The sequence below is a fragment of the Ambystoma mexicanum genome, chromosome 14 (genome assembly GCF_040938575.1).
Source record: "Ambystoma mexicanum isolate Mex_15411 chromosome 14, UKY_AmexF1_1, whole genome shotgun sequence".
In the NCBI taxonomy this organism is placed as follows: domain Eukaryota; kingdom Metazoa; phylum Chordata; class Amphibia; order Caudata; family Ambystomatidae; genus Ambystoma; species Ambystoma mexicanum.
The window spans coordinates 617643863-617788041 of record NC_090940.1 but is presented as its reverse complement, the minus strand read 5'-3'; the positions used below and the strand labels follow the sequence as shown (position 1 = coordinate 617788041).

Below are 144179 nucleotides of genomic sequence, written 5' to 3'. Positions count from 1 at the left end.
TTCATGATGCCTTCACGGTCCACACTTTAAACAATAAAATAAAAATAAAAAAATGTTCAAGAGATTGTGTAACTGACGGAGAGACTGTTCATCCTTGTGGAGCGAGGACTGGCAAATGGGTTCAGGACTCTCTGAGAAATCTGTAACGAGACTGGGAAGAGTGATGATATCACAGCTAGTAGGAAAAACTTGGTTCTTGAGATATTTGTATCCTGTTTTGTTAACCAACTTATACCCAGGCAAAGAACGATGATCACAAGGTTTGTCCAGAGCAATGCCGGAGGCTAAGATTAATCCTAAGCCTTCCAGACATCACCTCTTTTGCTTTGCTGTAGTCACCCCAAGTGAGATGGGGTGCCCAGACATGGGTCCCGTGCCTGCTGGACCTAGAGACAAAAGCTACTCATCACTGATGAGGCCCACCAAGGCTGAAACATGTCTGGGGATGCTTGCAGTCTCGTGCAGAAGGGATGAGACCTAGCATTCGGGCTGCGCTGCCCCTTTTGGGGTGGGACCAAGCCTGTTTGGCATGTGGTCTTTCCCCTTTTGTAATGGCTTGGCAGGCAAAGAACGATGGTCTGGAGGGTTGCCCAGAGCAATGCCAGTGGTTAAGATTCATTCTAAACCTTCCAGCATTACCTGTTTTGTTTTGCTGCAAACATTTACTGCCATGTCGTCCTCATGCTTCTCCTTTTATTCTTTCCTCATCCTCTTTCCCTTCTCCACCTCGTTCCTCTCCCTGCTCCTAATATCCAACTATCACCTCTCTCCTGCTCACTATTCCCCTTCAACTTTCCACACTCCATCTTTCTCTCCCTCCTTCATACCCTTCCTGAGGCATAATTGGGGCTGCGATACAGTGAGCATCGCCACCTGTGTGGGAAAGGTGATCAGGAACCGAATCGAACTACTGGCTTGCCATGTGTGCATGGTTGAAACGCAATGAGCACTGCGGCCACGCTCACAGAGGTTATACTATGGCAGATGGACTTTGTGTAGTTAGGTGCACCTCAAGATAGCACCACCGAGGCCTTCCAACGTAGATCTGTGCTGCCACTGGGAATCTCCCAATGACTCCTGACTGTTGGCCGCTAACCCAGCCAACTTTGCGGTTTATTCTGTGAACCTTGTCCACGCTGCTTTCCGCTTACAGCACTTTTTTCTTATCCATGGTGAACCGTGGCCTTGGGAGCTGTTTTCAGAAACCAAGGCAGCTCGGTATTTTCTCAAGAGTCTATGTGGGGGCCACAGGGTGGACGGCCCTGGAAGATCCTTGATATACCGTTTCCAGGTAAACATGAAAGAGCGGGTGGTCTTCACGGACCTACGGGTCTCTTGAGCTCCTCTTTCTGACTTCATGCTGGTGACTCCAACTCGCAAGCCCACTAACGTAGCAGGGTGGCTCATGAGACCCATTTCATAGTTCACCGTTCCTATGCCAAGTGACGTGTGATTTTAATAAACGATATGCAGATCTGTCACCATCTCATTAGTTCCAGCAGTATGTCGGTACCACGTTAGGGTCGATCAGTGGTTTGAGTCCTAGCCCAGGAAGCCAATTTCAGGGTTACCTCCTTCTTCACCCATGTAAGTAGGGTTGCTGCCACCTTCATCAATGTATGTGCAGAATGAGCCCCCCGCCTTTATACAGTACTGTAACTCCTTTTCCTAATATATACACACACACACACACACACACACACACTCACACACTCACTCACTCCACCCCCACACTGTCCAAGCATCCTATGACTGTGGTACTGAGACGAGGAAGAAGCAACTAGGAGCAATGCACACTCCTTGTCAATTTCACCACTATGCTACCGAGAAGAGGAAGATATCTATGGAGGGTCAGCCATGTCCAGCTAATTGATGCAAGTGGAGACAGGCAAGATACTCGCACCTGCAACCTATGGACAGGCCACAGGTGCTTAAAAGGAGGGCCCCGTGATGGGGAAAGGAGAACCTGCCTGGAGAAAAGGCAACAGCAGACAGGCGAGGAGCAGGCTGGAGCGGGATCGGCAGAGAGGACGCTGTGTGTTGCCAAGGGGAAGGAGAGCTGCAGCGACCCGAGCGGGCCATGAGAGGACCAGTGGCCCACCAATTCCCGGAACTGCATGTCCCCAGCTGGAGCTGGGGAACACAGAAACCTCCTTACCTCCACGCAATGCTGACAGAAGGTTTTCGGAGAGTGAGCACTGCTCGTTGGAGCTCCTGACGTGTACCCGGGAGGAAAGAGGAAAGCAGAGAGCAGACAAAGAATACCCCTAGGAGCAGGCAAACCCCAGTGAGTGCGAGAAAGGGAGTGCTCGACCCGGGGCACTCCAGGGGCGGGAAATGGACACATAAAGTTAACGGTCAAGTTGAAACGTATAAACATGAGGTTTGGAACCCGAATGAAAGAACATTGAGCAATGAACACATGGCCAGGTATTTTGGGAAATACAAAGGCGCATATTGAACACCGAACTAAAGAGAAGATATGGAAACCTTGTGAAATTATAGCACAAGAGGAAAGCGAATGCTGTGCTGTGGTGAAAGTGGTGAAACCTGAGAAAATGCCCTGATAAACAAAGTGAAAGCTTGAAATGAATACTTATGAGCTAAGTGGAAAGCAAGTGTGAAAGACAAACTCCAGAACTTGAATGGAAAGTGAAAGGAAGGTGGTAGAAGAGGATATACATGTACTGTGAGTTCTCCTTGGCATTCCTTTGGCTTTCCCGCCACAGAATAACGTGAATAAGTGGTGGGCAAGCCAAAAGACTGCCAAGGAGAACTCACAGTACATGTTAAGACTTGACACTGGTATAACACGGAACACCTCTGTTGGGCAGGGAAACTCAGAGCATCACTAAGTCTCAAGGGGTATCGGCTGCATGATCTGCAATGGGTGGACCGTATGGTCCGACAACAACGCTGAGTCTGAGTAGCATGACTTGGGAAACAGCCAAGAGAAGCCAAGAGACAAAGGCTGTATTGAATAAGTGTTAAAGTGACAGAACACATCCGTACCACCTGATATAGAACCTAAAGGATTAGAAAGGGAAGCTGCAAGTATTGTGGGAAATTAAAAGACTTGAACTGTATTGACCTGGGGAATCCTGGAACTATATTGTACTTGGGGAAGGGAACCCCAAGCTTCTTTATGGAACTATTTGAACTTGGGGAAGGGGAAGCTAAGACAAGCCAGGAGCTGGAAGAAGCTCAGAACTTTATTTTGAACACTGTTTCTTTTGGTGCTGAGATGCCTACACATTGTATGTTTCTAGTTGTGAGGGCAAGTATAGGTTTAGGACACAGACAGACTTTTAAGTTGAATTTACTGACACAGACTGCCCTTAGTTTTTTTAGTTAGGGAAATCCCCCCTTAGCATAGGGCAAGTTAGGCCTTACTCCATCCTGACATTTCAGTTAATAAACCCTTTTTATTTGAACTTTGAATCTGTTGCCTGTGTCTTGCTTCTTGTAACCTTCACACCTAACCACTTATTTCACGGCAGAAAGCCACCTTCTTAGGGTGGCTAGTTTCGACTCCACAGCTGCCGGCCAGAAGGGCGTGTGCACACTCTTATCTCACAAGCAAGCAATTCTCTAGAATTGTGCCTGTTTCTGGGAACCTTTGCACTTGCCTCACCCTGACATTTTTGGGAGTGTAGGTCATTTTATAGTAGTTCATGAGTTCAGTCTGGGCTGCTATGTATTCAAATGTTCAGGTCATTGCATCATATGCAATGCTCCATGTTAGGAAACACCACTAACATTACAGTTGGGGGACTACGAAGGAAATTTGAATTTGTTTCTACAAAAAAGAGCAAAACTCCCATATTACGAAAACTAGATTTCGTAATCAATATTTTGCTGGTGCCACAAAAGCAGGTTCGGACTGGCCTATAGGGCAATAGGCCCATGTCTGAACCAAAAACACAAAATGCAGGCATGGGACAGTTTTTTGGTCAAAGTGGGTCACTTTTCTGGCCAATGTGGTCCAGTTTGATGAGTTACTTCAGTATGTGGCTAGTAGTTTTGACCAGTGATGCTGAATACATATTCTTTAAAATGCACAATTTGCATCACGTTTTATCAACACACTCCCCACTTGGGTACTATTCAAACACTGTCACAAAAGAAATCAATTGGCATTTGCAACTGTGGGCCACTTTTTCATTGGTGTCCGACCGTGCCCGGAAAATACATGGGGGTTAGCGACAGGGGGTAAAAGGGAGGTAACTGGAGGCCACTGGGTAGCAACCAACCGCTCCACAATGGGAAAGGTAAGGGTGACAAAATATTCCTTTTAAAATCGTGAAGGGCGGGTCCAAACAATACGAATTCTTAAGTTCTTCACAGATTGGTTCATGATGAGGGAAGCACTTCCTTTTCCGGGATACTGTTGTTGACACACGAGTAAGAGCAGTCCACCTTATAAGTTTTAGTTTTGCCAGTCGAGGAGGACCTGCGGATTAAGGGCCACTGAAACCAAAAGGTGTTACAGCAATACATTAGTTCAGCTATGAGTTCATAATGACATATAATGCATGAAGTAAATCAAACATAATTGTTTGAATACCAAGGATGCCCTCTTTTGTGGCATTACCGCATAAGTAGATTGATCGTTGCAAAACGAAGGACCTCACTGTCCTGGCCCTCATTTCGAGTTTGGTGTTTACCGATAAGCTTGTTTACCGTTACTGCCGCTCGGTCCTGTGGCATTACCACAGGATTGCAAAGGGTGATATGGCAGCGTACATCACATCCCCTTTTTTGAAGTCTGTAGGACTCCATGGGGCTTTTTGGTGCATTTACCTTGAGCCGTAATACTGCGGGGTAAATCCACCGATTTTTGGAGGTCAAGTGGAGAATTTTCCTCCAGCATTTTGCTGGAGGCGAGTCTTCTGCTTTACCACCAAACTCAGATTTCGTCGTTATGGTAAAAGTGGCAGGGATTCTGTTACCCCAATAAAGTAATAGTCCCAGAGTTACTGTCCATTTTTTACCACAACTCCTAACTTGTAATGAGACCCACTGTATTGCAATGACCACTTAGGATTTCATGGAGTGTGCGCCGCCCTGGTACATCCCAGAGGTGGTATGGAGCAGAAATGGGAGGCGCACAGGGGTCAAGGGGACAAGTAGGTTAGTACTTGGGGTCGAGGCGGACAGTCCTTCGATGCATTCATACACCAGGAGTTGACATTTGCAAAGGGACAGTTTTGCTGAATGGACGTGATAGGACGAGGTAGATGTCACGGGTAGAATAGCTCGGGGGCAATGCGCTTGTCTTGGAACCAAGAGGACGCAGAGCAACACAGGTTTGAATCCCGGGTTCGCGCTCAGAAACCTCTTCAGTATTAAGCGCGTTATAAATAAACAATTATGGATGCTTGTATAGCACAGCACCACAAAGTGATCTGCCTTCCAGTGGGCTAGCTACGTTATTTCTCAACAATGGACAGTTGAACGGCGTACAGTGCCTTCATTCAACTTCTCCTCGTACTAACCATCTCCTACACTACTACCACTCCTACTACTCCTCCTCTCACTACTACTCGCCTCCTCCTATTTCAACTCTCCTACTACTATAACTCTTCCTCTCCTCCTGCTACTACCAGTATGTTAAATGTTACAGGTATTTGTACCGTGCACCTTCACCAACGGAGTTGGTCCCCAGGCGCTCTGGCGGATCTGAAAATGAGAAGGTGGGTTGGGTTTGTAAGGTGAAGAGGGGGTAGGATAGTGAGAGGAGTGGTGTTCTGTTGGCAGCTTCCACTCGTTGTACGCTGTGCGCTGTGCTTTGGTGCGAGTATCGGATCGATTTCAGTCCTCGTGTGCTGGTGGTGCGGCTTATGTGTTGTGTTTATATATAATTGGCTATTTATAACATGCTTAATACCCAGAGATTTCTAAGCGCGGCCCTGGGGATCGAACCTGTGTTGCTCATTTCGTCTTGCTTCCAAAACAAACACATTACCCCTGAGTTATCCTCCTGAGTACTCCTCTTGTCACTACCACCACCCTCCAACTACTATTCTGCACCTCCCACTTCCACTCCCCTCATTCCCCTTCCCTACACAAACGCCCTCCTTTTATCCAGTTGCATTCACTTCACAGCCACTTCTTACACTAACTTCTATCCACCTGCCACGCAAACACGTACACTCACTCTGTAGTACCTTCCACCCTCAACACCAATGCCTCACCTTTCTTTAAAACGCCTCCACACTCCTTTGTCGCTTCCCTGTTCTTGCTGATCTCTTGGTCCACCTCCACTCCACTGCTGACCTCACCCGGATAAACTGCCCATCCAGTTTCCTGTCTTCTGTTTCGGTTTCCCTCCCTCGGCCCTGATTGGCCAGCTTGTTCTTGCCAATCCTGATCTACCGCCCCCTCCTGGCAGGTATATGTGCCTTGGGAAGTCTTTACAAGGGGGTTAAGCCCCACCCCGAAGGTCTTACATTCAGAAAAGGCATTAAATAGGGTGGCCATTTTCTCTGCACGCCAACCTTGTTGGGTGTGCCTGTTCCGTGTCGCAGTCTGTATCAGGGGTTCCTATAAAAGTCATAATGTGAGCGGTGGTTCACCTGATCTGAGCAGAACCAAAGCTCGCCTCTGCTATATGAAGGCATCCTAGTGAACATTCACTCCAGGTAGGATATATTAAGTTTGTCACTTATCACCAAACAGGGCAAATGAGCTCATACGCTCCTGGTCAAGTGAACAGGACACTTACTTTCACCAGCATGAAAGGGGCAGGATTTGCCCGAGAGGGCCCAAGTAAGCGTATTACGTCAAAGCGGGACACAAACAGGCGCTACTACAGACAGGAGAAGGCACTCTACCAGTCACATCTTTCAGTTTAGTAGTGGGGCAATTGTTGGCTAGAGAGCAGGTATTGTGATTCAACAGAAACAACATGTGAAAAGATAAAATATATAAAACTAAAAGTGCAATCATAAAAGATAAGCGATACGTCAGACAATAACATCAAATAATACAAATGTAAATGCTAGTTGCTAGTAGGATATGTATTTCCCATGTATGACAGGCCTAGAGTCCATGTATTGGTAAATGCCACTAAATTGGCACAGACCAAAGTAGATTAACCGTCTTTCAGATATAAAAGGGTTCCTCTGGCGTTTCGAACAGTTTGACGATTATAAAGGCGTTGATTTAAATGTGATATTGGCTCTTTTAAATGAAAACATGTGAATAAAATATAGGCAACATACTGCACCCAAGCTACAAAGTCAGAAGCGTGTTTGAATGACAAATCCCCCCCCGCCCCACAGGCAGATGTATAGCTGGGGAAGCGTCTTCTCAACAGTGAAGGACAGATTGGGGAGTGAAGACAGGGTCACAGTATGTTTGATTCCTCGCTGGGGCCGGAATCCTGACAGGGTTTTCAGGATTTCCCTCATTAACATTCATGGGGAAAAATCTGCATATGTTTAGAACAATTTGATGCAAATTTATCTCATGAATATTAATGAGAGGTATCCTGAAAACCCGGCATGGATCCACGCCTCGAGGCCTGGAGTTGGACAACCGGAATGGGTAGGCCCTGGGCATCCTCTCCAATGTGCCTCCTATACACTTCTGCCCAGGTCAAATGGTCTCATCTGGATATCTCTTGGTTGATGGAGAAGGAGGACGTCTTGCGTCTTGGCCCGCCAGGTGAAAAGCATACCTTAAGCGGGGTGCAGGAGGGTTATCACGAGAGATTTGTATGAGATCAACCCTAAGACCTGCTAACCACTTTTAATAGGGGTGCACTTAGGCAGGTCCAGAGCACCTTCTCAGATTTTCCCATAAAGTCGATCATGGTTTGTTACTGCAACTATGCTCCGAATCATGTGAGCGAGGAGAACTATTACAATGGCCTTTCCCTGTATTTTCTTTATAACGAGAATTAAATTGCCCTCAGCCTGTCCCCTTGCTTGCCAGGGTATTCGTCCCACTGACCCCCTAGCTCGGCCTATCATAGTAATTATGTGGGCATTCCAATGTAGTTGTTTATCAAACTCTTCTATCACAAGCTACTTGCAATTATGTACATGTTCTAGTTTGGGGCCTTCCAAGCGCCGCACCCTCGACATTTCCTTCTTTGCATGGAAGGTCATATCTTTCTTTTCTTTTAGTTTATTATTCTGTCCTTTATTTTACAATGCAAGGCCTGGGGGGTCAAGCTCACTCTGTAATACCACTTGCCTGGGGTCCAAACGTGCGAGGTCATCAGTATATGCTAGAAGACCCACATGAGTCCTAACTATGTTAGGAGGGAAAGTCCACGCCTTCCTGTGATGGACTGGGATGTCTTGTAGATGCAAATCAAACAACATGCGCTCTTGTCTGAGACTTTCATAAGTTGTAATTTTCCAGGTGCACCCCCACTGGGGCCGAGTTTGAGCAGCTCTTGGTATGAAAAACAATTCAAAGATTATAGTCGAAATTCCCCAAGCCTTCCTAGCTATCCTCTATTTGAAGATGGGAAAGCACTGGAAAGTCGACAAAGGAAGCCACCAAGAAGTCCCTTTATATTCCTTAGGCGCTCTTTCGAGTTATCATTGCTGCATGGCGAGCGCTGCTGCATGTTGCGGCCCAGATTCTCTTTGGACAATTGCTGCCAAATAGGGAACAAAAAAGGTTGGAGGATGAGGCCAGTGCCATCTACAATAAAGCACACAACATGCAAAAACCATGCCTTAATATCAGTGTCCGATTCCACCCACCCACCAAGACAGTATGCACACACAAAGCCACATACTGCCCACTCGGATAGTGAACAACTTCAGACGCAAGCAGAATTGCAGGAAAGGCAAAAAAAAAGAGCGTCCCAAAAAAAAAACAAGTAAAGAAAATGATCTTCGATAATTGTCTCTCAAGTAAACAGAAGACTGAAAAAAGGCAAGTAATCTTCAACTCAAAGGATGGACCTTAGGGTCGGACACACGCATTGAGTAGAATATAAGTTCCCTGTTGCATCCAGCCCAGAATACCACCTCTCCCAAAGTAACATAGTCCTTTAAAAACCCCACAACCAAATGTCGGTACAACCCTAAAGTGCCAACTCCCCCAAAACCCCAGAAGCACATGAGTAACAAAAGAGCTAACTAACATAGGCAAGAAAAGAAGACACTCATCAATAGTCCTGGCCAGAAGAATCCAACCAGCAGATGACATGGAAACATGGCATCGAACCGAGCAGGATTTGGAGACCTGTAGACAACTCTGCTAGGAACAGCAAAAAGGGAGGCGTTTGAGAAACATCTGTGCACTGTTGACATCTCAACATTTTACGTCGTGTAGAGACAGGTTGAATAAGAACGTTGAAGCATTTGCAGTTGAGGACATCCTCTCCGCAAGTAGAGACAACAAACTTGGCAGGAATGGTTGAGTTTAGTAGAGACGACTTTAAGAGAAAAGCAAATGTGGGACAGATTAGAAGAGATAGAAAACCACAGGAGAGCAAACAATGTATGTTTAATGGGAATAAACAGAGGTCAGAAGTGCTGTGTAAGGATTTTCATTTCTTCATAATGATGTTTCTTAAAACCAAAATTCTGAAATAAGACGATGCTGATAATGTATACAGTGGACTCCACGGGGTGCCTATGAACCCCAACAAGGCAAGTGATTGCACAGAGCAAATCCCAGGAACTTTTAGGAAACGTCTTGTTTATAATGAATTATGGGTGTGTTAAAGATCTTTTCTTTAGTGAATAAACTAAAAACGGGGCAGGTGTCTCATTCATTCACAGTCGCAGAAAAGCCTTTGCTGATGATACAGGTTTCGGGGATTGACTTGAGGCTGGTGTTTGCTCTGCCGCGGTCTTTGAGAAGCTGTGATCTGATTTACACATGAAAAAACACAGCATTTCTGGCACTCGCTGCGTTCCAATCATTATTTTGCCAGGTGAAAGTTTTGCCAGAGGAGTTATCAGCGGCTGTTCTGTCACACAGGTTCTACGTTGAAATGGCAAAAAAAAAACAAGGACCAAAACAACAAATATTTTTGGGGTCGAATTTCGAAAATATTTTTGGGGGTTTATGCACTTATTTTCTTTTTTTAATGCGGGGGAGACCCCCAGCCTTGCCCCCCAATGCCCCCACCTTTTTTATAGCCTAACCCAACCCCCCATCTATTTATTGTTTAGAAAGGTGCAATAAAATGGACAAATTCAACCCCAAAAATCGCTATTCGTTGTCGTTTTGTTTTTTAGGGGGATTACCATCACACATCTGTGTGTAAAATGTTCTGTTTTTAAAAAAATGCTTTTGATTTTTGTAATTTATCAAGGGCATTTCTAGTCTCATTTTTGTCACTTTTTAGCCAATCATCTCATTTAATGACAATATCCCCAACACGCGGGTAGTATAGCTCAGTGGCAACGCGCTCATCAGGTTCGAATCCCGGGTCCGGCTTAGAAACCTCTTCAGTAGTAAGCGCGTTATAAATAACCAATTATAATTATAACAGTGACCTAATTGACCCCTAACTGCTCCGCATCATTATTTGGCGGTTATTCCCTTTCCCCTTCACTCTCCAATATTTTCAATCTCGCCTCTCGATCCGAGCTTGCTTCATGGAAGGGGCTTCTCCAATTTATGATAGATGAACGTTTAGAGGAACATATTCATCTGATGTACACATGTCTGGAGTAATTAACACATGATGGCTATCCTTCTGCAGTGACTAACCAATCCACACTGTGTACTTGATGAAACATTGCCATCTGGTGGCCACTTAGAGCCATGCTAGAACTGTGCTTGAAATCAATAATGATGGTAATGGTCACCATTCAACGTCAATGATTTGATTGTTGGAGGGCATATTGTTATAATTATAATTGGTTATTTAAATTGCGCTTAATACTGAGGAGGTTTCTAAGCGCGGACCCGGGATTCGAACCTGTGTTGCGCTGTGTCAGTCAATTGAGGTCTTGCGTGATGTAATGAGAGAAGGGATGACACTTGTAAAATTAAGAGCTGTTGTAGTCAGGCAACACCACTCTTCACTGCATCTGAGCGGCAACACTTTCTTCGGCTCGCATTCACCAGCTTTATCAGGGGATCAGTGGACTAAAGCCTGTTTTTGACCTCAGAGTCACAGGTTCGAATCCTTACAGGTCCACTCAGCCCTTCATCTTTCACAAAACGATAAAATGAATACCATTACGTTTGGAAAAAAAACATATGTTGTCTGTCAATAGCACCAAGATATCCCTGATGGTAGCAATCTCAGTCTAAAGTTGTACCCAGGCCCGTATGCCAATTCAAAACAATTCCAACACCCTGATGCTTGACATTTTCTAACCTGCTCAAGACAACCAGACATCTGTGTATTGCCCTACCTGTCTTCACTCAGACTTGTTTGACAGAAACATCTTTGGGATAAAATGTGCAAGTGTGTATGCATTATGACCTCACTGCTTTCATATCAACTTGTACACATCGCAGGCTGGCTAGAAAAAAAAATCAGGCTTATGGGGTGCAGGCATTTACTGTGGAGTACACACATAATGGGGGGCTTTGGGGTGCTAATGGCTTTTTCCCTGCGACTTGTCAGGGAAAGGGGCTATTAGCATTCTCAATTTGACATGTGGGTCTGCCCCAGCCCAGTAATAAAAGAAATATGCAAACCTCTGTGCTTTACACTTCAAATAGCACCCCTTTCCTAGGGTGACCAGATAAAAATAAAAAATGGGACAGGCAATGGACATAGAGGTAGCACTATAGTAAACACAAATAGGACTCAGATAAACTGCAGTCCTACTTCTATGTCGCTGGCCTGTTCCGGCGGTGTGTTCACAGGCACACTCCTCTCAGCAGCCAGGGAGGGAAAGAAGGAAGAAATGGGGGCGTGAATGCTCGCATTCACACAAAGGAAGAGTCCGCCAGGCCTGATTTTGGGCAAAAACTGGGACTGTAGACACCCACCCAATCCCGGGACGAGGTTAGTTAAATTAAAAAACTCCAGGGACCCTGGGGTGGAGGGCGATTTCCCGGGACTGTCCTGGGAAAACTGGGACGTCTGGTCACCCTACCCTTTCCTCGTTTTCAGGAACAAGGATGCATACCACTCAAAACTTTAAGTGACGCCACCGGGAAGATACCCCTCTGGGGGTGAACGTGTACCCAACAAATGCACCTCTTTTTTTATATTAATACCAAAAGCAATTGCGGATTGTACATCACCCGTTTAGTAATGGGGAGTCTTTTCTATGAAATGAAAGATGACGCCAGCTTGGCAGAGTGGATGTGTCTATGAAAACAGCTTCAGCAGCTTAACATTAGAAAGGCAACAGCCATCTTCTTTGTAGAACTCTTGAAGTCTTGTCTCACTTTTCCCCCTGCAAGTGCCAATCTGAGAAGCCGATTGGGGCTTCACTTTAAAAGATCCCACTGGGGCCTCCATTAGGGCTACTGACTTTTTCAGCTTCAGTCTTTGAAGCAAAGACTGCACATGATGTCTAGAGGTGACCCTCCTTTGGAGCAGGCACGCTTCCAAAATACCTGCTTCGTATCCTGTGAACGCCTATACACAGCCCTCGCGTCACTCGTGGACCCTGAATGGCACGGTTAGGCGGTAGATACAAGACCACACCTAGCAGTCTGCCGTCCATACCCTTCAACCCAACGTGGACTTGGAAAAGTCTAAAACTTGTAGCCTGTCCCCAAACATCCTTTATGGATCAGAACCTGAATAAATGAAAGAGGACAGCAAGATCTAAACACTCAGATAATCTCTGAAATCAAAAGGCCTGCTTGAAGTTACCCCCTCACCAGTTGCTCCCAATTCTGAAAAGGGACCACTCAATTCCTTGGGACACGATTCCATTGAGCTTGTGGTTAGAGAATGGCCTTCAGCACACCCAGGCCTGCTGTCTGTGTTTACTCCACTGGCCCCAGGTGTGCAGCTTCTGGGCCATGCTCAGCTAGTAACTGTGCCCACAGGCTCTTCAGATGTGTTACCATCATCCAGCCTTCTGGATGCTTCTGCCCAGCATGTTGTGACTGCATCGTGCAGGGTCCTCGTGCATGTCAGAGTCATCCGCAGCCAAACCTTCAACTCCACACTATCAGGCCAGCTGGCAGCCAGGTCCAAACCACCTCTATCAGCTGTGGCACTCTAGCGAGAAATGTGGCGTATACCCTTTACCCCTCTCATTCTCCATAACCACCAACCTCTTGTTCCCCCGTTGCAGGAGACGGTGGCATTTCAGTGGTGTGTGTTCCTTTTCAGGCCTCTCACAGGAGTAAACATTTCAAAGCCGCTTTCTAAGCGTGACTGGCCCTTAACCTCTGCACTCTCCCTCATCATTCACCCTGACCCCCATCTGTCTACAAAGCAGCCAGCAAATCCCTTCCATTTTCCAGGCTTTGTATCCCTACAAACCGTATGCCTCTGTGGGTCTATGTGGGCTGCGTGGGGAGTGTGTGCAAACCAGCAGCAAGACTCGGACCAGAGAACACGATTCACCTTCTGATTATTCAGCTAAAAGAGAATGCCCGCTTACCGTACGGCTAAAAGGGGATTCCCTTCCGAAGAAACTAAACTAAGGTGCTTGACAGAATATCGGCATTTATTTCTCTATTTATGACATTTGATATAGCGCCCAAACCCGAAGGTATCACAGCGCTTATACAGAGTAGGTGGTTGCAGAAAAAGACATCAGTGTGGTAACGAGGATGGATTACCGTGAAATGATCAAAAAAAATGACCCACTGAGAAATGACTGCATTTTTTCTATCCATTATTTTTTTAAATAATGCGGGAGGAGTCCTCTGCTCCCCCTTACCCCACCTCACATCTATTTTTAATCAAAATGAACCAAAATACCTAACAAATTTGACCAAAGAAATTCAGACATTTCTCATAAGGTATTTTTGTATTTGGTTATTTCTGCAGATAGCAACGAGGACAGTACATTTCAGGTTATGCATATTTGTTAAATAAGCACGTTTTAAGAGTTGTTTTAAAACGAGGAAGGACGGTTCATTCTGGATGTGATCCAGAAGGGTGTTCCTTAGGGTGGGAGCAGGGTGGAACGTTAGAATAACCAAAACAGTCCCTTGTCCCAACTTGTCCAACTACTTGGCCCAACCACTAGTTATAAAGAAACAAATTAAAGAAATGAGAGAGGACGCCGTCCGCGTCCACCCAGAAGCAACAATGTTGCCGGTGTATGCAGAATTCCAACCGGAGTGCAAGTGGGGCGCGTCGAGGGGCGCGTCGAGGTCGGAGCGCCAGCCTAGGAAGCAAAGGGAAGCAGCAAGAGCCATCAGAGCCAGACACCGAAGACCGGTGATTATTGGGAAAAGCCACTCAGATGCCAGGGCATTCCGAGCTGGCTACGCACGAATAATGAAGCGCTGTATGAATGAAAGCTTCAAACCAAGACGAGTTATATATATACATATATATATATATTGAATACCGAACTCAATGGAAGTCTAAACAGCGCTCAACTATACATATTGAATGCCAAACTGAATGAAAGTTTAAAACAGTGCCAAACTACGCATATTGAATACTGAATTGATTGAAAACCTAAAATGAAAATATGTTGAATACTGAGCTGAAATATAACTTTACAGGCAAAGCAAATGGCTAATTTGTATTTCTTTGTATTTCTTGTTTTATATAGCGCCTTAATCCATGGCGCTTTACAGTTTACAACAAGAACACATTGAGCATGGAACAGTAGAAGCAATAACAGTAAACATGAATCAAACCAGAAAATCGGCATGTAGAACAATTTACATAAGAAAAGGGGAATGGAGAGGAAGGGGGTGGGGAAGGAGGGAAGAGGGAAATGAAGTAGTGAGTAAAGTGAAGACTAGGAGAATTTAGAAGACAAGGGAAAAGATAAAGAGAACAAAAGGAAGGGTACTAGAGGGAAGGAGAGAAGGGTCAGAGGGGGAAGGAAGTCAGGGAGGGGAATGAAGAAGGAGAGATTTCAATGAGGAGCGGAAGCAGGAATAGGTAAGGGAGGAGCGGATAGAAAAAGGTAGGGAGTTCCAGTGTAAGGGGGCAAGATGCTGACAAGAGCAGAAACAAGAGGAGGCACAAGGGGGTGGGGGGACCGAGAATAAGAAGAGAACAGCGGAACAAAGAGAGCGAGAGGGGGTGTAGAAGGAGAGAAGAGAGGAGACGTAAGGTGGAGCAAGGGCGTGAAGTGATTTAAAGACAAGACAAAGGAAGTGGAATGTAATTTGGGGGTGGAAAGGAAGCCATCCTAGCTGAGAAAGTGAGTTGGAAATGGAGTCATGAGGGGAGAGAAGACAGAGGGTGCGGATGGCGGAGTGGTAAAGGGATTTGTGGAGGGCAAGATGGGAAGCGAGGAGACCTAAGAAGAGAGAAGAACAATAGAAAAGGTGAGAAAAAATGAGGGAGGAAATTAAGAGTTTAATAGTATGAAAGGTGAGAGAGGGACGGATTTCACGGATGTTAAAGAGATGGTAGCGACATGCCCGAGAGGTGAGGGAGATATGATGAGTAAAGGAGAGGGAAGAGTCAAAGTAAATGCCAAGATTACGAGCATGGCTAGAAATAGGAAGATTAGAAGGGGTAAATTGAATAGAAGGAGGGGAGAGGGAGGAGGAAGTGTGTTAGAAGGAAAGAATAAGACTTCAGTCTTATTAGTGTTGAGAGAGATAGTGGGATGACATCCAGTTTTTAATGGCAGAGATGTAGGTCAGAGGTGAAGGAAGAGAAGGAGGAGGCGATGAAGAATGAAAGCGGACAAAGAACATGCCCATATAAAAAGCAACCTATGGGGAAAAGAGCACGTGTGAAGGAGTGCAACCGAAGGTGGGGCCTGAAGAAAACCACCATGAAGTGAATCTTATGAACGGATGCAGTGTGGCAAAGTCAAAGACTTACAAGAGGTGTGTGATAAGCTATGGCAAAGCCAGGAGGCTAACTAAGAAAAGCCGAAAGAGCATAAAACTGCAAATAAAATCAAGAGGCTGACAAAGAGGAACTACATTAATAGAAATGTGTACATGGCGGCAAATGCAGAGGAACCTGTGTGGCATAAAGAATCTAGGGGTCCTGGTTGTGCGACCTGTGATGGGTGTACCCTGTGGTATGACAACTGCGCCCAGACCAGTGAGCCCTGCATTGTGAAAGACAAAGACATTGTGAACCCAGGAAGCTGCGGGAAACGAAAGCAGAGCAGACTTCACCGTAGCAGGAGCTACGGTTCACCGCGAGAGAAAGCAAAGGCGCCCGAGGAGACCGGTGAGTCCCGTGAGATGGAAAAGGGACACAGCGCGTATTAGAGGCGGCCTGTGTGAAGAAATAGCAGAAGGTTGAAAGGCTTGCTGACCATGGCCCGGGAAAGCAACCAGGTCACGTGGGAAAAGCCATAACGCAAAGATGCAATGTATTTATTTATTTAATTAATTAATAAAGCGCACATACAACCTGGAGGCATCGAGGCGCTGTATTGACATTTCACGTAAAAATAAGCACTTTCGAATACCGAACTGAATCAAAGTAAGCATTTTGAATACTGATTGGAATTAAAGCGATTTTGTGTGAACACTTATGAAACGTCAGGAACTATGGACATTGAGAAAACACGCATTGGCCTGAGTTATATGAACTATATCAAGAAGTTGTGTGTTTTGAAAGAATACACATTGGCCAGAACCATATGAACTATGTCACGGAATTGTGTAGCTTTGAGAGAAACAAGTATTGGCAAGAGCACAAGAATCTGGGAAAGTGCAACATATAATTAGTGGCACACTTGTGTGTTGTGAGAGAAACAAGTATTGGCAAGAGCCACAAGAGAATGGGAAAGTGTACCATATGCAAAGTGGCTAACAAGTTGTGAATGGAGGATACAACAGGGGCAAGGTGCTAGTCTTGGAAGCAAGACCACACAAAGAGCAAGATAGGTTTGAATTCCGGATCAGTGCTTAAAGACCAAACTCAGGTACGGTATTAGGCCGCGTTATAAAAAAAACAATTAAATAAATAAATAAAATAAATAAGTAAAAGTAAACCATAAAGAGGAGATGAAATGAGCCTGAAACAAATCCCGCTGTGAAGCTGAAGCTGTGGTAACCTGCACGTGAAGGAGAAACCAGTTAGGTGTATTGGTTGCGTGACCTGTAATGGGTGGACCGTGTGGTCCAACAACTGCCCCTAGACCGAGGTCACTCCTCAGTGGAAAGCCATTTGAAATAACCGTACAGAGCTTGTGGGTGAATCTGAAGGAAACCCACTGTGAACTGGAGCTGAGGATTGGAACTTTGTGAACTTGGTGAAATTGTTGAAAGACTTGTCGCCCTGGGGAAGGGAGACCCCTTTGGGCTTTGTGAACTATCTTGAAGCCTGGGGAAGGGAAAACCCTTGATGTCTTGTGAACTATCTTGAATCGTGGGGAAGGCAACCCAGAGCTGGAAGCACTTGTGATTTTGAAGCTGACACCCCTACACAGTGCATACAAATAGAAGTGATGGCAAGTACAGGTTTTCACACAGATAAACATTTACTTTGGGCTTCCTGACGCAGACTTTACTTAGTTTCCTTTAGGTAGGGAAATCCCACCTTAGTTTAGGGCAAGTTAGGTCTTTTCCATCCTCATTTGCTGGGATCCTGTGAGTTCATTGTAGAGTCGTTGGGGAGCGTGTTGGTAATTTGGGGATGAGCAGTGCAGTTGAATGAAGCATGCTTCTTTGTAAGTTTCAGAGGGGGTCTTATGAATGTCGATTAACAAAAGCGAGAGACTAGACCCCTGTGGTACTCTGCATGTCAGGTTGCAGGGATGTTACTAGAAAGGGGTCATGTGTGTTGTTTCGGTACCTACAGTAAGGAATTAGGTGATCCAGCACAGAGCCGTTCCTCTCAGTCTTTGTAGTCGGGTCCCTTGTCTGTCTGTGTGGAAGGCGGAGAAAATGTCTTTCTGAAGACTTGTTCGCTCCTTTGTTTTTCTTTAATGTCCACATGGAGCATGTGTATTTTGTTCTTCATGTTGATCTGGATCCTAATTGTGACTTAGGCGGGTGGCTGGTTTTGACAACATATTCCAAAAGCTGCTCGTAAATGGTTTTGGGGTGTTTGACCGTATGAAAAGTGACCGCTGCAAACTGATCGCATGTGGTCACTTTTCATACGGTCAAACACCACCACCCACACCCCCCACCATAACCCCCCTTACATATTTACCCGCTCGCTCGCTGCCTGATCCGCTTCAAACCTGCGGCGTCAGATCCGTTCCTCTAACGCGGGTCGGATCTGACACCGCATGGTCCCTTGTTCATTTTAATTTTTCTTTTTTTTTCGTCCCCCGCCTCCAATATCGAGGAAGTGGGGGACAGCCCAACAACCCCCCAGGCCAATACACACTGAACATGGGGAGCGGGGGACAACCCCACAACCCCCGCTCCACATGTCTGGTATGTATTAGCCAATTTGTTTGAATATATTTGGTCAAATGGTACAGGCCAAATGTACCATTTGGCCAAACATATGCTAACAAATCTACTAATACCCTCATAAATACGTTCCTTAAGGAGTTAATTGGTATACTGCGTTTTGGAGGTCTGCCTGTAGTGTGGACCAACTTCATGCTTGGTCGAAGGTTCAGTGAATCAGGGCTTTTTGGTGTTCAGGCGACACAGTGCCCTAGGTTTCGCCGTAAACCTTTGACACCTCACATGCACACCCATTAGTGGGGCAGATGATTCCAGTCTCTCCGACTGTCAAGGTTCGGGGATAACTTTTTCTAGGCAATCTACAAAGGGATTTGTGTTTGCTCTTCTCCCAGAATCAGAAGCTCAGTACGGAAGACGCCAGCTCGAGGGGATGTGGAACCGTTGTGGGAGGCAGATCTGTGGACTACAGATTCTTTCACTCAAGAGAATTTTCCACCTGGACTATGTTTCTATCAGGTGCTGCCATGTCAAGTTAAATTACAAATCCCAGGATGCAATGCGCAATGTCATAAATGGCTGAAAGCACCGCCCTTGACACAGGGTCACTTGGCAGCTATGGAAGTAAATCCATGTGCCTGACCTTTTTGGGCAGCTTAGTCGAGCCTAGCCAGCCACCTAAGTCCTAGACTGGCAAAAATGCACACATGCATCCCCTAATCTAAAACTCTGAGAACCTCCAGCACATTGACTACGGTCACCGAGGGCGTTCCAACCACAAAGCACATTGAGGCCATACAAATGGGGAAAGAGCGCTATATAAATAACCAAATACAATACAAGTTAATCATAAACCAGTCTGTTCGAGTGGTAGCAGACAAAACAGCAGCAGTTGTGTTTTTCTACTGGTACGGAAATGCAAGATTAAGGTATGTGGCGAAGATGGCATATGGAATAGGTTGGTAGGGCGAGGCCCATCTTCCGTCACTGCCTGCTATGCACATCTAGATGTCATGGAACATTCCCGAAACGGGCTGTACAGGGTTTGCCAGACTTTACGTAGCTCTCGCTCAGTTATGCTTTTTGGACACAGGCGTGCCATTATTTCGGGAGAAACACTATGGACCTTTTTTGCTTTTCTGATTAACTATTCTACTGGGGTCTTTTGTGATGTTTCCTTGGCATGGAAAGCCAAGGCCATGGATAGTCGTGGTCCTCTATTCCTTTCCTCCTGTTCCTGTTTTGTCCCGTAAAGCGGAAGTTTAGGAAGTTTCTCTGAGAGTTTGGCCCACCTTCGCCCAAAGGAGGTGGGGGGGGGGGTTTCCAAACTTGATACAGACATCAGTAGCTACAGTCTGGAAGTTTCATTGGTTTCCATTTCCCAATAGGTGCAGTTCCCAGGTCCTCAGGATGGATTGTTGATCCCTTTGGATGTTGAGCAGAAGTTCTTGCATGCCCCCCTTTCCAGGAAATGATCAGTAGCTTTTGAGCCTTCCATCCAGCAGGCACTGAGCTACTACCCGGGGGTGCGGATTAAAGGCAGAGGTCTTTCCCCGCCGACTCCTGATGTGCCACTGGTTCTACCCTTCCTCCAGAACAGGTTTGCCCTACCAATGGCAGTGTTGTCTCTTGAGACCACGATGGGCAGCAGTAAGGAGAACTTGAGAACCTTGGCTTTTCCATTGCGCTGGCCATCAAACTTAGGCTCTCCAGATGTTTTGGATCACAACTCCCATAAGGCCTCGCTAACATAGTCCATGCTGAAGGATCATGGGAGTTCAAGTGCAAACATCTGGAAGGCGACAGGTTGCAGACCCCAAGTTCACCCTCATTGAGCCTCTTCCCCACACCTGATTTAAGTTCACAACTTCCGATACATCTTTTCAGTAGCTCCCACGTGAAACGGTAGAATGGGAGACATGGGTACCCAAGGTCCGGTTTTGGGGTTTGAATCAGCATTCAGGAATAAGGTTGTCTCGGGTGCCCACATATCGTAGGACAAAGTCATCTCTTCCTTTTATCGCAACCCTTCCTGTTCTGAGCAAGAATCGTGGCGTGGCTGATTGCATATTGCCTTTCCTAAAATGTATTAAGCGCACTGAGGCCAATAGGCAGCTTTAAGGCACATTGCAGGTAACAAATTCTAAACATACTACACACATCTCAATTCACGATCATTCGTAAACCCAAGTAAACCAAAGTAAAATATAAATATACAGTAAAAGTATAGAGTCAAAAAAAATCATCCCACATCATGTAACACTCAAACCGAAAATGACTGGTGCCGATGTCCATGGAGCGAACACATGCCTTTAGATGTTAGTTTGTTATTACTCTTCCCCATCTCCTTCACTGTAACTCTGTGGTATCCTATAACTGTGCTCGCCTCGTCCTTGTTCCTCCACACTTTCCACTTCTCTCCCCTTCCATGCACTTGCCCCCTTTTCCCTTGCCCATACACTTGCTCTTTCTCAATGTCACTGGGCCTAGTAAGATCGTTGTTTTTTTCTCTCCTGTTCCCCTCTCTTGCCTTGTCGCACTCTGAAACACTTGTGTACGAGCGCGATAGAAATAAAATATCAGTTCAATTCAATTCAGCTGTCTACATAGCTACGATCCAGCGATTTTCCAGCTATTGTACTGACTGTTCGGTCTCATCGGGGCCCTCTACTTTTTTCTGGCAATTCAGTTCCTTCAGGATTCTCCTCAACAACACCCCTTGTTTTTCAATCTCTGCCCCTTTTGTAGTCTGTGTTACTGCGGCATGTGTCACCTGACCACAGCAATAGAAGAAAGACTAATCTTTGCATATTGTTCCATGTAGCACAGGGGTTACGGCAGCACACAGACCCTCCCTTAAATTCCACATCTGCTTTTGAGAATTCAAGGGAGTGGGAAAGTGAGCAAGGAAATCTGCATTTATGTTTTCTTATACTCTGTGGTGAACAGAAAAATGAAACGGTTGGATGACTGGGAACCATCTTAGTATTAGTAAATGAGTGTCATTGTTTCTGGACAACCAGATCAATGAGGCATGATCCAAAACTGTCTGTTAAGAGACTGGCCCAGGTGGAGAACTTATTTTTCTCCGGCAGTGAGATATCTTGAATGGCCTGTTCCATGGTGTCCTGTTCCACGGTGTCCTGATGTTTTGATGGCACTGTATCCCAATTACTCTACCAATGATGTAGCCAGGGTACACTTGACCCGAGTGGCCATGTGAGCAACCCCTCTGGGTGTGGAACGGGCACACCTCATGTTTTGTAAGCGATCCGCCCATGTTGGACTGTGCATGACTGCATACTCAACGTAAGTGCTGGTGTATTCTCTGTTGTGTTGCAAGATATAATGAATATGGGGTTGAAAGGCTGTGGGTGTCCCATGCAGTGCGGACGTTGGTACTGAGAACTGGAAAATAGCTTGTGATAGTGGCAAAGGTGTTCTTTTCTTCATCCTGAGGATGAAGTATCACCAGCCAATACCGTTTTGTGAGGGCCAAGATATATAAATATATATATATATATATATATAAATGTGAGCATTCCCAATCTCTCAATTTACTGGTCGGTGCAGGGCATCGGGTAGGCATTCCATTCAGATATGGTGTTCCATTTCCCATAAATCAATACGCAACCTCAATGACCTGTCAGGGTTTGGGTCAAGGACGATGGGGGAGATCCAATCACTACTGGATCTTTTTATGTTTATGTTTGTGTTTATTGAGTTTATATAGCGCTTTACACCAAAGCGCTTTACAGAATAACAACAGTACAGTACAGTAATGAATGAAGCATAATTTACAAACGTGAAACAAACCAGTGGTACAGTATTTAGAACAATTTACTCAGAGGAGGAAGGGGAAAGGAGGGAGAGGAAGGGGGGGGCCCGGGTTACCTCCTACGCACTAAGATGGTTGCAGTATCCAATTTGAGGTCATCGGGAGGAGGGGAAAGGGGGAGGGGAAGGGAAGTGGGGAGGGGTATGAGGGGGGAGAGAGGTAGGGAAGGAGAGTCTGGGGGGAGTGGAGAAGAAGGGCTTTCAGGGAGGAGCGGAAAGATGGCTAGGTAGGGGTGGAGCAGATAGAGAGAGGTAGGGAGTTCCAGTGGAGGAGGACCAAGAGTTGGAAGGAGCAGAAGCGTGAGGAGGCACAAGGGGCTGAGGGTACAGTGAGAAGGTGGAGGTCAGCTGAGCGGAGAGAGCAGGAGGGAGAGTAAAATGAGACGAGGGAGGAAAGATGGGGGGGCAAGGTTGTGGAGAGATTTGTAGACAAGGCCGAGAAATAGAAATTTCCATTGTGAAAGGAAGGGGAGCCAGCCGAGTTGAGAGAGTGAAGTAGAAATAGAGTCTCGAGGGCCAAGAAGACATAGAGTGTGGATAGAGGAGTGGTAGATGGATTTTAGGAGAGTCAGGTGAGAGACAGGGAGTCCAAAGAGAAGAGAGGCGCAGTAGAAGAGACAGGAGAAAATAAGGGAGGAGATTAGGAGTTTAAAAGTGTGAAAGGTGAGGGAGGAGCAGATCTTATGGATATTGAAGAGGTGATGCCAACAGGCACGAATGGTTAGAGAGATGTGGTTGGAGAAGGAGCGAGAGGAGTCAATATGGAGGCCAAGGTTGCAGGCGTGGGTCGAGATGGGGAGATTGGAAGGGGGAAGTGGATGAAGGGAGGAGGGGAAGGTGAGAGAGTGTTAGGAGGGAAGAAGAGCACTTCAGTCTTGTCAGTGTTAAGGGAAAGAAAATGGGATGACATCCAGTTTTTTATGGCCGCAAGGCAGAAAGAGAGAGTGTGGTGGAGGTCAGAGGTGAAGGAAGAGAAGAGAAGATTTTTATCACTATCATATTCAACATGCTGTTGACTCCTTTCTGTATCACAGCTCTGTGGGCTCCAGGTAGCCAAAACCATCTCTAAAGTACTGCAATTCTTGAGGTGTTCTTCTGGGAGGATGTTTACTCTGCCTGGACATTATCAAACACTCTTAGAAAACTTGAAAGTATGTTCTCAATTCCTTTTTGTGTTTTTGTTAGGACTACAGGGATGTCAGGTGTGTCTTCCCTCTGCGGAGCCCAGAGATATTCCTGGTGTTCCTTTTTGTTGGGGTTTTCATGCCTTTTTCTAGTTTACTTGATACGCTGGCGATCACGCTGTAACTCCTCATAATTCAAGATTCCCACACTTTCCGGAACCATTATACGGGTCATGCCACTGGGCTTGCAACTTGTTATCACTGGTGACTAACAAAAGCAGGACCTGGTCTCCTATCCTAAAGGTGCTTTGAGCATTTTTGTTGAGCATTTCTATTATATACGCTTTTCTGTTTCTCTTGCAGCTTCACAAGGTTCTTTTTTATGATGGTTCGGACAAGGCTCATTCTTCTCCAAGTCTTTTTCATGAATTTTTCCAGATTTCAGCTGGCGTTGTCTTGATTTTCACTTTCCTCTCGGGTCATGACTAGTGGACCGTTTCTTGGGCCCCAAGGAACCAGCACCAAATACACATTGACAGCCAGGGCCCCCATTGGCTAACACATGTTACCATGTGATGTGAACAGGTCAGAGCATCAGGCCACAGTGAGAAGAGGGTATGAGGCTCCAATGGAAGTAGAAACGGCACATAGACAAAAAGGGAAACAGACCAGTAAATAGAAAACACCATGGGCCTCATTACGAGGTTGGAGGTAGCCATGGCGCTATTAGCGCCATGGCTGCCTCCAAAATCGTTCCAACTCCGGTCTGGTGGATGGAGCAATTACCGGTCCATTCCGAGGTCGGCGGGACCGGTAATTCCCCATTCACTAGAGCCATTCCCCATTCCCATTTGAGCCCCCGTAAGGCTCAATGGGAAGGGGGAAGGCGGCAATAACGGTACTGCAAATTGCGGTACCGTTATTGACCCCGGTATCGCTTTGCGGGTCCCGTCCTTAACAACTGGTAAAACCAGGTGTTAAGGAAGGACCTGCAAAGGGAACTCGTATTAGGGCGGTAAGGGATTACCGGCACCGGTGCCCTTACTGGTGCCGGTAATCCCTTACCGCCCACCTCATAATGAGGCCCCATATCTTCCTGTGACCTAGCGTTTAGCATCAAGCCCCTTACCTCATGCCCTTTCATTGAAACAAAAGACCCACTTGCCTTTGCTGGTACTCACAACCCAGTATTCCTTCTCTGCTACTTACTGTCTCTTCTCTCCCTAAGCGCTCCTTAATTTTCCCAATGAAATAACTAAAATTCAATTCCAATTTGCACATAACACTAACTTAGTTGCTAACCTAAACAGTTGTGCAATTCACATACACTTTTGCACTTACCATATAACAGCTTTCTAGTTGGAACACTGTGTGTCGTCTATGCAATCCAACTCTTAGACATCCAATGGCCTTTACACGTACGTTAGTACGGTCAGTTGCTTGAGTTTGAGAGGTGTGGTTGTTGTGAGGAACGAAACTCAGACACAAGTCAGCCATGATTGTAGTTAAAGACTTTTATTGAAAATAAAAGGGGTTGGGAAAATGACTTTCTGGTCCAGTCCTAAGAGGAATTTCCCTAAACCAAAAACAAATTATCCGTCTGTGTCAGAATGTCCAAACAACAACTGTCCCATGTCCAAAGTACTATTCTGACCCTCACGCTATAAACGTATCTGTATGGTGAAAAAGAGAAATGTCTTTAACCTTGAGTGGTTTAGAAAAGTGTTCATAAAAGAAGGATAAATGGCTCCAACGAAACGTTCTTCAAGGATAAAGGTTCTTGCTCCACAGGGTGGGTCCCTTACCCTGGATTCGTCTTTACTTCTTGAGGTTTTAAACACAACATTTCTTTGGGCCTCGCTTGGCCATTTGCAATCTTGGTTTCTTTCAGGACACCTGGTGTACCTTTCTGCCGGGTTATGTTGCTCCTTCTTTCTTGTTTAAAACACATTTCCTGGTATATTCTCCTACCAGGATTTCAGATTCGAACACTTGAAACTGCCTGGCATACTCTCGTGCCAGTGCTTCTGCTTTTCACACACTTGTGACTGCATGTATAATCTCTTGTCAGGGCTCCTGCTTTTCATACACTTGTGACTACCTGGTATATTCTTCTGCCAGGACTTCTGTTCATTCGGGGTCTTTGCCCACTCCCACAGTTGTTTATCTATTGCATTGGCTAATGTATCCTGCTGGCATATTATCCTCGCTCTGTTTCCTAGATACTTGCACTGTGCATATTCACATATTAGAAGAGGAGTTGTTTCTAACTTTATTTACCCTTTTACGATATGTCCATTATTTTCCTTTCTCTCAATTATGTTGTTCCCAATTGTTTGGACTCAGCGTGCTCGCTGATATACCCCGGTGTCCCTGCTGCTTCTGGATGGACTCACTCTTGCCTGTTGGCATTGCTGGCTTCTCTCGCGGTGAGTTGATGAAGGGTGCCTGTTGCTCCCTTCTCGCGTCCGCCTTTATTTCGTTTGCCGTTCTTCTGCAGCTTCCACTCGACACGCCTGCTTTCCTCTTTGAGCTGCTTTCTTTCACCTACGAATACCCACATGTACCTCACAGGCTCCTGGCATTCCTGCAGCGTGTCCTCATCCAGCAGCTTCTTTCTTTCTTCTCATTCAGTTCCACCACGTGGCTCCCAGCCATTCCATTCTCCATTCCTCACGGAGAGGTGCAGCTCTCACTCGCCAGTCGCCACAGCAGCGGTTTCTGATTCACTGTAACAGAAAACACTAGAGCGCTCACTCAGCTTTTCATCTCTTTTGCTCCACATTGCTTGATCCCTCTTCCTCGTCCCAGTATTTCGAGAACTCTGGGAAAAGAAGTCTATTGTTGATAAGGAATTCACATAAGTACTTTTAATGGTTTTAATGGTAAGTCAGTTCTGGTTGATTTACAAGTGGAATTGAAAAAGGTGATTTCATCAGATTGCCAAGGCAGAGCAAAGTTGGAAGATTGATCCGTAGGTTTGTTGAAAGGTTTTTTTTCTGTTCTTCATAGGAAAGGGAGAAGATGCATGACACTAGCCTGTGAGGGGTTTCGGACATGGGAAGGTTATTTTCAAAGGAAAATGAGGGATACCATGTCTCACACCGATGGAGCCATGACATCGCCCAGAGGCTGTTTCCTCCCATGTGATCCCCCATTCCCCTGGATTCATCACACAATGCATTCCATTTCTTTGCCTACACCACCTGATTGCTACTTACTAGACATGCCACTGTACTCATTTCACCATTCCCGGAAGCCTTTCAAACTCTGGAATGAAGCATCTGTTTCCTTTTTCTTTGCCATTGTGGGTATCACAAGTGCACTTGACTCCTATTTCAGGAGTTTAAAAAAACCACACGCCCATGAGATATGGAGCCCCAAAAGTGTTTTCCAATGACAACCCCAACCGTAACCCTGAAGCTTTGTTGCTGCACCTATGAACTCTTCAGTATATTAATTCCTGTACATTCGGCACGCCTGTGCCTGAGTTCAACTGCCCCTCATGACCATGACGACTTTACAAAGGCCCTTCTATGCACTCCCCAGCAGTGCATCTGCAAAATGGCCCCCAAGGAGTGAGCCATGATGACCAAAACAGCTGGTCCTGAATGGGTACAGATGTCACTACACCACAGGAACAAGACTGCATGGCATGGATCCTGGCACAAGGACATGCTGTGGATTTATCCCATGAAATAGCTCATACAGGGAGTAAACAGTGGGAACTGGGGAGTCTCCAGGATGGCAAAAGGACACAGGGTTAAAATGCATCCTCATTTTGCACATCCCAGTTAACAATTTTCCTTAAGAGGTGTTTCAAGGTCTTATTAAACCTGTCGACCAGACCATCAGTCTGGGGATGAAATGCTGACGTGCCTAGGGTATTGATCAGTAAAAGAGCTTTCATTGCTTCCACTACTTTAGGCATGAAAGGAGTAACTTGGCCTGTTAGAATGTCCTGAGGGAAGCCTTCCCTTGAGCAGTAAGGTACTAAAACCTTTAATATGTTCTGAGTGGTGTTCCCCCATAGTGTAAACGCTTCAGGGTATTGAGTGACAGAATCTAAGATGAGTAATATTTAATGAAATGCAGTCTTGGATAGTTCGAGGGTGCCGAGGATGTCCAGCGTAATGCTCCCAAGTGGATGGGAGCCTTTGGAATATCTTTGTCACTGGTCTTCTGAAAAATCTCAAACAAGAAAAGAGGATCCAAAATTCGAACCCCCCCCTTCCCCAGCACACTATAATTCTCCATCAAATAGACGGTTAACAATATTCTAAAGATTCAAGAACATAGTATACATTGCAGATTTCACCAATAATAAATGTCAGAAACAACAACTCTAAGTTATTGTTACATAGAAGATTTAATGTGAAACAGAAAATTACTCTGTGATGCAGATTCAAAGACCAAAACAAACAGCTTGTGATGGCAATTCCAACATTGCCTGTGTCAAGTTCAATTTATATGACTGACGCGTTTCGAGTTACAACAACTCTTCTCCTTGAGCCTCAGTTGAACTGAGCTTGCTAATTCATCCGCATGTCTCGGAGGTCAGGTCATCACCCTGAACTTTTTCTGGTCAACCGGTTTCAGCGGGATAGATATCATTATCTGCTTTCTTCAGGACTCTGACTTAGACACCCTTTGTCAAGTCTCAAACATATTTTAAAAAAGACAACATCATTATTTATGTCTTGGTCTCCATTTTCTGTAACAGAGGGAGGAGTCTCCTGATTTCTTCTATGGGCGCCTCAGTTCCGGATTCCCGCAACTTGGTTTGTATTCCTCTCATTTCGTTTGTGGGTTGTCACTTCAAGAGGCTGTCATGGAGTATTCAATAGACCAGTGTATTAGGGCAGTACGGTTACTATGTCTCCTGTTCGCTCGAGATTTAAATTCTGTTTTGCGGGACAGCGCTGCATCTAGTTGCTATTGGCGATTCTTAATCCAATCTTCTCTCATGTCCGGAGAACCCGTAATCCGTGTGTCTCTGTCTGTTTCATATGCATTTCAATGTGAAATTCTAAGAAATTCTGTAAATCAATTCTGAAAAATCTCACCAGACTGAATGTACCTTTTTCCGCTGTATATTCCCAGCCAACAGGACATGCTCAGCATATGGTCTTGTTTTGTTGGCTATGCCTAAATGTACACCTAGAACATGGAAGTGTGGCAGGTCCATGATTGGCTGCTAGATTTAAAAAAAAATGTTTACGAGTACTTGAAAGTGTGGTTTTCCATCCCTTTTTAGTTATGGTTCCATTTTGTATTATAATCATTTCCTTTCAGTAAAACAACACTGTGTTCATTTTCAAGCCCTCCTCATAGGAGGTACTATCTTCAAATGTATGCTTTATGGGAAGATTGCTTTGCTAAAGTCAGGGGATGGGTATCCCCTGAAGTTATCAGGCATCAGTGGGACCCCTGTATACTTTGTGAAATGGGGATGGTTTGGGCGTTTGGTGATGGCAGTTTATGGTTGATGAGTAATCGGTGCTAAAACCTCCCTTTCCCCATTCAGTTTTCCACCTCTTTAAACCCTGGGTAACAGATCTGTTCACAAACCCACTGTGCCCCTTATGTCTTTGCTTTCCATCAAGAGGAACATTCCCAAAACAGAAAAATATTATGCTGGCATTTCCTTTGTAGACTTTGTATTGGATTGTTTTTTGTCCCAGTGTAAATAAAACTCTTGCGAGCTAATGCCCACTGCGGTGCAATAGTAGCTGGTGGGAACAGTGATCTTTCTTTTGAATCGGTTTGGACCAGGGCTTGCCTTTTGCATGATCACTATAAAAATCCAAACCGTCGGCTAATTTCAAACCTCTTGTAGGAGATGATGCCCTCAGGCCAAGTTTGGTGAACATGAGCATTATCTCCTATGGTTGGGTTGTTGGATGGTTGTAGTTCTCTTCTTTCTTCATTGGGTTGGACTTTAATATCAGGTGCAATCAAATCCCACTTCTAACACCATTTGTGACATTTATTTAGAAATTAGTATGTTTAGACAACAAGTAGAATTCAACAAGATTTTTTTTTTTATGAAGGGTGGTCCTTGACACTAATTTGTGACTTTGGGTAGCCATGGTTCCTGGATTTTCACTTGGGAACAATAGAGTCTTTCATTTTGAGGAACAGGGAGTTGTCTGTGTCTCGGTGTACTATATCTATTTTGAATTGAGGACCACAGCCTTGAGGTGCTAGGGTACAATACTTCACAGTTCACTCTCAGACTTAAATGTGATTAGGAACTTTGACTGAAAGTTTTGGAGTTGAGCGTTTCTCAATGCAATGTTACGAACTTTGACTCCAAGTTTCAGAATGTTGCTCATCTCAGTGCAGAGATTTTCTGAAGCAGGGCCAGGAACTTTGCCTCCAAATTTCAGGTTTCAGGGTTTCCCAATTCTCTCTCCTTCTCAATGGGTGTTTGTAACTTTGACTCTAAGTTCCACAATGTGATTCTTCTCAATTTGGCCCACATCACAAGAGACCATATCAATGGAAAAAGACTCATCGTTCTATTCTGCCACATGGGACCGGTCACCATGTAGGCTTAATCCCTATTGCTTGTTTGTCTCAGGGGATTTAGCATTGATCCTTTAAGAGGAACTTGACCACTTGGGCAAAGGCCCAGGAATTCCCTCTTCAAGAAGTTTGCAGTGTGGCTTCCAGGTCTAACCCACGCTCATTTTATGGACTTTTTTTCAACTCCCAAGGGGGCCTCCCTAGCACTCATAATTTTCCTACATGAATTTAGTCTTAATAGCTTTTACCCTCGTTCTCCACTAGAAGTTCTGGTCCTCAAGTATTTTTAGGGATTGTGTATGTGCCGTTACACACCACAAAACAAAAATTGTAGTGACGAGAAAGAGTAGAACCAAGAGTAGGCCAGGAAATAATTTGGGCATTAAACCTCTCCTCTCTGCCTCCCTTCCCATCCCCTCCCATCCCATCCTATCACATCAATCTTCTCCTTTGCCTCATGCTCTCTCTCTCTCGCTCACCCTCAGCGCTGCCCTCTTTTCCCTCCCATCAAACCTCATCCCATTGTTATGTATCCCCCTCCCTGTCTCCCTTTCCAGATGTCTACTTGCCTAATAGTCTGGGGCCAGGAGAAGCCCATCTAGTCAGCCCTCTTTGTAAATTGCATCCTAGGACTCGGAATCCTGTGTTTAAAGTAGAAGCAGCAAAACCTAGCACAATCCAAAGACTACAACCGTGTGGACGTGCTACACATGCCTGGCAAAGGAGAAGTTGAGAGCTTGGCCCTCAACCATCTCTTCTACCTCACCTTTCCCTTTCTTACCTCCGCTCTTTGCACCCACTTCATCTTGTATTTCCGCTCTTGTTCTATCCTGTGCCTCTTGACCTTCTCTTCTAAGTTCTCCCCCTCCACTGGCCTCAACATAACCAATCCACTCCCTCCACCCCCGCTTGTCGACTCTTTCCTCTTCCTCTTGGCCTACCTTCCCTCTCTCCCCTTCTCTAATTTCTCTTTCTCCTGCTCTCCTTCCTCATGTTTGCCTTTCTTCCCTCCACTCATCCCTCCATTCGCTCCCCACTTTCCCCTCTATGTCCCCTCTTTCTTTTCCTCGTGCGCTCTATCCTGTGCCTGTTGCCCTTCACTGCCCCTCCCCTGCCCTCAGAATTGACATGTATTCTATTTCTTATCCTCATCCCTCCACAGTAGCCCTCTTTCACCACTGTTCGCTCTTTTCCACCCTCTCTCTAGTGCCCTTTTATTCTCACCCCCACCACCTTTCTGACTTTCCTCACCTCTTTTCCCTTTTCCTTCTCTCCCCTAACTTGTTTCTTTTTTCCCGCTATTCTCCCTCACCTTCCTCTTTCGTGTCTCCATTCTGCCCTCCATTCGTTCCTACTCCATCCTCTAATTCCTCTTTCTCTCCCTCATCCTCTCTCCTCTGCCTCTTGTCTTCTCCACTGTCCTCAATCTTCCTCTTTCTTTGCTACTAGCCCTCTCCTCTACCCTCGCCCAGTGCTCCTTTTTTCTCTCGCCCTTCTGTAGCGTACCGTGGTCACCTGACCAAAGGGAGACAGTGACGCGCGTCAGATGGTCAGATGATCAGAGTCAATGTGTGTGCGCCATACACGCAAATAAATCAGTTTGTGTTGTACCCTGACACTGTGCAGTTGTGTGTGGCATTGCGGCAGGAACCGTGCACACTAACCCTGGAGGCCAAGACCTACCACTGGCGACGAGGTAAGCCCACAGCCTTTCCCCCACAGTAGCTGGCTGCTGCTCCTTAATGAACCTCCGCTCCTCGCCGGTCAGAGGCGTAGCCAAGATTGTCCAACAAGTGGTGCCTGAAGCTAATGCAGTTGGGCTCACCGCAGCAACGTTAACATCAGTAAATGCCCACAGAGCACTGCTGAGTGGGCCTTTACAGATTTTGGGGGGTCCTTGCCCACTCAGGCCCTACCCTGTCTACACCTCTTCCGCCGGCACGAAGGAACCGTGTGGCGGTGGAGGGACAGAGCCTCAGCCGGCCCGGCGCCAGTCCCACGAACCTGATCGAGGGTTACAGTGCGCAGAAGGAAGCCTGTCAGGTCTCGTGAGACCTACTTATGGCCGTGTTCGCACAGTAAGTGTGAAATTGGAGGGACAGGACCAGCGGCCACAACACAGGCCAGGAGTGCATGTTGCAGGCGCTGCACCAAATCGCAAGGGGCACAGGAAGGATAGAGGTTTCAAGGGCACAGTGACCAGCCGCTCCCCATCACAACCCTAAGCAACATACCCTGGAAGGGTACCAGCGTGCACCTATGTCTGGATTACGCAGGAGAGGCGGTGCCCCCCGATAAGCCCCGACAACACGTCGGACCCAGCGCAAAGCCAGGACCAAGCGGTCCCAATTCCCAGCCAAGCTCAAAAAGGGAGAGATGCGTTCCCATTACCGTTTGTGATGCCCTTTGACACGATAGACACCACCAGTCTAGGCCCGAGGTGAACCCGGTGGATGATGGAATTTGATGCTTATCTAGAAGCGGTTGGCCTGCACGAGGACAAGCGCATCACTGGGCTTATCACAGCCACGGCTGGCCCAGAGGTACAGGACATCATTTTCAAATTACTTGAGCATGTAGAATACAAGTTTGAGGACCTCAAGAAAATCCTAAAGGAAAAATGTGCAACTCACAGAAACGTCGATTGTTAGAGGCACGTGTTCCACACGACGACACAACTCCCGGGTGAGACATTGACAAATTTGGAACACGCCTTAAATCAAGAGTAAAACACTGTGAATTTCACCTGTACAACAACGACGAAGCAATCAAATCCCAAGTAATTACGGGGTGTGAGCCCATAATACTGAAAAAGAAACTACTACAAGTACCGCACTCGCTAGTGGAAATCCTTGTACTAGATAGAGCATCGTCAGCATTAGACCTACAAATATCCACGTTAAGCAAGACCCACATCTCAGCACAACCAACCATCAAAGAAGGGGCCATAAACAAACTTTTATCTCAACAACACACAGCACAAGACGCCTAACAGGAGAAACAGCAGTGTTTTTGATGCGGTTATGACCTCCCACACAACGAGTCATGCCCAGCATTCTGCTAGATAGGTGCCGTCTGCGGGGATGAAGACCACTTTTGCACCATGTTCCAGAACCCAAAAACTGCCAGAACCAGCTCTTTGAACAAAAATTGCACAGACACAGGTCCCCAACCCGGCACCACCGAGAAAAAAGAAATGGAGTACCGGAAAGACGATACCACAAGGAGAGATGCCACAAACGGGTTAAGAATTCCCTGTCACCTGGTGGCTGCTGAAAAGGGAGAAGGAGGATTCACCACCTACACACTAGCACGCCATTCACAAGTGAGTCAGACTCACAGTCCAGCATGGAACGGAAAAGGAGAGGTTACCTATACACCCTGGGCCCACAGCATCTGAACATAGCCCCATACTGCCACTATCCATCCAAGGACAAGAATTTGAATTCCTTATGGACTCAGGAGCCACCATCAACGCCATGCCAGAATCTGAGTACGTCGAACTCGCGCAAAAGCCCAAATTTAAGAGTGCTCGGGTGGCAATTTACGCATTTACGCATGCCTGGATGCCTTTAAAACCCCCTTCCTACACAAAGCCAAACAAGACTGCATACTCGTCCACGTTCTGGCAACCGAAGCTGCGAGTGGATGTGTACTGAGTTTCAAGTCGGCTGTTCAAATGGAACCTATACATATACTGTATCAAATCATGGCTCATGAATACATCTCACCCGCTGCCAAGATCGTGACAAGCTTTCCCCAGCTCTTCAAGGGAATTGAAAAATTAAAAGGGCGAAAGATCCGGCTGCACATCGACCAGACAGTGAAACCCATAGTCCAACACTTCAGGGGTATCCCTTTCAACATTCAACACCAGGTAGAAAAAGACCTGCTTGCCCTAGTAGAGGCAGATATAATTGAACCAGAATCGGGACCAACCCTATGGGTCATACAGTGGTCATTACCTCTGAAGGCCAAATGTGTGGATATGCGCGCACCAAATCACGCCACCCTCAGAGAACACCACCAGTCACCGCGCATCACTGACATGATGCATCTACTAAATGGGGCCAAAGTGTTCTCCCGTCTATTTCTAAACAAAGGGTACCACCAGATTGAACATTGTGAGGAGTCGAGGTACATCACAACTTTGACCAACCACCTAGGATTATTTCACTATAAACACCTGAGGTTTGGAATTTCTTCAGCAGTTGAAATATTCCACTAAGAGATACGCAAAGTCATATGCCACATTCCACACTGTATCAATTACAGTGATGATATCTTAATATTTGGACACTTCTAGGAAGCTCATGGTGCCATCCTAACCAAAGTATGTGCAGCCCTCAACAACGCTAACCTAACGCTTAACAAAGACAAGTGTGCCTTCAACAAGAACACACTCAAGTTTTTCGGCCACTTTTTCTCAGAAAACGGGATCCAGTCTGACCCGGACAGTAGCCAAACTCTTACAGAAGCCCCTCGCCCTACGAATAATGCACAAGTAAGATCCTTTCTGTGTTTGGCGTGCTACTGTACCAGGTACCTGCCAGACTTTGCCACCACAAATGCCCCTCTTCGTTCCCTCATGATGCAGGACTGCCTGTTCGAATGCGGCCCTTCACAACAAGTCTTTTGACAGAATCCGGAGAGACATCGCCGCTGCGGTATGAATGTCTTATTTCGACCCGAACATGCACACCGAAGTAAGGGTGGACGCAAGCCCAGTGGGTCGAAAGGCAATCCTGGCTCAGCACTCGGGGAGTGAACATGCACACAGGAGAATAGTGTTGTATGCCAGCAAAAGCCTCACCGAAGCAGAATAGAGATACTTGCCAGCTGAAAAAGAGGCCCTATCAGTTGTCTGGGCGTGCAAACACTTCCACTTGTTCCTCTACGGGAAGCACTTCATGATAATTACAGACCATCAAGCTCTCATCACTATTTACGGCAAGCCAACCGCCCAGATGACACCCAGGATATCGAGATGGGGAGTGCGTCTGCAGGGATACAAATACACCATTGTCCAGACAAGGGGTAGAGATGAGAATCCTGCAGATTTTCTATTGCATCACTCGCTCGCAGGCCCCCAGGCAGCAAACAATCACGCAGATGGTTACATCAACTACATCATTCACCATGCCGTACCTCCAGCTATTTCAATGGCGGAATTGATGAAGTGCACCGCGGAGGACGCAATGCTTTCCCTCGCCACTTCGTGCATCACGAGCATACGAAATAACCAAGCTCTTGAAGGACCCCTGTACAGGATGCTTGCTAAGTCAAAAGACGAACTACCCATGTCTCTGTAATCTCTAATACTCAAAGGGGACCGAATTGTGCTGCCAGCATCCCTCCACCAGCGTGTGGTCGACATCATGCATGAAAATCATCGGGGCATTGTGTCAACCAAACGCATGCTCCGGAGGAGAGTATGTGGTTCCCAGGCATGGACAAAATTATCAAGACAACGCTGAAATCGTGCCGTATATGCCTGAACCTGCAACCACCTGCCTTTGAGCAGCCCTGCACATGACTCCACTCCCGGAAAGGGTGTGGGAAGAAGTTACGATTGATTTCTATGGTCCTCTCAGATCAATGGGGAATACGTGTTGGTGGTTCTGGATGAGCACTGAATTTATTTATTTTTATTTATTTATTATGTGTAGATCTCAAGAAATCCCAAAGCTGAAATAGTGCTCTCTACAGCCGTCATATCCATAATACCCATGCTAGACCAAGTATTCTCGCCATTCAGAGTTCCTAAGGTCGTCAAGTCGGACAACGGTCCTACGTTCACCAGCAAGGACTTCAGCGCCACCTACATGGGTTTTCGCCACCGCAAAAATACACCACTTTGGCCCCAATTGAATGGGACTGTTGAGCGATTTATGGCAAACATCAAAAGGGCCATTTGCATAGCTAACATCACCCACATGCCCGTTGAACAATCACTGTATCAACTACTGCAGGATTACAGAAACACGCCACATGACTCCACAGGAACATGCCCGACTGAACTAATGTTCGGTTGCTGCGTGTGCTCGAGGCTGTTCCAAGAATGCAACAATACTGAGGAGAAAGAAGAAGGAGGAGAGACGGCCAAGCGAAGGACAAAATGAAGGCATGTGCAGATCGAAGGAACCGGGCATCTGGTTATAGGGGACCAACCATGTCCTGGCACAAGGACATCCCGCGTTTCGATCCTTGCCCCTGAACATCGCTCACATGAATAGGTCCATGGTAACGGCAGAAAGAGATGGATGGGTAGTAACGAGGAACAGCTCACTCTTCAGAAAGGCAGGTGACGGCAGACCACAGACCGAGCAAGAATGGAGCGAGGAAGAGGACTATGCGGGGGGGACATCAGGATACTCTGGCGATGAATCGGAAGGTGGGGACATCAGGATACTCTGGCGATGAATCGGAAGGCGGGGAGCCAAACTCAATGTAGGACACACATGAGGAAGATAGGTCAACAACAGACCATGCTGCACCATTCGGAAACCACAGCGTTGGATGATCGAGGAAATGGGGTAGGACAATGTTATTTTGGGGGGAGATGTAGCATCCCGTGGTCACCTGACCAAAGCGGCATGACGCGTGTTAGATGGTAAGCTGACCAGAGCGCGCAAATAAATCAGTTTGCGTTATACCCTGAGACTGTGTGGCAGTGTGTGTCATTACAGTAGGCGCCAATAAACCTGCACGTGCCAAACCTGGAGGCCAAGACCTCACACCTTCATCCCGCTGCCCTCCACTCTCTCTCTTCTTTTACCCTTTCTCTCTCCTCTGTCTTCTGCTCTCCCTGGCCTCCTCTTTCTTGTCTGCACTCTGTCCTCCATTCCCCCACTTTCCCGTATTTCCTCTGTTTCCTCTCCTCTGTCTTCCTCTCGCCTGGCTTCTTCTCCCCCCTCTCTCCTCTCTTTCTCTCCCACCTCCCTTTCCTCTTCCTTCCCTTCTTCCCCCCCTCCCCTCCCCTCTCCACGCTGCCCTGGCTCTCGGACCGGTTCCGCATTCCCGGCCCCTCCCCGCCCAGAGGCCGCTATAAACCGGGGCTGATGCAACCCGAGGCCGCCGAAGGCTACGGAGGGAGCTCGGGGAGAGCGCGGCCAGGGCCCGGGGGAGCCGTGGGAGGCCGCGGGGGCCGCAGAAGGCCGCGGGGAGCGGCGCCGGGGCTGCACGGTGAGGAGGCGGGATTGGCGTGTGATTGGGAGGGGGGCTTGCTGGCGTTATTATTGCACGCCCAGGGAGGGGCACACACACACACACAGGGGACACACTCGCGGGTGCAGGTTGTGGGTGTTAACGCTCACACCCCTTTGGTGCAGAGCGTGGTCTTAACAGCGCACCCCACTGGGGCAGACGGTGGGTGCCAGGAGTAGACGCCCACACCCCAACCAAAGGCGCAGGCGGTGGGGGTGGAATTCGACACACTGTGGAGGTCAGATGATAGCTAGAATGGGTGCAAACTCCCAATGGGGGGCACACTGTGGAAGGACGCCCCCTCCCGCGGTGCACGCTCAGCCGGGAGCATGCATAATTCCTTCTGCCACGGGCTCAGCTTGTGAGTGCTAGCCAGCACGTGCGCGCGTGCGGTGCACTGCACCGTGCAGCACTGCACCCATGCCATGGTGGCGCTCTGCAGGCTAGACCTACGGGTAGATAGATAGCTTCTGCAGACACGTGCAGTCTCGTGTTCGTGTCCCATCTGGGATTTATACAAAGCTGCTGTCCTGTGCACAACTGCCCTTCTGCGTCCTAAGTGGACGCGCGCATCACCACGCCCACGTGCCATCTGCACACATATCAAGGCACATCCTTCCACCACACAGGGGTCTGCAGCCTGTGGCTTTCAAATGTGTTGGACTACAACTGACACACTACCACACGATAGAATATACTGGCTAGGGCTGATGGGAGTTGTAGTCCAAAACAACTGGAGAGCCCAAGGTTGCAGACTCTGCAATCTCAATCCCCGCAAAACTGCCCTACTACCATCTGTAGGGCTTTCCAGGGCAACGTTGCCGCCTAGTGCAACCTCTTAGCGCATCTGTGGCATTAGTGCCACCATGTGCCACCTGCTGAAATACCCAGACAATCCCAGGTGCCCTGTCCCACCTGCAGAAATTCCCTGACCAGTTCTGCTACCCTGTGCCATCTACTGGCGAATCCTGCACGGCAACCACTGACTGTGTGTTATTACATGCAAACACTGCACACGTGTGCCAGCTACAGACATCTAGACCAGCACTGGACCTAATTGCCTTCCGCAGACTTACTTACTTACTTACTTACTTACTTACTTACTTACTTACTTACTTACTTACTTACTTATTTATTTATTTATTTATTTATATAGCGTTGAAAGCCTGCAGGCAACATAAAACATAAGCTTACTAGCGTAATATATACAAGTTGAAGACCTATTCTAGCCAGCACGGACACTATGTGCAGCCTGTGGTCTCCTACAGGCTACAACTCGTGCACATTGCCAGGTACTTGCTACTCATTGCCTGCGAGCCTTATGGGTCTGCGCTGCGGGAGAAGCATAATGACAAAAAAAAGTGGAAGATTTTGGTTTAAAGACTGAGCAGTGGCGAGTGATCATTTTTTATGCTGGGGGGGGGGTATTTTTGCCCACAGCATGTGAGCCTGTACGTCTATGGCTTCGGGGTGTGCGAAGGAGGGTCTCCACTAAGACTTTGTCTTATATAATGGTTTGAAAAATAATGGTTTGGAGCCTAAATTAAGTTAAACAAATGACCTACTATTTACAATCAGTTCTGTATTGGCAAACTCTATGACGTGTCTGATCACCAACAGAATACAGGGGCCTTTTGCAACACTGGGTCATTTTCAACAATATTTGCCAGCATTGCCATATAAAACACATTTTCATGCTGACTGTTTGCAACTATATATGCCAGTATTGCCACTGTAAATATGTTCATGCTGGCTGTGCTGAATATATGTAACTATTGCCATTGTAAGAACACCTTGTCATAATGACTGCGCCTAATATATCCCAGTTATTCCACTTTAAGAAATCATTTTCCTGTTGGCTCTGTCCAATATATGCCACTTTATCCAGTGTAAGAACTCGTGTTCATGCTGGCTGTGCCCAGAGCCAAAGCTACACCTCAACAATGATGCTCAATGAGACCAAAACATGTCTGGGGTTGCTTGTGGAGCCGCGCAGTAGAGCTGTGGCCGAGCAGTTTTGCATGGTCTGTGCCTTTCAGGGTGGGTCCAAGTCTGATTTGCATATGGCCGTTTCCCTAGTGAGGCATGGCAAACAGACAAACAATGGGTTGAAGGGTTGCTCAGGGGAATGCTATGGGATATGATTTATTCAAAACATTTCATGCATCAATCTTCAGTTTTGTATGTGTCCCAATATAGGACATGCAAAAATGGGAACACGTTTTCATGCTGGCTGTGGCAAATCTGTCAGTATTTATACCGAAACACAACTTTTCTATAATGGCTATACCCAACATACACTAATACTGCCATTCCGGGCTGACTGTAAATGTATGTGACAGCATGCCACTGTAAAAACACACTTTCTTGCTGGCTGTGGCTAATATAAATGACAGCATGCCACTGTAAGAACATACTCATGCTGGTGCCAATCTTGTCAATGTTAAACGTTTCCACAATGCCTGTGCACAGTATATTGAAGGATTTCCCTGTAAAGCCAATTTCATCCTGCGTGCATTAGTATATGCCAGCAATGTCCTGTAATAACATTTTAATTCCGCTTGTGCTGAACACATGCCAGCATGCCACTGTAAGAATATACTCATACTGGCTGCTCTTAGCATATGCCAGTCTTGTCAATGTAAAACCTTTCCACGATGCCTGTGCACAGTATATTGAAGGATTTCCCTGTAAAGCCTCTTTCATCCTGTGTGCATTATAATATGCCAGCAATGTCCTTTAATAACATTTTAATTCCGCTTGTGCTCAACACATGCCAGCATGCCACTGTAAGAATATACTCATGCTGGCTGCTCTTAGCATATGCCAGTCTTGTCAATGTAAAACCTTTCCACGATGCCTGTGCACAGTATATTGAAGGATTTCCCTGTAAACCCTCTTTCATCCTGTGTGCATTAGTATATGCCAGCAATGTCCTATAATAACATTTTAATGCTGCTTGTGCTCAACATATGCCAGCATGCCACTGTAAGACTCATATTGATGCAGCTCACGTGATCGCTAAATAATTTCTCCAGTATTTTTGCCCGAGGTTAGGTTATGTGTCACCTTTCCACAAAATACAGATGGGTCTCCCAAGCACGCACACATGCGCGTGTGCCTTTTTAAACACACAGACACACAAGACATACTCCCTCACTCACGCACTCATGCTCATGCATTCAAGCTTACACACACATACACACAAAACATTTTGCTGAAAGAAAACATACATTTTTCTCATGTGATGTGTGCTCGCCCTTGTAGGCCAAGGTTCATCTTGCTGGTAGGCCAGCAATGGCAGCCTAGAGCAGTGTGAGCGGTCATTTGCCGCCCTTCCTCCGTCGCCTTCCCTGCCTCCGGATCGGGCTGGGTTTACCACTTTGATGCCACCCCCAGCCTGAGGCAGGGAATTTGCAGCACCTTTGGGCACAATGGAGGCTGTGACGTCACTGTCTCTCAGGTCTCCCTTACAGTCTGCATAATCGTGCGCAGGCACTAGGGGGAGCTGTTTTGCAAGGTTATGCTATAAGGCTTTTATACTGCACCAAATCACCACCGTAGTAGTCTTAGAGGGGCTTCGTGTCGCCACAGGGTGGCGTATTGGGCCCCCACCAGAGGTATCCAGGCCTTGGTCAATGGAAGGGAAACGAGAAGGGGAAAGATGAAGGTATGGGAAAGAAGGAGTCGGTGCAGCTAAGGGTAGCGAGGGGTGCATCAGGGGAGACATTTTTTATTTATTTTATTTTCTTGAGCCTTTGTTAGGCTCGTTTGTCCCATTACCAGGACCATACATTTGTGATGCAGGAAAAAGGGGGCTGTTCCAGAGTGCAAGGGACCCTACAGATGTGTTTCGAGGCACATTTGGAGAATGGGGGATTGGTACACTGTGTTGATATCTAGAGGCATGGAGGGGTCGCCGTGCTCGGGCAACCCTTGAGAGATTCTGGCATGTTCTTGGGCCGGATATACCTATACGTTTTGCAGCAGTTGCTCGTAGAGCGTCAGGGGAACAGCACGGCCTCAACAGCTACAGCCCGGCACCTTGAGAGCGGGAATTTAATGCTGAGCATTTGGTCTGTGTTTATTTCATGCCAGACTTTATTTTAATTTCCAAGAGTATTTAAGAGGCATTGAAACCTAGAAGAGGCTTTAGGATTGTGAGGTTGTCCAACTCCAGGCCTCGAGGGCCGGATCCATGCCAGGTTTTCGGGATACCCGTCAATAATATTCATGAGATAAATTTGCATACAATAATTCTAAATGTATGCACATTGTTCCTCATGAATATTAATGAGGGCAATCCTGAAAACCCGTCAGGATTCCGGCCCTCGAGGCCCAGATCTGGACAACCAAGAATTATCCGTAAATAGCCACATAAACACAACACAGTCTCTTGTGAGCAATGTGGGAGCTAAGTATAGGGGGACCAGACGTCCCAGTTTTTGCTGCTCTGTCCCCCTTTCTCAAGATTATGTTCCCAATGGAAACTGCAGTGGTCCCAGTTTTTTGTAGTAGGTCTTCATGGCTGGCAGGCAGGAATGCACAATCTCGCACAGATGAAATGCTGCATTTTACAACTTTAGTGATAGTTTGTGATAAATGAATTATAATGTGTGTTTCTTTGAACAGTAACACTTAAACCCCCTTCTCCTCCGAATGCTACTGAAGTGTAATGCCTTGACATCCACTTTCAAGAGTTAGTCCTACTTTTATGTTAGTTGTCCTGTGCCGGGGTTATACTTTTTAAATCTGGTCACCCGAGCAATAATGCAGTTCGAGATGGGCTATACCAAGTGGTAACAGCCCGCCAACCAGGGGTGTTGCTAGGTCTGGAAAATACCCGGGGCTATGCTAATGTTGGAACTGTCGGGACTGGGGGCTAGCTCGCCTTTTGGTTGTAGCTCCTGAGATTCTATCTGGGGCAATAGCACCCTCAGGCCCCCCCTAGCAACGCCTCTGCCGCCAACCCAAGGTTCTAGCAAAGTGAAGGCAATACCGCCGGGCATCGGCTCGTCGCCACACTCTGCAGCGCCCCCAGACATGGCGTTCATGCCATTAGAACCCTTTGCAGGTACAAAGACAACATGCAGTTTCCAGGAAAAAGGGGGAAACAGGAGGAGATTCGGCGGTGTCTTCTCGGCGGAGTGTGGCGGCTCGGATAGGCCCTGGGGGAGACTGGCAGGACGATGAGGCCATACCAGGCGCGGGGCAAGGCACCGGGTCTTATGAGCATGACTGAGTGATGGGGTGGCAAAAAAGGAAAAGAGGTTAGGGGTAGGGGAGAAGTGAAATGGCACCTGCGAGGCACCAGTGACCGAACGCGGGGCATGTGGTCTTGCCTTGTCAGATAATGCCTGCATTTCCAGCATCCTGATTGGTCGCTGCACCCATTCGGGGTGCTGATGAGAGCAATGGCACTTTGGAATGTACGGAGCTTCAAGTTTGAATGTTTGGGTGGCATTACCTTTTACTAATCACGTTTATGGCACACCCCAGAAGTCCCAACCCAGAAAGGTAATGTACCCATTTTAGAATTACGCAAGAATGCAAAAATTATGAACCACAGAAGAAAGAAAACAAAGCAGTAGTGAAGTATCACACCATTCTAGTATACAAGTCTAGCAAAAAGGACACGCATACTCATCCCTGGCACTTAAAGGGTTAAAAGAAAGTGATATGTAGTAAACCTAAAAGATAGGTTTGCCCCCCCCAGTAACATAAAGCAATTATGGGCGGGGTCAGGGGTCTGTAATCTTTTGCTCTCCAGATGTTTTGGACTACAGCTACCATCAGCCCCGGCCAGTGTAGTCAATGGTGCGCGGTCATGGGAGTCACAGTCCAAACAATCTGGAGCGCCACACGTTGCAGGCCAATGGGCTCGGAGCTGGATGCGACTCTTGCAACGTGTCGCTGCTCATCTTTTTGGGGGCACCTATGTGTGTGTGTGTGTGTGGCAAGGTCTCCCTCCCGTTGAAAGCGACCTCTTAGTAAGAGAAGACCTCACGTTTTAGAGGCTTGGGAAAGCCGGTAGTGCAGGGACTTCGTTGAGGGGGATAGGTAAGGACTTCCATGTTTGAGGCACCAGCGGTGAAAACGAGGACCCCTCTCGGGGGGGGGGGGGGGTGGGGGGTATTATGAGAATGAGGTGCAATGCAGATTCATGGTTCCTGGTGGGCAGATGTCACCTCACTTCTACTTCCAGGAGCGCAGGCCCTGTCTCGTGGAGAGCCTTGAATGGGATATAGAGCGCATTGCAGGCTACTCTTCGGCCATTGGGATCAACGGCAAGTATTTGAGGGCAGGAGTTATATGCTCTCGGCTACGAGTCTCCATAATAACTGTGCGGCTGCATTCTGCTCTCTCTGGTCTGCAGTCTCACCATTAGATGTGTCTGGGGCACCACAACAGACAAGCTACCGTTCAGCCTTGAGCTAAGGATTGAGGAGATCTCTGCCACAGTGATGGCCTCCCCATATGTGGAACCCGTTAGAGTATATGTGAGTGACATTCTCTCCACCTGTGAGTCCCCCAGCACTTTTTGCTGGACTCTTGCATTTTTTCACGGATTCTCCTGAGTGAGTGAGGACCTTTTCCCACACATGCTCATTCTTTTACTCTGATCATGGAAACCCTTTTTACCACTTTTTGTTTTATTATTTTGGAGCCACGCTTTCCTCCATCTTTTCTGGCTTCTATAGTTTACTGAAGTAGCACGTGGCACTTTCTGTGCAGTGTTACTGGAGGCTCCTCGAGCTTCCACTGTAATGTTTCTTTATTTTGCCTTAGTTAACCCCCTGTTACCAAGGCAGGGGATACTTTTTATCCTAACTGTGCTTTCTTTAGTGAGATCAGCACACGCCATTTTATGGGGAGTGCTGAAACATTGTATCCCTTCTCCAGTAACTCTTTGGTTACTGTGCCTTGTCCCTCTTTTCAGGCTGGTGGCAGAGTACCTTTTACATTACTTTTGGTGAACTTTTATCACAGGCTGTGATCGTGGCTGCGGTAGGGGCCACAGGGGTCACCATTGACCCAAAATGGTGGCTGTACTTTTCAACGTCCTGAACAAGATGGCTTGTCCTTTCTTATGTCGTCTTCTATGTACTTGGGTGGGGGAGGTTCCTCTAGTTCCTTTGTCTTTGCCGGGCTTCCCCTGGAAAGCCCGCAAAGGGTCTTTGAGTGACTGGCAGCACAGGAAGTTGGGAGGGTCAATCGCAACCCCCCAGTCCTTTATCCTGCAGAGTACCTGAGAGAAAGCAGTTCTGACTGGAAGGTTGCCGGTCGCCATTGGACCGCCATCCCCAAGTTCCGAATGTTGCATGGGATATGATTGGTGGGCTCAAACAGTGTTCCTGCGTAAATTCCGAGGTCCTAGAACAGAAACTCAGAGTTGACCACCGGAACAGGAGAATCCAAAGAAGTAGCCTGAACGAAGAAGACGCCAGCAACTTCCACAGACCACTGAGTCACCGCTGCTGTCCCAACCTCCACTTCTGAGCGGCAGGGAAGATCCGAACGAGATGACTGACTCCCTTGGAGTGGTTGGCCCAACCAGTCCCAAGATGAACTGCATTTGGCGCCCTCCCTGGAAGACCTGCAACCACCCCAGCCTCCAATTCCACAATACCTGGGGACCTGTGCCACTGTGCTGTGCATCGTCGCCCGAAGAACAAAACTGCCTGGAACTTTGTGGGCATCTTTCTTGACCTGCAGAGACTCGATCCAGCTTCCCAAAGTCCCCTCATATGAGACGAGGACTGAGAAAAGGAGAAGAGCCTTCCGGCGTGACATCCATCCTTCAACCAAGCTTGGAAAAGTTGCCAACAAACAAGAACTGAGAGGAGCTGTTGCTGGGCATCCATCCGCATGAGAGCTGTCACCAGATCCACCAAAGTCCCCTTCTTCTGTTGCCAAGACCGAGAAACCTGTGACCGGGTCTGCTGCAGCAACGACTTCTTCATTTTAAGGTACTCTCCTGCTCCCTATAAAACTTACCTGGAGCTTTGCTTGCTGATCCTGTGAGCTGTAGATGGCTGTATCTTGCACCCCTCCAGGGCTTCCATAGCGATATATTGGGGGGGACAAGCCATTGTGTACAGGCGCGTTGTAAATGTCTTATCATATCATTGTACTCTCTCCTGCCTTAGGACACTGCTCCTTGAGGCAACGCCACATGGAAACCCGAGGCTTCCTTCACCTGAAGACAGCATAGCTGTACCCACCTGCAAACCCAGAAGAGATCCTGTTGAACTCTGCCACTTTTGAACCTTGAACACTCCTGTCTATCCCGCTCAACTCCTAGCCTCTGGTGGCCTATGGCCCCTCTGAACATTGTGGGACTCTCACAATCTAGGGTTGTACTCTTTAAGATAGGTGGGAACAAAATTATAAAAAGTTATAAGTTGGAAACGTTTTCATATATGTTTCAGGTGGTTTTACTAAGAGATTTGTTACTGTATAAGTTACTACACCTATGGTCTATTACTTAAGAAACTTGCAATTATGTTCTACATGTGTTACTGTGTTTTAGTACTTACCATGCAAATATATAATAGTTTGCCTTATTGTATATATTAAATGACTATTTTTACAGAACTTTAATTGTATTAAGTGTTTTCTTGAATATGTGTATGCTCAGAGTTCTGTGTACCTTCCTACAGCCCTTATCCCCTCCTAGAGTAAACCTGGCTGCTCTGCCTTCTACCAAACCTTTGTGTGGTTCAGGCCAAACCTAGGAGCAGGAACCCTGTACATCCAAGGTGGGCTTTTCTAAGTTCTGTCACAGACAGTAACTTGTGCACAACTTCCTAACAGAGTGCAAGAGTTGTGGCAAACCCTCTCCTCATCACTGGCCACTACACTAATAAGCTTTGGCCAATGACGGGAGCGCGGCAGCACAAACCACAACCATCTTAAGATGGGATATCTCAGCACTTCAACCAGGAAATGGAAAACCGACAAGCAGGGAGTGGAGAATCAAATAGTAGAAAACTTAGAAAGTGCAAGTCCCTCTTCACTTTCTGATAGCTAGCTGCAAACCGTAGACAGTTCCACAAACGCCACTCATGGCCAATCCCCTGTGTGTTCGCATAGTTCCCTATTATCGCAATGCTGGCCCCCAGCACCTCGGGATGGACCACAGAGGACCCACTAACAAACGCTGCGATGATGACCATGATGCAAACATGAGCAACACTTTCACAAAGCCCCAAAAGGAACACCGCCCTAAAGGAACCTGGACACCTCTTAAGACCTGTCTTGTGTACCTTTTCTTTTCTGTTTTGTTCCCTTTTTTATTTCCTCTTCTTTTCTCTTTAATTTCTTCTCTCCATTTTCTCTCCCTCTTTTTCTTAATTTTAGTTCTTATACAAACTTGCTAGTTGTGTATAGAGGGTTGGCAACAATAGGGTATCAATATTTTTATTAAGATACTCATTGGACGATTATCATCTTTTAGGAGTTGCTCATTTAACTCATTGATGTTTTTGTACTATTGGTGTTAGGACTTTAGAACATTGTTACCTATTGCTGATTCTATTATATTTTTTTATTGGAAAATATAAATAGTTTTCCAACAAAAAAAAAACACCTTGCACAGAGGCGTCAACACTACATGTGGGAAAAATCAATTGTGGAAAGATAGGAGATAGCACAGGAACGCTAAGATTCCCTGGCACCTTGTAAGACATCAGTGCAATCAGTACCCTCGGGACGGGCCAGACACAGCACAGAAATCAGCAGTGCAACCGATAACCAAGCACAGAGCAGTTGCTGTACTGCACACAAAGTAATCCAGGGCCGCAGAAGTGCATGTCACCCAGAATGAGGAGCCACAGCGCATGTCTCCCCATGCACATGCACACAAAGTAATCCAGGGCCGCAGAAGTGCATGTCACCCAGAATGAGGAGCCACAGCGCATGTCTCCCCATGCACATGCACACAAAGTAATCCAGGGCGGCAGAAGTGCATGCCTTCCCAGAAAGAGGAGATACAGCGCATGCCTCTCCCATGCACATGCACACAAAGTAATCCAGGGCTGCAGAAGTGCATGCCTTCCCAGAAAGAGGAGCTACAGCGCATGCCTCCCCCATGCACATGCACACAAAGTAATCCAGGACGGCAGAAGTGCATGCCTTCCCAGAATGAGGAGCTACAGCGCATGCCTCCCCCATGCACATGCACACAAAGTAATCCAGGGCCGCAGAAGTGCATGTCACCCAGAATGAGGAGCCACAGCGCATGTCTCCACATGCACACAAAGTAATCCAGGGCCGCAGAAGTGCATGCCTTCCCAGAATGAGGAGCTACAGCGCATGCCTCCCCCATGCACATGCACACAAAGTAATCCAGGGCGGCAGAAGTGCATGCCTTCCCAGAATGAGGAGCTACAGCGCATGCCTCCCCATGCACATGCACACAAAGTAATCCAGGGCGGCAGAAGTGCATGCCTTCCCATAATGAGGAGCTACAGCGCATGCCTCCCCCATGCACATGCACACAAAATAATCCAGGACGGCAGAAGTGCATGCCTTCCCAGAATGAGGAGCTATAGCGCATGCCTCCCCCATGCACATGCACACAAAGTAATCCAGGACCGCAGAAGTGCATGCCTTCCCAGAATGAGGAGTTACAGCGCATGCCTCCCCCATGCACATGCACACAAAGTAATCCAGGACGGAAGAAGTGCATGCCTTCCCAGAATGAGGAGCTACAGCGCATGCCTCCCCCATGCACATGCACACAAAGTAATCCAGGACCGCAGAAGTGCATGCCTTCCCAGAATGAGGAGCTACAGCGCATGCCTCCCCCATGCACATGCACACAAAGTAATCCAGGGCCGCAGAAGTGCATGCCTTCCCATAATGAGGAGCTACAGCGCATGCCTCCCCCATGCACATGCACACAAAGTAATCCAGGACGGCAGAAGTGCATGCCTTCCCAGAATGAGGAGCTACAGCGCATGCCTCCCCATGCACATGCACACAAAGTAATCCAGGGCCGCAGAATTGCATGCCTTCCCAGAACGAGGAGCTACAAAGCATGCCTCCCTCATGCATCCAGGACCGCAGAAGTGCATGCCTTCCCAGAATGAGGAGCTACAGCGCATGCCTCCCCCATGCACATGCACACAAAGTAATCCAGGACGGCAGAAGTGCATGCCTTCCCAGAATGAGGAGCTACAGCCCATGCCTCCCCCATGCACATGCACACAAAGTAATCCAGGGCAGCAGAAGTGCATGCCTTCCCAGAATGAGGAGCTACAGCGCATGCCTCCCCCATGCACATGCACACAAAGTAATCCAGGACTGCAGAAGTGCATGCCTTCCCAGAAGGAGGAGCTACAGCGCATGCCTTCCCCATGCACATGCACACAAAGTAATCCAGGACGGCAGAAGTGCATGCCTTCCCAGAATGAGGAGCTACAGCGCATGCCTCCCCCATGCACATGCACACAAAGTAATCCAGGGCCGCAGAAGTGCATGCCTTCCCAGAATGAGGAGCTACAGCGCATGCCTCCCCCATGCACATGCACACAAAGTAATCCAGGACCGCAGAAGTGCATACCTTCCCAGAATGAGGAGCTACAGCGTATGCCTCCCTTATGCACATGCACACAAAGTAATCCAGGACCGCAGAAGTGCATGCCTTCCCAGAATGAGGAGCTACAGCGCATGCCTCCCCCATGCACATGCACACAAAGTAATCCAGGACGGCAGAAGTGCATGTCATCCAGAATGAGGAGCCACAGCGCATGTCTCCACATGCACACAAAGTAATCCAGGATGGCAGAAGTGCATGCCTTCCCAGAATGAGGAGCTACAGCGCATGCCTCCCCCATGCACATGCACAAAAAGTAATCCAGTGCGGCAGAAGTGCATGCCTTCCCAGAACGAGGAGCTACAGCGCATGCCTCCCCCATGCACATGCACACAAAGTAATCCAGGGCGGCAGAAGTGCATGCCTTCCCAGAATTAGGAGCTACAGCGCATGCCTCCCCCATGCACATGCACACAAAGTAATCCAGGACGGCAGAAGTGCATGCCTTCCCAGAACAAGGAGCTACAGCGCATGCCTCCCCCATGCACATGCACACAAAGTAATCCAGGGCCGCAGAAGTGCATGCCTTCCCAGAATGAGGAGCTACAGCGCATGCCTCCCTCATGCATCCAGGACCGCAGAAGTGCATGCCTTCCCAGAATGAGGAGGTACAGCACATGCCTCCCCCATGCACATGCACACAAAGTAATCCAGGACGGCAGAAGTGCATGCCTTCCCAGAATGAGGAGTACAGCGCATGCCTCCCCCATGCACATGCACACAAAGTAATCCAGGGCAGCAGAAGTGCATGCGTTCCCAGAATGAGGAGCTACAGTGCATGCCTCCCCCATGCACATGCACACAAAGTAATCCAGGACCGCAGAAGTGCATGCCTTCCCAGAATGAGGAGCTACAGCGCATGCCTTCCCCATGCACATGCACACAAAGTAATCCAGGATGGCAGAAGTGCATGCCTTCCCAGAATGAGGAGCTATAGCGCATGCCTCCCCCATGCACATGCACACAAAGTAATCCAGGACCGCAGAAGTGCATGCCTTCCCAGAATGAGGAGCTACAGCGCATGCCTCCCCCATGCACATGCACACAAAGTAATCCAGGACTGCAGAAGTGCATGCCTTCCCAGAATGAGGAGCTACAGCGCATGCCTCCCCCATGCACATGCACACAAAGTAATCCAGGACCGCAGAAGAGCATGCCTTCCCAGAACGAGGAGCTACAGCGCATGCCTCCCTCATGCACATGCACACAAAGTAATCCAGGGGGGCAGAAGTGCATGCCTTCCCAGAATGAGGAGCTACAGTGCATGCCTCCCCCATGCACATGCACACAAAGTAATCCAGGATGGCAGAAGTGCATGCCTTCCCAGAATGAGGAGCTACAGCGCATGCCTCCCCCATGCACATGCACACAAAGTAATCCAGGGCCGCAGAAGTGCATGCCTTCCCAGAATGAGGAGCTACAGCGCATGCCTCCCTCATGCATCCAGGACCGCAGAAGTGCATGCCTTCCCAGAATGAGGAGCTACAGCGCATGCCTCCCCCATGCACATGCACACAAAGTAATCCAGGACGGCAGAAGTGCATGCCTTCCCAGAATGAGGAGCTACAGCGCATGCCTCCCCCATGCACATGCACAAAAAGTAATCCAGTGCGGCAGAAGTGCATGCCTTCCCAGAACGAGGAGCTACAGCGCATGCCTCCCCCATGCACATGCACACAAAGTAATCCAGGGCGGCAGAAGTGCATGCCTTCCCAGAATTAGGAGCTACAGCGCATGCCTCCCCCATGCACATGCACACAAAGTAATCCAGGACGGCAGAAGTGCATGCCTTCCCAGAACAAGGAGCTACAGCACATGCCTCCCCCATGCACATGCACACAAAGTAATCCAGGGCCGCAGAAGTGCATGCCTTCCCAGAATGAGGAGCTACAGCGCATGCCTCCCTCATGCATCCAGGACCGCAGAAGTGCATGCCTTCCCAGAATGAGGAGGTACAGCGCATGCCTCCCCCATGCACATGCACACAAAGTAATCCAGGACGGCAGAAGTGCATGCCTTCCCAGAATGAGGAGTACAGCGCATGCCTCCCCCATGCACATGCACACAAAGTAATCCAGGGCAGCAGAAGTGCATGCGTTCCCAGAATGAGGAGCTACAGTGCATGCCTCCCCCATGCACATGCACACAAAGTAATCCAGGACCGCAGAAGAGCATGCCTTCCCAGAACGAGGAGCTACAGCGCATGCCTCCCCCATGCACATGCACACAAAGTAATCGCGGGGGGCAGAAGTGCATGCCTTCCCAGAATGAGGAGCTACAGTGCATGCCTTCCCCATGCACATGCACACAAAGTAATCCAGGGCCGCAGAAGTGCATGCCTTCCCAGAATGAGGAGCTATAGCGCATGCCTCCCCCATGCACATGCACACAAAGTAATCCAGGACCGCAGAAGTGCATGCCTTCCCAGAATGAGGAGCTACAGCGCATGCCTCCCCCATGCACATGCACACAAAGTAATCCAGGACTGCAGAAGTGCATGCCTTCCCAGAATGAGGAGCTACAGCGCATGCCTCCCCCATGCACATGCACACAAAGTAATCCAGGACCGCAGAAGAGCATGCCTTCCCAGAACGAGGAGCTACAGCGCATGCCTCCCCCATGCACATGCACACAAAGTAATCGCGGGGGGCAGAAGTGCATGCCTTCCCAGAATGAGGAGCTACAGCGCATGCCTCCCCCATGCACATGCACACAAAGTAATCCAGGATGGCAGAAGTGCATGCCTTCCCAGAATGAGGAGCTACAGCGCATGCCTCCCCCATGCACATGCACACAAAGTAATCCAGGGCCGCAGAAGTGCATGCCTTCCCAGAATGAGGAGCTACAGCGCATGCCTCCCTCATGCATCCAGGACCGCAGAAGTGCATGCCTTCCCAGAATGAGGAGCTACAGCGCATGCCTCCCCCATGCACATGCACACAAAGTAATCCAGGACGGCAGAAGTGCATGCCTTCCCAGAATGAGGAGCTACAGCGCATGCCTCCCCCATGCACATGCACACAAAGTAATCCAGGACGGCAGAAGTGCATGCCTTCCCAGAATGAGGAGCTACAGCGCATGCCTCCCCCATGCACATGCACACAAAGTAATCCAGGGCAGCAGAAGTGCATGCCTTCCCAGAATGAGGAGCTACTGCGCATGCCTCCCCCATGCACATGCACACAACGTAATCCAGGACCGCAGAAGTGCATGCCTTCCCAGAATGAGGAGCTACAGCGCATGCCTTCCCCATGCACATGCACACAAAGTAATCCAGGACGGCAGAAGTGCATGCCTTTCCAGAATGAGGAGCTACAGTGCATGCCTCCCCCATGCACATGCACACAAAGTAATCCAGGGCCGCAGAAGTGCATGCCTTCCCAGAATGAGGAGCTACAGCGCATGCCTCCCCCATGCACATGCACACTAAGTAATCCAGGACCGCAGAAGTGCATACCCTCCCAGAATGAGGAGCTACAGCGCATGCCTCCCCCATGCACATGCACACAAAGTAATCCAGGACCGCAGAAGTGCATGCCTTCCCAGAATGAGGAGCTACAGCGCTAGCCTCCCCCATGCACTTGCACACAAAGTAATCCAGGACGGCAGAAGTGCATGTCATCCAGATTGAGGAGCCACAGCGCATGTCTCCACATGCACACAAAGTAATCCAGGATGGCAGAAATACATGCCTTCCTATAATGAGGAGCTACAGCGCATGCCTCCCCCATGCACATGCACAAAAAGTAATCCAGTGCGGCAGAAGTGCATGCCTTCCCAGAACGAGGAGCTACAGCGCATGCCTCCCCCATGCACATGCACACAAAGTAATCCAGGGCAGCAGAAGTGCATGCCTTCCCAGAATTAGGAGCTACAGCGCATGCCTCCCCCATGCACATGCACACAAAGTAATCCAGGATGGCAGAAGTGCATGCCTTCCCAGAACAAGGAGTTACAGCGCATGCCTCCCCCATGCACATGCACACAAAGTAATCCAGGACGGCAGAAGTGCATGCCTTCCCAGAACGAGGAGCTACAGCGCATGCCTCCCCCATGCACATGCACACGAAGTAATCCAGGACGGCAGAAGTGCATGCCTTCCCAGAAAGAGGAGCTACAGTGTATGCCTCCCCCATGCACATAAAGTAATCCAGGACGGCAGAAGTGCATGTCACCCAGAATGAGGAGCCACAGCGCATGTCTCCCCATGCACATGCACACAAAGTAATCCAGGACCGTAGAAGTGCATGCCTTCCCAGAAGGAGGAGCTACAGCGCATGCCTCCCCCATGCACATGCACACAAAGTAATCCAGGACGGCAGAAGTGCATGCCTTCCCAGAAAAAGGAGCTACAGCGCATGCCTCCCCCATGCACATGCACACAAAGTAATCCAGGACGGCAGAAGTGCATGTCACCCAGAATGAGGAGCCACAGCGCATGCCACCCCCATGCACATGCACACAAAGTAATCCAGGACCGCAGAAGTGCATGCCTTCCCAGAAAGAGGAGCTACAGTGCATGCCTCCCCATGCACATGCACACAGAGTAATCCAGGACGGCAGAAGTGCATGCCTTCCCAGAAAGAGGAGCTACAGCGCATGCCTCCCCCATGCACATGCACACAAAGTAATCCAGGACGGCAGAAGTGCATGCCTTCCCAGAAAGAGGAGCTACAGCGCATGCCTCCCCATGCACATGCACACAAAGTAATCCAGGATGGCAGAAGTGCATGCCTTCCGAGAAAGAGGAGCTACAGCGAATGCCTCCCCCATGCACATGCACACAAAGTAATCCAGGACGGCAGAAGTGCATGTCACCCAGAATGAGGAGCCACAGCGCATGTCTCCCCCATGCACATGCACACAAAGTAATCCAGGACGGCAGAAGTGCATGCCTTCCCAGATTGAGGAGCTACAGCGCATGCCTCCCCCATGGACACAAAGTAATCCAGGGCCGCAGAAGTGCATGCCTTCCCAGAATGTGGACAGCGCATGCCTCCCCCATGCACATGCACACAAAGTAATCCAGGACCGCAGAAATGCATGCCTTCCCAGAAGGAGGAGCTACAGCGCATGCCTCCCCATCCACATGCACACATGGTACAGCGTGGAGAGGGGCCATTAGGCCACAGGCAGTGTTCTGTATTCTGTGGGGTGCAATTCGGCTTCCAGAGCTGTAGTGATGTCCTCTATGTACAGAAACATGCAGCCCACATTAAGCACGTGAGATGCTCTAGTGACTTTACCATTGCATAACTGCAAAGTGCCCAGGCAGCCCAGTGCCCATGCAGCCCAGTGCCCATGCAACCCAGTGCCCATGCAGCCCAGTGCCCATACAGCCCATTGCCCATGCAGCCCAGTGCCCATGCAGAAAAGTGCCCATGCAGTCCAGTGCCCATGCAGCCCAGTGCCCAGGCAGCCCAGTGCCCATACAGCCCTGTGCCCATGCAGAACAGTGCCCATGCAGAACAGTGCCCATGCAGCCCAGTGCCCATGCAGCCCAGTGGCCATACAGCCCAGTGCCCATGCAGCCCAGTGCCCATGCAGCCCAGTGCCCATGCAGAACAGTGCCCATACAGCCCAGTGCCCTTACAGCCCAGTGCCCATGCAGAACAGTGCCCATGCAGAACAGTGCCCATACATTCCAGTGTCCATGCAGCCCAGTGCCCATACAGCCCAGTGCCTATCCAGTCCAGTGCCCATACAGCCCAGTGCCCATGCAGCCCAGTGCCCATGCAGAACAGTGCCCATACAACCCAGTGCCCATGCAGCCCAGTGCCCATGCAGAACAGTGCCCATACAGCCCAGTGCCCATGCAGCCCAGTGCCCATGCAGAACAGTGCCCATGCAGCCCAGTGCCCATACAGCCCAGTGCCCATGAAGAACAGTGCCCATGCAGTCCAGTGCCCACACAGCCCAGTGATCATGCAGCCCAGTGCTCATGCAGTCCAGTGCTCATGCAGCCCAGTGCCCATGCAGTCCGGTGCCCATGCAGAACAGCGCCCATGCAGAACAGCGCCCATGCAGTCCAGTGCCCATACATCCCAGTGCCCATGCAGAACAGTGCCCAGGCAGTCCAGTGCCCATGTAGTCCAGTGCCCATGCAGCCCAGTGCCCATGCAGAACAGTGCCCATACAGCCCAGTGCCCATACAGCCCAGTGCCCATGCAGAACAGTGCCATACAGCCCAGTGCCCATGCAGTCCAGTGCCGATACAGCCCAGTGCCCATGCAGCCCAGTGCCCATACAGCCCAGTGCCCACGCAGAACATTGCCCATACAGCCCAGTGCCCACACAGAACATTGCCCACGAAGAACATTGTCCACACAGCCCAGTGCTCATGCAGTCCAGTGTCCACACAGCCCAGTGATCATGCAGCCCAGTGCTCATGCAGTCCAGTACCCATGCAACCCAGTGCCCATGCAACCCAGTGCCCATGCAGAACAGTGCCCATGCAGAACAGTTCCCATGCAGTCCAGTGCCCATGCAGCCCAGCGCTCATGCAGTCCAGTGCTCATGCAGCCCAGTGCCCATGCAGAACATTGCCTACGCAGAACAGTGGCCATGCAGTCCAGTGCCCATACAGCCCAGTGCCCATACAGCCCAGTGCCAATACAGCCCAGTGCCCATGCAGAACAGTGCCCAGGCAGCCCAGTGCCCATGCAGTCCAGTGCCCATGCAGCCCAGTGCCCATGCAGAACAGTGCCCATACAGCCCAGTGCCCATGCAGAACAGTGCCCAGGCAGCCCAGCGCCCATGCAGCCCAGTGCCCATGCAGCCCAGTGCCCATACAGCTCAGTGCCCATGCAATCCAGTGCTCATACAGCCCAGTGCCCATGCCGCCCAGTGCTCATGCAGTCCAGTGCCCACACAGCCCAGTGATCATGCAGCCCAGTGCTCATGCAGTCCAGTGCTCATGCAGCCCAGTGCCCATGCAGCCCAGTGCCCATGCAGAACAGTGCCCATGCATAACAGTGCCCATGCAGCCCAGTGCTCATGCAGTCCAGTGCTCATGCAGCCCAGTGCCCATGCAGAACATTGCCCACGCAGAACAGTGGCCGTGCAGCCCAGTGCCCATACAGCCCAGTGCCCATACAGCCCAGTGCCAATACAGCCCAGTGCCCATGCAGAACAGTGCCCAGGCAGCCCAGTGCCCATGCAGTCCAGTGCCCATGCAGCCCAGTGCCCATGCAGAACAGTGCCCATACAGCCCAGTGCCCATGCAATCCAGTGCCCATGCAGCCCAGTGCCCATGCAGCCCAGTGCTCATGCAGTGCAGTGCCCACACAGCCCAGTGATCATGCAGCCCAGTGCTCATGCAGTCCAGTGCTCATGCAGCCCAGTACCCATGCAGCCCAGTGCCCATGCAGCCCAGTGCCCATGCAGCCCAGTGCTCATGCAGTCCAGTGCTCATGCAGCCCAGTGCCCATGCAGAACATTGCCCACGCAGAACAGTGGCCATGCAGCCCAGTGCCCATACAGCCCAGTGCCCATACAGCCCAGTGCCAATACAGCCCAGTGCCCATGCAGAACAGTGCCCAGGCAGCCCAGTGCCCATGCAGTCCAGTGCCCATGCAGAACAGTGCCCATACAGCCCAGTGCCCACGCAGAACAGTGCCCACACAGCCCAGTGCCCATACAGCCCAGTGCCCATGCAGCCCAGTGCCCATGCAGCCCAGTGCCAATACAGCCCAGTGCCTATGCAGAACAGTGCCCAGGCAGTCCAGTGCCCATGCAGCCCAGTGCCCATGCAGAACAGTGACCATGCAGCCCAGTGCCCATGCAGAACAGTGACCATACAGCCCAGTGCCATGCAGAACATTGCCCACGCAGAACATTGTCCACGCAGAACAGTGGCCATGCAGGACAGTGCCCTTGCAGCCCAGTGCCCATACAGCCCAGTGCCCATACAGCCCAGTGCCCATGCAGAACAGTGCCCAGGCAGCCCAGTGCCCAGGCAGCCCAGTGCCCATGCAGCCCAGTGCCATGCAGAACAGTGCCCATACAGCCCAGTGCCCATGCAATCTAGTGCCCATGTAGCCCAGTGCCCAAGCAGTCCAGTGCCCATGCAACCCAGTGCCCATGCAGAACAGTGCCCATACAGCCCAGTGCCCATGCAGTCCAGTGCCGATACAGCCCAGTGCCCATGCAGAACAGTGCCCACACAGCCCAATGCCCATGCAGAACAGTGCCCACACAGCCCAGTGCCCATGCAGCCCAGTGCTCATGCAGTCCAGTGCCCACACAGCCCAGTGATCATGCAGCCCAGTGCTCACGCCGTCCAGTGCTCATGCAGCCCAGTGCCCATGCAGCCCAGTGCCCATGCAGCCCAGTGCCCATGCAGAACAGTGCCCATGCAGTCCAGTGCCCATACAGACAAGTGCCCATGCAGAACAGTGCCCAGGCAGACCAGTGCCCATGCAGTCCAGTGCCCGTGCAGAATAGTGCCCATACAGCCCAGTGCCCGTGCAGCCCAGTGTCCATACAGCCCAGTGCCCATGCAGAACATTGCCCACGCAGAACATTGCCCACGCAGAACAGTGGCCATGCAGCCCAGTGCCCACGCAGAACAGTGGCCATGCAGAACAGTGCCCATGCAGCCCAGTGCCCACGCAGAACAGTGCCCATGCAGCCCAGTGCCCATACAGCCCAGTGCCCATGCAGAACAGTGCCGATACAGCTCAGTGCCCATGCAGCCCAGTGCCCATGCAGAACAGTGCCCATGCAGCCCAGTGCCCATACAGCCCAGTGCCCATGCAGCCCAGTGCCCATGCAGCCCAGTGCCCATACAGCCCAGTGCCCATGCAGAACAGTGCCCATACAGCCCAGTGCCCACGCAGAACAGTGCCCACGCAGAACAGTGGCCATGCAGAACAGTGCCCATACAGCCCAGTGCCCATGCAGAACAGTTCCCATACAGCCCAGTGCCCATGCAGCCCAGTGCCCAAAAAGCCCAGTGCCCATGCAGAACAGTGCCCATACAGCCCAGTGCCCATGAAGCCCAGTGCCCATGCAGCCCAGTGCCCATACAGCCCAGTGCCCATGCAGCCCAGTGCCCAGGCAGCCCAGTGCCCATACAGCCCAGTGCTCATGCAGTCCAGTACCCATGCAGTCCAGTGCCCACACAGCTCAGTGCTCATGCAGTCCAGTGCTCATGCAGCCCAGTGCCCATACAGCCCAGTGCCCATGCAGTCCAGTGCCCATACAGCCCAGTGCCCATGCAGCCCAGTGCCCATGCAGAACAGTGCCCATGCAATCCAGTGCCCATGCAGCCCAGTGCCCATGCAGCCCAGTGCCCATACAGCCCAGTGCCCATGCAGAACACTGCCCACGCAGAACATTGCCCATACAGCCCAGTGCCCACGCAGAACAGTGCCCATACAGCCAAGTGCCCATGCAGTCCAGCGCCGATACAGCCCAGTGCCCATGCAGAACAGTGCCCATACAGCTCAGTGCCCACGCAGAACAGTGCCCATGCAGCCCAGTGCCCATGCAGCCCAGTGCCCATACAGCCCAGTGCCCATGCAGTCCAGTGCCTATACAGCCCAGTGCCCATGCAGCCCAGTGCCCATACAGCCCAGTGCCCACGCAGAACATTGCCCATGCAGAACATTGTCCACGCAGAACAGTGGCCATGCAGAACAGTGCCCACGCAGAACAGTGCCCAGGCAGCCCAGTGCCCATACAGCCCAGTGCCCATGCAGCCCAGTGCCCATGCAGAACAGTGCCCATACAGCCCAGTGCCCATGCAATCCAGTGCCCATGCAGCCCAGTGCTCATGCAGTCCAGTGCCCACACAGCCCAGTGATCATGCAGCCCAGTGCTCATGCAGTCCAGTGCTCATGCAGCCCAGTGCCCATGCAGCCCAGTGCCCATGCAGAACAGTGCCCATGAAGAACAGTGCCCATGCAGCGCAGTGCTCATGCAGCCCAGTGCCCATGCAGAACATTGCCCACGCAGAACATTGCCCACGCAGAACAGTGGCCATGCAGCCCAGTGCCCATACAGCCCAGTGCCCATACAGCCCAGTGCCCATGCAGCCCAGTGCCCATGCAGAACAGTGCCCACACAGCCCAGTGCCCATGCAGCCCAGTGCCCAGGCAGCCCAGTGCCCATACAGCCCAGTGCTCATGCAGTCCAGTGCCCACACAGCCCAGTGATCATGCAGCCCAGTGCTCACGCCGTCCAGTGCTCATGCAGCCCAGTGCCCATGCAGCCCGGTGCCCATGCAGAACAGTGCCCATGCAGTCCAGTGCCCATACAGACCAGAGCCCATGCAGAACAGTGCCCAGGCAGACCAGTGCCCATGCAGTCCAGTGCCCGTGCAGAACAGTGCCCATACAGCCCAGTGCCCGTGCAGCCCAGTGTCCATACAGCCCAGTGCCCACGCAGAACATTGCCCACGCAGAACAGTGGCCATGCAGCCCAGTGCCCACGCAGAACAGTGGCCATGCAGAACAGTGCCCATGCAGCCCAGTGCCCACGCAGAACAGTGCCCATACAGCCCAGTGCCCATGCAGAACAGTGCCCATACAGCCCAGTGCCCACGCAGAACAGTGCCCACGCAGAACAGTGGCCATGCAGAACAGTGCCCATACAGCCCAGTGCCCATGCAGAACAGTGCCCATACAGCCCAGTGCCCACGCAGAACAGTGCCCACGCAGAACAGTGGCCATGCAGAACAGTGCCCATACAGCCCAGTGCCCATGCTGAAGAGTGCCCATACAGCCCAGTGCCCATGCAGCCCAGTGCCCATGCAGAACAGTGCCCATGCAATCCAGTGCCCATGCAGCCCAGTGCCCATGCAGAACAGTGCCCATACAGCCCAGTGCCCATGCAGCCCAGTGCCCATACAGCCCAGTGCCCATGCAGAACAGTGCCCACGCAGAACAGTGCCCATACAGCCCAGTGCCCACGCAGAACAGTGCCCATACAGCCAAGTGCCCATGCAGCCCAGTGCCCATACAGCCCAGTGCCCACGCAGAACATTGCCCATACAGCCCAGTGCCCACGCAGAACATTGCCCATGCAGAACATTGTCCACGCAGAACAGTGGCCATGCAGAACAGTGGCCATGCAGCCCAGTGCCCATACAGCCCAGTGCCCATGCAGCCCAGTGCCCATGCAGCCCAGTGCCCATGCAGAACAGTGCCCATGCAGAACAGTGCCCATACAGCCCAGTGCCCATGCAATCCAGTGCCCATACAGCCCAGTGCCCATGCAGCCCAGTGCTCATGCAGTCCAGTGCTCATGCAGCCCAGTGCCCATGCAGCCCAGTGCCCATGCAGAACAGTGCCCATGCAGAACAGTGCCCATGCAGCCCAGTGCTCATGCAGCCCAGTGCCCATGCAGAACATTGCCCACGCAGAACATTGCCCACGCAGAACAGTGGCCATGCAGCCCAGTGCCCATACAGCCCAGTGCCAATACAGCCCAGTGCCCATGCAGAACAGTGCCCAGGCAGCCCAGTGCCCATGCAGTCCAGTGCCCATGCAGCCCAGTGCCCATGCAGAACAGTGCCCATACAGCCCAGTGCCCATGCAGAACAGTGCCCATACAGCCCAGTGCCCATGCAGCCCAGTGCCCATGCAGCCCAGTGCCCATGCAGTCCAGTGCCCATGCAGCCCAGTGCCCATGCAGCCCAGTGCTCATGCAGCCCAGTGCCCATGCAGAACATTGCCCATGCAGAACATTGCCCACGCAGAACACTGGCCATGCAGCCCAGTGCCCATACAGCCCAGTGCCAATACAGCCCAGTGCCCATGCAGAACAGTGCCCAGGCAGCCCAGTGCCCATGCAGTCCAGTGCCCATGCAGCCCAGTGCCCATGCAGAACAGTGCCCATACAGCCCAGTGCCCATGCAATCTAGTGCCCATGTAGCCCAGTGCCCAAGCAGTCCAGTGCCCATGCAGCCCAGTGCCCATGCAGAACAGTGCCCATACAGCCCAGTGCCCATGCAGAACAGTGCCCACACAGCCCAATGCCCATGCAGCCCAGTGCCCATGCAGTCCAGTGCCGATACAGCCCAGTGCCCATGCAGAACAGTGCCCACACAGCCCAGTGCCCATGCAGCCCAGTGCTCATGCAGTCCAGTGCCCACACAGCCCAGTGATCATGCAGCCCAGTGCTCACGCAGTCCAGTGCTCATGCAGCCCAGTGCCCATGCAGAACAGTGCCCATGCAGTCGAGTGCCCATACAGACCAGTGCCCATGCAGAACAGTGCCCAGGCAGTCCAGTGCCCATGCAGTCCAGTGCCCATGCAGCCCAGTGCCCATGCAGAACAGTGCCCACGCAGAACAATGCCCATACAGCCCAGTGCCCGTGCAGCCCAGTGTCCATACAGCCCAGTGCCCATGCAGAACATTGCCCACGCAGAACAGTGCCCATGCAGCCCAATGCCCGTGCAGCCCAGTGCTCATACAGCCAAGTGCCCATGCAGTCCAGTGGCCATGCAGGGCAGTGCCCTTGCAGCCCAGTGCCCATACAGCCCAGTGCCCACGCAGAACAGTGGCCATGCAGAACAGTGCCCATACAGCCCAGTGCCCACGCAGAACAGTGCCCACGCAGAACAGTGGCCATGCAGAACAGTGCCCATACAGCCCAGTGCCCATGCAGAACAGTGCCCATGCAGAACAGTGCCCATGCAATCCAGTGCCCATGCAGCCCAGTGCCCATGCAGAACAGTGCCCATACAGCCCAGTGCCCATGCAGCCCAGTGCCCATGCAGAACAGTGCCCATGCAGAACAGTGCCCATGCAATCCAGTGCCCATGCAGCCCAGTGCCCATGCAGAACAGTGCCCATACAGCCCAGTGCCCATGCAGCCCAGTGCCCATGCAGCCCAGTGCCCATGCAGAACAGTGCCCACGCAGAACAATGCCCACACAGCCCAGTGCCCACGCAGAACAGTGCCCATACAGCCCAGTGCCCATGCAGTCCAGCGCTGATACAGCCCAGTGCCCATGCAGAACAGTGCCCATACAGCTCAGTGCCCACGCAGAACAGTGCCCATGCAGCCCAGTGCCCATGCAGGCCAGTGCCCATACAGCCCAGTGCCCATGCAGTCCAGTGCCTATACAGCCCAGTGCCCATGCAGCCCAGTGCCCATACAGCCCAGTGCCCACACAGAACATTGCCCATACAGCCCAGTGCCCACGCAGAACATTGCCCATGCAGAACATTGTCCACGCAGAACAGTGGCCATGCAGAACAGTGGCCATGCAGCCCAGTGCCCATACAGCCCAGTGCCCATGCAGCCCAGTGCCCATGCAGTCCAGTGCCCATGCAGCCCAGTGCCCATGCAGAACAGTGCCCATACAGCCCAGTGCCCACGCAATCCAGTGCCCATACAGCCCAGTGCTCATGCAGCCCAGTGCCCATGCAGTCCAGTGCCCATGCAGCCCAGTGCCCATGCAGAACAGTGCCCATGCAGAACAGTGCCCATGCAGTCCAGTGCCCATGCAGCCCAGTGCCCATGCAGAACATTTCCCACGCAGAACATTGCCCACGCAGAACAGTGGCCATGCAGCCCAGTGCCCATGCATCCCAGTGCCCATGCAGCCCAGTGCCCATGCAGAACAGTGCCCATGCAGCCCAGTGCCCATGCAGCCCAGTGCCCATGCAGAACATTGCCCACGCAGAACTTTGCCCACGCAGAACAGTGCCCAGGCAGCCCAGTGCCCAGGCAGCCCAGTGCCCATGCAGTCCAGTGCCCATGCAGCCCAGTGCCCATGCAGAACAGTGCCCATACAGCCCATGCCCATGCAGAACAGTGCCCACGCAGCCCAGTGCCCACGCAGCCCAGTGCCCATGCAGCCCAGTGCCCATGCAGAACAGTGCCCATGCAGAACAGTGCCCATGCAGTCTAGTGCCCATGCAGCCCAGTGCCCATGCAGAACAGTGCCCATACAGCCCAGTGCCCACGCAGAACATTGCCCACGCAGAACATTGTCCACGCAGAACAGTGGCCATGCAGGGCAGTGCCCTTGCAGCCCAGTGCCCATACAGCCCAGTGCCCATGCAGAACAGTGCCCAGGCAGCCCAGTGCCCATGCAGTCTAGTGCCCATACAGCCCAGTGCCCATCCAATCCAGTGCCCATACAGCCCAGTGCCCATGCAGCCCAGTGCCCATGCAGCCCAGTGCCCAGGCAGCCCAGTGCCCATACAGCCCAGTGCCCATGCAGAACAGTGCCCATACATTCCAGTGCCCATGCAGCCCAGTGCCCACGCAGAACAGTGCCCATACAGCCCAGTGCCCATGCAGTCCAGCGCTGATACAGCCCAGTGCCCATGCAGAACAGTGCCCATACAGCTCAGTGCCCACGCAGAACAGTGCCCATGCAGCCCAGTGCCCATGCAGGCCAGTGCCCATACAGCCCAGTGCCCATGCAGTCCAGTGACTATACAGCCCAGTGCCCATGCAGCCCAGTGCCCATACAGCCCAGTGCCCACACAGAACATTGCCCATACAGCCCAGTGCCCACGCAGAACATTGCCCATGCAGAACATTGTCCACGCAGAACAGTGGCCATGCAGAACAGTGGCCATGCAGCCCAGTGCCCATACAGCCCAGTGCCCATGCAGCCCAGTGCCCATGCAGTCCAGTGCCCATGCAGCCCAGTGCCCATGCAGAACAGTGCCCATACAGCCCAGTGCCCATGCAATCCAGTGCCCATACAGCCCAGTGCCCATGCAGCCCAGTGCTCATGCAGTCCAGTGCCCGCACAGCCCAGTGATCATGCAGCCCAGTGCTCATGCAGTCCAGTGCTCATGCAGCCCAGTGCCCATGCAGAACAGTGCCCATGCAGAACAGTGCCCATGCAGCCCAGTGCCCATGCAGCCCAGTGCTCATGCAGCCCAGTGCCCATGCAGAACATTGCCCACGCAGAACATTGCCCACGCAGAACAGTGCCCAGGCAGCCCAGTGCCTATGCAGTCCAGTGCCCATGCAGCCCAGTGCCCATGCAGAACAGTGCCCATGCAGAACATTGCCCACGCAGAACATTGCCCATGCAGAACAGTGCCCAGGCAGCCCAGTGCCTATGCAGTCCAGTGCCCATGCAGCCCAGTGCCCATGCAGAACAGTGCCCATGCAGTCCAGTGCCCATGCAGCCCAGTGCTCATGCAGCCCAGTGCCCATGCAGAACATTGCCCACGCAGAACATTGCCCAGGCAGCCCAGTGCCCATGCAGTCCAGTGCCCATGCAGCCCAGTGCCCATGCAGAACAGTGCCCATTCAGCCCATGCCCATGCAGAACAGTGCCCACGCAGCCCAGTGCCCATGCAGCCCAGTGCCTATGCAGCCCAGTGCCCATACAGCCCAGTGCCCATGCAGCCCAGTGCCCATGCAGAACAGTGCCCATACAGCCCAGTGCCCATACAGCCCAGTGCCCATGCAGTCCAGTGCCCATGCAGCCCAGTGCCCATGCAGAACAGTGCCCATACAGCCCATGCCCATGCAGAACAGTGCCCACGCAGCCCAGTGCCCATGCAGCCCAGTGCCCATACAGCCCAGTGCCCATGCAGCCCAGTGCCCATGTAGAACAGTGCCTATGCAGCCCAGTGCCCATACAGCCCAGTGCCCATACAGCCCAGTGCCCATGCAGTCCAGTGCCCATGCAGCCCAGTGCCCATGCAGAACAGTGCCCATACAGCCCATGCCCATGCAGAACAGTGCCCACGCAGCCCAGTGCCCATGCAGCCCAGTGCCTATGCAGCCCAGTGCCCATGCAGAACAGTGCCCACGCAGCCCAGTGCCCACGCGGCCCAGTGCCTATGCAGCCCAGTGCCCATACAGCCCAGTGCCAATACAGCCCAGTGCCCATGCAGAACAGTGCCCATGCAGAACAGTGCCCAGGCAGAACAGTGCCCATGCAGTCTAGTGCCCATGCAGCCCAGTGCCCATGCAAAACAGTGCCCATACAGCCCAGTGCCCACGCAGAACATTGCCCACGCAGAACATTGTCCACGCAGAACAGTGGCCATGCAGGGCAGTGCCCTTGCAGCCCAGTGCCCATACAGCCCAGTGCCCATGCAGAACAGTGCCCAGGCAGCCCAGTGCCCATGCAGTCCAGTGCCCATACAGCCCAGTGCCCATCCAATCCAGTGCCCATACAGCCCAGTGCCCATGCAGCCCAGTGCCCATGCAGCCCAGTGCCCAGGCAGCCCAGTGCCCATGCAGCCCAGTGCCCATACAGCCCAGTGCCCATGCAGAACAGTGCCCATACATTCCAGTGCCCATGCAGCCCAGTGCCCATGCAGTCCAGTGCCCATGCAGCCCAGTGCCCATGCAGCCCCGTGCCCATGCAGAACAGTGCCCATGCAGTCCAGTGCCCTTGCAGAACAGTGCCCAGGCAGCCCAGTGCACATGCAGTCCAGTGCCCATGCAGCCCAGTGCCCATGCAGAACAGTGCCCATACAGCCCAGTGCCCATGCAGCCCAGTGCCCATACAGCCCAGTGCGCATGCAGAACATTGCCCACGCAGAACATTGCCCACGCAGAACAGTGGCCATGCAGCCCAGTGCCCATACAGCCCAGTGCCCATACAGCCCAGTGCCCATGCAATCCAGTGCCGATACAGCCCGGTGCCCATGCAGAACAGTGCCCATGCAGCCCAGTGCCCATGCAGCCCAGTGCCCACGCAGCCCAGTGCCCATGCAGAACAGTGCCCATACAGCCCAGTGCCCACGCAGAACAGTGCCCACGCAGAACAGTGGCCATGCAGAACAGTGCCCATACAGCCCAGTGCCCATGCAGAACAGTGGCCATGCAGAACAGTGCCCATACAGCCCAGTGCCCACGCAGAACAGTGCCCATACAGCCCAGTGCCCATGCAGAACAGTGCCCATACAGCCCAGTGCCCATGCAGCCCAGTGCCCATACAGCCCAGTGCCCACACAGAACAGTGCCCACACAGCCCAGTGCCCATGCAGAACAGTGCCCATGCAGCCCAGTGCCCATGCAGCCCAGTGCCCATGCAGAACAGTGCCCATGCAGAACAGTGCCCATACAGCCCAGTGCCCATGCAATCCAGTGCCCATGCAGCCCAGTGCCCATACAGCCCAGTGCCCATGCAGCCCAGTGCCTAGGCAGCCCAGTGCCCATACAGCCCAGTGCCCATGCAGAACAGTGCCCACGCAGAACAGTGCCCATACAGCCCAGTACCCATGCAGTCCAGTGCCGATACAGCCCAGTGCCCATGCAGAACAGTGCCCATACAGCCCAGTGCCCATGCAGTCCAGTGCCCATACAGCCCAGTGCCCATGCAGTCCAGTGCCCATGCAGCCCAGTGCCCATACAGCCCAGTGCCCATGCAGAACAGTGCCCATACAGCCCAGTGCCCATGCAGAACAGTGCCCATGCAGCCCAGTGCCCATACAGCCCAGTGCCCATGCAGCACAGTGCCCATGCAGTCCAGTGCCCATACAGTCCAGTGCCCATGCAGCTCAGTGCCCATACAGCCCAGTGCCCATGCAGAACAGTGCCCATACAGCCCAGTGCCCATGCAGCCCAGTGCCCATGCAGCCCAGTGCCCATACAGCCCAGTGCCCATGCAGAACAGTGCCCATACAGCCCAGTGCCCATACAGCCCAGTGCTCATGCAGTCCAGTGCCGATACAGCCCAGTGCCCATGCAGAACAGTGCCCATACATCTCAGTTCCCACGCAGAACAGTGCCCATACAGGCCAGTGCCCATTCAGTCCAGTGCCCATACAGCCCAGTGCCCATGCAGTCCAGTGCCCATGCAGCCCAGTGCCCAGGCAGCCCAGTGCCCATGCAGCCCAGTGCCCATGCAGAACAGTGCCCATACAGCCCAGTGCCCATGCAGAACAGTGCCCATACAGCCCAGTGCCCATGCAGCCCAGTGCCCATGCAGCCCAGTGCCCATGCAGCCGAGTGCCCACACAGCCCAGTGCCCATGCAGCCCAGTGCCCATGCAGCCCAGTGCCCATGCAGCCGAGTGCCCATGCAGAACAGTGCCCATACAGCCCAGTGCCCATGCAGAACAGTGCCCAAGCAGAACAGTGCCCAAGCAGAACAGTGCCCAGGCAGCCCAGTGCCCATGCAGAACAGTGCCCAGGCAGCCCAGTGCAACGGATGAACCGCAGGAAACAGTGAACGCATGTTTTGGCACAAGATATCCCACCCACCACCGCTTCCTTGAAAAAGACGGGAACACACCGTAGGACTGCTTCAAAATACACCAACATGCATCATTCTTCCCCATTGGAAAGAGAGATCCTGTGGGCGCCCTGACGAGTTTGGGGGTTCAGTCAAAAAGTGGCGGTAAAGCTGTCATTGCCACTTTTTTGGGCGGTAACGGATTTACCACTTTTACCAAATTCCTAGAGTATTGATGAAGTTGAGAAATTACCTCCAGCATATAGCTGAGGGTGGGAGGCCTACACTTTCCTGAATGCCGCAGAATTACCGATGGCGGCAAATCCTCCAAAATCTCCAGAAAGTCTCATGGACTCCAAAAATGGGGACTAACTCCACCACTAGCCCACTCGAATTTAGGCGGTAATTCCACCAGGCTGAGTGGCGGTAACGAGAAACGAGGTTGGTGTAATTCCCCAGGAATTACCACAGTACTTGTGATGAGGGCTCATCTTTGTATATTAACTCGCCGTTTAGGAATCCTGGTTGTGGAAATGTGAACGTCGCACCATAGGAAAAGACAGTGGCTCATTACAAGTATGGCGGTGTGGGGAAAAATGGGCGGTACCGTAATTACTGCCCCTTTTCCCACACTGCCATATTCGGAGTTTGGCCCTGAAGAGGGGGGGTTTACCTCCAACATGATGCTGGTGTTAAATCCTCCCACTTTCTGCAGAAAAATAACCGACATCGGCAGAATTACCTCCGTGGTAATTCCGCCTGTGGTCATTCCACCAAAAAAGCCCCATAGAGTCCAATGGTCTCGGAAAAATTGGGATTTACTCTGGCAGCAGTAATTCTGTCAGACCAAGTGGCGGTAACAGTCATTTAGTTGGCTGGTATTCCGGCGGATATACCGCCGGAATACCACCCAACTCATAATGAGGCCCAGTTTTGGCAGGATTTTGCTTCCCACTCGCAGAACTGTATGAAACTTTCAAAAAGCTTCTTTTTTTTTTTAAAGACTTCAGTTTGCTACTAATGATAAGTTGAACTCTACAAACATTGGCCATTAAGGTACAAACACTCAGACCAAATTAAGTACTTCACGAATTTACACAAACTCCAGCGCGCTTCAAATTAAACCTTGACTCGCACTACCCCTTTACTGCACAACACTTGATTTTACTGAAGCATTCATTCCCTTCACCCCTCTCGCCCTCCACCCCCTCCCCAGATGATAAGGGAGCAGTGTGTGAAGAGCTCAAATTCTCAAAGTATTTTTCCCAAATAGCGAACAGAGCTCTTGCCGATATAACAAAATTGAATGGGAACAACACAACAGAGTTCCAAGTGAAAGACTTGTGTATAGGTGCGTTATAAATGTCATATCATATCAATGAAGTTGACATTTTTCCTTCGACGTTTGTCGGAGGTCAACATTTGATGAGCCCCCAACAGCACGATCAGAGGCTAAACAGCGATGGCCAATGGCCCGCCTCTTGCCGGGTCCGAGATCTGGTATCAGATGTCTGACTGGCTCTCAGAACCTCCGGCATCATAAGTCTGGCCGGATTTCAGAAATTCCGGTATCAGATGTCTGGCTGGATCTCAGAACCTCCGGCATCAGATGTCTGGCCGGATCTCAGAACCTCCGGCATCAGAAGTCTGGCTGGATCTCAGAACCTCCGTCATCAGATGTCTGGGCGGATCTCAGAACCTCCGGCATCAGATGTCTGTCCGAATCTCAGAACCGGCCAGCCTCGGCCCTGACAAGGCTTTACCGAGCCCCCAGCTTCGCAGAGGGAAGCTGGGGGCTCCGTGATCTAATCTGCTCTGTGCTCTCTTCCCCAGCTGCCATTTGCGCTTCTTCATGTTGTTATTTGCTTAACCTGTTTTTTTTCTTCTTGCCTGAAAGGGACACTGCAGACATCACTGGGCCATGACTATCACATGGGTGGGGGTCAACACTATTATAATTATAATTGGTTATTTATAACACGCTTAATACCCAGAGGTTTCTAAGCATGGACCCGGCAATCGAACCTGTGTTGCTCCGTGTTGTCTTGCTTCCAAGGCGAGCACGTTGCCCCTGAGCTATCCTCCTAAGACACACATGCTGGGACCATTATTGTTTTCCAAATGTGCATCTTGCACTTTCATAGGCGTGTTCATTTTAAATCTCTGTGCTTGGTGCACAGAGCATTTTGGGATGTTGGTCCAAAGTACCTGCGGCAGAAGTTTTGACGCTATGTTCCTGCCAGTGTACTGCGCTCTGGTGACCGCTCTGTGTTGGCTGTCCCGAGGGTACGTCGTGCGAGAATTGGTGGCCGCTCTTTTTCGTTCAAAGCTGCTATGCTATGGAATTCTGTTCCGGCGGCCCTTCGTGCAGTGTTTGGGCATTTACAATTTAGGAAGGTTCGTAAAACTCGACTTTTTTAACCTTCCGTCTTTTCTGATTCTTATGTTTCAGTCTTAGCACCAGGTTGCCTTTGGGTGTTGGTTGCGCTGTACCTTGGTACGAAAAACCGTAACATAACATTGAAAAAAAACAGTCATTTCCAAACTCAAAAATGCAGCTTAAACTTGCATACACTAGTTTTCTTTGAAGGGTGTTTCTTTTTTTGTCGGACTACCACACAAATACCCTGCAATTTGTCTGCTGCTTCCTTTGAGTTTTATCACAGGTTATATTTATAAAGATGCTATATGCTTGTCAGACTGTTTAATCACAAATGAATGCATCTGTTGTGCTGACAGCAGTTTTTAGGAAATTAAACTGTGGGTTCATGGGTGCCAGCTTTTGATTTTCACTACAGGGGCAGAAATACCCCACCTGTGCTCTGAATATAAGCCCGCAACTAGACCAACCCCTCCCCTAGCCAAACACATTTTATAGCACTTGTTTTTTTATATAAGGTATTGCACAAATTCAAACGATTAGCAACCCGTCTCTCAACCTGCTGAGCTACCCATGTAGCCTTCTACTGTAAAGGGTGCCTATGTATCCCTTAGAGTACTACACATCCCTGCGTTACCAACATTGTTTTGGCTGCACCACTGCTATGGAAGTGATTTAAAGTGGAATTGATGGACAGTGTGGAGTTTGGAAAGAAACAACATGAAAGAAGTTGCACAATTTTTAAGCTATTATTTTGAACACTTCTTTTGAGCAGAGTTCAACTGTCAGCCCCGCCCCCTCGGAACTCCGCCCTGCCTTCAAACTCCGCCGCCACCCCGGCCCTAATCCTTTCCACCACTGAGGCTAAGGGCAACATTAAGAGTATAGCAGTAGACCTGGCTGGCCTTAGGGCAGGGCCGCCTGGGCGACCGCCCGCGGCGCCATTAGCCCCCTGCCACGCAAGCTCGGGGGAGTCTTTCAAGATCCCCCCCGAGCTGGCATGGTGGGAGAAGGCACGGCAGGCGCCCTATTGAAATTAAATGCACCCTGCGCATTTAATAACAATAGGGCGCTGATGCTTTAGCAGAGTGAGGGCAGCGGCAAATTCCGATTTTACTGCCGCCGCTAAGGCCAGCCCTGGGGGTCTAGGTAAAAACAGGAGGCAATACCATTACCAACCCGTCTGCCTGATTCTTTTTTCGTTGAACCCACAACCTGGAAACCTACATGTGCGCGGCGGGATTACCGCCAAAAACTAACTGGTATCATGCCGGTAGAATTCCCATTGACGGTACTACAACAATTTGCGAAATGAAGTCCAGTGAAACTCTGGAATGGCGAGTAATGCTAATCCGAATATTAGGCCAAGGCACCTCTGTTACCACCGGTGGTAATGGTCATTCTGTTTTGGCAGTATTAGCACTCCTAGTACCACTAAGTCACAATGGGCCTCAATACCGAGATTGGAGGCAGCCATGGTGCTATTAGCACCATGGCTGCCTCCAATACCGGTACCGACTCCGACCTGGTTCAATGGGGACTTACCGGTGTAGTCCGACCTTTGCGGGACCGGTAAGTCCCCATTGAAAAGGGCAATCCCCATTTGAGCCCCCATAGGGCTCAATGGGAATGGGGAGGGAGCTAATAACGGTACCGCAATTTGCGGTAGTGTTATTTGCTCCCTGGTCCCTTTGCGGCTCCCGCTAAGGGACCTCATAGAAGGGCGCAAAGGGATTATTGGCACCAATGTCCTTAATGGTGCCCGGTATCCTTTTGCTCCCTACTCGGAATGACTAAGGCCCAATGAATCCGTAAGTGCCAGATAGTTGCAAATAAAAAAAGCTAAGAAGAGCTGTAGAACAACCTCGAAGGAGGATGCAAAAACCTAGGTGTCCTCACAAGATCAGTATTCACCCCCTTTATGTCTTGGCAAATACCAACATAGCGGTCAAGGCTGGACAGTGGCATTATTCTGAGTAGCTCTCCTTGTCTCCGGAGGATAGCTCAGCGGCAACGTGCTCGCCTTGGAAGCAAGACGGCGCAGAGCAACACAGGTTCGATTCCTGGGTCCGTGCTTAGAAACCTCTGGGTATTAAGCGCGTTATAAATAACCTATCATGCTGTCATACTGTCATATACCGAGCAGAGTTTGGATCACAATAAGATGTCATCTGCCACAACTTTGGCCAATACATCATTAAATGAGCAGGATTTGGTAACTAAAATGAAGCGTCTCAGACACATTTGGAAGAATGTCTGTCGATAATTTGACTGCTTGGGGCATACAGGATCAAAATGGTGGACGGCCGGAGCCACATGTAACGCTCACCTGATTCCCGCAGAGGCGCCGGTCTTACCTGGGTGAATGCCGTATCTTCAAAGGTGATGTGTAACACACGGTTGGCTCTTTGGGTTGGACCTCTGTGCACTGTATGTCTGACTCGAAGAGTAAGATGTCTGCAGATAGAAAATATGGGATTAATGAACTGGGGTTATTGGGTGCCTCTCTCCTCTTCCCTTTCTCTTCTCCTGTAGAACCCCAAAGGTTAATGCCCTCACCTTAGGTAAGTGAACGCCGAGCTCTCCATCTGCCTCGGGGCAGGGTGCCGTAACCAGTTCCTTCACTGGATAAGGGTGCAGGCCTCTTGACCTCAGAGGACTGCTGTCCGTCGTTAACTGCACGAACGGTAAGTTCTGGGCGCTTCAAATGTCTTAAAAGTCTTTTGTAATGATATCTCTTGTTTTGCAGAGTTCCGGCGATGGCGGATGGCGGCTGATGAGAGTTGAGGATCGAACCCGCGTGAGGAATAGAAGCGCCTGGAAGCACGTAGGTAAGCGCTTGTAGCCTGCTTCACGATGCGCACTAACTGTCCCTTTTATCTTGCAGGTACAAGTTCGGAGCTTTAGAGAAGCTGAAGGGTGCTGGAATACCCACTGGATTCGGCGTGGGAAGGAGTAATGGCACGTGAGTAATAAAGTTGCCCAATGTCTTTAAACGCACCTTCTTTTGTCTTTCAGATGCGGGATGCAGCGCCGAAGGCCTCCGGAGCGTGCGAAGAGCTGGTAAGCTTTTGTCTTTCAGATGCCGGAATGCAGTGCGAAGACCTCTGGAACATGCGAAGAGTAGGTAAGCCTTTGTCTTTCAGATGCCGGAATGCAGCGCGAGGCGTTGGTGACAGCCGATGGACCAGGTAAGAGATGCGCTGCCACTGAAGACCGTAGTGCTAACCTGTTCTTTCTTTGTCTTTACAGGTGCTGCTGAAGACTGGATTCCAGGATGGTAAGCCTTTGTTTCCTTAGGCCCAGGATCAGAAGCAGAAGACACGATAAGCGTTCTGCTGCAGAGAATGCAGAATAACACAAAGCAAGATTCATCCATCGGGTGTGGTTTAAATAGCCTCCTGTAGTGCTTAGGTGTCTCCTTCCACAGCCACGCCTAGGTAAGAAAAGAGTTCCTGCTTTCCAGAAGAGTTCCAGTGTTCTGAACCTAGGGAGTGGCTCCTGCCCCACCCAACAGGAAAAGTAGTCCCAAACAGAAGAGGATCTGGGGTTCAACTGGCAGGTAAGTAAGCAGCATGGTCTGCTGCAGGTAAGTCCACCCAAGCATTATGAGCCCGGCGCTTCCAGCGCTGGGACTGGGCATCTTTATGAGCCTAGTGCCACTGGCGCCAGGACAGGGTCCAAAAGGTCCCAATTGAGACTGGCTGGCACTCGGAACCGGGGTTATGGGTCTGCTTCCAAGGGAGTCGGGCAAGTCCTGATCTTTTGGAAGCAGAGATCATGACAGCACCCCCCCTCAAGGCCCCTCCCAAACCGGGCTTCTCCGGGGGTTTGGGCTTGTTAGGAAATGTTCGATGAAATCTTTTGATTAGACGAGGCGCGTGGACATATTCTGCAGGTTCCCAGGATCTTTCTTGGGGACCGTAGCCTTTCCAGTCAATCAGGTAAAATAGTTTAGATTTGGAGATCTTGGAATCCAGGATGCTTTTGACTTCAAACTCGAGTTCTCCATCAACTAGAATAGGTTTTGGAGATGTAGTTAGTCGGGTTTGAGGTTGCACGGGTTTTAATAGAGAGACGTGGAAGACCGGATGTATCTTCATGTGAGGGGGCAAGTCCAACTTGACCGCTACTGGATTTACTATGGTAGTGATGGAATAGGGACCAAGGTATCTTGGGTTGAATGTGCGTGGTCCTTTTAGAGGTAGATATTTGGTGGATAACCAGACTTGATCTCCTACTTGATATTGGGGGGCTTCCTTCCGATGTTGGTCTGCTCCTTTCTTGTATTGTTCTTTAGCCCTTTGAAGGTGAGAAACGGCTTCCTTAAAGGCTTGGGTGATTGTAGAATGCAGGTGGTCTACTGCTGGTGTTCCAAGATCTTGGAGTGGATCCAACTCCGAGGTTCGAGGGTGACTACCGTATAAAAGAAAAAACGGGGTCTTCCCAGTTCCCGAGTGGACAGAGTTATTGTAGGCATATTCGGCTATCCAAAGGATATCTTTCCAAGTTTTTTCAGTTTGTTGTAGCATGCAGCGCAAATACTGTTCCAGAGTTTGATTGGTCCTCTCGGTTTGTCCGTCGGTTTGAGGGTGGTGGCTGGTCGAAAGTCTCACATCAATTTGAGCCGACCGACAGCAACTTCGCCAAAAATGAGAAATAAATTGACTACCTCGATCCGAAATTAGAACTGAAGGAAAACCGTGCAGTCGGACGATGTTTTCGAGAAATTCTCGGGCCAGAGTTGCTGCTGTTGGTAAGCCTTTGAGTGGAATGAAATGCGCCATCTTGGAGAATAGGTCCACGATTACTAGGATTGTATTGTATCCGGAGCATGGAGGTAGATCGGTGATGAAGTCCATAGAAAGCGTATGCCAAGGGCGAGGCGGGATGTCAATAGGGCGTAAGAGGCCGGCTGGTTTTTCCTTTTGACTCTTGTTTTGGGCGCATACTCCACAGGACATTATAAAGTCTCTGATATCTTTTTTCCAAGACGGCCACCAGAAGTAGCGCTTGATCTTTTCCGAGGTCTTGGTCATACCGGGATGTCCTTCCATTAAAGAATCGTGATAACAAGAGATTACCTTTTTCTGTAAATCTGTGCTGGGCAGGTATAACCGTTCTTGGAAATATAATAGGTTGTCCTTCACCGTAAAGTCCTTTCCCTGCAGATGCCAATTCTGTATGTCTGCTGGAGTTACCAGTAGCCTGGCTTTATCCTTAACTTCCTCTATGGATTGTGTGGCGATTACACCTAGAATTCTTTGTTCGGGAATGATAGGTACAGGTTTAGGATTGATCAAATGTTCTTCCACTCCCATCCGAGAAAGGGCATCAGCTTTACCGTTTTTTGTACCAGGTCGATAGGTAATTATGAAGTCAAACTCGGCAAAGAATAGTGCCCAACGGAGTTGCCTAGAGGATTGAGCTTTTGCGGTTTTCAAATATTGCAGGTTTCGGTGATCTGTAATCACAGTAACGGTGTGTCGGGCCCCCAGAAGATAATGCCGCCAAGCCTTAAAGGCGGACTTGATAGCTAGAAGTTCCTTATCAGTAATAGTGTAATTGATTTCAGGAGGCGAGAATTTGCGGGACCAAAATGCCACGGGATGCAACTGATTGGTTACTGGGTCCTTTTGTGATAGAACTGCCCCCATGGCAAGGCTCGAAGCATCAGTTTCAACGATGTAGGGGAGTTCTGGGCGAGGATATTTTAAGATCGGTGCAGAGATAAATCTAGTCTTCAAATTCTGGAAAGCTTGTTCCGCCTCGGTAGACCATTCAAAACGTTTGTTTTTCTTTAACAAGGCGGAGATGGGCTGGACTATTCGAGAGAATTCGGGGATAAACCTGCGGTAAAAGTTAGCGAAGCCTAACATTCTTTGAACACCTTTTACGGAGGATGGCGATGGCAATTTGAGAATTGCATCGACCTTCTTTGAATCCATACGCACTCCGCTAGGTGATAATATGAATCCCAAGAATTCAACTTCAGTCACGTTGAAAGCACATTTTTCCAACTTAGCGAAAAGTTTGTGTTGACGCAATCTCTCGAGGACCATTTTCACGTGTTTCCGATGTTCAGTTTCCGATGAAGAATAAACGAGGATGTCGTCAATGTAAACAACAACACACACATCTATGAGCTCTCTGAGGACATCGTTCATAAAATATTGAAAGGCGGCCGGGGCATTGCAAAGTCCGAAGGGCATGACCTGATATTCAAATAGCCCATACTTGGTGCGGAAGGCCGTCTTCCATTCATCGCCCTCTTTTACTCGTACCAAGTGGTAGGCTCCTCTAAGATCCAGCTTTGTATATATGCATGCTTTTCTGACTTGGTCCAGGAGTTCAGGGATCAAAGGTAACGGATATCTATTCTTAACGGTGATCTGGTTCAGGGAGCGATAATCTATACAAGTTCTAAGGTCCCCTTCTTTTTTTGGAACGAAGAACAAAGCTGAGGAAGCAGGGGACTTGGAAGGACGAATAAACCCATTCGCTAGGTATTGATCCAGGTATTGTCGGAGGTGAAGATTCTCAGGCTCGGTGAGGGCATAAATTCTACTACAAGGAGGAGTAGATCCAGGTATCAGGTCTATCTGGCAGTCATAAGACCTATGAGGAGGTAGAGAGTTAGCCTGATCCTTCCGGAAAACATCTTGGAATTCTAGGTATTCAGGAGGTAACTGGGGAGCCTCCGAGGAAATTGCTGCCAGTGCAACACCAGGTCGAGGGTGACAAGTAGAGACACATTCTGGAAACTGAACCGTTCTTGCTCGCCAATCGATCTGAGGATTGTGCTTCTCTAACCAAGGAATTCCTAGAATAATCTGGAACTGAGGGGCCTTGATCACATCGAACACGATCTTCTCATGGTGTCCATCTTGACTTACTAGCGTCACTTCTTGGGTGGTATGCGTTACTGGTCCGGAGGCTATCTCCGTACCATCCACCGTAGTAATGACGTCCTTTACAGCCTTTGGACAAAGAGTCAGATTCATCCTCAAAACCATTTCATGATCCACATAATTGCCAATGGCACCGCTGTCGACGTAAGCTTCAATCGCATGTAATCGATCCGAATGTTCAGGGCTAATGAGGACAATAGGTATCACGAAATGCGAGGTCACGGAACTGTTTTTAACGCTCGGCAAGAGGACCTCTATTCTTGTCGGGCGAGGTCGTTTCCCTGCTCAGAGTTTGTGACCCTGGTAACTGCAGCTCCTACTGCCTTCTTGGCTGGTTTCACCGGACAGTCTCGAAGAAAGTGCCCCGAGTTTCTGCAATAGAGGCATAATTGCAGCTGTTTTCTCCTTTCCCGCTCCTTTTGTGTTAGTGGTCCTTTCAGGCCCCCTATTTGCATGGGTTCCCCGGAGTCTACTCCTTTGGTAGGAGTTGGTGGTTTGGAAAATACTCGAGCATCAAACTTGGAACGATCGGCCTTCCTGTTCTGCAGTCTGTGGTCAATTTGAACGACTAAGTCAATATAGTCCGAACAGTCTTGCGGGGGATTCACTACTTGGGCTAACACATCTTTGAGCTCTCCACGTAGACCTCTATAAAACAGCGTAATCCTTTTGTCCTCAGGCCATCGAGTTTCCACTATCAGTCTGTTGAAAGAAGCAATATAAGCCAAAAGGTCTTGATTACCCTGTCACAATGAAAGGAGCTCATTGTCCAAGGCCTGCCCCTGTGAATGTCTTGCAAACAGTTTTTCCATACTGAGCTGAAAAGCTTGAAAATCATGGAGAACCGGATCATCTTGATTAACTAGAGGGATGGACCAGTCTGCTGCATTGCCACTAAGGTACGAAAGCACGAAAGCTACCCTAGCTTGATCAGTTGGAAAGGCTGCTGGCCGGCATAAGAAGTGCAACCGGCACTGATTAATGAATACTGCAAACCTCTTTGGGTCACCAGAAAATCGTTCGGGCGGAGCAGAGGTACATTCCCAGGTAGGTTGATCTGCACTGGGTTCGTAGAGGATGTTGAAGGAAGAGTTGCCCCTGATGCGGGTAACGGAGTTTGTCCGTCTTGTGACTGTAGCAATTGTCTAGCGAGATCGTCTGTTCGCTCCTTGGAAATAATCAGTTCCCTTCTTAGAGCATTCGTTTCCTGACGGGCTGCATGCACTTCTGCTCTTAGTTCCCCAAGTAACTGGGCTAGTTGGTCGGTATCCGAGGTTTCCATAGCGCCTGGGTGGGAGTTTTGCGGTAGGCTTTGTGTTCTGTAACGCTCACCAGATTCCTGCAGAGGCGCCGGTCTTGACTGGGTGAATGCCGTATCTTCAAAGGTGATGTGTAACACACGGTTGGCTCTTTGGGCTGGACCTCTGTGCACTGTATGTCTGACTCGAAGAGTAAGATGTCTGCAGATAGAAAATATGGGATTAATGAAATGGGGTTATTGGGTGCCTCTCTCCTCTTCCCTTTCTCTTCTCCTGTAGAACCCCAAAGGTTAACGCCCTCACCTTAGGTAAGTGAACGCCGAGCTCTCCATCTGCCTCGGGGCAGGGTGCCGTAACCAGTTCCTTCACTGGATAAGGGTGCAGGCCTCTTGACCTCAGAGGACTGCTGTCCGTCGTTAACTGCACGAACGGTAAGTTCTGGGCGCTTCAAATGTCTTAAAAGTCTTTTGTAATGATATCTCTTGTTTTGCAGAGTTCAGGCGATGGCGGATGGCGGCTGATGAGAGTTGAGGATCGAACCCGCGTGAGGAATAGAAGCGCCTGGAAGCACGTAGGTAAGCGCTTGTAGCCTGCTTCACGATGCGCACTAACTGTCCCTTTTATCTTGCAGGTACAAGTTCGGAGCTTTAGAGAAGCTGAAGGGTGCTGGAATACCCACTGGATTCGGCGTGGGAAGGAGTAATGGCACGTGAGTAATAAAGTTGCCCAATGTCTTTAAACGCACCTTCTTTTGTCTTTCAGATGCGGGATGCAGCGCCGAAGGCCTCCGGAGCGTGCGAAGAGCTGGTAAGCTTTTGTCTTTCAGATGCCGGAATGCAGTGCGAAGACCTCCGGAACATGCGAAGAGTAGGTAAGCCTTTGTCTTTCAGATGCCGGAATGCAGCGCGAGGCGTTGGTGACAGCCGATGGACCAGGTAAGAGATGCGCTGCCACTGAAGACCGTAGTGCTAACCTGTTCTTTCTTTGTCTTTACAGGTGCTGCTGAAGACTGGATTCCAGGATGGTAAGCCTTTGTTTCCTTAGGCCCAGGATCAGAAGCAGAAGACACGATGAGCGTTCTGCTGCAGAGAATGCAGAATAACACAAAGCAAGATTCATCCATCGGGTGTGGTTTAAATAGCCTCCTGTAGTGCTTAGAGTGTCCTTCCACAGCCACGCCTAGGTAAGAAAAGAGTTCCTGCTTTCCAGAAGAGTTCCAGTGTTCTGAACCTAGGGAGTGGCTCCTGCCCCACCCAACAGGAAAAGTAGTCCCAAACAGAAGAGGATCTGGGGTTCAACTGGCAGGTAAGTAAGCAGAATGGTCTGCTGCAGGTAAGTCCACCCAAGCATTATGAGCCCGGCGCTTCCAGCGCTGGGCATCTTTATGAGCCTGGTGCCACTGGTGCCAGGACAGGGTCCAAAAGGTCCCAATTGGGACTGGCTGGCACTCGGAACCGGGGTTATGGGTCTGCTTCTAAGGGAGTCGGGCAAGTCCTGATCTTTTGGAAGCAGAGATCATGACACCACAACAACCTAAACTGGTGGGTGACCTCTTGTTGATATCTTCAGTCTGGAACGAATGGTACAGGGATCAGAGAATGAGGGAACCCAAAAGATCAAGCAACACACAAAGTGTTGTGGCAACAGAGGTAATTCTGGCACACACGTATGCCTTTACCACGATGCCAAAGCATCCTGGAGCCCTGGAAGTGGTGAGAAAGGATCGGGCAACTAGATCCTCCCATACCCACCTAAAAGGTTTAAGGAATTTTTGACAGGCTGAAGATGAAGTTTGGCAGGCCTAAAACCCATCCCTTCTTGGGAGTGAATGTATGCTGGTGATGGCTGATGGTAGTTGTAGTGCTAAACAGCTGGAGAGGTTGCAGACCCACTAATTAATGCCCATGGCCGACTTTGATTTTCTTTGTTCATTTTCCGTTACAAGAGAACCTCTGACATAGTTAATCAAATACATCACATTGGAAGAGCTGTCCATCTTCTTTAGACAAGACAGGAGAAGAGAGTCTGCATCTAATAGGTGGCAAATATGAACTGGCACTTCAAGCAGGTGCTGAGGTGGTTTACAAGATCTGACCACAAGAATGCCTGGTCCTCAGTAAGCTATACCTAGATGTTTCAAACTTAAAGGTTTTTAAACTCCTGTTAATCAACGGTAATCCCACAACCATCAACATTTGGACTTGCAACCAGTCATTGACGAATGATAATTGACTCTTGGTGTTATGTTATATAGATTTCTAAAGCACGTACACCCAGAGGTATCTTGGCGCTAGGTAGAGCAGCAGGCAGCAACGGTCAGGAGCTACCTAATACAGATGAGTCTTTAAGGCTCGACGGAAAGTCAGATGATTGTCGACCGCACAAAGCGACAGTGAAAGACTATTCCAGGTTTTCGCTGAAATTACAGAGAAGGCGTGGCCACCAATGCGTGAGAGTCTGACTCGGGGGCCAGCGATCAAAAGAGCAGACTGAGATTGTAGAGGGCGAGACGGCGCATAGCAGGGACATTTAGCTTGGATGTATTCTGCGCCCTGCTTATAAAATGCACGATGCACCTCACACAAAGATTTAAAAATAATGCGCTTCTCAATAGGCAGCCAGTGCAGTACGAAATTGTGTGCTGTGTTCATCATATACATATGTTTTGGGATGCCTCCAAGGTGTACATACAAGGCCCTATTACAAAATAAGACATGAGGTAGCTACAGGCTGTAAGTAATGTATTAGTGGACAGATTTCTGGGAAAAGAACAGTTCTAGGATAATTAGAGAAATAACTGCAAGGAAGACTTAAAAATACTATAGAATCTAAAACACATAGCAAAATTAAGGAACTGATTGACACCTCAATACCTTCAGAAACCGGGCATAGCCTTGTACGTTACACCTAATTCGTACATGGACAAGATATATAGAGTGAATTAAGTGTCTAGTTGCCGAACTGGCGGCATGGGAACGCTGCGATAGGGGAAGTAAAAATACATGGATGACATTTAATAAGATCTCAGAGAATTTTTAATCTTTGCCAAAAAGTAATTGAATTTGAAGGAAGGGATACTGTTATGCTCACCTGGTCTCTGCAGAGGCGTTGGGGCACAGTCGCAGCCCTCTCGGGGGTGAGGTCGCTCTGGTCCGAATTCGCCTTCTGCGCTTATGTGGTGACTGGTGGTAATAGGTGATGCTGCTTGGGACTGCTCCTGCGTGGAGAATAGTGGGCGTGAGTATGCCAGCTTGTGTGCCTGATCCCCTTCCAGACCCCTTCTCCCGAACCGTGGTACCCGTAGGATGTGCTGCCCCTGGAAAGCTCACCTGTTGATTAGCTTTGGCGAGCACTCCGTCCTGCTGCTTCTGGCAGGGGCGCTTGTATGATCTGGACCAAGTTCCTTCACTGGTCCCTTGCACGTGGTAGTCCAGTCCAGCTGCGACTAAGCCACTATACTTCAGGTAAGTGTTCCTGTTTGCCTTAGTCTTTCCTCGTCTGTTTTTGTTGAATTGTACAGTTTGTTGGCTTATATTGCTGTCCGTTCGACTTTTGATGCTTGCTCTTTTACTTTCTTGCAGGTGATGTTGCCGGCCTGGCAGAAGCTGCATAGCTCGAGGCGGCAGCCGGAGGGAACGAGGACCGAAGCTGCAGCAGTACAGTAGCTGGTAAATTGTTACCTAGGGGGAGTGCGGGTTCAAATGCGGCGCGGCCCTACGATGGATGTTCTAACCTTGTCTTTCTTCTTCTTCACAGGGTCCGAGTTCGTGGATGTGCAGTGCTGTGGCATCGGGATCAAGATCACTGAATGTCAGTAGATGAGTCTGCAGATGAAGCGATGAAGCACCGGTTTCCTGGAGGTGAGTATGCAGGAGGACGACTGGTTTCAAAAGTGTGTAACTGGTCCAAGCGGCGGTGAGCGTCACGTTGCACGCGAGTGCGCAGTAACACGAAGCACCGGCCTTAAGGATGGAGCAGCTTATATAGCTGAGCTTCTGAAGCCACGCCCACCAGGTTCAGCCTGCCTGCCACACCCTGCCACACCTGATGAGTCAGCACCTGAAGACCACGCCTAGGGAGCCACACCCGATGAGTCAGCACATGGGGATGTTCTCTGGAATAAAGGCTTTCAGCACCTGGAAAGTTCTGGTAAAATAAAAGCACTCCTGCACTGAAGTAAAATAAAAGCACTCCTGTACTAAAATAAAGTGTGCACTGAAGTAAAATAAAATCACTCCTGCACTGAAATAAAGTGTTCCTGCTCACATCTCTAAATGAGCCTGGCGCCAAAGGCGACAGGACTGAGTCCAGCCAGGGCCCCTGTATTTATGAGTCCCAAAGGGACATAAGTGAGTCAAGTGACCCATTGCCGCCATCACTAGATGGTGTGGTTTTTGTGTTCTGGGCATGTGGCCATGAAAGATACACAAATTTAGAGATTAAACGAAAGCAACCAAAGCATAATATAGGAACTTTAAAACTAGGCTTGGTCGCAGGACCAGACAGGTTTCCTAATATGACATGCGTTCTCCGCTGATAGGGAACAATTTAACAAAACAAGCCAAAGCCACAGAGATGAGATGAAGCTGCCATTGTGATTATGGTAAGGCGAGTGGGGATTCTTAGAAATGTAGATCACGCCAACCTGTTTGATTTCTCAATTCAGTGTCTGACATAGGTTTTGAACTTCTGGTAGAAAGATTAAGAGCAGTGATTGGATTGTAACCATTATCCTGGACAGACAACAAGGCTGTATTGAAGTTCACGATTTATTCCAACAAGTCCACAACAAATAAATAAGTCCCACGTGTAATGGTCATTTTTAACACAGACAAGGCGTTTTGGCCTGTGCCGTGCAATGAGGAACTCATGGAGCTCCAGGGCACAGGAGAATAAGCAGGGGGCAAAAGGGCAATGACATGGGACGTAATAAAACAAATATGTTTTATGATTTATGTATGTACAATAAAATCCACTGCCTTTTTATTGCCAACACTAAATCCAATGTTTTAGTTGTCTGTGGGGCAAACCCAAGCTTATACTAGGTGCAAAAGGATTTGGTCACGTGAAGAGCCTAGGGGTCGAAACTGAGTCACAATTAGAGAGACAAGGAGGAGAGCATGGTCAGCAGACACTGCCTAGCTTTCCCGTGAGGCTTTGCAGGTACTGCAGAGACACTGCGAGTTCCAGAAGGTGGTGTTTAGTAGGAGGTGTGGGGAAACGCTTGAGGCTGTTTCGGTGGTGCAGTCTCTGGCAGCAATGTCACACACCTGTATTACTCCTCCAGCCCCTTGCTTGGTGGTAGTCTCTGGCAGTGATACTGTGATGTCACCCATCTGTGTGAACCTTCCAGCCGCTAGCTCGAAGGTGCCGACTCTTGCAGTTATGTCACACAGCTCGGTTAGCTTTCCAGGCCCTTGCATGAAGGTGCCGTCTCCGGCAGTGATGCTGTGCAGCTGTGCTACACCTCCAGGCACTTTCTCGGAGGTGGCGCCTCTTGCAATGATGTCACACAGCTGTAATGTCCCTCCACTCCCAAGCATGGCCTGGAGGTGCTCTCTGGCATTGATGTCACACAGCTTTCCCCAGTTCTGAGGTGCAGTGTCTGGCTGTGATGTCACGCAGCTGCGTTAATGTCCCTCCTTTCCAGCTCCTAGCCTGGCAGTGCAGTCTCTGGCAATGATGTCACACCGCTGTATTACCCCTGCAGCCCCATGCTTGGTGGTCCAGTCTCTGGCAGTGTTGTCATACACATCTGGGTTATCCTTCCAGCCCTTATCCCAGCAGTGCAGTCTCTGGCAGTGATGTCACACAGCTGTATTACACCTCCAGCCTCTTGCTTGGTGGTGTAGTCTCTGGCAATGATGTCACTCAGCTGTGTCACCCCTCCAGCCCCTTGCTCGGCAGTGCAGTCTCTGGCAGTGATGTCACACATAGCTGTATTACCCCTCCAACCCCTTGCTCGGCGGTGCAGTCTCTGGCAGTGATGTCACACAGCTGGGTTACCCCTGCAGCCCCATGCTTGGTGGTCCAGTCTCTGGCAGTGCTGTCATACACATCTGGGTTATCCTTCCAGCCCTTAGCCCAGACGTGCAGCCTCTGGCAGTTTTGTCACACAGCTGTATTACCCCTCCAGCCCCTTGCTCGGTGGTGCAGCCTCTGGCAGTGATGTCACACAGCTGTATTACCCCTCCAGCCCCTTGCTCGGTGGTGCAGTCTCTGGCAGTTATGTCACATCGCTGTATCAGCCCTCCAGCCCCTTGCTTGGTGGTGCAGTCTCTGGCAGTGTTGTCATACACAGCTGGGATACTCTTCCAGCCCCTAGCCAAGCAGTGCAGTCTCTGGCAGTGATGTCTCACAGCTGTAATACCCCCCCAGCCCCTTGTTTGGTGGTGGGGTCTCTGGCAGTGATGTCACTCATCTGAATTACCCCTCCAGCCCCTTGCTTGGTGGTGCAGTCTCTGGCAGTGATGTCACACAGTTGGGTTACACTCCCAGACCGTAGCCCAGCAGTGCAGTCTCTGGCAGTGATGTCACACAGCTGTATTATCCCTCCAGCCCCTTGCTCATGGTGCAGTCTCTGGCAGTGATGTCACACCACTGTATTCAGTCCCTTGTTTGGTGGTGCAGTCTCTGGCAGTGTTGTCATACATAGCTGGGTGACCCTTCCAGCCCCTAGCCCGGCAGTGCAGTCTCTGGCAGTGATGTCACACCACTGTATTATCCCTCCAACCCCTTGCTTGGTGGTGCAGTCTATGGCAAGGATGTCACACACAGCTGCGCTGCCCCTCCAGCCCCTTGCTTGGTGGTGCAGTCTCTGGCAGTGATGTCACACAACTGTATTATCCCTCCAGCCCCTTGCTTGGTTGAGCAGTCTCTAGCAGTGATGTCACACTGCTGTATTGCCACTCTAGCCCCTTGCTTAGTGGTGCAGTCTCTGGCAGTGTTGTCATACACAGCTGGGTTACTCTTCCAGCCCCTTGCTTGGTGGTGGAGTCTCTGGCAGTGATGACACTCCGCTGTGCTGCCCCTCCAGCCCCTTGCTTGGTGGTGGAGTCTCTGGCAGTCATGTCACTCAGCTCTGCTGCCCCTCCAGCCCCTTGCTTGGTGGTGGAGTCTCTGGCAGTGATGTCACTCAGCTGTGTTACCCCTCCAGCCCATTGCTCGGCGGTGCAGTGAGGTCACACACAGCTGTGCTGCCCTGAGCTGGGCAGTGCAGTCTCTGGCAGCGTTATCATACACAGCTGTGTCACCCCTCCAGCCCCTTGCTTGGTGGTGCAGTCTCTGGCAGTGATGTCACTCAGCTGTAGTACTCCTGCAGCCCCTTGCTCAGTGATGCAGTCCTGGCAGTGATGTCACTCAGATGTAGTACCTATCCAGCCCCTTGCTTGGTGGTGCAGTCTCTGGGGGTGATATCACTCAGCTGTGCTGCCCCTCCAGCCTCTTGCTCGGCAGTGCAGTCTCTGGCAGTGTTGTCATACACAGCTGGGTGTCCCTTCCAGCCCCTAGCCAGGGAGTGCAGTCTCTGGCAGTGATGTCACACAGCTGTATTATCCCTCCAGCCCCTTGCTTGGTGGTGGAGTCTCTAGCAGTAATGTCACACCGCTGTATTGCCCCTCCAGCCCCTTGCTTGGTGGTGGAGTCTCTGGCAGTAATGTCACTCAGCTGTGCTGCCCCTCCAGCCCCTTGCTCAGCAGTGCAGTCTCTGGCAGTGATGTCACACAGCTGTGCTGCACCGCCAGGCTTTTGCTCAGCTGTGCAGTTTCTGGCAGTGATATCACTCTGCTGTGCTGCCCCTCCAGCCCCTTGCTCGGCGGTGCAGTCTCTGGCAGTGATGTCACACAGCTATGCTGTCCCGCCAGGCTCTCGCTCAGCGGTGCAGTCTCTGGCAGTGATGTCACTCAGCTGTGCTGCCCCTCCAGCCCCTTGCTCAGCGGTCCAGTCTCTGGCAGTCATGTCACTCAGCTGTGCTGCCCCTCCAGACCCTTGCTCAGCGGTGCAGTCTCTGGTAGTGATGTCACACAGCTGTGCTGCCCCACCAGGCTCTTGCTCAGCGGTGCAGTCTCTGGCAGTGATGTCACTCAGCTGTGCTACCCCTCCAGCCTCTTGCTCGGTGGTGCAGTCTCTGGCAGTGATGTCACACAGCTGTGCTGCCCCTCCAGCCTCTTGCTCGGTGGTGTAGTCTCTGGCAGTGAAGTCACACAGCTGTGCTGCCCCTCCAGCCCCTTGCTCAGTGGTGCAGTCTCTGGCAGTGATGTCACTCAGCTGTGCTGCCCCTCCAGCCCATTGCTCGGTGGTGCATTGATGGCACTCAGCTGTAGTACCCCTCCAGCCCCTTGCTCGGCGCCGGTCCAGTCTCTGGCAGTGATGTCACACAGCTGTGCTGCCCCTCCAGCCTCTTGCTCGGTGGGGCAGTCTCTGGCAGTGATGTCACACAGCTGTGCTGCCCCTCTAGCCTCTTGCTCAGTGGGGCAGTCTCTGGCAGGGATGTCACACAGCTGTGCTGCCCCGCCAGGCTCTTGCTCAGCGGTGCAGTCTCCGGCAGTGATGTCACACAGCTGTGCTGACCTGCCAGGCTCTTGCTCAGCGGTGCAGTCTCTGGCAGTGATGTCACTCAGCTGTGCTGCCCCTCCAGCCCCTTGCTCGGCACATGTGCAGTCTCTGGCAGTGATGTCACTCAGCTGTGCTGCCCCTCCAACATCTTGCTCGGCGTTGCAGTCTCTGGCAGTGATGTCACTCAGCTGTGCTGCACCTCCAGCCCCTTGCCTGCTCGGTGGGGCAGTCTCTGGCAGTGATGTCACTCAGCTGTGCTGCCCCTCCAGCGGTGGGGGAGTCTCTGGCAGTGATGTCACACAGCTGTGCTGTCCCGCCAGGCTCTTGCTCAGCGGTACAGTCTCTGGCAGTGATGTCACTCAGATGTAGTACCCATCCAGCCCCTTGCTCAGCGGTCCAGTCTCTGGCAGTCATGTCACTCAGCTGTACTGCCCCTCCAGACCCTTGCTCAGCGGTGCAATCTCTGGTAGTGATGTCACACAGCTGTGCTGCCCCACCAGGCTCTTGCTCAGCGGTGCAGTCTCTGGCAGTGATGTCACTCAGCTGTGCTACCCCTCCAGCCTCTTGCTCAGTGGTGCAGTCTCTGGCAGTGATGTCACACAGCTGTGCTGCCCCTCCAGCCTCTTGCTCGGTGGTGTAGTCTCTGGCAGTGATGTCACACAGCTGTGCTGCCCCTCCAGCCCCTTGCTCAGCGGTGCAGTCTCTGGCAGTGCTGTCACTCAGCTGTGCTGCCCCTCCAGCCCATTGCTCGGTGGTGCAGTGAATGCACTCAGCTGTAGTACCCCTCCAGCCCCTTGCTCGGCACCGGTCCAGTCTCTGGCAGTGATGTCACACAGCTGTGCTGCCCCTCCATATTGCTCGGTGGGGCAGTCTCTGGCAGTGATGTCACACAGCTGTGCTGCCCCTCTTGCTCGGCGGGGCAGTCTCTGGCAGTGATGTCACACAGCTGTGCTGCCCCACCAGGCTCTTGCTCAGCTGTGCAGTCTCCGGCAGTGATGTCACACAGCTGTGCTGAACTGCCAGGCTCTTGCTCAGCGGTGCAGTCTCTGGCAGTGATGTCACTCAGCTATGCTGCCCCTCCAGCCCCTTGCTCGGCACATGTGCAGTCTCTGGCAGTGATGTCACTCAGCTGTGCTGCCCCTCCAGCCTCTTGCTCGGCGTTGCAGTCTCTGGCAGTGATGTCACTCAGCTGTGCTGCCCCTCCAACCACTAGCCCACTCGGTGGGGCAGTTTCTGGCAGTGATGTCACTCAGCTGTGCTGCCCCTCCAGCGGTGGGGGAGTCTCTGGCAGTGATGTCACTCAGCTGTGCTGCCCCTCCAGCCCATTGCTCGGTGGTGCAGTGATGGCACTCAGCTGTAGTACCCCTCCAGCCCCTTGCTCGGCGCCGCTCCAGTCTCTGGCAGTGATGTCACACAGCTGTGCTGCCCCTCCAGCCTCTTGCTCGGTGGGGCAGTCTCTGGCAGTGATGTCACACAGCTGTGCTGCCCCTCTAGCCTCTTGCTCGGTGGGGCAGTCTCTGGCAGTGATGTCACACAGCTGTGCTGCCCTGCCAGGCTCTTGCTCAGCGGTGCAGTCTCTGGCAGTGATGTCACTCAGCTGTGCTGCCCCTCCAGCCCCTAGCCCACTCGGTGGGGCAGTCTCTGGCAGTGATGTCACTCAGCTGTGCTGCCCCTCCAGCGGTGGGGGAGTCTCTGGCAGTGATGTCACTCAGCTGTGCTGCCCCTCCAGCCTCTTGCTCGGTGGGGCAGTCTCTGGTAGTGATGTCACTCAGCTGTGCTGCCCCTCCAGCCTCTTACTCAGTGGGGCAGTCTCTGGCAGTGATGTCACTCAGCTGTGCTGCCCCTCCAACCTCTTGCTCGGTGGTGCGGTCTCTGGCAGTGATGTCACTCAGCTGTGCTGCCCCTCCAGCCTCTTGCTCGGTGGGGCAGTCTCTGGCAGTGATGTCACTCAGCTGTGCTGCCCCTCCAACCTCTTGCTCAGTGGGGTGGTCTCTGGCAGTGATGTCACACAGCTGTGCTGCCTCTCCAGCCTCTTGCTCGGCAGTGCAGTCTCTGGCAGTGTTGTCATACACAGCTGGGTGTCCCTGCCAGACCCTAGCCAGGGAGTGCAGTCTCTGGCAGTGATGTCACACAGCTGTATTATCCCTCCAGCCCCTTGATTGGTGGTGGAGTCTCTAGCAGTAATGTCACACTGCTGTATTACCCCTCCAGCCCCTTGCTTGGTGGTGGAGTCTCTGGCAGTAATGTCACTCAGCTGTGCTGCCCCTCCAGCCCCTTGCTCGGCGGTGCAGTCTCTGGCAGTGATGTCACACAGCTGTGCTGTCCCGCCAGGCTCTTGCTCAGCGGTGCAGTCTCTGGCAGTGATGTCACTCAGCTGTGCTGCCCCTCCAGCCCCTTGCTCAGCGGTGCAGTCTCTGGCAGTGATGTCACACAGCTGTGCTGCCCCGCCAGGCTCTTGCTCAGTGGTCCAGTCTCTGGCAGTCATGTCACTCAGCTGTGCTGCCCCTCCAGACCCTTGCTCAGCAGTGCAGTCTCTGGTAGTGATGTCACACAGCTGTGCTGCCCCACCAGGCTCTTGCTCAGCGGTGCAGTCTCTGGTAGTGATGTCACTCAGCTGTGCTACCCCTCCAGCCTCTTGCTCGGTGGTGCAGTCTCTGGCATTGATGTCACACAGCTGTGCTGCCCCTCCAGCCTCTTGTTCGGTGGTGTAGTCTCTGGCAGTGATGTCACACAGCTGTGCTGCCTCTCCAGCCCCTTGCTCAGCGGTGCAGTTTCTGGCAGTGATGTCACTCAGCTGTGCTGCCCCTCCAGCCCATTGCTCGGTGGTGCAGTGATGGCACTCAGCTGTAGTACCCCTCCAGCCCCTTGCTCAGCGCCAGTCCAGTCTCTGGCAGTGATGTCACACAGCTGTGCTGCCACTCCAGCCTCTTGCTCGGTGGGGCAGTCTCTGGCAGTGATGTCACACAGCTGTGCTGCCCCGCCAGGCTCTTGCTCAGCGGTGCAGTCTCTGGCAGTGATGTCACACAGCTGTGCTGACCTGCCAGGCTCTTGCTCAGCAGAGCAGTCTCTGGCAGTGATGTCACTCAGCTGTGCTGCCCCTCCAGCCCCTTGCTCGGCTCATGTGCAGTCTCTGACAGTGTTGTCACTCAGCTGTGCTGCCCCTCCAGCCTCTTGCTCGGCGTTGCAGTCTCTGGCAGTGATGTCGGTCAGCTGTGCTGCCCCTCCAGCCCCTAGCCCGCTCGGTGGGGCAGTCTCTGGCAGTGATGTCACTCAGCTGTGCTGCCCCTCCAGCAGTGGGGGAGTCTCTGGCAGTGATGTCGCTCAGCTGTGCTGCCCCTCCAGCCTCTTGCTCGGTGGGGCAGTCTCTGGCAGTGATGTCACTCAGCTGTGCTGCCCCACCAGCCTCTTGCTCGGTGGTGCGGCCTCTGGCAGTGATGTCACTCAGCTGTGCTGCCCCTCCAGCCTCTTGCTCGGTGGGGCGGTCTCTGACAGTGATGTCACTCAGCTGTGCTGCCCCTCCAACCTCTTGCTCGGTGGGGCAGTCTCTGGCAGTGATGTCACACAGCTGTGCTGACCCTCCAGCCTCTTGCTCGGTGGGGCGGTCTCTGGCAGTGATGTCACTCAGCTGTGCTGCCCCGCCAGGCTCTTGCTCAGTGGTCCAGTCTCTGGCAGTCATGTCACTCAGCTGTGCTGACCCTCCAGACCCTTGCTCGGCGGTGCAGTCTCTGGCAGTGATGTCACACAGCTGTGCTGTCCCGCCAGGCTCTTGCTCAGCGGTGCAGTCTCTGGCAGTGATGTCACTCAGCTGTGCTGCCCCTCCAGCCCCTTGCTCAGCGGTGCAGTCTCTGGCAGTGATGTCACACAGCTGTGCTGCCCCGCCAGGCTCTTGCTCAGTGGTCCAGTCTCTGGCAGTCATGTCACTCAGCTGTGCTGCCCCTCCAGACCCTTGCTCAGCAGTGCAGTCTCTGGTAGTGATGTCACACAGCTGTGCTGCCCCACCAGGCTCTTGCTCAGCGGTGCAGTCTCTGGCAGTGATGTCACTCAGCTGTGCTACCCCTCCAGCCTCTTGCTCGGTGGTGCAGTCTCTGGCATTGATGTCACACAGCTGTGCTGCCCCTCCAGCCTCTTGTTCGGTGGTGTAGTCTCTGGCAGTGATGTCACACAGCTGTGCTGCCTCTCCAGCCCCTTGCTCAGCGGTGCAGTTTCTGGCAGTGATGTCACTCAGCTGTGCTGCCCCTCCAGCCCATTGCTCGGTGGTGCAGTGATGGCACTCAGCTGTAGTACCCCTCCAGCCCCTTGCTCAGCGCCAGTCCAGTCTCTGGCAGTGATGTCACACAGCTGTGCTGCCCCTCCAGCCTCTTGCTCGGTGGGGCAGTCTCTGGCAGTGATGTCACACAGCTGTGCTGCCCCGCCAGGCTCTTGCTCAGCGGTGCAGTCTCTGGCAGTGATGTCACACAGCTGTGCTGACCTGCTAGGCTCTTGCTCAGCAGAGCAGTCTCTGGAAGTGATGTCACTCAGCTGTGCTGCCCCTCCAGCCCCTTGCTCGGCTCATGTGCAGTCTCTGACAGTGATGTCACTCAGCTGTGCTGCCCCTCCAGCCTCTTGCTCAGCGTTGCAGTCTCTGGCAGTGATGTTGGTCAGCTGTGCTGCCCCTCCAACCTCTTGCTCAGCGTGGCAGTCTCTGGCAGTGATGTCACTCAGCTGTGCTGCCCCTCCAGCCTCTTGCTCGGTGGGGCGGTCTCTGACAGTGATGTCACTCAGCTGTGCTGCCCCTCCAACCTCTTGCTCGGTCGGGCAGTCTCTGGCAGTGATGTCACACAGCTGTGCTGACCCTCCAGCCTCTTGCTCGGTGGGGCGGTCTCTGGCAGTGATGTCACTCAGCTGTGCTGCCCCTCCAGCCTCTTGCTCGGTGGGGCGGTCTTTGGCAGTGATGTCACACAGCTGTGCTGCCCCTCCAGCCCCTTGCTCGGCGTGGCGGTCTCTGGCAGTGATGTCACACAGCTGTGCTGCCCCTCCAGCCTCTTGCTTGGCGTGGCGGTCTCTGGCAGTGATGTCACTCAGCTGTGCTGCCCCTCCAACCTCTTGCTCAGCGTGGCGGTCTCTGGCAGTGATGTCACTCAGCTGTGCTGCCCCTCCAGCCTCTTTCTCTGGCAGTGATGTCACTCAGCTGTGCTGCCCCTCCGGCCTCTTGCTCGGCGTGGCGGTCTCTGGCAGTGATGTCACACAGCTGTGCTGTGCCTCCAGCCTCTTGCTCGGCGTGGCGGTCTCTGGCAGTGATGTCACTCAGCTGTGCTGCCCCTCCAGCCTCTTGCTCAGCGGTGCAGTCTCTGGCAGTGATGTCACACAGCTGTGCTGCCCCTCCAGCCTCTTGATCGGTGGGGCGGTCTTTGGCAGTGATGTCACTCAGCTGTGCTGCCCCTCCAGCCTCTTGCTCGGTGGGGCGGTCTTTGGCAGTGATGTCACTCAGCCGTGCTGCCCCTCCAGCCTCTTGCTCGGCGTGGCAGTCTCTGGCAGTGATGTCACTCAGCTGTGCTGACCTGCCAGGCTCTTGCTCGGCGGTGCAGTCTCTGGCAGTGATGTCACACAGCTGTGCTGCCCCTCCAGCTCGGTGGGGCGGTCTTTGGCAGTGATGTCACACAGCTGTGCTATCCCTCCAGCCTCTTGCTCGGTACATGTGCAGTCTCTGGCAGTGATGCCACACAGCTGTGCTGTCCCGCCAGGCTCTTGCTCAGCGGTGCAGTCTCTGGCAGTGATGTCACTCAGCTGTGCTGCCCCTCCAGCTCGGTGGGGCGGTCTTTGGCAGTGATGTCACACAGCTGTGCTATCCCTCCAGCCTCTTGCTCGGTGGGGCAGTCTCTGGCAGTGATGTCACTCAGCTGTGCTGCCCCACCAGCCTCTTGCTCGGTGGTGCGGCCTCTGGCAGTGATGTCACTCAGCTGTGCTGCCCCTCCAGCCTCTTGCTCGGTGGGGCGGTCTCTGACAGTGATGTCACTCAGCTGTGCTGCCCCTCCAACCTCTTGCTCGGTGGGGCAGTCTCTGGCAGTGATGTCACACAGCTGTGCTGACCCTCCAGCCTCTTGCTCGGTGGGGCGGTCTCTGGCAGTGATGTCACTCAGCTGTGCTGCCCCTCCAGCCTCTTGCTCGGTGGGGCGGTCTTTGGCAGTGATGTCACACAGCTGTGCTGCCCCTCCAGCCTCTTGCTCAGTGGGGCGGTCTTTGGCAGTGATGTCACTCAGCTGTGCTGCCCCTCCAGCCTCTTGCTCAGTGGGGCGGTCTTTGGCAGTGAAGTCACTCAGCTGTGCTGCCCCTCCAGCCCCTTGCTCGGCGTGGCGGTCTCTGGCAGTGATGTCACACAGCTGTGCTGCCCCTCCAGCCTCTTGCTCGGCGTGGCGGTCTCTGGCAGTGATGTCACTCAGCTGTGCTGCCCCTCCAACCTCTTGCTCAGCGTGGCGGTCTCTGGCAGTGATGTCACTCAGATGTGCTGCCCCTCCAGCCTCTTTCTCTGGCAGTGATGTCACTCAGCTGTGCTGCCCCTCCGGCCTCTTGCTCGGCGTGGCGGTCTCTGGCAGTGATGTCACTCAGCTGTGCTGCCCCTCCAGCCTCTTGCTCGGCGTGGCGGTCTTTGGCAGTGAAATCACTCAGCTGTGCTGCCCCTCCAGCCTCTTGCTCGGCGTGGCGGTCGCTGGCAGTGATGTCACACAGCTGTGCTGCCCCGCCAGGCTCTTGCTCAGCGGTGCAGTCTCTGGCAGTGATGTCACACAGCTGTGCTGACCCGCCAGGCTCTTGCTCAGTGGTGTAGTCTCTGGCAGTGATGTCACACAGCTGTGCTGCCCCTCCAGCCTCTTGATCGGTGGGGCGGTCTTTGGCAGTGATGTCACTCAGCCGTGCTGCCCCTCCAGCCTCTTGCTAGGCGTGGCAGTCTCTGGCAGTGATGTCACTCAGCTGTGCTGACCTGCCAGGCTCTTGGTTGGCGGTGCAGTCTCTGGCAGTGATGTCACACAGCTGTGCTGCCCCTCCAGCTCGGTGGGGCGGTCTTTGGCAGTGATGTCACACAGCTGTGCTATCCCTCCAGCCTCTTGCTCGGTACATGTGCAGTCTCTGGCAGTGATGTCACTCAGCTGTGCTGCCCCTCCAGCCCCTTGCTTGGCACACAGGGGCTGCTGCAGGCTGAGGCCAGTGAGGCTCCGCCCGTGCACCCGAGGCCTGGTGTCCAATGGCGCTGCCCTGGCGCCCGTCTGCTTGTCTTGGCAAGGCCTGTTCGCTCCAGCGCCCGGCTTGCGTTACAGGCTGCCAAGGCCTGCCTGTTTTCAGGCCTGTCCCGCCGCCGCCGGCATGCCGCTGTCCCGGGGGAGCCCGGGGTCCCGGGCCACACCCAGCCTGTGCAGACTCAGAGAGGGGCCCCCTTCCTCCCGGGAGGGGAGGGCCGGCTGGAGAGGGTGGGGGTTCACCCAAGCCTGAGGCTGCCCCACGGGACGGGAGACGAGGTGAGGGAGCCGCAGACACCTGGACCACCCCCTCCCGCACTTATTTCCCCCCCAGCCTCCCTTCCTCAAGAAATGAAGTGCCCGAGCCCACCAAGATCCACTTCCCGCGCACTAATCGCGTTTCGTCTGCTTGCTTTCTTTCTTTCTTTCTTTCTTTCTTTCTTTCTTTCTTTCTTTCTTTCTTTCTTTCTTTCTTTCTTTCTTTCTTTCTTTCTTTCTTTCTTTCTTTCTTTCTTTCTTTCTTTCTTTCTTTCTTTCTTTCTTTCTTTCTTTCTTTCTTTCTTTCTTTCTTTCTTTCTTTCTTTCTCTCTCTCTCTCTTTCTTTCTTTCTTTCTTTCTTTCTCTCTCTCTCTCTCTCTCTCTCTCTTTCTTTCTTTCTTTCTTTCTTCCTTTCTTCCTTTCTTTCTCTCTCACTTTCTTGTTCCCTAAGTCCTTTTTCTCACAGCTTTTTCGTTTCTCTTATCTTCATCGTGTTCATATCTCCTTCTTTTCTCTATGTAGTTGTGTTTCCTTGCCTGCCCCCATCAGTAGTCATTTTGAGGAGCGTGCGCTGGTGGGCAGCGTGAGAAGCTATTGCCATCCCCTGTGTCTGATCTCTCTCTCCTCCTCTCTTTCCTTTCTTCTCCGTCCCTTGTTGCCTCTGCTTCCCACTCGTCGCTGATCCTGTCTCTCTCTCTATTTCCCCTTCTTCCTCCGTTCCCCCCTCTCGACCCCCCTCTCTCCAATGCGTTCATCTTTATTGGCATGACAAGATATACCAATAGTGTCATAGTTAATACTTGCTCTTCCCACCTTGCACGTCTTTTATTGCTCTCTGTGCAATGTTAGAAATGCATTAATTAGTTTGGGAGGATTATTAGATGTAAAAGGCTAATGATGCCTAAAGAAAAGCGCAACATCAACTTTCCGCATTATTAGACCTACATTTATACCCAGTTTGTTTTGTATGACAGCGGTTGAACTTTGGAGTGAATGTATATCAATGAATTTGAAGGATTTTGTTATAAACTGGCGCCATCTTGTGGGTAAAAGTATAATTTCAAGCAACGACTTGCTTTTCAGTATGGACTTCCTTGCTGCTATTCGCTTGACATGTCGCACAAGATGCGGGAACTTCAAAATCAAACTCCAACCTCTGAAAAGCGCTCCGTTATGCATCTGTACTGTCGTTATCTCTGTAAAGCGCTCCATTATGTTTGTGTACTGTTGTATACCTCTATGAAGCGCTCCGTTATGTATCTGTATTGGTGTATACCTCTGTAAAGCGCTATCTGTTTGGTTGGATACCTCTGTAAAGCGCTTCGTAAAGTATCTGTACTGTTGTATACCTCTGTAAAGCTCTCCATTATCCATCTGTATTGTATACCTCTGTAAAGCGCTCCGTTATGTATCCGTATTGTGGTTTACCTCTGTAAAGCTCTCTGTTATATATCTGTATTGTTTTATACTTCTGTAAAGCGCTCCGTTATGTATCTGTATTGTCGTATACCTCTGTAAAGCTCTCCGTTATCTATCTGTATTGTATACCTCTGTAAAGCGCTTCGTTATGTATCTGTACTGTTGTATACCTCTGTAAAGCTCTCCGTTATCCATCTGTGTTGTATACCTCTGTAAAGCGCTTCGTTATGTATGCGTATTGTGGTTTACCTCTGTAAAGCTCTCTGTTATATATCTGTATTGTTTTATACTTCTGTAAAGCGCTCCGTTATGTATCTGTATTGTTGTTTACCTCTTTAAAGCACTCTGTTATGTATCTGTACTGTTCTATACCTCTGTAAAGCGCTCTGTCAGGGCCATTTTAAGCATTTTTGGGGCCCTGGGCATGGACATCTTTGGGGCCCCCTCCACCAAACCAAAGGAATTAAGTGATCAGGAAGGTCTGGAGGCACCCCCCCTCAACCCCCGCCATGATCATGAGCTATAGGTTGATATGCTACCTTGCAGCATTAAAAATAAGCACGTTTACTCCATTTAAGTTCCCTTACCCTCTTCATTCTTGCTCTAATCAGAATGATAAACAAGTAGCATTTGAAGGCCAACATTAACAATCTACGAAGAGGTTACTTCTCTTCTAGTATAGAAACAGGATACTGTTTATCAAAATCATCCGGGAAGGTATGCAGCCTTTAGTATTAATGCAGGACTGTATGTAAAAGGTACAAGTAACCCAGAATAGGCAGAGAACTCATATTAGCTGCCTCAGAGAATGCAAAAGTGTTCAAGCATGGATAGAGGAGACCATTTGTAAGGGAGGAGAAAGCTACACATAGCATAGCCTGGATAGTGGATGTAGATTAGAAGCTACCAGGAAGGTGTCTCTATCCAGGCAGACTGAGATTAGAAGTGGGTTATGGTTTTCAAATAGTGTTGTCATTAGAGATCAAGGGAACACGTGTCTGTGGTGTGCAGTATATCAATGCTCACTATTATAGTGGAAGAAACCCTATAGCCAGTGAAACCATGAGTGAGGCTTTTATGAAGATCATACCCTGAGAAGGAAATCACTCTGATTGGCTGGCAATTTTTAAAGGTTTAGGGACTGACAATTCTGAGAGGTTAGGCAATACAAGATTAAATGAGATGCCCAGGATCACACATTGCTTAAGGGATGAAGCTGGGATTTCTGCCAACTCTGCAATTTCTGCATTTGAACACTTTCTTTTCCAGCTCTTACCACGGACTTGCAAAGTACACAAATCACATTTCCAAACCTGACAATTTTTAAAACCAAGCTATTACAGAAGTGTGTTACGCAAAATGGGAATGATTTACCAATCGATGTGATTTAACAGAGTTAATCTAGTTATGTCTTTTGTACTTCTAAACTTGAAATACTTCCAAAACAATGGCTTGTGAAATTGTCATTCATAAACATGCAACAAAACTTTTACTTTTATACAAAAAGCAAAATGTTTTTTGTGTCAAACGAGCAGACCTTAAAATATGCTTGCCCAAGGCCTAGAACATCTGGTCTGCTCTCTCCTGTCTACCACCCCTTCCACTCAAATGACCTACATAAGAAGATCAAGTAATGAGCTAAACGATGCCGCCAGCATGCAAGAAGGAAAACCTCACAGAAGACAGCACAGTAATGCAAGAGATATATCATTTGACGAGGATCACTGAATCGTCTGCTGGCAAAGCCAGGATACAAGCATGAACACTTTGGTTCAACAGTCTTTTATTCACTTCTTGGACTAATAGTTTATGCTCATCTTTAGAGGGGATTGCCTAGCTTTTAGAACGCCCCATCTGAACAAACCAATTTCTAGACCTTCACCATATGAATGGCACGTTAGGTTTTATAGTAACCCCTATCTAGAGCAGGAACATTGCTGATAATAGCACCTCTTATGCTGATAAACCAAGTACATATGCAGGTAAGTTTATAATCTTCGGTCATAGGTAAGGTTCAGCCAGCCTTGCTGGAATGTGCTTTTCTAATCTTTCATATGAACACATATCTCTGCAATGAGTGCTGAACACACTGTGCTAACTTCTGAACCATTGTGGCACTCGATGTATCAATATGGATTTCAACTTTGGCTATTGCACCTGATCAACATAATTCCCACACAAATTAAAGAATGCCACAGAAGCTGTGCCATACGGAACACACAAACTATGTAATCCACAGTGAACACAGAAAGCATTACATGATTAATTGATCAAGGCAGAATGTACTTGTCAAAACAGACAGGCAATAGGTTTAGCACCTCAACAGCATGCCATAAAATCTCCTGGCGTGTGCTATTTAAGTCTGGTAAACAATGGAATCTTACTTTAGATCAGGCAGCCTTATGGGGGTCCCCTCCAAGGTGGGGGGCCTGGGCAAGTGCATCTTTTGCCCTCCCATAAAGACGTCTCTGCGCTCTGTTATGTATCTGTATTGTTGTATACCTCTGTAAAGCGTTCCGTTATGTATCTGTATTGTTGTATACTTCTGTAAAGCGTTCCGTTATGTATCTGTATTGTTGTATACTTCTGTAAAGCCTCTGTCATATATCTGTACTGTTGTTTACCTCTGTAAAGCGTTCTGTTATGCATCTGTATTGTTGTTTACATCTGTAAAGCGTTCCGTTATGCATCTGTGTTGTTGTTTACATCTGTAAAGCGTTCCGTTATGTATCTGTATTTTTGTATACCTCTGTAAAGCCTCCGCCATATATCTGTATTGTTGTTTACCTCTGTAAAGCGTTCCGTTATGTATCTGTATATTGTATACCTCTGTAAAGCCTCCGTCATATATCTGTATTGTTGTATACCTCTGTAAAGCCTCCGTCATATATCTGTATTGTTGTTTACCTCTGTAAAGCGTTCCGTTATGCATCTGTACTGTTGTTTACCTCTGTAAAGCGCTCCGTTATGCATCTCTATTGTTGTATACTTCTGTAAAGCCTCTGTCATACATCTGTACTGTTGTTTACCTCTGTAAAGCGCTCCGTTATGTATCTGTATTATTGTATACTTCTGTAAAGCCTCTGTCATATATCTGTACTGTTGTTTACCTCTGTAAAGCGTTCCGTTATGCATCTGTATTGTTGTTTACATCTGTAAAGCGCTCCGTTATGCATCTGTGTTGTTGTTTACATCTGTAAAGCGTTCCGTTATGTATCTGTATTGTTGTATACCTCTGTAAAGCCTCCGTCATATATCTGTATTGTTGTTAACCTCTGTAAAGCGTTCCGTTATGTATCTGTATTGTTGTATACTTCTGTAAAGCCTCTGTCATATATCTGTACTGTTGTTTACCTCTGTAAAGCGTTCTGTTATGCATCTGTATTGTTGTTTACATCTGTAAAGTGTTCCGTTATGCATCTGTGTTGTTGTTTACATCTGTAAAGCGTTCCGTTATGTATCTGTATTGTTGTATACCTCTGTAAAGCCTCCGTCATATATCTGTATTGTTGTTTACATCTGTAAAGCGTTCCGTTATGTATCTGTATTGTTGTATACCTCTGTAAAGCCTCCGTCATATATCTGTATTGTTGTTTACCTCTGTAAAGCGTTCCGTTAGGCATCTGTATTGTTGTTTACATCTGTAAAGCCTCCGTCATATATCTGTATTGTTGTTTACCTCTGTAAAGCGTTCCGTTATGCATCTGTATTGTTGTTTAAATCTGTAAAGCGTTCCGTTATGCATCTGTATTGTTGTTTACATCTGTAAAGCGTTCCGTTATGCATCTGTGTTGTTGTTTATATCTGTAAAGCGTTCCGTTATGTATCTGTATTGTTGTATACCTCTGTAAAGCCTCCATCATATATCTGTATTGTTGTTTACCTCTGTAAAGCGTTCCGTTATGCATCTGTGTTGTTGTTTACATCTGTAAAGCGTTCCGTTATGCATCTGTATTGTTGTTTACATCTGTAAAGCGTTCCGTTATGCATCTGTGCTGTTGTTTACATCTGTAAAGCGTTCCGTTATGTATCTGTATTGTTGTATACCTCTGTAAAGCCTCCATCATATATCTGTATTGTTGTTTACATCTGTAAAGCGTTCCGTTATGCATCTGTATTGTTGTTTACATCTGTAAAGCGTTCCGTTATGCATCTGTGTTGTTGTTTACCTCTGTAAAGCGTTCCGTTATGTATCTGTATTGTTGTATACCTCTGTAAAGCCTCCATCATATATCTGTATTGTTGTTTACCTCTGTAAAGCGTTCCGTTTTGCATCTGTATTGTTGTATACTTCTTCTCGAAGCTAAGTCTGTGCTCAATAAATACCATAATAATAATAATTTCACTGCAGCGTTTCCAGTTGGCAAACTAAATCCAAAGCCTAGGCATGGGGTTCAGTACTCAGGTCAGACGCAGGCACACCGCATAGGGCTGTGGTTTTCAGGCTGTGCGGCTGGCTCCCCTAGGGGGGCTTGAATTATGTCACGAGGGGGCGTGAGGATCACAGTGACTGCTTTTAATAGAAAATATAATCAGTTATAGCTTATGGGGTCCCATAAAGAACATTTTTACTCGGGGGGTGGGGGGGGCTCAGTATTAATACATTTGAATGCCATGGCCACAGCGTCAATACCAATGGTGGTTATCGTGTTTTTTTCATGACGACGGCCATTGCTAATCTATGGTAATGGGTGCACCGGTGCTAAAGCCCGCGGTCTGGTCGCATTCCTGTGCCCGACAACCCTTCATACAACGAATCCGGCAAAACCCTCAGAAAGAGCCCAACACACAGAAGCGCCCGGGCTCTTTCTGACGGATTCGCAAGTCCCATTAAAATGATGCAAACAATGGCGCAATAAAAAAAAAAAAAGATCTTGGGTGCGGGTCCATTCAGCTGTTTTTGAGTTCTGCGCTGGAATTACAATATCATGGGTAGAGCAGTTGTTACAAGTCAAAAAGTGACTTGTTCAGAACCCCCTTTCCCTCCAAATCGCCCCCAAGCAGGCCAAACGAAGGCATATATTCAACCAAGTATGAAAAAACACAGCCAAAGGGATGTTAACGTCGCCCAACCCAAGAACGAAACAAATGATCTGTAGCGTAGCACTGTAACTTTAAACACTAGTGCTTACCACCAGAGACCACAACCTCATAGAAGCCCTTACATGTCATGTATCTGTATGCCATGTACGGGGTTCAAACAGTGCAGGTGTTTCAGCTCTTCCCAGTGTGCACCCGTCTGATACAGACACTTTGCCCACAGCCTGTGGCAGCAGTGCCTGCGTGGTGCACTCACTGCCTGGCCTGTGGTAGCGTATTCTTGGTACCACTTCGAGCAGGGTTTGTTTTTTTATTGGACATTTCTATGGCGTCTATATACACAGGTGTTTCCAGGTGCCACAAGACAAGAGGGGGGGGACTTAAGAAGATACGGGTCAAGTCTGAGGGGTACGACGTCCTTCCATCGCCGTATATTTCAAAGCCTGGCATTTAAACGTGCACATTATAATGAAACTGTCCATCGAATTATTTAGGGTGGGGGTGGAGGATGGGTAAGGGCAGACAAGGGTTTGGTTGGGTAGTGAATAGGTAAAAATAGGTCGAGGAAGCGGGGTTTGGGTGGAACCCCCCAAAAAAAAATTCTATGAACATTTTCATTATAATGTACACATTTAAATGTCAGGCGCTGAAATATACGCGATGAAATGACACCGAACTGTCCGAGGTGGGGAGGAAGGCCATTCCAAAGGGAGGAGCCGGCCGAGGAAAGGGATCGACCTCCCACTCTCTGCTTGCAGAAACGTTTGACCTGCAGAGAGTTGGAGCCAGAAGACCGAAGGACTCTGGCTGGGAGGTATTTCGGGAGAGAAATCTAGATGTAGAGAAGTCCCATGCCCCAGACAGCCTTGTCGATGATGCAAAGGGTCTTGAATTTGATCCTTGCAGTCACCGGGAGCAAGTGGAGAGATTTTAGGGGGTGGAGAGATGCACTCCCTGGGCTTGAGGCCAAGGATAACTCTCACAGTCTTAAACTGGATTAGTTGGAGGGGGTGAAAGGAGAAAAAAGGCAGGTTGAGGAAGAGGCTGTTGCAGTAGTCAAGCCTAGAGAGAACCAGGGCTCTGGAGACATTGAGCTTCTGGGGGAAGGAGAGGAAAGTAAGAATACCTCTCAGGAGATGCAACTGGAAATTGGACTTCTTGGCAAAGTCTGTGATGTGTGAAGAGAAAGACAGAGAGAGGAGTCAAAGATGATCCCAGGGTTTTTTGCCTCCCAGGTGGGTGAAGGGAGGGGGCCCAAGGAGTCTGGGCAGCGAGTGGGGGGGGGGGAAGGAGCAGGCATCCCAATGAGAAGGATCTCTGTCTTACTGGCATTCATGCAGAGATCTTTGGCAGAGCACCAAGCCTGAACAGCAGCTAGGCAGTCAGGTATGAGGGATGAAGAGGTGGAGGTAGGAGAGGGAAGCTGGAAAGAGAGCTGTGTGTCATCTGCTTAACACTGGAAATGAGGGGGGAAAGTGGAATCCTGATGGGTTTTCACAATATCCTGCATTAATTAATATTCAATTAATATTCATGAGGGAAAATGTGCATACATCTAGAATCATTGTATGCAAATTTCTCATTAATATTAATGAGGGGTATCCCGAAAACCCAGCATGGATCCAGACCTTGAGGCCTGGAGTTGAACAACCCTGACTTAGACCAAACACAGCCTTTGGCTGCTGGCCAAGTTTAGTCCCTGGGCACAGTACTGACAGCACATGGCCTCTGTCTGTTCACTAGGCGTGACACTCCGGCATTGCAAACACGGCTTTGCAGTGTTTTAGTGCATTTACACGGTTCAATAAATCCACAGGCTGTGGCGTGTGTGTGGTACATATGCATGGAAATCACTATGTCTACCACTCAGAGCAAAGTTGCGCATCGTTTATTGAGGTGTGATGTCAGTGACGGTGCCATTTATGTGTTCATCTTTGATGTTGTCTATGATGTCATCAGCTTTGCTTCGTGAGCGGGTACTTTGCTCCCTAAACTGGTGAATAAGTGTACAAAATATATTTATAACCGAATCCGGGATGCGTCTCCCTCGCTGCCCCCTTCCGTAGGGCTGCGACAAGTATCTGGCCAGGATGCCGCACCTGGAAAACGCAAAATCTCCCTTTGGGTTCTCCTTCCATTTGGCGTGGTTCGGCTAGGCTCCCCACAACACTTTGTATACTTCCCCTTGGGTCATAGCGTCTCCGGAATGTTGCTGTTGTCTTTGTCCGAGAGTATTTTTGATGGTGACATAAATACACAGATTTGTTGTTCTGGTGTCACCAAGAAAAAATAGCCTCCCTCTCTCTGGGTCGCTCCCTAAAGTCACTCAAAGTCTTTTCCCTCCGCCGGATGTCCTCTTGATCATAGGTGTGTTTCACTTTGTCGATCTTTGGTTGGATAACGTCCCTCAAGTATTGTAAATAGTCACGATCGAGTTCAAAGCTTTTCTCAGTGCTGCCCTGAACGGAGGTAGCGTTGGTGGGTCATTAAGTGCTGTGTTCAGTCCTTCCTCTGCCAGGGGCCTGATCCTTTTACCCAAGCCCCTTTCATGCACTTCCTCGCCAAGCCGATGCCCGCAAGCACCTTCGATGTGTGGATCACCGATTTGCGAAGTGTATGGAGCGTTGCCCGTTTCCGGAGAGTACAATGGGTCATTGCTTGTAGGTCATGTGGTTTCTCGTCCTTCAAAATTAAGAATGAGCCCATGTGTTTTCTGGTAGTATTTACAGGGTATGTACAGGGTGGCATTTGGACTGAATGTTTCTGTATTCGCACACACACAAGGGCCTAAGCTGTCCCTAAGCCTATGTTTCTCTGCCCTACTCAAAAACCTAAAAGAGTGCCCATCCTAATGTCTGACAAAATAAGAAAAGTTCTCTGTCCAAAAGCCTATGCTATCCGGAATTCCGTCCCTTCAAAAGAAAAGCCTAAACTCAGTTGCACCTGGGGCGCTTGCCCAACTAAAAACTACAGTGGCTGGTTTCTGACCTCCACAATGGTGTGTCTTTATCAGAAGAAGCTCCTCGCTCAGATGGACAGTTCAAGAAAATATACTGAATGTCTCTCCAACCTCTCTCTTCTCAGGGTGGTTGGCAGTATAAGGTTTGTCTCTTTTCTCTCTGGTCTACCAGGGGTTTATCTCAGTCTCTTGCCTTCTTCCCCACTTGGGGCCCCCTGGCTCATAGCCCCACTCTGGGTGTTCTCCTTGTGTTCTTCTCAAAAGGAAACTCCTGGCACACTCTCCAGCTGGGCACCTCCTGGTCTTTACCCCGCCTTGGGGTCTCATTTCTCTTGCCCCGCCTTGAGGCCTCGTTTTTCTCACACCACCTTGGAGTTTTGTTTCTCTCACCCCACCTTGGAGTCTCGTTTGTCTCACCCCGGCTTGAGGTCTCGTTTTTCTCACCCCAACTTGGGGTCTCATCTCATTCACCCTGCCTTGGGGCCTGGTTTCTCTCACCCACTCTTGGTTTCTTTTTGTGTTCGCCCCCACCTTAGGATTTTGCTTCTCTCACCCAGACTTGAGGCCTCGTTTTTCTCAGCCTGCCTTGGGGCCTGGTTTCTCTCACCCAGTCTTGTTTTTTTTCCTGTTCCACCCGCCTTGGGATTTTGCTTCTCGCACCCCGTCTTGGGGTCTTGTTTCTCTCACCTCTCCTTGGAGTCTAATTTCTCTTTCCCTGCGTTGGGGTTTTGTTTTTCTCACCCCGTCTTGGGGCCTCATTTCTCTCATCCCGCCTTAGGCCCTCATCTCGTTCACTCCGCCTACAGGTTTTGCTTCTCTCACCCCGCCTTGGGGTCTCGTTGGGCCTCACTGCCATCCTCCCGGGTCCCCGGAGCCACCGCGTACCTCTGAATTCCAGGCGTTGCTCCCAGGGAGAGTCCGGAAGTTCAACCGACACAGAGCCTCTTCTTCAGCTTCTCCACAGTTTTCCGCTTCAGGCGTGGCTTTCCCGCTCTTCCTGCTGGGTTCCAGATAGGCTTTGGAGACGGCCTCTCAGTACACCGGTTGTCCGCTTGCTGGCTGGCATTCGCTCCTCTGTGCTCTTGTTGGCCGTTCTGCGGGCTCCACCGTGGCTTGGTCTGCCACAATGGTGTACGTTCCCTCTGTCCTGCCACACCTCCCAGCAGGAGGTCCCCAGGCTTCTCCAGCTCCTCGGGTCTCTTCTCCTTGTTTCCAGTTGTTCTGATTGGCTCTTTATCTCACACTCTGCTAGGCGTGGGGCTATCCACCGGCCTCTTATCCCAGATGAGGACAGTGAATACAAAGGGTCAAAATCCATATCAGCCATTTGTACAACTTCCATATAGTCAACAAAGACATCGGGATGTGGAAATAATGGAGGATAACTTATATCCCTTTATAGTGATTTAATTTCATCTAAGGGGGGGGTCACCCCTAATGGGATCCCCCTTGCCCTCTCCCCTAGGGGTTGTTAAGCTTAGTAGGCTCACCTGCTTAGTCCCAAAGGGGGTTGCTCCCCTTTGGGGGAGAGGGGATGGATACCCTGAAATCATCACATACGATACATCTCAGTAGATTTAAAATCCTAAGCCCTTTTAGTATTAGATTCTGGTTCCGTCAAACAGTCCAAAAGCAAATGTTTCTATCTAGCTGGGCTTCTTTTCTCCTCATTTGGCAAATGCACTGCTTTTTCCCTTTTATTCGTTTTACAGGAAGACTTTATGGGAAACCCTAGACGCCTTCTATGTAGACTGATTTGTGCTTACTACATGAAAATCACTCCGCATGAGACTACCTCATCCCTACAATGTTGTAAACACAAAATGGCAGCTGTGGCTTTTTATCCTTATAAAGCATCAGGCAGAGATGCTCCTTATTGCAGCTTTTATGTGCCAGAGGCGTAGCTGTTACCGCCTCAGGTCATACGCACTTTGTGTACCTGTGTAGGTGGAAAGCCTTGCCTCATTGTGATGTGGCCCGATCCTCATCGCACTGCTGGTCATCGTTGGATATAGACAGAGGAGTATGTTTTGTGTCTTTTCATTTTGCGGTGCGCAAGCAGGGTTTTTCCAGTTGCAGCTTATTCACAATTACATTTGGGGCTGAAGTTGGAATTTTCACTTCAGTATTGTAAGGATCTCATGGTGGCAACAGACACAAGTGATCACAGTTCAAGGGTGTTTATTATAGAATGATTTCAGGGTGAAAAACACCTAATCTAAACCTAAATCTAAGATGAGAGCAAGCGTCGACCATCAAATAAAAATAAGGCAGTCCTAGTGGTGTTGTGTCAAACACAAAGGGCCTATACTAAGAAAACTATTGCCAAATCTTACAACTAATACAAAAAGGATGTGGGATGGTTTTCAAGAAAAGAAAGAAGTGGTCACAAATAATATGTCAGGATGCAGTAGCTTGGGACTCCCTTCCCCATGTTTTAGGCACGGGGTAAAGTGGGATCTTGGAGCACAGTACACTCTCGAGCTTCCCCAGCACGAGATGACAGTTGATGGCCAAGTCTCGTTTCTCTTGAAAGTCTCTTGCCTTGGGGGGCCTGACGTATTCAATAACCAAACAAAGGTTCCTTCAACAAAAATGAAAGTTTGTTTCCTGGTTTTACTTCGGGTGAGGATTCTTCACCCCTGGGTCCCCATCTTCCGGGTGCTGACCCCTCTTTACTTTCAGCCTCCCTCCTCTGGGTTCACTATGGCTTGTCCTTTATTCACCAATCTTTATGTCTTTTTAAACAGTTCCAGTGGACATCCCTCAGCCGGGTTCACCTTTGTCAACACACTGTTTCTTGGGACTTTAGACTTAGCCCCCTTCTCGTCAGCATCCCTCTTCCGGGTTCACTCCTGCCAACTTCACATTCACATTTACTTTCAATGTTTACGGGATTCACTTCCCTTGCTTTCTCATGTGGTGGGATTCACTTCCCTTGCTTCCTCATGTGGCGGGATTCACTTCCTTTGCTTTCTCATGTGGTGGGATTCACTTCCCTTGCTTTCTTTATAGTTCTTAGGTCAAAGGGTTTCGACTGTATGGGGATTTTGCTTGACCTCCTGTATGTCTGTTTTGACCTATTTTGGCGACTCTCCTACGGCCTTCTGGTATCTGTAGTTTTATTCAGATGGGGATCGACCAGAGTTTATTGCAGCAGTACCCACGTGGATGCTGGTTACCTTCTGCAGCAGGTCTCCCCTTTACAATCTTACAGTTCTTTGAACTTCTCTCACTTTGCCACTTTCATTTACGGTACCCCGGTTGTTATCAGTTCTCCCTTCGTCTCACCGGCTGTGATGAACCGCTTGGCTTTCCTTGTAGTTGGAGCCAAGGCCGGTACCACAGCCTTGTGATTGTTCCTACACCAGTAGCTCATGTGAAGTCACCTAGCTCTGCGACAAATGTTTCTGTAGGTCCCATTGAGAGGAGGTCCTTGTTTCACAGGGTTTATGGTTCTATGATAAGAAAGAGACCTAAGAGAATTACAAGGGAGTATGATCATGAGTTGAATGATTACCTAGATAGCACAGCACACTTAGGGAATAACATAATGTATATGTTTTATGTACTATGATCATTTTTATGATGAAATGTATTGAATCGTAATAACATTTTGTGATAATTCATTCCACTTTTGTTGTTGGAAGAGTGTTTAGTGACACCTGTTTAAATACCAGACTTTCTTTTTGTATATATAAGACTGTTAAGAGCACAGCATTTCAAAGCCACAACAATTTGATATCAAACTAGCGTCAGCTCCATGAGCAGAGCCCAGTTATGGCAGAACTGATTTGGGCCCTTGGCTCAAGTGCGCCACCCAGAGGAGGCGGCGTGGGTGGACTTGAGAACACAGGCAGACACTGGCAGTTTCAGCTGGTGTTTCCAGCCACATGATTGGATGAGCGTCCATTCCCGGGTTGAACTAAAAGTTTACCAAACAGTTTCCAATTGTTATGAATACGCATAAAAAGTTGCACGGTTCCCTGCAGGCTTCGCGGTATGCATTTTACGTGGGTGAGTGATATCCGTGGCAATCATTTTCTCCGGCATGGGGCAACCAGATAATTTAATATCAATGATAGCCATCTTTCAAGGCTTGGCCTTTTGTTAACAACATGTGCATCCTGGGAGTTGTAGTCTTTGCTCACTTCAATTTAACCAATGGTGCGAACACCTTATAATAGAGATTTGCAAAAGGAAAATGGAACACTGAAAATGTGGCCTCCCTGTGACATCTCCCCTCTCCTCCTTGCGCAATCTCTCTAACTCACATTCTCTCTCTCTCCTCCTTTTCAGACTTTCTGTCTCGCTCTTTTGCACTCTCCCTCTGAGATCGTCTCTCTCTCTCTGAATCTCTCCCTCATGCATAGTGTTACTGGCGTTCATTGTGACAACCACTCCTCATTTGTCTGCTGGTTTCCCTCTTGTACTCTTGTTGCTGTGTACCCCTCCCCCCCAAAAGAACAAGGGGGGTGGCAGGGGCGCTACTCTGGGTCCCAGCTGCAGTGAGCTCAAACAGTCCAAAGATGTTCTCCTCCTAGCATGCTTTCATGCCTCAGCAATCTTCAGGGAGGCATGATCTGCAATGTTTACACAGAGAAATTGACTTTTTGACTGGTCCAGGTGACCAGTCAAAAAACATCTGCAAGGAGCTTGCCAAACCCGCTGCAGTCTCTACCCCTCCTCTTGCCTCCCAGGCTCTCTGCAATGCCCTTGCCTCTCACTTTATCTCAAAAACCCAGGACATCCTGCCCACCCTCTCCTCCCCTGCCCCTCCTATTCCCCCTGAGTCTGTGCTTGCTGACCCCTCTTTTACCCCCCCCCCTCCTCATACTTTCCTCTTTTCTCCACTGATGAGGTCGCTAGACAAGTCCGATCTATGAAAGCCTCCTCAAAACAGGTTTTTCCCTGTTCCTCTAAAACCATCAAGGACCACATTGACACCCTCGCTGCAGCCCTGGCTGATTCTTGCAAACACTCCTTTGCCTCAGGATCGTTCCCCTCCCCTCTGAAGCCTTCTCTTGTGCATCCCCTTCTCAAGAAACCCACAGCTGACCCTTCCTGTCCGGCTAACTATCGCCCAATTTCCATTACTCCCTTTCTGAGTAAACTCCTGGAAAAGCTGGCCATCTCTCAAAAGCTGGGGGTAGATCTCTGTCTTCGGCTGGGGCGTCCCTCTGGAATAGCCTCCCTGCCACTTTCCATTACTCCCTTTCTGAGTAAACTCCTGGAAAAGCTGGCCATCTCTCAGCTTAACCTTCATTCTGATTCTGTTGGCTGTCTTCCTGACCATCGGTCTGGCTTCAGAACTGCCATTTTCTTACTGCCATTCTAGATTGGTGTGCCGCCAATGATCTTTGTCTGAACGCGAGCAAGTCAGAGATCCTCCTCATCGGCACACCTTCACCACCCTTCCCCCTCACTCTCTGGCCGTCCTCCCTTGGCGCTCCTCCTACCCCCACCTGCGAGGCTAAGAACCTCAGGGCCATCTTTGACTCCACACTTTCCTTCTCCGTCCACATCTCTGAGGTCTATAAAATGTCAAACCTCCTACTGCACCTCCTCAGAGGTACTCTTCCTTTCCTCTCCTTCCCCCAGAAGCTCACTGTCTCCCAAGCTCTGGTTCTCTCTAGGTTGGACTATTGTAACAGTCTCTTTCCAAATCTACCTGCCTCTATTCTCCGCCCTCTGCAACTAATCCTGAAGCTATCCCTGCGTAAATACCTCCCCTTTTGAGCTCTTTGCTCCTCTACCTCTAACCCCCTCAGGGCCAGTCGTTTTTCAAAGAAACTAGCTGGGGGTAGATCTCTGTCTTCGGCTGGGGCGTCCCTCTGGAATAGCCTCCCTGCCACTTTCCATTACTCCCTTTCTGAGTAAACTCCTGGAAAAGCTGGCCATCTCTCAGCTTAACCTTCATTCTGATTCTGTTGGCTGTCTTCCTGACCATCAGTCTGGCTTCAGAACTGCCAGAAGCATGGAAACTGCTCTCGTGAACATCTGTGAAGACCTGCTTTCCAACCTTGACTCTAACATTCCCTCTGTCCTCATCCTACCCGATCTCTTTTCTGCCTTCGACACAGTCAACCATGCCATCCTGCTCAGCCGTCTCAGTGATAACCTGGGTATCACTGATCCGGCTCTGGCCTGGCTGACCTCTTTCCTCTCTGATCGACCCTTCCAGGTCCAACTTGGATCCTTCCTATCATCTATCCTCCTCTCGACCTGTGGTGTTCAACAGGGGTCTAACCTCTCGCCCTGGCTTTTCAACCAATACCAGGCAACTCTCGCCCACTGCATTGCCATTTTCTGAATTATTTCCAGTGCTACGCTGACGACACTCCACTCATTTTCAGGCTGCCCTCTGCCACCTCCTCTCTCTCGTCTCTGACTGCCTTACTGCCATTCAAGATTGGTGTACCGCCAATGATCTTTGTCTGAACGCGAGCAAGAGAGAGATCCTCCTCATCGGCACACCTTCACCATCCTTCCCCCTCACTCTCTAGCCGTCCTCCCTTGGCGCTCCTCCTACCCCCACCTGCGAGGCTAAAAACCTCGGGGCCATCTTTGACTCCACACTTTCCTTCTCCGTCCACATCTCTGAGGTCTATAAAATGTCAAACCTCCTACTGCACCTCCTCAGAGGTACTCTTCCTTTCCTCTCCTTCCCCCAGAAGCTCACTGTCTCCCAAGCTCTGGTTCTCTCTAGGTTGGACTATTGTAACAGTCTCTTTCTAAATCTACCTGCCTCTATTCTCCGCCCTCTGCAACTAATCCTGAAGCTATCCCTGCGTAAATACCTCCCCTCTTGAGCTCTTCGCTCCTCTACCTTTAACCCCCTCAGGGTCAGTCGTTTTTCAAAGAAACTAGCTGGGGGTAGATCTCTGTATTCGGCTGGGGCGTCCCTCTGGAATAGCCTCCCTGCCACTCTATAACTTGAGGAGAACCATCTCCTGTTCCGGAAGCACCTCAAGACCTTCCTATTTGCTTCTGCCTTAGTTCCCCCTCTCCTCTGCTGATCTGCTCTCTCTATGCACTATGCACCTGGCCACCCTCTGTCCCCTGGGGCCTGGTACCTGCTCACCCTCCTGGCCACCACTTGCTCTGGGGACTGTATCTGTACCCATACAGTCCCCCACTATCCCCAATTTTCTTCTTTTTCAGCACTTATGAGACCCAGTCTGCCGCTGTAAACACAGCACTTGCCACCTGCTGGCTGCACTACCACGGTTTATTGCCTCTATTATCTATTTTTTTTATTTATTGTATTCATCTGTTCTCCTTTGTCTCCGCACTCTCCCCCTTCCATGCACTTTTCCCCTTTCCCATGCACTTGCGCGTTCTCAATGTCACTGGGCCTAGTAAGATCGGTGTTATGTTTCTCCCGTTCCCCTACCCTCCCTTGCCTTGTCGCGCTCCGAAACACTAGTGTGGAGCACGATACAAATAAAATATCATATCATATCATACTGCTGCTATTAGGCTGGTGTCCCGCAACTGCGCACACTGTGTTCCTGTTTCTGTGCTATGGTTATGGTAAACTTGAAGCCACCTTTGACCTGCGGCTCCTTTGAAATAACGTTGTTCCTTTTGGTTCCTTCTACAGAGTAGCAGACCTGGCCTGCGGAGATGATGCCCGGGCGGGTTCCTGAGCCTTCTCTGACGGCTGGCACGATTCCAGGACTGGGCGGCTTCCTAAGGGGGCTCCACGGCACCGCCTTCACGGCTGAGGAGCTGAAGTACCACGGAATCGGTGGCATTGGACGTATGGTCTCCCCGCTGCACTTCCTGGAGGTGAAGCTGGGCAAGAGGCCGCAGCCCATCAAGAGCGAGGTACAGTCGCCCAGGCCGAGCCCGCCAGACATCTTGAGGACCCCGAACCTGTGCTGGTCCCCAACCGAGTGGCCAAATCCACCTTTGAACCTCTGTCATACAAAATGCCAGACTTATCTCCACTCCGTGCCCCTCCTCTGACTTGTGTCTGCAGGAGAATGGGACGGAGCAGGAAATGGAAGCGCACCTACATCATGGCTCGGCTTTACGCCTTCATTTCTTGCTCCCCCCCCCCGTTTAAAAGAAGGACAATTGTCTCCCACAACAGGTAGCTTTATGCACCCAAACCCCTTTCTCATCGCCCACCTTTCCTACCTTTTAAAGGGCATGCTAAAGACTGTAACTCCCCCCAGCCCCACTACACACACACAGCTGTGCGGTTTGATGAGATAATATCCCTGCAAAAATGTCACCATACAAGAATGGCAACGTTGTTTTGTGGCGATATTACATATGAAACCTGCAGCGGATACCCTTGCAATCCCCATATTTTTTTTAAGGGAGCGGGGGATACCCTCGCAATCCCCTTTACCCCATAAATGATGTCGCCCATGTATGGCGACATTATTCATGGGGATAATATTACTCGATACCAGCTGTGCCTCCAGCAGTTTAACCCCACTCATGCTGAAATGCGAAACTCAATCTATGATCACTGCGGGTAAGTGGTGGCTCGGGAACAGTATTTATGTTCTAAACTGACGCTTGGAATACATTAACTTGAATCTGGTTGAGCAAGATCTGTCACGAGCGCATTCCCAGCAGAACACGAATGGTGTTCTAACCTGAAAAAAAGTAAGGGACCAATGGCTGAATTTTCCAAAACAAGAACATCCGTAGCCTTTAGTTCCTGCCCACTTTGGCCTCTCTTTGGACTACAACCCTCAAAACCCCTCACCATTGACTGTGCTGCTAGAGCTTAGGGGAGTTGTAGTCCAAAACATCTGGCGAGCCAAAGATTGCAGACCCCTGCCTTACACTCTGTTAGATAAATCCATGCGTACACACATTCATTTGCCGCAATGGTTTTCTCGTTGCAGTTGGATGAGGAAGAGGAGCGACGGAAAAGGCGCAGAGAGAAGAACAAGGTTGCGGCCGCGCGTTGTCGGAACAAAAAGAAAGAAAGGACAGAGTATCTGCAGAAGGTGAGGGCATCTGTATCCACGGGTGGCAAGGGGCACTGTGCAATGGCGGCTGCCCCTTTAAAGGCCGGGTGATATGCCTCCAAAGACTCCTGGTCAACAACAAGGTTGAGTGTGCAAGGAAGGACACATGATCCATGTGGTGTGGGGCATGGATGATGGCGCAAGGACCTCTGCCCCATTTGGGTGCCAGGGTTGAGTGTGTAAGGAAGGACACATGATCCATGTGGTGTGGGGCATGGATGATGGCGCAAGGACCTCTGCCCCATTTGGGTGCCAGGGTTGAGTGTGTAAGGAAGGGCACATCCATGTGGTGTGGTGCATGGATGATGGCGCAAGGACTTCTGCCCCATTTGAGTGCCAAGGTTGAGTGTGTAAGGAAGGGCACATGATCCATGTGGTGTGGGGCATGGATGATGGCGCAAGGACTTCTGCCCCATTTGGGTGTGGAAGAGATTCTACCCCATGCAGTTAGGGGGTTCAAGGATAAGTGGGTAAGGACTCTTTCCCTATGAGGAAGGGGTAAGGATAAATATGCATGGGCAACCCCCGTGCAAAAAACATCCTGTGATGAAAGGTTGTTGTACCGTAACCAGTGTATCAAGGCCCCCACCCCATGGGGGCCCAGGTGAGTGGGGGTGGGGGTTGTGCATAAGGAAGGAGCACTGGTGAAGGTATAGTGCTCCTAACTTAGTGACACAGGGAGGAGTTCCAACATAACAGCATTCATGGGGCAGGGACAAGTTTATACCAGCTCAATGGGGGCGGGGATGAGGTCATGAGGGCTCCTGCCCAAGGGAGTGAGGCCAGGGTGGGTGTGCCAAGGCTCTTGACCCATGTGGTAAGGGGTGGGTTCATGAGCTCACATCCTCCAGGAGTGTGCGATGGATCGATTGCGTGGCCTCATGCCCAATACCACCAATAGATTTCTTTGGGTGTATCGATGCTACGGAGACAGCCCCAAGCAGTCCTCACAGACAAGGCTTTGTACTTAAAACAAAACTATGTTCATTAGTGTTCCAGGGAAAGGTGACAGACCTGTAGCACAAAGACAGATATGTTGAAAATCCCATTGTATCCCAGAAAGCTACGGTTTAGAATCCAAGTTCGGTGAAGAAAGTTAGCCCGGCACAAATGTACAGTGACCATGTCTTTCACTGTCATTATTCCTAAGGGGAAGGAGTCCACAATTAGCAGTGTTTCTGCAATTGTCCCGGTACAACTTGCACAGCCTTCACTTGACACATCCGAGCTATCCTCTCTGGCTTCGCTCAAATGCAGCATGAGGAACTCCGAGCGCCTATATCGCCCACAGGTCAAATCAAATGGTCTCCAGTTCAGGTGGCATTTTCCAAATCTAACCTATCATATGATTTAAATATTGCAAATCTTCTTAGTCTGGGACTCCTTAGTATTGCCCCCACAGGTTCCTACTGAACATGATTCTTGGCCCACAGTGTATCATGGCCTCTGTATTCTCCATGCCTGGAACCATCCAACTACTTCTCCAGGCACATCAGAGGATGTGCCTTGGTGTTTCCTGGGAACCAACTGGAGCATGGATGTGAATGCCAGGATTGGCCACCAGTCAACTAACCTTTGATCTACTCACTTGACAAAATGACTTGAGCCCAGGCCTTGAGCGTGCTTACTCTCTCCTCACTGGCCAGTAGCCCCCTCGTGCTGGCTCTCCCTCCACACAGGGCGGCGAGCCCCACGTTCCCTGGCCTAACTTCTCTATAACCCACTACTGAGCTCCCTTGTCCTTCTAGCTCCTAACCACCAGTAGATAAATTGTGCTAGACCCACTGAAACACAAGCTGAACTTCCTGGGCCTCTTCCCTCACCTGCACCCTTCTACCCTCTCCCACTCCTCAAAGAACAATCCCTCACTTGACATCCCTCTTTCACCATACCCACACACAATGGTGCCCCCGCTCATCACAATCCCTTGTTCTCTTCCTACCCATCGTGTCGGGCCTTCATGGACACCAATGGTTTTCCTCTCAAAGCCAATCCACATCATGCCCCCATATTCCCCCCTTGCACAAACCAGGCCTTTCCCACCAAATTCCTCACCGTGAGTCAACGACTTGCAAAACCTGCTTCCACAGCAATATACGCCCATGACGGCGTGACCCAGTTACGGCAAGTCTGACGTCATCCAGTTGCAACAAGACTGACTTCATGAGAACCATTTGGAGTACCTCTCTTCAAATCCATATTTCATTGTCATGACGGTAACCTGGCCCAATCAGGACATTCTTTACAGAGCTTAAAATGCTCTTTTACTCGTCCCCCGTTTATTTGCAGTGAAGACCCTTTCTCTCTAATATATGACACCGTGATGGCCATATAGCACAGGCATGCTGCCTTTGGCGGTCTGGATGTTTTGGACTATGGCATCCATTTACCCTACCCAGCATCGTCAATGGTAAAAGATCATGCAAATTGTACTAGGAAACATCTGGAGAGCCACAGGTTGCAGAACCCTGCCATATGGATGAACTAGAGCCCTTCTGTCTTGTATCTGTCCATTATCAAAGCATGAAATCACCCCCAAATCTATCCATTCCTACCTTGCCTGCATGCATCGGACACTTGTTTTTCCCCTCCGGTGAGCAACAAGCCTTCAATACTTCTTATCTCCACAGTCCACCTCCCTATACGCCAGATCACCACTGCCATGTGTGCCCATCTCGGCATGCCCTTACATCTGCCCTTGTGCTTCCATACCCTGAATGCCTTCCTCTGCTTCCTGCCCGGCCAAGCACCCACGACTGCTAATTGCCCCTTGCCCCAACCATCACAGACTATTATTTGCTCACTGTCCCCTCATGTCCATCTGTCGCACAGTCTATGCTAACGGTTAACAACTTCTCAACCTTCCTTTCATAAATCCAAGCCATCTGACAGCGCCCCCTTTTCCCTCCTAGTTTTCAACTCCCTCGCTACCCATGCGCCTGTTCCTCTCTCTTAACCCTCCGGCAGACCGCAACATTCTGCCTTCAGCTCTGTCTGCTTTTGGCATCATGGATACAGTGCTTTGCCAGTTTGCGGCTTCCAGTGCCTCCTGGCGCTCCTCTAGCTCCAGGTCGCTCCTCTTCCAGTGGGTGTCCCCCAGGGTTCTGTTCTGGTCCCTCCCCTCTTCTCTTGCCATAGCAAGATCTCCTTTGTATTTTTCACTGCCTGTTCACAGATAGCCCACAAGCATTCTTGTTGTTTCTGTGTGATTACTATTTGGAAAAGGATGACACTGCTTATGCGGTACTTCACCATATCAGAAATAATGTAATTCCTTTCGGCCAGCGCTCCTTATAATGTCCCTCAAATAATGTGTCCTTTGTACTACATTCTCTGCATCCTGAAATCCCGGGGTCCACTTGTCCTGTGCCATCGATCTGCCGCCTTCTTCGCCCAAACGGCTGCAGTCACCCAATTCCATCTACTGAACTTTCCACTCCTCCAAAACCTTCTTCCAAAACTAGACCTCCTCTGGATCAACCATTGCAACAGGGTTCTACACTTCTTCTCCGCCCGGGAAAAAGTCCTCAAATTGCACTTCCGCAGCTCCTGCCCCACCTCTAATACCAGATGCATGCCATGGGGATGACACACGTTTCGCACCCTGCTGGTTAAACCTGGCCACAGCTTATCCTCTGCCACCGAGCCAAAAATAGACTCCTCCACCACCAAATATTGCCCCTCCGTGCCCAAAACCTGCACTGATAACACCAAGAGCCTCACTGTCCCTTTCTAGAACATGGTTTTGCTTCCCATGTGCCCCTACACTGGGACACTAAACTCAACTGCAACGATACTGGTGGGGTTGTGATGCTTGTTTCCCTCTGTATTGTCCCACTTGCCTCTTCGTAGCCCATCTCTAGGTCCATTAAAGTTATATTTGGTTTCTCGCAGAGTTTCCTCTACCTGCCCCACTGTGATGCATGGCACTGCCACCTCTTTAAAGGCTCCTGCCTCATCGTACCTTTCAGAGGGCTCATGTATCCAGAAAGCGCACCTACTCCTCTGAGCCTTGGGTGGGGGATTTTTGCTTTCAATTCTCTTATCAAAGGAAGTCCAAAGGGAGGCTGTGACAATAACAAGCAACAGGAAGGAGGCGGGGGAGAGGGAAACACCCAACCACAGGCCGTTGATGTCATCACCGAGCCCAACATTATACCACATGATAAGGCAGTAAGAAGAGGGTGACCTTTTACCGAGCGGGAAGCTGCTGAAGACGCGGCTCCCACACACACACACACACACACACGCGCGCGCGCGATCTTGCTGCCGGTCCCAAACCTCGATCTCAGAAACACATTACCAGACACCCAGCATCCAGCCTACTCTATGGAACCAGAAAATACATGCGAGCACAAGGCTACCCTGGTCTCACCACAATGTGGGATACTTGCGCCGCAAGGGCAGAGGGGCGGCTGAAAGCCTACGGGCTCCTGAAAATTAGTCGATTGGTGCAGGGCAGGGGACACAAGGTGCCCCTTGCAGGTAGGTGAGGGGATGTGAGTTTGAGGGCTGTTGCAGTGTTCCTCCCCCATAGGACAGATGAAGGCATGAACAAGGGGTCATTACATGATGGCTTTGATTACATGAGAGATGTAGGATAAGAGCGCAAAGGCTCCTGCCACATGAGAGGGAATAGGAGAAGTGCACAAGAGAAGCTGCCGCATTAAAGGGTAAAGGATATGTGAACAAGCCTGTGTGCGATGGGGCGGTTTCCCAGAGCTCGAGCCCCATAGGGGCCAGTTGGGCGATCTGCCAGGACTTCGGCCAAACAGGGTTAGCATGAATGGATCATCCACGTGTGCGGGATCCCAGAAAAAGCATGAAAGGGGCACTGCCACACAACATCAAGTGGTATGCAGTGATAAAATCGTGGCAAAAATGTCACCTGTACAAGAAATTTCAGCAAAAATGCTGTGGTTTAACCCATTAAAGGTGTACCCCATTACACCATTTCAAGGGCACAGTGGTTGCGGGGGTGTCCCCCGCTTCCCTTAAATAGTATAATGGGTCTGGGGGTGGTGGGGGTGTCCCCCGCATCCTTTACATGGATTGCGGCAGCAAAACCACACCATTTTTGCCGTGATTGTAACACATGGAGCCCATCAAGTGAGCTTAGAAGGGTTCCAGAACCACAAGGGTGCTTTTAGTAATGGTACACAATGTGTGTGCCCCTTGAAGGAACATTAGGGGAGCTTGTAAAGAAAACACCCTGCCATGAGTGAGCGAAGATCAGAGAGAAAGGCATGTCCCCCCAAAATAGGAATGATCTGATCGGATTCTGGACCAATCATTTGGACGCTGGATATCGGTCTGTGAAGGAGGGGTTTTGCAATCTTCTGAAGCGCCCTCTGGTGGCCCGGAAAGCCTCTGCAAGGCAAAACTCATGCTTCCGCTGACCACCCCTTTAAGTCAACATCTATGCAGGTGTGGCAATAGACAGGCGCTGGAGGGTACGCGTAGGTCATCCCTTGTGGGAACCATACCGAGTCTGGAAAATGCTCAGGAATTAGAGGTTGAAAGCAGGAACCCTTAAATTCAGCCATGGTGGTGGCCTCCCGGAGCCCAAGTGGGAGCGTCATCACAAAGTCAGGACTGTATTTCAGAAGGTTACGGGAGTCGTTGAGGTTACGGGGCTTAACCAAAATTAAGTTTTGCTTTTTCTCCCCAGGAGTCGGAGAGGCTGGAGCTCATGAACTCGGAGCTGAAGGCTCAGATCGAGGGGCTGAAGCAGGAGCGCCAGCAGCTGATCGTGATGCTGAACCTGCACCGGCCCACCTGCATTGTACGGACAGACAGTATAAGCAGCCCGGAGGCCGAAGCCAAACCTCTTCCAGGGTGCCGAAAGTGACCAGAATATTGAGGGCCGGGGTGAAGCTCTCCTCATACTGGATCTAACTCATCAGCCTGCTTTCAGGATGTGCCTCGATTTCTCTTGAACTAATGGCAATGGAGAGAAAGGAGGGCTGGGGGGACCTTGGCAGGGACCGGGTGACTGGAGTTAGCGGAAAGCTCCAACTCCCTTATGGAGGGGGCTGTAATGCACAGTACCAAACGCGGCCTGCAACACTCTTCTCCGTTCCTTGGCGACTCCATGGCGGAGAACTCATCAGTCTCCGGCACAAGACTAGTCAGACCCTTCCACTTACCAGTAGACATTCCATGCACTTTTGCAATCTTGCCCCTGTCCTGTAGGCGCCATTGCCCCATCCGGAGCATACACTCCCTGCACCCCCCCCCCCCCAGTGCCCTGAACCCCACTCTAGACCAGCACAGTAAAATCCTCACCCCTTCTCTCCTGAGCCTGCCACTCTTATCCTTCCACCACACTCATCCTCTTCCAAGATAGTGCTAAACCCCAGCTTGCCTATGTCAGACCCTCCCCCACAATAAGCACTCAACTACCCACAACCTCCGCTCTTGATGGGGCAAAAGAACAATGTGCTGGAGGAAGATGCCCAGGTCTGGCGAGGGGTGGCGCTGGCGCTATCTCTCCCGCTCAGGGTGTCGTTCCTTCCCAACTGCCCCTTAAAACCATGTTAGTATTTTTTTTTATATATATAAATATATATCTATATTTTTTACAAAATGTTTTTATACTGCAATTATATATATATATATATATATATATATATGAAATGATTTCTATAATCACTGGACGTGATATATTCTATGTATTGTTCTTGTGTATAAATGAATATGCCGCACCGGTGCCTTTTCTGTGTATGTTGGATGGCATGGGTGGAGGGGGTTGGCACACATGTTGTACTATTGAACACACTTAATGCCATCAGGGTGGCTTCCAGGTACTGGCTGCAGTTGAGCTTTTAGCACAGACGCCTGCCACCTGCATCTCTCCAGATGTTTACGACTACAACTCCTATGCTTCCTCTCCACTGACTATGTTGCCTGGGCAGGGGTAGCGGGGGGTGGGAGTTGTAGTCCAAATCATCTGAAGAGCCAAATGTTTCTTACTCCTGACTTGGCAGATCAAGGAGAGAAAAGACCCTTTTCTGCAAGAAAATTTGATCTGCGATACAGTGGAGTTCATGAGGGTTGAGGGGGCGAAGGGCGTATTCCAGGCCGAAACCGCCCGAGAAGAAATTACTCCACCGGCCAGATGGTTGGTCAGAATCCAGGAAATACCAGAGGTTCCTGCCCGACAGAATAAAGAACCCCGGGGAAGAGGGCATACCGGGTGTGCGTTCCGTGCAGATAAGAGGGTCCTGCTCCACCGCGGGTCCCGTGTAGAGTGCTTAAGGCCTTGAAGGAAGTCTACTTCTTGACTGTCAGCCAATGCAGTTACGCGGGACCAGAGCAATGTGGTCACAGCGGTAGGCTTGCGGTATGGGTCTCACTGCACCCTTCTGCAATCGGTACTTCCCGTCAAGTGCACCAGAAGGATGCAAGCCGGCCTACAGGTTAGTTGTGGACCGTCCACACTTAACTGTCTAAAAACAGGCCAATAGTCTCAACAAACAAGGGGCTACACATTTTCCCTACAAAAGAAGGGGAAACAACCTGCCCCCTGCTCCTACCCACACAATAGCAACACTGCGTCTGGGTCATTGCTACCAGCATTGTCACAGCTCCGGGCTCTGAATACTGCCTGGTCTGAAGATTACTAGGTGCAAAGAGAGAGGATTACAAAAAGATCTCGTTTAGTGTCGAAATATATATTTGCATGCCTAAAAAATAACCCCATTAGAAATGTGGAATTACTTTTTGACTCTCTAAAAAAATCATAGGGCTTACACAAATTAAAAAATGAGGAGTAAAATGCTCCCACTTCAAAATCCAATCTGGAACCCTTGCTGCAGGCAATCCTTGCAACAAGAGTGGCCGGTGGAAACAGCAGGGGCTCTTACACTGTAGCATGTACCAAGAATTGAAGGAGAAGGCACGGAGACACTTGAATATTGTAACCCATTTGGTACAGGGAATTATTTTATGTTTTTAGCATTTACACAATGGGGTGCACTTTGAGGTGAGATCACACCGGAGCTCAGTTACACGTACAGCAGGAAGGGCAGCATATGGCAGGTGTTTTCGAGTGGGCCTCGCCTTTTATTTGAACCTAGGAGAGAGAATTTGAGTGTATACGAAGGTACGTTTGAACAAATGGAACCCCAATGGAAAAGGGTCGCATATTCCACACAAGGGGCCAAAGCTGCCCCCACAAAGAGCTGGAAATTGAAGTTGTGTTCCGCTAGGAACCCTTGAAGCACTGGGTTTCCATCATGTAAGGAGGTAGTCGTGCGAATATAAAGACATAGGGCCTCATTATGATTTGTGCGTAATGGGTTAACGGGCTCCGCTAATGGAGGCGGACCCGTTAAACCCATTACGCAAAATTCCGAGGTCCCCTCGCGGGTCCAGGGAGCTAACAAAGGGCCGGTCGTAATCGGCCCGTTGTTAGCTCCCTCTCCCCATTCCCATTGAGCCCTATGGGGGCTCAGATGGGAATGGGGAAGGTCGAGGCCCGGATTCCCAGAGGGAGGAATTACCGGGCCCGCCAAACTCGGAATGGCCTGGTAATTCCCCATTCTAGAAACCTGGACCCGGTTTTGGTGGCAGCCATGCCGCCAATAGCGGCATGGCTACCGCCAAAGCCGTAATGAGGCCCATTGTCTGCAGTCAGCATTGGGAAGCGGGATACATTTAGTCTGGGACCTTTGAAGATGCATATCGAGGTGGTACCCCAATCTGCATGCTTTAGATATGGAGGTTTGAGAGCTAGACCTCAGATACCGTAAATCTCTAGCAGGGATTTTTTCACCCAGGTTTCCTAATGGGGAGCAATGGGGCGTCAGTGATGTGCGTAGCCTTATACAGCTCTAAAAGCCCTCCCCATGAACACCTTTACTTCTTGGCTTATGGTGTGGAGAACGGACGGAGGACACTCTGATCATAGGTAAAAGCTAGCGTGTAAGAGGAAGCCTGGCCCCATAGATGTATGGAGTGCGCGTGTGTGCGCGCGCATCCTAAGCTCTCCAACCAAATCCATCGGTGGTCACACACAAATTGACCTCACCACAAAGCATGAAAACAGCGAGGGATTTTCTAGCATTTTTAAATGTTGTCCCCCCCAGTCCTTGTAAGGAACGGATTGCAAATTCGGGATAAGGGAACAAGGTACACACTTTGAAGATACCCTTTGCCAAGCTCCGGTCTCTGTTCTGATAGTTGGCCAAGCGCACTGTGTGAATGAAGACACCATAGAAGTGTTCAGGTTAATCAGGATGAAGGTCTATCATTTCAAAGAAGAGGCAGGAAAATCCAAGATGCATTTAAAGAAAATCTCACTCCTGATTTCCAGGAGGGAGGGGGGGGGCAGGGTCTTATACCCCGCATTTATTCATCAAGAGATCCTTTGCAAAATAGGGGTTTCTTAAATGTTGCCAGCTGCTAGCTTGGTGTGGACATCATTATGTGTGTGCAGTGGGTATTGCCCCAAAATGTATCAAAAAAGCCAAATGTACGTTTTGTGTGCATTCGGCATAGTTGATATGGTCGAATCCCAAAATGCCGAACTAGGGGGAACAGGGGTTGCCCCTGCTCCCCTACTTCAGTATTATCAGCTGCAGGGGCCCCCTCCTCCCCTGCATACACTAAAGGCACAGTGGCGTTCAGAAACCCGGAAAGCTCGAATTCCAAAATACGAGCAAGCGGGCTTCGCAATGTTGTAATTCGAGCTTTTCGTATTCGGTCATTAAACGTATATCCTGTGCAGTGGCCTTGCTTCCCAGCAGTCTATAGAAGTTTACAGCAAGTTCATGGGCTCAGCTAGTTTAAGAGCTATACAGGAGAAAGGGTACGCTGAGAAAAACATACGTGTAACCCTAGGTTTACCTTTAGTAAGATCCTATGACATGTAGAGGGGAGGATATCTACCACACTCCCAGGAGAGGACCGATGGATCCCCTGCTCCTGGAGGTAAAGGGCCAAGAAAAATAAAGACCCCATGGCCAGGCACCTTTTAGTACGTCTAAACGTTTCCTTCTGGGCCAGACTCCTTATGGTGGGACTTTTCCTTTATTTCTATGCTCTCCTCGTAATTGTAATTGGTTATTTATAACGCGCTTAATACCCAGAGGTTTCTAAGCACGGACCCGGGGATCGAAGCTGTGTTGCTCTGCATCGTCTTACTTCCAAGAGGAGCGCATTGCCCCTGAGCTATCCTCCCGAGACAAGTTACATGTTACATCCACATTTCAATGCCAGAAAAGGGAATGCCCCTCCTGCTGTTGCGACACATGTAATGTGCTTCTGTTCAAAGCACTACGATATCCCTAGCAAATAAAGACAAATATTCTAGCGCCTAGGACAACGGACAGAAAATCCCCACGCTCTATATCTGAAATGACCAGTCTTGCACCCAAAAGGAAGGGCAGCTCCTTCCAGAAAGACTTCGTTTTGGGGGCATTTCTCTTTTCTCAGAAACAGGTACCTTAGTTAAATAAAAATTATATTTTATACAAGGAAGCTAAATATTCAGAACCAGATATTACATAATCACTGCTTTTTTCTAGAAGATTATTTTACTGTGATAGAATCATACGATTCAAAACAAGAGTCTGCAACCTTTGGTTTGCTACAGGTTTTGGACTACAACTCCCATCAGCATTAGTCCTCTTAGTAAATAGTGAGGTATCACAGGAGCCGTTGCGCAAAACATCGGGCTAACTGCGGTTGCAGACCTCCCGTTTTAAAATGTGAAGGATAACGTGGCCGTCGTTTTCAAAAACAAAACTCTGATAAATCCCGCAAGTGAGAGAATTCACAACTTTTGGGACTAACCTATGGAAGGAACAGTGTGTTTCAGACCCTCTTCTATTTCTATAACTGACACCAGCCATGAAATTAAACACTTGGTATGGAAAATCACTTGTTAAGCGCAAACATACTCCTTGGATACGGTATTATCGTGCTGAGCAAGCGGGTACCGAGAAACCCACTCCAAAACACAAGGAACCCCCCTGACCACCGAACCTTATAAGAAAAAGACCCTATTCAAGATGGAAATTAAAGAAATTTTGTTTATATATCGCGCTCATACACAAGTTTCTCAGAGCGCGACGAGGCAAGGGAGAGGAACAGGGGTGAACAAAAAGAACGATCTTACTAGGCCCAGTGACATTGAGAACGAACAAGTGCATGGAAGGGGGGAGAAGTGGAAAGTGCGGAATAGAGGAGACACAGAATAAATAATAAGTAAAATAAATAAATAAATAGTGCGAAATACAGTGGTAGTGCAGCCAGCAAGTGGCAAGTGCTATGTTAGGCAGATAGGGTATATCTGATAAGTGCAGGAGAAAAGTGGGAGGAGGAACTGTACAGATACAGACCCCAGTGCAAGGGGTGGCCCAGGGCAGTGCAGGGGGGTGGCAGGGTGAGCAGGTACCTGGGACCGGAGGACACAGGGTGGCCAGGTGCACAGTGCTGAGAGAGAAAACAGATCAGCAGGGGAGTTTAGAGGACATGGCAAAATCGAAGAGGAAGGTCTTAAGGTGCTTCCGGAACCGGCGATGGTTCTCCTAAAGCTTCAAGGTGGCAGGGAGGCTATTCCAGAGGGAGGCCCCGGCCAAAGACCGATCTACCCCAGCTCGTTTATTTGAAAAACGACTGACCCCGAGGGAGTTAGAAATAGAGGAGCGAAGATCTCGAGAGGGGAGGTATTTATGGAGGGATAGCTGAAGGTATTTTGGACCCAGGTCCCAGAAAGCCTTGTGGACAATGTAATTCTTACATCCACTGGGAGCCAATGAAGGGATTTCAGAGCTGGAGAGATACGATCCCAGGGCTTGAGGCCAAGGACAAGTCTCGCAGTCCTGTTATGAATTAGTTGTAAAGGGCAGAGCGAGGAGGCAGGTAGATTTTGAAAAAGGCTGTTACAGTAGTCCAACCTAGAGAGAACCAGAGCTTGGGAGACAGTAAGCTTCTGAGGGAAGGAGAGGAAAGGCAGAGTACCTTTGATGAGGTGCAGTAAGAAGTTTGACTTTTTAGAGACATCAGAGATGTGTGCCGAGAAGGAAAATGAGGAGTCAAAGATGACCCTGAGGTTCTTAGCCAAGGGATGCCAGCCAGAGAGTGAGGGGAAAGGATGGAGAGGGTGTACCAATGAGGAGGATCTCAGTCTTGTTGGCATTTAGATAAAGATCGTTGGCGGCACACCAATTTTGAATGGCAATTAGGCAATCAGAGATGAGGGAAGGAGCGGAGGTTGCTGAAGGAAGCCTGAAAATGAGGTTGGTTTCATCAGCATAGCACTGGAAATTTTAACAGAAAATGGAAATACACTAGGGGAAGAGTTGCCAGATATTGGTTGAAAAGCGAGGGCGAGAGGTTAGACCCCTGGGGAACACCACCGGTAGAGAGGGAGATTAAGATAGGAAGGATTCAAGTTGGACCTGGGAGGGTTGATACGAGAGGAAAGAGATCAGTCAGGCCACAGCCTGATCGGTGATACCCAGGTGGTCACGGAGACGGTTGAGCAGGGTGGTATGGTTGACCGTGTCGAAAGCAGAGGAGAGATCAAGTAGGATGAGGACAGAGGGAATGTTAAAGTCAAGATTGGAGAGCATATGTTCAGAAGAGCAGTTTCCGTGCTTCTGGCAGCCCCGAAGCCAGATTGGTGGTTATCGAGAGAGCCAACAGAATCGGAATGAAGGTTAAGCTGAGAGATGGCCAGGTTTTCCAGGAGTTTACCCAAAAAGGGAGTAATGGAAATTGAGCGATACTTAGCGGGACAAGAAGGATCAGCTGTGGGTTTCTTGAGGAGAGGATGCACAAGGGATTGCTTTAGAGGGGAGGGGAAAGATCAGGTGGCAAAGGAGAGGTTGCAGAAATCGGCAAGGGCCAGAGCAAGGGTTTTGATGTGGTCCTTAATGGTTTTAGAGGAACAGGGATGGACCTGTTTTGATGAGGCTTTTATAGATCGGACTTGTCTAGCGACCTCATCAGGGGAGAAGAGAGGAAAGGAGGAGAAAGAAGGTTGGGGGGGGGTCAGCAAGCAGAGACGGAGAGGTGAGAGGAGGAGGAGCAGAGGAGAGGAAGGACAAGATTTCCTGGGTTTTGGAGATAAAGTGAGAGGCAAGGGCATTGCAAAGAGCCTGTGAGGCGAGAGGAGGGGTGGAGACTGAAGCAGGGTTGGCCAGCTCTTTGCAGATTTTAAAGAGTTTGGTAGAGTTGTTAGATGCTGCGGAGACACAGGCTTGAATGTGGACTCGCTTCTTGGTGCGTACAGAGTGTCGGTATGGAGCAGGCGGCAGGCCAGTTTGTCAGAGGATAAACAAGAAGCCCTCCATTTCCTCTCAGACGCCCTACACTTACGTTTAAGTGTAGCTAAGTCAGTGCCATACCAAGAGTTGCATGTGGCTTTGGACTTCAAGCGGATCCTCATGACAGGGGCAAAAGTATCAAGAGTAGTAGAAATAGACGAGTAGAGCTGGGACAGGGCTGTGTCAGGATGTGTGTCAGCCTGGGGTGGAGGGGGGAGAAGATGGCAGCGAAAGCCTCGACTGACACGCTTCATGAGCCGGATGTCTGAGAAGGTAGGTGGCAATCTTGGGGTAGGCTTGGCTTGAGGAGATGGAGAGATGAGAGGAGGCAGTGATCACTCCAGGAGAGAGGAGTGGTGAGGGGAATAGTGAGGGGGAGGCCAGAGGAGATCAAGACATCAAGTGAATGACCAGCAGAGTGAGTGGGCCGGAGGGGAGGATAGAGAGGGAGAGTGAATCGCAGAGGTCGCGAAAGAGTGCAGATGAGGGACAGGGAGAATCAAAATAGAGGTTGAGGTCACCAAGGAGGAGGGGTTGAGGTCAGGAGGCAAAGTCGGCCCACTCAGAGAGAAAAGAGGCGATTTGACCAGGGTATTGGTAGGGAGTAGCAACAGTAAGAGAATGGCTAAGAGAGCCTGCAGACAAGGCATTCGAAAGAGGATTAAGTATGAGTGGGGATGATAGCAGCAGGAATCCACTCAGGGAAGATCAGGGCTGCACCCCCTCCAGACCGGGTGGATCTGGGGGCAGAGAGGATCTTGTAGCCATCAGGGTGAAGAGTGTCAAAGCTTGTGACAGAGCTGGCCGTGAACCATGTCTCGGTAAGACCGAGGACATCAATGTCAAGTTCTTTTAAGAGTTGGCAGATGTCAGGGGAGTGTTTGACAGCAGATCGAGAGATGAGATTGGCAAAATGAAGAAGGTGGCCAGCATTAAAGACCTTCCGGGGACGGGTACAAATCATAGCTATGCCCTGCGGAGGTGAGGAAAGAGCTAGAGGTGGGGCAGAGGGGGAATGAAAAGAGGGCAAGGGAGCCAAGGGAGGAGAGTAGGGACAGCTGGAGAAGGAAGGAAGTTGAGGCGAGTGTACCACCTATCAGAGGCAGAGATTGGCCTTGCACCATGACAGTGCCATTTAGGTAGATATTAATTATGACTCTGGAGGAGTCGAAGGAATCCATGAGAACTTCCCAGTGGATGCCACCATTAATGGGAGAGGATGAGACAGGACAGAGCTCAGAGATCATATGAGGGGTCCAGAGATCTTGCGAAGGAACGACAAAGAGGATGTCAGTGAGGGTTTGTCTGGCAGAGGCGCTGGAATAGGTATCAGCAATGGGGAGACCTGGGTTGGAGGCCAGGATATCCTTTTTAAATATCTACATACTAGACTTTGTGAGAAGGGAAGGATAGTTGATAGAGAAGCAGTTGGAGTAGATATGAGAAACAGATAATGCCATGGTCAGGTAGCGAGAGGAGATAGTGGGAGAAATAGGCAAGTACAGCAGTATGGAATGGTCACTGGGCTAGCAGGTTACCATTTAAGGCCAAAAGTGAAAACAATAACACACCCAAATTTGACTTTTAGAGGCAAATGCTAAGGCAGCATAAGTAAAGGAAATGAGGTACGAGTTAGAGGTGAGAGCATTAGAGAGTGTAACAAGGAGGCCAGTTGGAACAGGTAGAGGGGAAGAGTGAAGGACCATAAGGGAAAAGAAAGGGCAAACAAAGAGAGAACTAACCCATGGAGAGGAAGTAAGAAAGTCTTGGTAGTCCAGTTTCATACTTGAGTATGCTGGTAGTCCCGGATAGGGTCAGTTTGAGGTACTGGAATCATATAGCATCTCGGTAGCAGACGGGCCTTAGAAGTGGGCATTTGTCCAGTGAGCCGGCTCATGCCGCCCGGTCCTGCCCATTTGCTGCTAAATAAAGTGTAGCCAATGGTGGATGGACAGTGCAAGGCTCTGTCGGCAGGATCATTTGCAGGCAGCCATCTTAGAAGGGGTGAGGGTTACCTCAATGTGCAAGCAGTCACTCTAGGTTCCTCAAACAATACAGCCCACGTGCACCACTACAGTGATCAGAGCATGTGATTCAGGGAACGTACGTCCAATGAGGAAAAAGACTGTGATTTAAGGCACAGCAAGAAATATGTATGCCCAATTTCGAAAGAACCAAAAAAAAGAAAGTTGCTTGCCTCTTTACGCTTGTTGTAAATAAGGCCACTGGTAATGCTAGGACCACAAGGCTTACCTTCAGAGCTGAAACGCAGCTGCAGATGAATAACCAAGTGATTCGGGAAACCAGCTGATGAGGAGTTGAGGAACGCGCAGAGCGTGCAAGGTTCAGGCGATGCACACCCACTTAAGAGAAACGGCTGATTTTAAAAAAAATGGAACAGAAAGGTCTTCAGCTTATGTCTTAAGTCTGAATGAATTTCAATTTCCCCCTAGACAGTGGAAAGAGAATGACATAGTTGTGCTGCCTGTGTCGAGAACGACTGCCCCACCCACATTTTAGGGTCAAACAGGTGCGTAGAAATTCAAGGCGCAGCTTGGCACGCACTGCGGTGTCCACTGTTTGAAGGCACCACTCTAGACCTCTATGGCAATGACACGGATGGTGATGGAAAAAAGAAAGACTGAGGGCTATGGCTATGATACAAATGAAGAAAAAATAATAGACTAGGTAGACCCAATTGCTTCTTGGACCTGGGGTAAAAACAAAAGGGAAAACAGACTTAAAGAAAAAGTAAAGGAGGTACGGAAATTACCACTTCTAGGTGGGTCTACAATAGAAAGGAGATTGAGTAATGAATTGGGAGGTTGTTACTCAGTGGGGAAAAATGTCAAGTTGCAAACTACTAACCAGGCAAAAGTCCCTTGCCACCTCGATTCTACACATACACACAAGTTTGCAAAGGTAGCGGGCGCCCCTCTCTCGACAGAACAAGGCCTGATAACTTGTTCAGTGGTTATTAACCACTTGAGAGTTCGCAGCCACTGCTTTTACTCACTGTGCCTTTCACAGATGGGAAATATCCATTTGCATATCAGTCTTTGTCCTGCCCAGGGGCAGTCCAGCACCGAAATGCAATGGCAATTCCAACCTGAACGAGAGTACCACCAGCAACCCCATACACGTGTTTCACCCTTGTTGGGGATCATCAGTGAGGTGAAGCTGATGCCTCTCTAAGCACAGTGAGAGGGAGACCACGTCTGGTTGCCCCCAGGAGACCTAGGGTTACCAATCCCAGGTTCCTTGAAATTTAGTTTGCAAAGGTAGCGGGCGCCCCTCTCTCGACAGAACAAGGCCTGATAACTTGTTCAGTGGTTATTAACCACTTGAGAGTTCGCAGCCACTGCTTTTACTCACTGTGCCTTTCACAGATGGGAAATATCCATTTGCATATCAGTCTTTGTCCTGCCCAGGGGCAGTCCAGCACCGAAATGCAATGGCAATTCCAACCTGAACGAGAGTACCACCAGCAACCCCATACACGTGTTTCACCCTTGTTGGGGATCATCAGTGAGGTGAAGCTGATGCCTCTCTAAGCACAGTGAGAGGGAGACCACGTCTGGTTGCCCCCAGGAGACCTAGGGTTACCAATCCCAGGTTCCTTGAAATTTAGTTTGCAAAGGTAGCGGGCGCCCCTCTCTCGACAGAACAAGGCCTGATAACTTGTTCAGTGGTTATTAACCACTTGAGAGTTCGCAGCCACTGCTTTTACTCACTGTGCCTTTCACAGATGGGAAATATCCATTTGCATATCAGTCTTTGTCCTGCCCAGGGGCAGTCCAGCACCGAAATGCAATGGCAATTCCAACCTGAACGAGAGTACCACCAGCAACCCCATACACGTGTTTCACCCTTGTTGGGGATCATCAGTGAGGTGAAGCTGATGCCTCTCTAAGCACAGTGAGAGGGAGACCACGTCTGGTTGCCCCCAGGAGACCTAGGGTTACCAATCCCAGGTTCCTTGAAATTTAGTTTGCAAAGGTAGCGGGCGCCCCTCTCTCGACAGAACAAGGCCTGATAACTTGTTCAGTGGTTATTAACCACTTGAGAGTTCGCAGCCACTGCTTTTACTCACTGTGCCTTTCACAGATGGGAAATATCCATTTGCATATCAGTCTTTGTCCTGCCCAGGGGCAGTCCAGCACCGAAATGCAATGGCAATTCCAACCTGAACGAGAGTACCACCAGCAACCCCATACACGTGTTTCACCCTTGTTGGGGATCATCAGTGAGGTGAAGCTGATGCCTCTCTAAGCACAGTGAGAGGGAGACCACGTCTGGTTGCCCCCAGGAGACCTAGGGTTACCAATCCCAGGTTCCTTGAAATTTAGTTTGCAAAGGTAGCGGGCGCCCCTCTCTCGACAGAACAAGGCCTGATAACTTGTTCAGTGGTTATTAACCACTTGAGAGTTCGCAGCCACTGCTTTTACTCACTGTGCCTTTCACAGATGGGAAATATCCATTTGCATATCAGTCTTTGTCCTGCCCAGGGGCAGTCCAGCACCGAAATGCAATGGCAATTCCAACCTGAACGAGAGTACCACCAGCAACCCCATACACGTGTTTCACCCTTGTTGGGGATCATCAGTGAGGTGAAGCTGATGCCTCTCTAAGCACAGTGAGAGGGAGACCACGTCTGGTTGCCCCCAGGAGACCTAGGGTTACCAATCCCAGGTTCCTTGAAATTTAGTTTGCAAAGGTAGCGGGCGCCCCTCTCTCGACAGAACAAGGCCTGATAACTTGTTCAGTGGTTATTAACCACTTGAGAGTTCGCAGCCACTGCTTTTACTCACTGTGCCTTTCACAGATGGGAAATATCCATTTGCATATCAGTCTTTGTCCTGCCCAGGGGCAGTCCAGCACCGAAATGCAATGGCAATTCCAACCTGAACGAGAGTACCACCAGCAACCCCATACACGTGTTTCACCCTTGTTGGGGATCATCAGTGAGGTGAAGCTGATGCCTCTCTAAGCACAGTGAGAGGGAGACCACGTCTGGTTGCCCCCAGGAGACCTAGGGTTACCAATCCCAGGTTCCTTGAAATTTAGTTTGCAAAGGTAGCGGGCGCCCCTCTCTCGACAGAACAAGGCCTGATAACTTGTTCAGTGGTTATTAACCACTTGAGAGTTCGCAGCCACTGCTTTTACTCACTGTGCCTTTCACAGATGGGAAATATCCATTTGCATATCAGTCTTTGTCCTGCCCAGGGGCAGTCCAGCACCGAAATGCAATGGCAATTCCAACCTGAACGAGAGTACCACCAGCAACCCCATACACGTGTTTCACCCTTGTTGGGGATCATCAGTGAGGTGAAGCTGATGCCTCTCTAAGCACAGTGAGAGGGAGACCACGTCTGGTTGCCCCCAGGAGACCTAGGGTTACCAATCCCAGGTTCCTTGAAATTTAGTTTGCAAAGGTAGCGGGCGCCCCTCTCTCGACAGAACAAGGCCTGATAACTTGTTCAGTGGTTATTAACCACTTGAGAGTTCGCAGCCACTGCTTTTACTCACTGTGCCTTTCACAGATGGGAAATATCCATTTGCATATCAGTCTTTGTCCTGCCCAGGGGCAGTCCAGCACCGAAATGCAATGGCAATTCCAACCTGAACGAGAGTACCACCAGCAACCCCATACACGTGTTTCACCCTTGTTGGGGATCATCAGTGAGGTGAAGCTGATGCCTCTCTAAGCACAGTGAGAGGGAGACCACGTCTGGTTGCCCCCAGGAGACCTAGGGTTACCAATCCCAGGTTCCTTGAAATTTAGTTTGCAAAGGTAGCGGGCGCCCCTCTCTCGACAGAACAAGGCCTGATAACTTGTTCAGTGGTTATTAACCACTTGAGAGTTCGCAGCCACTGCTTTTACTCACTGTGCCTTTCACAGATGGGAAATATCCATTTGCATATCAGTCTTTGTCCTGCCCAGGGGCAGTCCAGCACCGAAATGCAATGGCAATTCCAACCTGAACGAGAGTACCACCAGCAACCCCATACACGTGTTTCACCCTTGTTGGGGATCATCAGTGAGGTGAAGCTGATGCCTCTCTAAGCACAGTGAGAGGGAGACCACGTCTGGTTGCCCCCAGGAGACCTAGGGTTACCAATCCCAGGTTCCTTGAAATTTAGTTTGCAAAGGTAGCGGGCGCCCCTCTCTCGACAGAACAAGGCCTGATAACTTGTTCAGTGGTTATTCACCTCACTGATGATCCCCAACAAGGGTGAAACACGTGTATGGGGTTGCTGGTGGTACTCTCGTTCAGATTGGAATTGCCATTGTATTTCGGTGCTGGACTGCCCCTGGGCAGGACAAAGACTGATATGCAAATGGATATTTCCCATCTGTGAAAGGCACAGTGAGTAAAAGCAGTGGCTGCGAACTCTCAAGTGGTTAATAACCACTGAACAGGTTATCATGTCTGTTCTTGCGAGAGAGGGGCGCCCGCTACCTTTGTAAAACTATTTGTTAAGGAACCTGGGATTGGTAACCCTAGGTCTCCTGGGGGCAACCAGACGTGGTCTCCCTCTCACTGTGCTTAGAGAGGCATCAGCTTCACCTCACTGATGATCCCCAACAAGGGTGAAACACGTGTATGGGGTTGCTGGTGGTACTCTCGTTCAGATTGGAATTGCCATTGTATTTCGGTGCTGGACTGCCCCTGGGCAGGACAAAGACTGATATGCAAATGGATATTTCCCATCTGTGAAAGGCACAGTGAGTAAAAGCAGTGGCTGCGAACTCTCAAGTGGTTAATAACCACTGAACAGGTTATCATGTCTGTTCTTGCGAGAGAGGGGCGCCCGCTACCTTTGTAAAACTATTTGTTAAGGAACCTGGGATTGGTAACCCTAGGTCTCCTGGGGGCAACCAGACGTGGTCTCCCTCTCACTGTGCTTAGAGAGGCATCAGCTTCACCTCACTGATGATCCCCAACAAGGGTGAAACACGTGTATGGGGTTGCTGGTGGTACTCTCGTTCAGATTGGAATTGCCATTGTATTTCGGTGCTGGACTGCCCCTGGGCAGGACAAAGACTGATATGCAAATGGATATTTCCCATCTGTGAAAGGCACAGTGAGTAAAAGCAGTGGCTGCGAACTCTCAAGTGGTTAATAACCACTGAACAGGTTATCATGTCTGTTCTTGCGAGAGAGGGGCGCCCGCTACCTTTGTAAAACTATTTGTTAAGGAACCTGGGATTGGTAACCCTAGGTCTCCTGGGGGCAACCAGACGTGGTCTCCCTCTCACTGTGCTTAGAGAGGCATCAGCTTCACCTCACTGATGATCCCCAACAAGGGTGAAACACGTGTATGGGGTTGCTGGTGGTACTCTCGTTCAGATTGGAATTGCCATTGTATTTCGGTGCTGGACTGCCCCTGGGCAGGACAAAGACTGATATGCAAATGGATATTTCCCATCTGTGAAAGGCACAGTGAGTAAAAGCAGTGGCTGCGAACTCTCAAGTGGTTAATAACCACTGAACAGGTTATCATGTCTGTTCTTGCGAGAGAGGGGCGCCCGCTACCTTTGTAAAACTACACATACACACAACACTCCATTTCTTACTCCCCATGGGTTGATAATCGCCAGTGCACATTTTGAGCCCATCCCATGTTCATTTAATAGAAATATATGATTAAAACATTTTGTGCGAGCATGTCATGCTGACGCAAAATAAATCATGTGTAAGATATATCTGAGAAGTATTGAAACTCGAACAAAAAGCAAAACTCAAACTAGACCCCACCATAGAACATTTAAGATGTGAGTGAGGCAATGTTCAATGAATAGCATCTGAAAGGAGGTCATGAAGTCCCTTCCAAAAGACCCACAGCTCAATGAGAAAAACTGCAGATGACGGAACAGCAGTCCTAACATATACATACAAGATGTACCCCAGCAAGCCTCAGATGGAGAAACCTTCCCAAGTACAGAAGGATCCACAGCACACAAACATTCCAGGGAGCTGAAGGAAATCAAGTAATTCCTTTGCCAAAACAAAAGAAGACCTTGTGGGTCTGCTCCCACTGGGCTAGAGACGCACCTCTTGCCTGCTCGTCAAAGTACATAAAGGAGGGAAACTACAGGCAACTCATTCTCAGGCGCTTGGAGAGACCAGAAGCCTCCCCAGACGGGTACACATCATGTACACTCCTAGTTAGAAATAAATCAGCACAGATGCAAAAAGGAAATCTGAATTGACCCGCAATACCAATGCCAGACACCTCAACCGATTCTAGAATGACAACCTTAGCAAATGTCAATGTTGGAAGGATTCCAAGCGGCAACAGTTTCCCTAAGAACAGAGCTGTAGCGGTATCCAGTGATGCCACCGAATAGAAAACAGAAAATAACTTTTTGCTGAAACGAAATACTGAAAAAACATTGCATTTTTTATTTAAATTTATATGGGGCGGGGTTTGGAGAGGGTTTAGAAACGGGTACTTTGGGGAGGGAACCCCCCAAAATAATAAAAAAGAATTATATTTTTTCAGTAAAACAGGTTCGATAAAAAAGTATTCTCTTAAATTTCTATTCGGTAACATCCCATAGATCCAGCTGTAGCCTGTCCGGGGAGGTGGAGATAATTCCTGGAACAAGATTACGACTGGGTTTAATTTACCCCTCACCCAGTTATTGCCACAGAACTGGCTCTCACATCGGTCTTCCAGATTAGACGCATCCCATCAAGGTCATATTTCCCCTTTGTACGGGACGGCATCGCCCAGTCATCAACTGTCTATAAATGTACCCGCTTCTTATACCGATTTGGACACGTCTGTTGTTACCTACACCATTAATGTAAATAAAAACATTTCAGAAACAAAATACAACCACAGGGGCAAAATAAATCCCAACTACTTCTCATTGGAAAATTACATCTCCAGCCATGCACAAAAATGGCAACAGAAGCAAGGATAACACCAGCACTCTTATGGCAATCATTCACGCTGACACTTGCCCTATTGGACCTAAAATTTCTCCATGCTATATGGAACGTATATTGCTAATTTGCCTGGCTAGTCAACGAGACAGTAACATAAATAGAATCTAAGCGTGTTTGGACCATGTTTACCTTGCGCTCGAAATGAATTTGAATTTTAACTCTTTGTTTGCAGTAGGTTGCATGCATTTTATTTGCGTGATTTTAGTGGTCAGCCGACACGTGTTTTGATCTCACAGGGTCTCTATCAAGGCTATGTCATTGGTGGTTGTTGTCTGCTGGTGGTGCTCGGGTGTGCGTCAGTTAAGGCTTAATGCTTCCATAGTTGTCACCCTGTTGGCACAATTATCTGGCTCAATGGCCCAGTCTGCTCTTGTCGATGTTACTCCAATCTTAACGCCCAACCTAGCACCGCCAGCAGGCAGCAACCACCAGCAACATAGCCTTGATAAAGACCCTGTGTGGTTGAAACACATGTTGGTTAACCACTAAAACCATGCAAATAAAATGCACGCCACCTACTGCAAATAAAGAGTGTACATTATTTTCAAATTCCTTTTGAGCGCGAGGTATCCTGGTCCAAATACGCTCAAATTCTAAACACGGGTGTGTGAGCAACACCTTACCCTCGCATCTAACATGTCCAATCAAAGCCTAGTGCCCAACTGTTTCTAATCCAGGGACAGGACATCCTGTGAAATCAAAATGCTGCAATCCTGGGTGCACTGGTAACTGAACTGCACAGATATATGAAATCAATGGCTCGTTATTCAACCTGGAAACGACCCTCTCCACCACTGCTTGCTATCAACAATCATCAGCCAAAACAAATGCAACACACATGAAAGGACCAACTGCCACGAGAAATGCAATTCTATCTTTCACCACCATTTCCAAATGCTGCATACCAATGGAGTAATTTCTTTTTCCTAGCATGTGTTGCACAGGAGTCTGCAATCTGCTGCTGTGTGTGTGTTTTGCATTACGACTCCCATGATCCCATCCATTGACTCTGCTGTCAATGTCTGATTGGAATGATTGTCCAACTTATCTGACGAGCCAAAGGTTTTCGAACCCCTGACTAGCAGTGTGTGAATCATAATGCCATGGTTCACAATTCAGCATCTGCATTTCACTCGTTGGTCATGGCAGCTGGCATTGTCTCCCCTTTCCTGGTGTTACACAGAGGCGTCGCTAGGGCGGGATTGGGGGGCCTACAGCCCTGGTCTTTTGGTTGTAGCCCCTGATAGTAACTCAGGGGATACAACCAAAAAGATAGCTAGCCCAGACTCCGGACAATCCCATCATTAGCATAGCCCCAGATCTTATCCAAACCGAGCAACACCCCTGAATGAAGGTGTGTGTGTGTGCACCACTTCATTTTTACACAATTGTAAAATGTAATTAGATTTCCCTTTGCTAAAATGAAAAGGTATGATGAACCCTCAGAGGAAGCGATGTGTGCCCTTGAAAGCTAGCTAACAAAATAATGTTGTGAATCACACAAGATCACTCCATTTTTAAAATATCTTTACATAGAATTATTTTTAATATATATATATATATGCATACTAGACATGTACCCCAAGTACCAACATTTCTATTAAAGTGCGTCCTTCAATAAATATCCACAGATTTACAACACAAAGGCAGGAGCATGTAGACACGATGGAACCTGCGAACGGCCAAAAAGGACAACGTATTTCAACCACAACTTTTTTGTTAAGTATGGGGATCGATCGCTCATTGAGGCTGATGAGTTTAAGAAAGTCAAATCTACATAAAGGCAAGTTCAGAAATAAACACAGGAGTGCCACTTTTGACCAGCATCCGAAAAATACACGTACAGGAATGTAATTCTCAATACTTTTTTCAATAACGAATTATAGTTGTTCACAGCATGTAACAGGTTAGTTGTATGCTTGTTGTTCTCCGTGTTAGGGTTCAAAAGAAACTGGTTTTGAGTTTAATGGTTGGAGCAGTGTTTATTGTCGGTGCAGGCTGCCTGGCTGCCGCTTTTGCCTTGCTGGCCTGGCTTGCTCGGATGGCAGTCTCTAGGCGCATTTTAAGGTCCGGGGCAGCTCCCATTATGGTTTTAAAAGCCTGCGAGTGAAGGGGACCGATTCGCATGAGGTCCTGAAGGGCAAACTCATGGAGATCCTTGGATACAGGAGAGGCTGAAGCAAAGACATGCTCATCCAATAAATAAGAGATTAGGGTTGGGACAAGCAGGGCAAGCAACTGGACACGGTTATGTTCGTCTGCTAGGGAAACCAATGTTTCAAGAACTTTGATGCCTTCCTGGACTGCCAAAAGCTCAGCACTGCTGGCTGGTTTATTTTTCTCCACGGCTTTCAGGTTCTCCACCAGAATTGGTGCCAGGGAATGGATATAGGGCGTTGAGAGGGCACGGTTTGAATGTTGAAAAACAGAAAGTAGGAGCTGGTAACTTTTGGCTTGAACCAAGGGGTCTGTGGAGTTCAGGGCATTTTTGAATCTGGTCAAGCACCCATTTTGCAGTGACTGCACACCAATGACTTCGGCACTTGCAGACCAAAGGAAAAGGACGATAGCCGTCAGCATGCTGACTTCATCCAAGACACATTTGGACTCATGGGGCTCTGAATACTCCAAGATGGATGCCAAAGCGCTGCGGATGAGGCTGCTCCATTGCTTTTGAGTTTTGTCCGTCCTGGCCAAGGGTGAAGATACGATATGTTTCATGCTTTGTAACGCTGCACTAACAGGTAATGGGACTTGGCCATCCACAGACTTTACTGCAGTCTCTTTTAACACCCTTGTGGTTAGATAAAGGACTGTGGGCAACACAGTCATGCACGCCGTTGGGGGACACAGCAATGGGAGTTCAGAAAGGATGGTTATAGATGCAGCCACCAGGCGAGCGCTTTCTTCTGGCAGCTGCTGTGGTTTGTTGGGCGCATGGTTTGGGGAGGCTGACATCTTGATGCTGAGCTGCGGCAAGTGACGCACTAGGATGAACATTAACAACTCCATAGCAGCAAAGACTAGAGATTTCCCAGGAACGATGCCACCACTGTCTTCTCCTTCTACTTCCGACACACTCACATCTCTTTCTTTTGGATCATTTTCATTTGCAATGTTCTGTTTTTCTTTCAAACAGTCCAGAGATGCTTGCACAATCTGTTTTACAACTCCAGTCACAAGCAGCTGGACCAAAGGAGGATCCCATGTTAGCAACAGACGATGCAGTACATTCAACAACTCAACACTGACCAGCTGGTCTTCTGCAATGTGCGCGCGGGCACAGGGGGAATCAAGCAAAGTATCTAGTGCCTGGAGGCAGGCTGTGACATGTTCAATGGGTTCTTCTGGCCTAGGGGTACAGAAGAATTGTATGCTGACACCCAGAATTAGGTGGAGGTTTTCTTTAGTCAACTCGGGGAGAGATTTATTCATTACAGGTGCCGCAGTTGGTGCATCGGGCGCTGCTTGTTTTTGTGAATTTACTAGTTCCGTTTCTTCTTCTATGGACTCAGGGACATTAACTTCTCTACTGTTAAGCCAAAGTGCCATGGCATGTAGGATTGGAGCCCAAGAATTGTGGTAATGCAACCTGGCAGTATCTATAGTCTCTGGCGTGTAGAATGCACCCCCGTCAGGCGGGAGCTGACCAGCAAACTCCGAGGGCAATGTCAAAAGTGCATAATCTTTGAGGGCAGCAAGCCAGAGGCAGCTAAGTGATGGTAGCTCGGGCTGAACAAGCGTTATCAAACTGTCTGGGGGAAGCTCGTCACCAGCCCCATAGCCATCCTCATCGCCATCTTCTGCGCTTACATGGGGCCGTTTCGGTGCGGCGTCGGCTTCTTTCTTGGTCTTCATCGCCACAACATAAACTTCTGCCCAAGCTTTTAAGACAGCCAATTTTTCCATTGTGGCAGCACTCTCCCTGTAAAGTTGTCCTGAGGACCCCTTTCCCGCTTGCACCTTATCCAGGGAAGAGACTAGCAAGTTATGAACACGTCGGAGATCGTTCAGGTCACTGACTACTCCACTTCCGATCCACGTACTGCAAACACGGCAGGCCTTTGCTGTGATATCCGACGGAGTGTCCTGAGAAAATGCTGGTCTCAGTGCAGCTCCAACATTGGCCTGATATTGCTCCAGAATCACGTGCCCTGGAAATTCTGGCTCCGGGACTGATGCAAACTTTTTGATGATGTCCTCTAAGGCCTGAAGACCCGCCATCCTCAGCTGGTTGCTGTGATCGGTCGATGCCATGAAAGCCATGCGAATCAGGTCAGAAAGATGGAGCACCAGCAGGTCATTTTTTTTATTTTTGAGCTTGGCTGACCGGGCAGTTGCCAACTCAAAGTGGGGCTGTTGGGTATTCTCGCAGAGTGTGATAATGCGACACAGGCATTCAGCCGCAAACACACGTGTGGCCCATCGAGGAGCGACTGACGGTTTTGATTTGTCATCATCTCCTAGAGTGGTAAACATAATATCATCATCCATTTCATCCTTCTTCTCGGATTCGTCGTCTTTGCTTCCTCCCACGGGGCCTGCAGCACTCATATCACTGGAGGCTGCTAGGACATCCTTGCACAGCAAGAGCCAATGAGACAGCTTGTTCACTGCTAGAGATGAAAGCATATGTCCCAGGGTATCATGGATGTCGGAACACAGTTTCCGATCTGTCTCTCGGTCTAACATTCCAAAAAGAACTCCCTCAAGCCCAGTCTCAGTTATATTTATGCTGCTGTTGTCTTTGTCTCGTACAGTTTTTGCTAAACTCATAGCATATTCACAGACTTCTGCGGCTTCTCTCTGTGCAAGTTGCCGCAGGCATGCAACAGCTGCTCGACGCAGTAGCAAATGCGAACTACAAAGGTGAACGCAAAGGGTGGGAACAAGGCTGGATAGGTTGACATGTCGTGGTGCAAACATATGTAGCTGCTGGAGGCAAGACACGGCAGCTGCTTGAACAAGAGAGTCTGAATGGTCCTGCATGATTGCACAGCCTACCAAACACGATGAGCGGATTGTTGAAATGGTGGCGCTGTTACCTTGCAGTTCAGGTCCGACTGTAGTTATTATAGCCCCTAGGCACCTTCCAAGGCATTGGTGCACCTCTGTATGAGAAGGTGGAACCGTTAAGAGTAGGTTGAGTACCAGAGACAGCGTTGGTTCCACATATCCACGATACATTGGTCCACTAGAATCTACTATCAGGGCAAGGGAATGGAGAGACCAGGTTTGGACCTCGGGAGAAGTGCCATCTTGTGCCAAGGCCAACAGGATACTAACACTTGTCTTTAGATGCTGCCCAGAGCCAATTCCACCAACATAGCGGTGTAAACAGCCCAATGCCAACGAATGGCCAGTCCTGGACACAACATCACGTGCAGACTTTAACTTGTCAAAGCTGTACTGAGCCATTTTGGCAATAAATGTTGCTTCGCCAACAACCTGAGCCATTCTGCCAAGAGCTTCCCCAGCCGCACACCTCAAAATAGGATTGGAATTGTCCAATGCACCCATAACTAGGGTTAAGGCAGATTTACGGACTTCCTCTGGTCCCAAAGTGCTTTTATTTTCAGCTAGGCCCTTTAATGCACTGAGCACAGCAGTAAAGATATTAAGTTGTACTGCCTGCTGCCGCACCCCTTTTGCTTGCTTGACACACTCTGCAAAATGATCTAGCATCTGCAGCCTGTGTTTGAAAGAAACGTGAGGGAATACGACCCCAAACAGGGCCACAGAGGCATCAATGACAGATACACCCAGCGGTAGAGGACCAGGAACAGCCTCCCCAGAAGGAATGCGCAGGTAGATTGAGGAGGGGTCATGTTCCAGTGCACCGCTGCCAGATGCACTGTTTGGCTGGAGCTGATCTTCAATTGATTTATGGTCCGTTTCCTGCAGCCACGAGCCAAGCAGAACACTGTCATCATAATGGCAAAGTGACCTGAGAAGAGATGTAGTCGTGTTAGCAGAGTTATCCGTCAAGGTAAACTCTGCAACCAGTTCACGGAGGAGCGTATTAAATGACCCTTCATATGTCTTAGGTGGCAGCAAAGCCAAGATGTCATAAAGTCTTAGGCGCACCATAGCTGCACTAGCTTTCAGGTGTGCTCCATGAGCTTTGATCACAGATGGAATGTGTGACAACATCGTCATGGCGCACTCGATAGGGGTCATTAGTTTTCTGATAACATCCTCTGTAAGGAGTTCAGGACAGTGAGCAACAAAACTTCTCATTGCACAAAGTGCTCCGGCACGTCCTTCAAGTGTCACTTGCCATGTAAAGGAGTCTCCTTGTGCCTTTTCTGCTTCCAGTTCCTTCAAGGAACGAGGAAAGACATTTCGCCACAACAAAAGCATTTTGGGTAGATGGTAACGCACGACTGTTGGGCCCAAAGTCATCAGCGCTCCAAGCAATAGCCACCCAGCTTGAGTACGCTGCAACGTCATCCTGCTGTTTTGCAAAGCAGTCCGCAGCAGATCTTCAGCGATACTAACCAACATCTTTCCTTTAGCGTGAGGAATACCCAGAGGGCACTGATATACACCTCCTAGCAGAGCAGCCATTGCAAAACTGTAACCGCTAACAGCCTCTGGTGACGTCTTTAGATTGTTAAGTCTTTCTGCACACTTGTCTAACAGTGGTGTGAGTTGAAAAGGCAAGGCTACTGCCACACAGCGCATACACCATGCAGCAGCAAGTCGAGCTGCCATGCTGGGATGAAGGAGGACCGAGGTCACGGTCTCCAGAAGACCTACAGAGGGTTCTTGAATTAGAGGTGATGCTGTAGCGTTCAAACTCTGGACCAGACTGCCTAGTTCTTGAAGGGCGCACACCATGACATGCTGACTTGATGCAACATCAGATGTTCCAGTTTTATTTTCATTGTTGTTCTCATTGACCACCGCTTCAACTGATCTCATTTGTTTACCAATAGCTTGGCAGATCTCCTTAGCAGCAGCAATCTGAGCCTTCTCCCCTAACAAGCTTCCAACAGTCGCCCTCAGAATGAAAGAAACACATCTTCGCGAGTACACTGCCTCTACGTGGGTTTGAGTGGCCCTTGGATGGGAAACAAGATCCAAGACATGGGACAAAAGTATTGCGAAGTTGCGCTCCAGCCACTGTCCTCCCAAGGCAGTGACAAAAACAACATATGCTTGTGTAACACCAACTCTGACTTCTCGACTGATGGACGCACCACCCTTCAACATCTCGCCTCCACTCTTGAGGAACCCTGAACCTCCTCTGAGAAAACCGTTGGACAACAGTTCCAGCACTTCTTCCAAGGTCGCTCGCTTTATGTTCTGGCGCATCACTGTGGCTTGCTTTGGCATTAACGCTGTTGCCATGACAGTCCCCAACAGCTTTGATACTGCAACTCGAACGCCATAATTGGAGTTCTCCAGTGCCTTAAAGCAGAGCGTGGCCACATTCTCTAGCTCCGTTGTCCACATGAACACAGCCTCATTGTGCAACTCCAGCAGACATTTAGCAACAGCACAACGCACAGCCATGGATCTGTCTGTCAGAAGGGAGCGGGCATTCTTGTAGATGTCGCGGTGGTAGGACGCAGCAGCGCCACCCAAGCCACCGAGAACCTTCTGCAAACTGAGCAAGATCTCACTTCGACCTTGAGACTCAGCACTTTTTATGGCCTTCAGGAGATTATTGATGGTTTCTGGGAAAGTGCTGCCCAACATCCTGCCCATCTTTCCATAGAAGGCGCCCACACATGCAACGGCAGCCAGTTTGGTGGGGAGGTAGGCTGCAGTGTCATCTTTGCTCTTGATCATTTCATTGCACTTGTCCAGGGTTTGAAACACTGTAAACGTGTCCCCAACACTGTACAGTGTTGCAAGATTTTCGGCTAATAATTTCCGCGTTGGAGGCCCAGGGGAGCTGCCTATCAGCCCGGTGAGCTGCTCAACCAGCTTCTTCTGTTTCTCTTTAACATCAGTCTTGTTGGCAGCGACAATGACTTTATCCAAAAAGCGAAGCCACTCGAAGATGAACACTGGTTTCTTGGGCTCGGGGATTTGAGCCAATGCTTCTTCATTGAGCAGGAGACTGTGGGCCAGCTCCATTGCTGGATAAGTGCGCAAAAAACGATGCGGAGGCGGCGGCAGCAGCCGTGCGGCGCTCTAGATATTGCCCCGCACCTGCTGCTAGTCTCCAGGGATTTATTCCCACCGGAAGACCTTGAACGAGAGATGATGGTGGGGAGGCGGTCACCACTTCCGGTATCCGCGGCTCGCTCTCTCTGTCACAGAGCTGTATCCACCATGGAAATGGAAGACGGACCCCTGGAACCAGTGACGGAAAGGGAAGAAAGACCAAACACAACGCGCCCCACCTCCCCCATGGAAACAAATGAAGGACTAAGAAGAGTCGACCCGCCTGAATGAAACTATTCTAACTGCGTAGCGTTGATATTTTAGTATTCTTCCGCGGAATAAACCCCGGGTTACTGCGTAACTGCATGTCATTTTAAAAAGTGAGTGGTTTCGGTTGGTTGCATGTTTAGACAGGGAAATTGTTGCACAGCGATGTACACTTAAGCTATTCTAAGCACTGTTACTTTAAGTGCCAACTTTATGACGCAACTTTACCATAGCGTGACGTAAACTTTATGACGCAACTTTAACATAGCATGACGAACGAGGTTTCATACAATGAACGCCGTGTTGGTGAAAATGCCTGTTGTCTTTTTTTTTTTTACAACGCTCCGTACTGACTTTCACTGAGTTCTTAAAGAACTAGAGTGGTAATTCAATTTTCAACTCTGACGTTCCAGAAAGTCATAATTCTATCAATCTCTTAACCATACCTGCCTACATTTGAAAATCAAAAACCATGAGATGTATGCCCCGCCCACAGCCACACAAGACTCCGCCCATTTGCACACGGCTCAGCCCACATGCCAGAAAGGTAAACTTGGTTGCAATGTGATGTGGTCAGAAATTTGCAGTTCAATGTGAAATATGCATATTTCATTAAGTTGGCTTTTCATAACCACCCAAATCGCATAGGATGAATGGCATTCGCCTTCCATAAAATAACACATTAAAATGTGCACATGTTTTAAACTAAGAACCAATACAAAGGTTTTCCCTGGAACTTACAGTACCGAAATTGGACATTTCACCTTAGTTGTTCATAGCTCTCAACCATTTGTGTTGCAAAGGTGGGTGAAAACACCCGATTTGATTATTGGCGGGTGAGAGGCCCATTGAAAGGAATGGACGGGCAGGAGGCTTGGCGGGTGAGTCCGCTGTTTACAAGGCGGGTGACACCCGCCAAAAGCATGTGAGTTGAGAGCTATGGTTGTTTTTCATCAGGTTATTTACTGCAGTGGTGAGGTGTCCAGCGTGCAAACTTGATGGCTCTGGTGCAATCCCTAAGGTCGGCTTTAATTCAGTTTAAAAAGTGGGTGGACTCTGTCCACCCGCATTCCTCGACTTGAGCCCTGGCAAATTGGTCAAAAAGAATGAAAGCAAAATAAACTCGGAATACTGCTTCCAATCCGTTCTCATCAATGACATCGGATTGAAAGCAGTATTCAGCGTTCGCATTGGAAGGCCAACTAAAACATAAGGCAAACTCGGCAAAAAAGAATGAAAGCTGAAGCAAAAAAACGTGCGTTGTTTTGCTCCAGTCTGCATTCTTTTTGCCAATTTGCTGGAAGCGTTACAATCACTGCTGCATAGCTCTCAACTCACACGCTTTTGGCGGGTGTCACCCGCCTTGTAAAGCTCTGAATCACCCGCCAAGCCTCCTCCATTCATTTCAATGGGCCTCTCACCCGCCAAAAACACAATCGGGTGTTTTCACCCGCCTTTGCTACACAAATGGTTGAGAGCTATGCTGCTGCAGAGACAAAGCCACACAGATTGGGAGTCTGCGGCGCAGTCCTGCAAGGATGAAAAAAAAGGCAATCAGTAAAAGCTGCCCCCCCTTCCCCCAGCAGCAATGGGCTCATATAGTGCGCAGGTGTAAACATTTGCGCCGTTTCTGGGTCCACGCACACCTCCACCCGATTGGCTACCCGCAGTGGTCTTTTGTAGCCAATCTGATGGAGGATTAGACGGGACCCGGAAACTGCAGCAAAAACCTGGGGACTCCAGGGTCTTCCCCGGAG

At 50.0% G+C, this 144179-nt stretch overlaps 2 protein-coding genes across 2 annotated transcripts; one reads left to right on the top strand and one right to left on the bottom strand.

Moving 5' to 3' along the window:
* The first annotated feature begins 36770 nt into the window (after window positions 1–36770).
* JDP2 (Jun dimerization protein 2) lies at window positions 36771–118498 on the top strand. Its single transcript, XM_069638049.1, has 4 exons — window positions 36771–37064; window positions 110399–110625; window positions 111666–111770; window positions 117463–118498. Exons 2-4 carry the CDS (start codon window positions 110422–110424, stop codon window positions 117640–117642), a joined length of 489 nt encoding a protein of 162 aa, XP_069494150.1. The 5' UTR covers window positions 36771–37064; window positions 110399–110421; the 3' UTR covers window positions 117643–118498.
* Window positions 118499–135548: 17050 nt separating this feature from the next.
* On the bottom strand, window positions 135549–142335 carry HEATR5B (HEAT repeat containing 5B). The gene has a single exon (XM_069638047.1). The coding sequence runs from the start codon at window positions 142123–142125 to the stop codon at window positions 135976–135978; it is 6150 nt and encodes a 2049-aa protein (XP_069494148.1). The 5' UTR covers window positions 142126–142335; the 3' UTR covers window positions 135549–135975.
* Between the last annotated feature and the right edge of the window lie 1844 nt (window positions 142336–144179).

Bases quoted from the DNA above. Each gene is read 5' to 3' on its own strand.
- JDP2 (XM_069638049.1), top strand. From the start codon at position 110,422: ATGATGCCCGGGCGGGTTCCTGAGCCTTCTCTGACGGCTGGCACGATT. The intron at 110,626-111,665 runs GTACAGTCGCCC...TTCTCGTTGCAG, and splicing joins CGCAGCCCATCAAGAGCGAG to TTGGATGAGGAAGAGGAGCG. The intron at 111,771-117,462 runs GTGAGGGCATCT...TTTTCTCCCCAG, and splicing joins GGACAGAGTATCTGCAGAAG to GAGTCGGAGAGGCTGGAGCT.
- HEATR5B (XM_069638047.1), bottom strand. From the start codon at position 142,125: ATGGAGCTGGCCCACAGTCTCCTGCTCAATGAAGAAGCATTGGCTCAA.